The 144,179-nt window shown below is 43.7% G+C and overlaps 1 protein-coding gene and 1 long non-coding RNA gene across 2 annotated transcripts; both read left to right on the forward strand.

The window, feature by feature from the left end:
* Positions 1-3,520: 3,520 nt before the first annotated feature.
* On the forward strand, positions 3,521-72,336 carry LOC149454978 (protein kinase C beta type; the record flags this gene model as incomplete). The annotated part of the gene is made up of 7 exons (XM_089686776.1): positions 3,521-3,612; positions 7,530-7,592; positions 15,239-15,377; positions 16,699-16,779; positions 20,556-20,663; positions 36,322-36,462; positions 69,806-72,336. Coding segments are annotated over 7 exons (777 nt in total), but the record flags the coding sequence as incomplete, so codon positions are not given.
* A 15,333-nt stretch (positions 72,337-87,669) lies between these two features.
* On the forward strand, positions 87,670-94,577 carry LOC149454979 (uncharacterized). Its single transcript, XR_016314133.1, has 2 exons — positions 87,670-92,206; positions 92,313-94,577. It is a non-coding gene; the product is annotated as an uncharacterized LOC149454979 (long non-coding RNA).
* The last annotated feature ends 49,602 nt before the right edge of the window (positions 94,578-144,179 follow it).

The following is a 144,179-nucleotide window of genomic DNA, read 5'->3' on the forward strand; positions in this document are numbered from 1 at the left end:
ATTGCACAGAGCAGGTAAATATAACATGTATGTTCTTTATTTGAAAAAATGTAGCTTTACAATCATTTTACAAAAACGTTAATTCCAGAAATCTGACACACAATAAATAATGGTATTGCGGTTTATTTCCAGATGTCTGCCACAGTACAGTTGTCTATTCAGCAGTGCTTGCATTCCTTAAGTAGGGGGTGAGTCAACCACTGAAAGTAGACCAATATGCTCACACAGAGCACTGCAGGCCTCATATTTGGGATTATGCCAGAGTCATTAATTGTGGCTGGGACAGGAGCGCAGTTAAGTTGCAAAATAAAAACAAACCCTAATTTGAGATTACAACTGGCTTCAATTCGGTCAAAACACCCCTTTCATAAAAAGGTTCAAAGCTAAGTTCACCTGAGAAGTGGAGAATCTCCTTGGACAATATAGGGGAGATCAAAGATCACTGGGATGCTGCGTCCAAACCCCCCCCCCTTTTTTTTTGGGGGGGGGGGTAGAAATGAACTAGCAAGCTCACATTATTTTCTGTATCTAAAGCACATGGACAATGGGGAATTTGGATTACAATTCAGACCAGTCTGTTCTAGTGCATTTTGTCTGCACTGATTTGTACGGGGATGCATCAAAAAACGCATCTCAAAATGCTCTGGAATGCATCAAAAATGCATGTAAAGGCGCATGCAGAAATGCATTCAGAACGCATCTAGACTACGTTTCTGTCGTGTGAACCGGCTGTAAAAGAAGTCCATATGTAAATGTATAAAAAATAAACATGACATCCACCACCAACTAGGATCTGCCCCAGATCTTCCAGTGTATTTTCACTCTTCGTCACCCAATGGATTACAAACTCACCAGAAAGATGGCTACAATGAATGTATCAGCAACAACTTGATTTCTTTGAGCCGATCGCTCTCTCCTTGCTGTTCCAGCTCAGTAACCACTCACCACTTCTGTCCTTCCCTTCCCACAGGGTTATGCACTAACCATTACTGTATCAGTGAAACTCAAAGGAATGGTGAACAAGGAATGGTCATAGTGTAGTATTTATTAAAATAATCTGCACAACCCAACATTCAGCCATAAAAATGCATCCAAACAGTATGTAAAGACAGCTGGTAAACTTGCATGAAAAGTTGCTGCTCTGAGACCCGTGCAGCGGCATGACGTCAGAGCTATAGATGCAGGCAGGATCCACCCAGATGCCTAGACTGGCAGCTAGTTCAGCCTCTGTGTGCTACTGAGAGCCAAAGCCAGCCACTCCCTTCCTTTCCTCAGCCTGGCGCCCCAGTGAGCACTGGAGTGGCAGAGCAGAGAGCTGTTGACTGACACGGATATATGACACTGTGTTTGATAAATAACGCATCAATATCTGGTTGGATGGATGTAGTAGCAATTCTCAATAAATTCTCAAGGTACTCATCAGATATTTTGGTTCTAATTTTGCTTCATCCTTGAAAATAGTTGCTCATAAATATAGTTACTGCCGAAAACTGATGACATGAACAAGGCGTGATTGTGAAGAGTGGGAGATTTTTCTTTGGGAAGATAAAACTTCTAAAAATCCAGTAAAGAGACATCATTTTTCTTTGGCCGCATGTGTTCACGTAGTGTAAACACATTTTTACAAAAAAGTAGAAAACAAAAATTAACATTTGTAAGCAAGTTTACGATTTTGCCTTGGGCCGCACTCATGGGTGCGTTGGACAAGCTTGGTTTAGGGCTAAGGGCTCATGTACACTGCAGCCGATAAACTCACGTTTAGGAGCTTTTCTGCGTTTTTTTTTTTTAGCAGCCCCTGAACTCTCCCTAATGTTTCCTCTGTGTCCGTGTACACATCTTCGTTTACAGGCAGTTGAGTTTACAGTCGTTTTTTTAACGCACCAAACTTGCGTTCAGCAGTAGATTTTATCAGCGTTTCAAATGCTTGTAAACGCGTGTAAATGTGGCTAACTGCGTTTATAATCAGTTACGTTTAGAAGCGTTTAACTGTTCCATATCCAGATGCTGTCCAGAAATGTATGCAAAGCATTTTCCATGTATTCAAATGGACCCGGTACACCAGCGCAGTCAGTTCCAGGTTTTGCGTGAAGGAAAAAATGTTAGAACGTGCCGCATTATGCTCATGATGGGATACATAGTGAATACAACCAGAAAAGACATGTCATCTCAACACATACTGCTCTCTCTGCTTCTGCTCTCTCTTTCTTTCAAAATGTCTGAAATAGTTAATTTTTTACTGTTTTTCAGTGCATTTTGGGCATTTGGGAAGGTCTCCCGAGGTTATCTTTAACCATTTCCCGACCGGCCGTTGCATATAAACGGCCGGACGGTGGCACTGCAGGGTCGGGTGGCCGTTTATAAATGGCCTCCCTGCACCCTGCTTGTGCGTGCTCCCTGGGAGCGCGCAGCACCGCGATCCGGTGCCCGCTGTGTCCTCCGGACACAGTGAAACACCGATCGTCGGACGGGACCTCTGTACAAGGTCCCGATCATGTGATCACTGATTGGCCAATCAGTGATCACATGCAAAGTAGTAAGCAAGACGTCATTGTGACATCATTGCTTACTACGTGTGAAATCTGTGAATGATCACAGAGGTCACATGGTACAAGGCTATTCACAAAAGCCTTGTACCATGTGACAAGCTGTGACCAATCACAGCTCACTCAGTACTTCTCAATGAGTGCAGGAATGCACACAGAGAGAAAGAGAAATGATTGCTTTTACATCCTATATGGGTGTAAAAGCAATCAGTGTAAAAAAAAAAAATCTTCATCACCCCCCACAAGTAGTACAGTGTCACCATGGTGACACTGTACTGCTAGGGTGACAGTATGTAAAAAAAAAAATAATAATAATATAAAAAAAAATAAAAATGTAAAAAAAAAATGTTATAAACTAATTTGGATTTTTTTTTTTTTACTAAAAAGATAACGGAATAAATTTTGGCTAAGATTTATGGTGAAATATTATTTATTTGCAAAATTTTATTAAAAAAACACTTTTTTTCAAAATTTTTGGACTTTTTCATTTACATAGCAAAAAAAATACAAATCCCAGTGGTGAATAAATACCACCAAAATAAAGCTTTATCTGTCTCAAAAAAATGGTAAAAAATTCATTTGGGTACAGTGTTGCATGACCGCGCAATTGTCATTCAAAGTGTGATAGCGCTAAAAGCTGAAAATTGCCCTGGTCAGGAAGGGGGAAAAAGTATCCGGACAGGAAGTGGTTAAAAAACGCTTCTAAACATATGCAAACGCGGCTAAACAGACATTTTTTAATCTACGTTTCCCAGCAGTCAGTCTCCAATCATTCAGAAATGTTTTCCAAATGTCCCGTGTACATGAGCCCTTAGAAGCCTGCAATGAAAAAAATGTGCTAATTTATTTGTTCGTTCTTTAGCGGTTGCTAAATAAACACTGATAAATTATAGTGAGAAAAAGAAATCGTTGTACACTGCGCTTGAACTTTTACTGTTTCCCCAGCAATTAATCTGCTTTTCGCTAACTTGTTGCAGGATCGCCTATATTTTGTTATGGAGTATGTGAATGGCGGAGACCTCATGTATCAGATTCAACAAGTTGGTCGATTCAAGGAACCTCATGCAGTGTAAGTTTGACCGAGCGCTCTTCTGTAAGTTCCCGATAAATTAAGAGTCATCTGGTAATGATAAAGCACAGTGTGAGTTTCCATTGGCCGATTTGATTCATTAAAGCTCAGCGTCTGAAAATAGTCAGCTTTTCTTGTCTTTGCTGCTCAAGTCAAAGTTAAATAAAAAAATATATAGATCCCACTGGGGACATATCCGCAATTCTGAGAGAAGAAGGCAAAGTAGTCTTAATAAGGGAATAGGGAATTGAGGATAGCAAAATAATTCTTCAACTTCGAAAACGTTCATTTCTTTTAAGTTAAAAATATAAGCAGGCTTACATATCACCCAGTACAGCCACGCTTCGCCAAGACTTAATAACATTGATCAGTTTGTCTGACACATATAAAAGAGAAAACTTTGGAAAATTCTTGATCTGTAGATTTGGGTGTTGAGTATAAGTTTTCACTCTCGCCTCCAGGCTCAGATTCGGAGATCTGCAGCTTCAAAGGCATTGGTCCTGCTTCTGGCCCTTGCATCTTTTTCTGCAGTCATTGCGCATTTTATATATATATGTATATATCGGGCTGACAGAGGCCTGTGGTTAAAATCCCTGACAGCTAGGAAGATTGCAGACAAAGATGCAAGAGCTGCGTGCACTCCACAATTGGAACTTTGAAGATACAGATTGGAAGATTGTAAGCATGGAATTGAGTTTAAAGTGCGTGTATAGCCAAAACTTTTTTTGTTTTGGATAAAGTAGGGAAGGGCATGGTGTCAGTTCACTTTTTTTTTTGCTACATGTCCTATTGGGGAAATTTCCATTTACTTCCTATCCCAGGGATGCAACAGGAAATGAATCTCCGAAAATGAGGAAAACTTCCTTCTTAGACACACTCAATCTTTCTCTCACCATCTCTCCCACATTTTTATTTTTCTATTTAATTCAGGTACTTATATAGCGCCATCAATTTACGCAGCGCTTTACATATATATATTGTACATACATTGTACTGCCAGGTGGAAGTGCTAACCATTAGCATTGTTTGCCAATAACAGTTAAAAAGCTGCGGTGAGGTCTTACTACAGTCATACGCAGCTTTAAAAAACAATGTATTTATTTCAGGTACTTATACAGCGCCATCAATTTACACAGCGCATTACATATATATTGTACATTCACATCAGTCCCTAACCCTCAAGGGGCGTACAATCTAAGGTCCCTAACTCACATTCATACATACACATACTAGGGACAGTTTAGACAGGAGCCAGTTAACCTACCAGCATATCTTTGAAGTGTGGGAGGAAACCGGAGTACCTGGAGGAAACCCACGCAGGCACAGGTAGAACATGCAAACTCCAGGCAGGTGGTGCCGTGGTTGGGATTCGCACCAACAACCCGAGTACTGCCAGGCGGAAGTGCTAACCATTAAGCCACTGTGCTTCCTACATGCCGATATTTCACTTGCCACTCTACCAATGCTACCCCTGTGCTTACTGCCACTGCACTGACGCATTCCCCAGCACTTGCTGCCACTCTACCAATGCACAGGTCTGTGCTCTCCACCACTGCACTGACACATTCCCCAGCACTTGCCACTGCACTGACACATTTTCCAGCACTTGCTGCCACTGCACTGACGCATTCCCCAGCACTTGCTGCCACTGCACTGACGCATTCCCCAGCACTTGCTGCCACTGCACTGACGCATTCCCCAGCACTTGCTGCCACTGCGCTGACGCATTCCCCAGCACTTGCTGCCACTGCGCTGACGCATTCCCCAGCACTTGCTGCCACTGCGCTGACACATTCCCCAGCACTTGCTGCCACTGCACTGGCGCATTCCCCAGCACTTGCTGCCACTCTACCAATGCACAGGTCTGTGCTCTCCACCACTGCACTGACACATTCCCCAGCACTTGCTGCCACTGCACTGACTCATTCCCCAGCACTTGCTGCCACTGCACGGACGCATTCCCCAGCACTTGCGGCCACTCTACCAATGCACAGGCCTGCGCTCTCCACGACTGCAGTGACGCACCCTTCTGTATTCAGCCCCTTATACACAATATGCTAGTTATGGCACATTAGAATGTGACTTGGGACTTACACTACACACACCTCAGATCTTTCTGATGTAAACTTGGATAATGTTTTATCCTTCTGGTGTCAAAGTCTCAGCCATATTTGAATTTACTCTGGTGTAAAAAAAGAAAAAAAATCACTTCTTCATTTTCACCAGGACTTAAAGTGAATGGAAAATAAAATGTTTTAACTTGCCACTGGAACAGGGAGGGAAAGATTTCCAGTAGGGGTGCGTGCGATGACAGCTGTCTCAAAGAAGGTTTCCTCTGGATTTCTGTTGTGTCTACAGGACAGGAAGTGAAGGAAAATCTCTCCAATGGGATACAGATGGCAAGAAACTTGGCAGGGGTTTAACCATTTCCTACTCTATCCAAAAAAAAAAAAATGAAAATGTTTTACTTTAAATAGGACCTGGATTATGAAGGCTGCGTTCAAAGAATACAAAGAGAGGGCAAATTACTACTCATGATTCCTCATGATTCCTGCAGTGTATTTTTTCCCTAATTACTCATTTATCATGTTTTGTACTTGCCTTTGTGCAGAAGCAGCCTTCTTGGTTAAGGAACAGGGGTTTGCTTCCTCCTGTCAAAGCTGCTCCTCAATGACAGGTACTGCAAAGTAAAACAAAAAAAGAGAGTCTACTTTGCAAAAAGGGGTCATTTGGGGGATATCTGTACTATTCTGACATTCTTGGACCTCAAGAAATTAGATTGGCTGTCAGTACTTCAGGATTGATCAATATTCAGATCTATCCCATAGTTTGTGAACTCTATAACTTTCCTACAAACTAAATAATACATCCTAATTTGGGTTATTTTCACCAAAGACATGTAGCAGAATACATCTCGGCCTAAATTTATGAAGAACAATTATTTATTTGCAAACTTTTATAACAGAAACAAAGAAAAACATGTTTTTTTTTTTCAAAATTTTCGGTCTTTTTTTGTTAATTTAGCAAAAACTAAAAACCCCGGCAGTGATTAAATACCACCAAAAGAAATCTCTAGTTGTGTGAAGAAAATGATAAAATTTTAGTTTGGGTACAATGTTGTATGACCGCACAATTGTCATTCAAAGTTTGAGAGCGCTGAAACCTGAAAACTGGCCTGGGCAGGAAGGGGGTAAAAGTGCCCTGTATTGAAGAGGTTAAAATGAGATATATACTGACAAACAAAGAAATAAAACAAGCGTATAAGATCCTCAAAGGAACACTGAAGTGCAAAACCAGTGCCAATCACATCAAGAGAGGAGGCTCTCAAAGTCCCCTGACACGTTTCGAAGGGGGTCCCTTCTTCCTCAGAGCTCAAGGAAGAAGGGGCCCCCTTCGAAACGCGGCAACCGAACTTTGAGTATATATCTCATTTTAATAAAATCACATAAATCTCGAGAGTCTAGAAGTCAGAGGCAGAAGTGCTTTGCAGACTGCAGATATACAGCTGTGAGGCTGTAGACTCGGGCACAGCCCGAGGGCCCAGGGTCAGTAGGGGGCCCCATGAGATGCCCCTGGTACCTTTTTCATAGGCTTTTTTTGAGTTTGGGCAAGGACACAGGGGCCCCATGATCCCCTATTGCCTGGGGGCCCCATGAGTTGTCAGTCCACTCCATGGGTGCCTAGGCAAACCTGCATACCAGGAAGTACATTGCAATATTTCTGGAGGATTCACAGACAAAAGGTACAATTATCAGGTACGGTAATTCTTTCTTAATATCCCATGTAAGATATCAGATCTTCACGTTTGGAGTTCAGGCCCATTTATTTTACTTTTAGGAGTCATTTCAGCACAGCAATGTTATATACTGGTTACCAGCAAATAAAGTCCAGCCTTTTTTTTTTGTTTCTAACGCTAGATTCTATGCAGCAGAAATTGCAATTGGACTGCTCTTCCTGCACACCAAAGGCATTGTGTACCGGTACGTATGACGCAAGTTATCCCATCTGTTTTCTCTCTCTATCCCTCTTTCTATCTCCTTTTCCTCCATTAGGGTCCTTTCACACGGGCATTCCTTTTTTTTTCATCAGTTCAGTCACGTTTTTCCAAGAAAAATCAGATCAGTTCACATCCATTTTTTCATCAGTTTACATTCGTTTTTCATCCGTTTACATCCTTTACCAATGCAAAAATAGACCAGATGTCCGTTTTAGACCCGTTTTTCGTCTGTTTACAACCATTTAGATCCGTTCCTTTTTTTTTTTTTTTATGGAAGAAAAACAGGGCTTTCTTCCGTTTAAAAATAACAGATGTTAACGGATGCAGACATTAATGAATGTAAACAGATGATCATCCGTTTACATCCGCTAGTCCATAGAAATACATGGGTGTCTGTTTTTCATTTGTTTACCAATGCAAAAATGGACCCTATGTCTGTTTACATCCGTTTTTTGTCTGTTTATTCCATTCCAGGTTGGTTTGATGATTCTTTTACATCCATTTTTTATCCTTTAGGTTTTTTTTTTTTTTTTTTTGATCATTTGTTTACATCCGCTAGTTCATAGAATTACATGGGTGTCCGTTTTTCATCCGTAAACGGACAACTGAAAAACGGACATATGGAACAGCCATGTGAAAGGCCCTTAGGCTGGCCTTACATCCATCGAAAATCGACCGATTTTTCTTCCGAAAATCAGACATAAGAATAATCAGCTGATTTTCACTCTGTTAGTGGGTCAATGGCACCGGCCGATTTTCGTGGTTCCTCCCCTTTTGGGTGATTGGGCATGTTAAAAATTTGTGAAAAACAACCAATTTTCGACTCAATGATGGTCAAATTGTATGATCGTTTTTCCTAAAAGAATATGTGCATGAGCCGTGACCTGGAAGAAACAGACGTTTTGCATGTTATATGGGGTGAACTTTATGACTTGGTCGGCCGATTTTTCGAAATCAATGATGGCCATCGGATTACCGAACGAACAACGTTTCCAATTTTCGGACGAAAAATCATTGGGAATTCGAACCATGTATAGCCTACATTATTCTTTCTACCTCTGCTTTTACTTTCTTTAGTTCTTTCCTCCCTTTCTGTTTCCATATTCCTCTGAACTCTCACGCCTCTCCATTATCTTTCTCTTGCTTCCTCTCTTCACGCCGGCCGCACTGGGCCTAGATGCCGAGCGGCCACACATTTGCATTCTATTAAAAAAGGACATATGTGCTGAGAGCTCGTGCTCCCAGCACACATGTCCGGTACTCACGGAAAGGTCCCGATCTCCTCTTTCGATCGGGACTTTTCCCGATCATGTGACGGCGCATCACGACGGTCACATGACCCTTAACCCCTCCCCACCTCCCGGGACCCTTAAAGGGCCAGGAGGCGCTGGCGTGAAGGGGTTAATCTGGCCATATAGTAGATTTTCAAACGAACGTTCATACAAAAACTCTCAATACATTTAGTGCCTTGATGAACTTTGCTTGAAGGCACTTTAAAACTTTACCATTGGATTTTGGAATGAATAGACTTTCCTGAACGAAAATCCTATACACCTTTACAAATATTTGAGAAGTCCATCTTGCTCTTTCAAATTTTCTCATCACTGTGAACGACAAAGAACGTCAATTTGCCCCGACCAATAATTGGAACATTGTTAAAATGGAATATTTCTAACAAAATGTTACTAAGGCATGGACAGCTTTAGTCTCTTTCTCCACCATCTTTGTAACAACAGCATTGAAACAAATGAGGCATCAAAACATCTCTTGAACAAGATCAGAAGTATCTCGGACACTTTTTTGACACTTGTTGTGGGCAGTTCACCACACTGGCTCCATGTCTTCTTGTTCCCCATCACATGTGTTCTGTGATCATGGATTTGATAGAAGCGGCATGTAGATGTGGCAGACATCCTGGGGTGAAACGGGAGACGAGCGGGGTTTACTCCTACAAAGAGCACAGCTAAATCTCCTAATGACCTATCCTCCTAAGATATCTCATGTCCACCTGATGAAAGTCATATCCAACAGGAATGAGGGGATTTTGCAGCGTTTTCCAGCAGGCGCGTTAATGAGCACATTGGGGTCAGTGCACACAGTGTATTGATTCGATGCAATATTAGTGCTCTGAGAATACGTTGTGTGGGAGTGCGTGGGTGTGTGTCATTAGCTTTGCTTCTCTGTAAACTTGTCATTCCTGAAACCTTCCTCCTAACATTAAATGAAAGGAATCTATATGTGGCTTTCAGTTTTTATTTCATTAATCTAAGACTGCTTTATTTTGTAGATAATTTGCAGACCACATTAAACTGTTCACTTCAGCCCTGCCCCAAACGAGATTGCAGGCTAAGGCTGGCCATACACTATACAATTTTCTTCCAATTTTCTGCCTTTAGATTTACCTTCAACTATGTAGTGCAAGGGCCTGCCTAATTAGATAGAATTGAAAGTGTTGTTCAGGTTTGACCTCCTATTATATGGTTTTTGGTAAATCTAAAGCAAATTTCTGAAGAAAATTGTATAATGTATGGCCAGTCTAAGGTTGCTTACTAGAGGAAATGTAGGTAGCACAGGTGTCACTTGAAGGCTGCTAGGCAGAGGGAGCTGTATACTCCACAGGAGCCTATTGCCTAGTGAATGTCCAGATAGGACAAGTAGTCAAAGCTGTGGACCCGCTTGTCTCTTCACAAACAAGGATGCTTTTAGAGGCAGTTGCTGTCTGATGGGGCCATGCTAGTACAGGCAATACAAATGTTACTGCTTTTCTGGTCCAATTAATGTCAATCAAAGGCAAAGTTGCTACCATTCCTAGGGGTACATTTTGTGTTCGTGTTACTAAACCCAGGACCCTGCATTGACTATATCTAGTCTCCCCAGACCCTGCATTCACTATATCTGGTCTTCCCAGACCCTGCATTCACTATATCTGGTCTCCCCGGACCCTGCATTCACTATATCTGGTCTCCCCGGACCCTGCATTCACTATATCTGGTCTCCCCGGACCCTGCATTCACTATATCTGGTCTCCCCGGACCCTGCATTCACTAGATCCGGTCTCCCCGGACCCTGCATTCACTATATTTGGTCTCCCCGGACCCTGCATTCACTAGATCTGGTCTCCCCGGACCCTGCATTCACTAGATCTGGTCTCCCCGGACCCTGCATTCACTAGATCTGGTCTCCCCGGACCCTGCATTCACTAGATCTGGTCTCCCCGGACCCTGCATTCACTAGATCCGGTCTCCCCGGACCCTGCATTCACTAGATCCGGTCTCCCCGGACCCTGCATTCACTAGATCCGGTCTCCCCGGACCCTGCATTCACTAGATCCGGTCTCCCCGGACCCTGCATTCACTAGATCCGGTCTCCCCGGACCCTGCATTCACTAGATCCGGTCTCCCCGGACCCTGCATTCACTAGATCCGGTCTCCCCGGACCCTGCATTCACTAGATCCGGTCTCCCCGGACCCTGCATTCACTAGATCCGGTCTCCCCGGACCCTGCATTCACTAGATCCGGTCTCCCCGGACCCTGCATTCACTAGATCCGGTCTCCCCGGACCCTGCATTCACTATATCTGGTCTCCCACAGTACACACAACATGGAAATGCAATTAGTTTAGTAAATATAAACTGCTAAATACCTTTTCTCATCAGCAGTTAGAGCAGTCTTGTGACTTCTATCAGTGTCCAGGAAAGCACTGGTTAAAGCTTGTAGGAGGAGTTGCCTATATTCGCTAGTGTCAAACTGGTGGCCCACCCGCTGTTGTAAAACTACAAGTCCCATGAGGCATTGCAAGATTGACTGTTACAAGCATGACTCCCAAAGGCAGAGGCATGATGGGACTTGTAGTTTTTCAAAAGCTGGAGGGTCGCCAGTTTGAAACCCCTGCTATAGGAGGATGCAGAACCCCTGACCTCTGTCTGGACAGTGCTGATTTTCCCTGTGCTGCTCACATGCACTCTCCCAAGAAAAAAAAAACCTCTCTAGCAATACACACCAAACCGAGCATGTGCAGAGTGTCTCCACACGATATGTCTGATCAGGAGATAACAGGGACATTGGAAGAAGGGGACAATCAGAGAAGTCAGGATCAAACATCCTTTTTACACAATGCAGAGGATTAACCCCTTAGGTTCCACAGTGAGTATAACCAGCATGCTTTACTGCATTTTACTGTTGAGGGTTTAGTAACAATTTAAAGTTTGTAACTAAATATTTTAAAAATTAAAATAGTCTTGCTCACCTTCTTCAGCGTTAATATTTCTCATTGATGTGACCCACTATTCAGTATGCTCAAGTATGATATAATATCCAAAATCATTGGAGTCCACTTCCTGTTTGAAGGTGGCTGCACTCACCCTACATAGTCTCATGGATGTATAACATGGCCGCTTGCCTCTGCACATTCACAATGTTACATTTCGGAGCTCTACAAAACTATGACACCACAAAAGCCCTGCCTATGACTAGGTGACTTATAGCCGCAATGCAGTGTTGTATGCTGGGGCAATTTACAGTGGGTATAGAAAAGGATCCGCCCCTTTTAAAATAATCACATTTTGTTTCCTTGCAGCCTAAAATTAAAACACACAGTTTTTGCTTTATCTAGCTGTATTTACTCAGTGTAACTTGTAACATCCATGTGAGAGATATAACACCAACATGTCAGAAAAAAAAAAAAAAAATCAAAAACAGAATCACTGAGTTGGAAAGAGGATAACCCCCCCCCCTCCTAAAAATGACTTGTAAACGCAATCAGGTGTAGCTAATCACCTTCTCAATTTTCTCAATTACACGCAAAGCCATTTGACTTTCAACTGTGATCAGCTGTGGTCATTGTGATTAGCTCAGCATGAAAGGAGCTTTCCTGGAGCATTTCAGTCCCTGGCAATGCAACTGAAACAGTCAATCAACTATGGGTGGCAAGGCACTGTCAAAAGATCTCCGGGATAAAGTTGTGGACAGGCACAAGTCAGGAGATGGATACAAAAAATTGTCAAAGGTTGTATGGATGCCTAGAAGCAGAGTGAAGACTATTAATAAGAAGTGGAAGGTATTTGGTACAACACAGACCTTCAGGACATTGCTCCAAACTGGATGAAAGACCCAGGAGGAAACTGGTCAGAGAGGCTACCAAGAGGTCTACAGCTTTGACGCAGTTGCAGAAATTTTTTTGACAGAGTGGACATTGTGTGCATGTGACAACAATATCACAAATTCTCCACAAATGTGGCTTGTATGGGAGGGTTTGAAGAAAAAATCTGCTCCTCAAGAAAGGCCACATGCAGTCATGACTGGGCTTTGCCAAAACGCACCTTGAAGATTCTGAAGCCACATGGAAAAAGGTGTTGAGGCCAAATCATTGAATTTTAGCCTCATCTGACCACAATACTAAACAGTATGTGTGGAGGAAATCCAATCCAGCTTCCCATCCAAATACCACCATTCCTAAAGTAAAGCATGGAGGGGGGAATATCCTGTTATGGTGGGTTTCTCTGCAGCGGGGACTGGAGCGCTTGTCGGGATAGAAGGAAAAATGGATGGGGCAAAATACTGTCAAATTCTTGAGGAAAATCTGCTGCCTTCTGCCAGAAAGTTGTGAATGGAAAGAAGGATTTACCTTCCAACATGACAATGACCCAAAGCACACCGCAAAAATGAGCCCACAGTGGTTGAAGGAGAAAAAGGTGGATGTCCTCCATGGCCTCGTTAGAGACTTAAACCCCATTGAAAATCTGTGGAATGACTTGAAGACTGCAGTCCACATACGGTCACCATCAAATTTAATTGAACTTGAGCAGCTCTTCAAAGAAGAGCGTCAAATATTACAAAGTCTAGATGTGCAAAGGTAGTAGAGACATATCCCAAGTTTAATAAACTGACCTTTTTCTCTTCGAGCTTCTGCTGGCATCACTTAGCTGCTAGAAAAGTCCCAGGAAAAGTGCACTTGGTATCACTTTGCCTGAGACGGGAGCTGGCACTACAGAGGAAGCATCAGCTTATGCAGCTCTTTCTCCCTCTGCGGCTGCTTGCTTTCTTCGATTCCAGTGCCGGCTCCATGCACTCTGACGCTCTGGGATGGTGAGTTGGCAACCAATGATCTTTGCTTGCCGACCCACCTTTCCAGAATATGAGGTCACAGGCCACATTAGGGGGCTCTGCGGTTCACAGGTTGAGCACCCCTACTCTACTGTATACATCTAAGCAGATGTAATCTTTATATTTCACTCACATTCTGTTTTGGCAGCAAAGGCAGATCATATTCCTGGTGTCTGCAAGAGATGTAAGCAGCCAGGAGAGAGCTTAACCAGTACTCACCTTTGTTCGGCGTTACCTGTGGGGGGGATTTACCCTTTAAAGCTTAAGTTTAGATATTAAGTTTTGCTTAGTTGCATTGACCCAAATTTGACCAAGGAAAGTGTACATATCTCACACCTGAGCGACCCCTGTGGAAGCTCCAAATCACTGCAGTATTAGTGGTCCTAACCACAGAGATAGGTTCAGCCTTTTGGGCTCTTGTGCCTGGCACTGCCAAACATTTACAGAATGCTTGTATTTTTTTTTTCCAAATTGATATAAGGCATGCTCTGATTAAACAAAGCAGAGATTGTGACGCTATAATCCAGAGCTTGAAATTTCCGCTCGTCAATGGCGAGTGGAAATTATGGTGGGGGCGCGTGTGTCCCCCAGGACCGTCTTGCTGAGCAGGCTCAGAGCTCAGGCCGGATCTGTCATTGGCACTGGGAGCCGTCAGACTGCTCAAAAGCTGAGCGCAGTGAAAGCAAAGGAAGGAGTGTGTGCTGTGCTCTCTGCCTCCCCCTAGAGTGCAGTACCCGGATCTGTGAGTGAACAACAAAGTACTGCAACTTTTTATGGGGTGGGGGTATATGTGTGTTTGTGTGTATGCATGTACAATTGTACATGTGTCTGTGTGTATGTACATGTGTTTGTGTGTATGTACGTACATGTGTCTGTGTGTATTTTTCGTACATGTGTCTGTGTGTGTATGTACATGTGTCTGTGCGTGTGTATTTCTGTGTATGTACTTGTATCTGTGTATGCGTGTCTGTATGTGCCTGTGTCTGTATGTGTGTGTGTACATGTGTCTATGTGTCTCAATGCGTGTGTGTACATGTCTCTGTGTGTGTGTACATGTCTCTGTGTGTGTTTGTTGGTGGCAAGTAACTCTAAGGACTGGCTAGTAGCTCAGAACTTGAAATTTTAAGCCCTGCTATAATCCCACCTCTCGACCTTGACAAACTGGCAAAAGCCTTGTATTCATTGAAAAAAATACCAGTTGTTCTGTGAATGGCAGTGGTGGGGAGCAAGCAAACCCCTATGGTTACTATGAAGAAGGGTAGCCATTTGGCACTGGACCTGGAAGACTGCTGCTATCACTGTAGTAGGGACGACGACTACGGTGATCTGCAGCTTCCACATGGATCGTTCAGGTATGGTATATGCATTCTTACATTGGATCCAGCTTGATCAATATAACTATGCTATAAAATTCATAAAATCCTCAACATTTTTATATTTTATAAAGATGCCCAATCCAACCATTAGCTGCTGTGACAAGAATGTACTCTTTTCTTTGAGTTAATGTGTAATGTTCTGTCCATCCAGGGACTTGAAGCTGGACAATGTTATGTTGGACTCGGAGGGTCACATCAAGATTGCAGACTTTGGGATGTGTAAAGAGAACATGTGGGATGGAGTGACAACAAAGACGTTTTGTGGCACCCCAGACTATATTGCCCCAGAGGTAATGTGTGCCATATACTAACATGTGACTTCAGGTTTACCATGGCTAAGCGGCAAGGAAAATGTTTTAAAATCTGGAAACAGTTGGGCATGCCCAAAAAACATGTTTGCTAATAATTAGTTGAAAGCCTCTTTCATATGTAAATGCATTACAACCCCTTGGCATTCAGCCATTGCAGCTCCCTGGTTGCTTAGATAATACACCAGGCATAACTGAGGAGGGTAAGAGTTTGCTGGGCTGGTACAAATTGGAAAAAGCTGGTAATAGTCATAGCTGAGGCAATAAGAGGATGAGTTTTGACCATACAGGCAGTGCTATAGAAGCAAGGAGATGAAAGTGGTCACACAGCTTGGACCCTGTTGAAAATGGACTGCTATGAGAGATGAGGATTACTCTGAGCCTATGCTGCTGACAAACCATACTGCATTCTCATTACATTGGACATTTGTAAAATATCACTAAACTTTTTTGTTTTGACTGAATTTTAGCTGGCTAGTGGGTGGGAAGGTGGAAAAAAAAAGTATTTCTGGTAATAAAGGATTAACGTATGCAAAAAAATAAAATTTTTGTTCAAAATTCTCTGAAAAGGTTTTATATGGATTCTCTGCTGAGTGTGAAGCTTCAGCTGTAAACCTTAGGCCTAGAGACTCTTTGAAAGTCTATCTTGGGGTCTAGTCTTGCAGGAGAAGACCCTGCCTAGTGAAGGAGTTTGGTTATCTCAGATTACTATGCATGGCTAAAAAGAGGGAGTGCCTGGTTAGTAAGTTGATGAGGTCCACTTGTTGCAGTCCTGTAGATTTTTTTCCAGTTCCAGGAGGGAACTGTGAGCTGATTTTTTGGGTAAGGCTTGAGTATCTATCGTGATTTATGGTCAGAAGCTTTGGGTAATGACCAAATGGGCAAGATGTTAAGTGCAGGCAAAAGTTGTGAGTTTTATCCACTAAGTTGTTTGGCTTGCAATAGTCTGAGGAGAAGCATTATGGTCCAGCCACAGATACTTTGAATAGAGAAGTACCTACTGAAATAATGGTGCATGTTATAAGAATTTCTGTGGGGAAGATTTTCCAGGAGCTGTACTAGGCTATGTGAAGAGAGGATCCCATGCTAGTCCCAGAAAATGGTTATATTTCTGGACACATCTTCGAATCCTTCTCAAGTAGCTGAAATCTATTATGGCAAATGGAGGTCTAGACTCACCAGGTCAGACTGCCTCCCCCATAACCCCTACAGGACAGAGGCCTGAAAATGTTTTGGATGTTTTTAGTGTTCTTTTCAGAAGCTGACATAAATCTCTTAATCATTTTGTATTTCCTTGATCTAGATCATTGCTTACCAGCCATACGGGAAGTCTGTGGACTGGTGGGCCTTTGGCATCTTACTTTACGAAATGTTAGCTGGGCAGGTAAATATTTATTTAATTCCAACTTTTTATTTCTCTATTTTGGTTAACTTTTTACTGTTTTTGTTAAAATTGATGAAAAACTGTTAGTCTTGTTAACACCATCTAGTCATGGTGTAGTCGGAGGTTGAAACATACTATCCAAATTGGATTGATTACTGTAGGCAGCTTTGGTTTCCTCCAATTTGTATGCATCTACTTTCACTGCTGTCATCCTTGAGATTGTCAGGTCTATATAAAAAAGCCAGAGCCTTGTTTTCACTAAATACAGCTACACCTGAATACTTCTGACTGTTGTATTTTAGAGCCGACTTGGCTATTTCTTGTTGATTAACAGCTTTGCTTTTATTGAAACACTGAAAGCTTGGGGAAGCTGAGATTTGTTGTTCTCATTCAATCATACCTAGCTAAGTCATGTTGAGTAAAATCAGTGGTCCTACCTAAGAGCAGAAGTTCAAATGTATTCAGTCTAAGGGGACCATGTTGATATTTTAGGTGTAAAAAGGTCTTAGGGGTGTTCCTCCCTGTGACAGGAGTCACTTTGGGTGGGGAGGGTCTATGGAACCCAGCTCACTTTGGAGAGGTGGGGAGACCCCTGTCTCAGCTCCCCATATCCCTATTATGTGTAAGTCACCCTGTGCCTGTTAGGGGTACAGGGTGATCTGTCCTAATATTGTGTAGACATGTATAGGTGGGGCGGGGGTTGTGGATTGTTTAATGCTATGTGGTTGCATCCCATTGTTCTATTGTTTGTCAGGCTTGGGAGCAAACTATTATGGGATGTATGTGTTTATGTGTATTAGTTTAGTGGGGGATGGGGGGGTGTCTCCAGCAGCCCTGCCTCCTGATGGGACTGTCTGCTGGTGTGAAGTTTGAATGTGTCTCTTGTTACTAAATGTAGATTGCCCCGCCCTGTGTCATTATGCAGGGAGGGGGGCTATCCCTTGAGTATAAATATCTTGTATCTGTGTTGAAATAAACTAGTTTATCTTCTGGATTACTTCAAGATTGGTGTCTAGTCTTGTATGGTCGGCTGTGGTGTCTGTTGTCGGTGTTCGGACGGGGAAGCGGTAGTCTAACGGAAGTACCCAAGCGCAGTCTGGGGTCGGTTCTGTTGCACTCCCTAAAACAAACCTGCAGTAAAGGTTGCTAAATAAAAAATACAGTCCCCCCTCAAGAGGTGCTTCACCTACCTTTCAGTTATCTTCTAGAACAGTAATAGAAGTCTGAAGTTTGGGTTGGTGGCACACCATGGGTTCTTGTTATAATGAAATTGTTAGTATTCACGATGACTAAAAGTATAACATTATATATATATATATATATATATATATATATATATATATATATATAAATATAATTGTTGCTGCCTATGTAATGTCAGCATTGCCATATAGCCATGAAATTACATGATAAAACTGTATCCTGCAATATTCCAGCCAATTAAAAGAATATTTAGGGGATTCTAAATAACCTTCAGCCATGATTAAAACATCCCCTACATAATGACATCAATCAGATACATTGTTTCAGTATGCGATTAGATAGAAAGGCATTACTGCCACCACAGTATAGAAATACAATGACAGACTAATAGTCATTTGTATCCACATATAATTGGTATCCAGATGATGAATAACATCAGCAGTTAAAGCGAACTTGTACTTTTTCACTGCAAGAGAATGGGTTCCCTTAAAGCTCAGCTTTAGCCAGTAAAAAAAAAATCTTCTCTATAGCTTAAAGCAGAGCTCCACCTAAATGGGGAAGTTCCGCTTTAAGGACTGCTCCCCCACTCTCCATTAAGGATTGGCACCTTTGGGGGGCAGGGGGGGCGCGGGTACCCGAATTTGACAGGTACCCGCTCCCACTTTCATTCTGATTGCCTAGGCTGTTCACGCATGCGCAGTGGGTACCCGGCTGTGAAGCCGCAAGCTATCACAGCCGGGTGCCCACACTGAAGATGCCGGGCTCCTGGAATCCAGGACAGCCGGTGAAACGAGCTGCAGGGGGCACACCGTGGGACTGAGGAACAGGTAAGTGGCTGTTTTTTAAAAGTCAGCAGCTGCAGTTTTTGTAGCTGCTGACATTTATTTTTTGACAGGTGAGTGGAACTCCGCTTTAAGTGATAACTTTAGTGTAACCTCCCTGTAATGAGTTGTGTCCCACATTGTGCAGGCATTTGAGTCCTGTAGAAACCTTCTGTGCAGAGATGAGATGTCCAGTTGTCTTTCTGCTACTGAAGTTTTGTTGCTGAGGAAGTTAAAGTGGTTGTAAAGACTCAAGGTTGTTTTTACCTGTATGCATAAAGGTAAAAAACATTCTCTGTGAGGCAGCCCCCCTTAATACTCACCTAAGCCCCCTCTGGATTCAGCGATATGCACTGGAGTCTCGGCTATCCCGGAACTCCCTCTCCTCATTGGCTGAGACAGCAGCGGGAGCCATTGGGTCCTGCTGTTGTCAATCACAGCCAGTGAGTCAATGAGAAGAGAGAGGGAGTGGGGCCGAGTCGCAGCTTCTTGTATGAATGGAAACAGGGAGCAACGGGTGCCCCCATAGCAAGCAGCTTGCTGTGGGGGCTCCTGACAGGAGGGAGGGGCCAGGAGCACCGGTGAGGGACCCAAGAAGAGGAGGATCAGGGCTGTTCTGTGCAAACCAATTACACACACATGTTTGTTGATTCGGAAAAAAAAAAGCCTTTAGTATCACTTTAATAGCTCTGAGTCTTTTGTGAAGCTGAAGTGAACAAGTTCCCAATGGTGAACTACAGAACACCTCAACATCTTCTCCATAACAAAGGGAGATGTGATCTGTAGTCCTAACACATTTACTGATAACATTGAGATCACACTGCAGAATGCACAGGACCGCAATGAATTTCTAGTAGGATCAACAGGAAAGAACATTCCCCAAACTATTGCCACAAGGTTAGAAGAGCACAATTGTCTGATCTGCCTATGTAGATTTAACAGTACTGAAAACTAGAACGCAATAATTTCAGGTGTGTCCATAGTAGTGTACAGTATATCTCATTTTATTTATTACGGCAATTTATATAGCGCCAATATTTATGCAGCACTTTACTTATTTATTGTACATTCCCTGCCCTCAAGGATCTAAGGTCCCTAACTCACATTATTATTATTATTATACAGGAATTATATATTATTATTATTATACAGGATTTATATATTATTATTATTATACAGGATTTATGTATTATTATTATTATACAGGATTTATGTATTATTATTATTATTATTATACAGGATTTATATATTATTATTATACAGGATTTATATATTATTATTATACAGGATTTATATATTATTATTATACAGGATTTATATTATTATTATTATTATTATACAGGATTTATATAGCGCCAACAGTTTGCTCAGCGCTTTACAATATAATGGGAGACAATACAGCAACGATACAGTTCAATACAAGAGAGTTAGGAGGGCCCTGATCCTGGGAGCTTACAATCTAAGATCACACATACATATACTAGGGCCGATTTAGACAGGAGCTAGTTAACCTACCATCATGTCTTTGGAATGTGGAGGGAAACCCAGAGAACCCGGAGGAAACCCAAGCAAGCACAAGTAGGACATGCGTGGTCCATGTAGATGGTATTTAGTTGGGATTCCAACCAGAAATCCTACCTACTAAGCCACTGTGCTGTAAGTCTGCTGTCTAGTCGTCTTTTCGCAGGTTGTGTTCGGCTGTTACCCTGTGGATTGTACATCTCCTTGTAACTACACTGTTTCCTCTTACAGGCTCCTTTTGAAGGGGAGGATGAAGATGAACTATTCCAGTCCATCATGGAGCACAATGTAGCCTATCCCAAGTCTATGTCCAAGGAAGCTGTGGCTATATGCAAAGGGGTAGGGGACATATCTTCTCATATCTTCCAACATTGTAAAATTCCACATACCTCAAGTTGTCTACACATATTACAATCTGATTGTGCAATCACTGTGCAATCTCCTTTAGATTTACCAACAACTATTTAGTAAGACCATCTTTAACAATATACAGTTTCTCCATTTAGGCAGGTTTTCCTAATACATAATTGCTGGTAGAATTAAAGGAGATTGTTCAATCAAGTTGTAACATGCGTGACCAGCTTAACTGCTGTCTTGAGGTCATAAGACCACACTTATTTTTAAAGGACAATATAAATGTTTATAACCTTTCCTAGACAGTGATTTTTTTTTGTTATATTTTACTTGCATGATCTACTTTACTCTATTAAAAATAGTAGACAGGCAGGGTTTCCGTCTATTGACAGAATGTGAGGCCCTGAAGTAAGCTTTCATGTTAAACTCTTGTCATCTATCGATTAATGTTGCTCCTGGTGCATTTTCAACCAGTCTTCAGGGACCAATCTGGGATGTTACACTTGAAGACCACCCCACCCTAGCTTCCCACATTTTCTGTAGTCAGGAGCAGAGCTGCTGTTAAAAACCACGGGGCCACATACAGCCAACCTGACAGGGTCCCCTCTCCCCCCCAAAAAAAAACAGTTTACTATGCTTCAATTATGAATGAACACAGTGAGTGCTCAGTACCAATCACTCATTGTGTTAATTCAGCAAAGGAACGTCTGGAAAATGTGAGGTATTTATCTGACTCTTCCCCCACTCTCCAACCTGAAGGATCCTATTGTGTGCCTGCAGCTGCTAGTAGAAAGGAGAGGAGAGAAGCTGGCAGCGCTGTGGGGTTGGGGGCACACAGGGGGAAATGTATGGTACACAGGAAGGATGATTAGTGCAGTGGGGGCAATTAATAGAACCGATCCAGGAATTCCCTCCCCCGCCGTGTCGATCACCCTCCCTTCCCACATCTGATTCACCCAGCTGACCTGGGCAACGTACAGGAGGACTGGCGGTACCCCCTTATCTACGGCCCTGGTCAGGAGAGCCAATGCCAACCTCCTCCTAATAGACCACTTTGTATTTCAGCTTTTTGGTCTCATGCTTTTGACACAACATTAAAAAGCCTATTAAAAGCACCTGAAATTTTGGAGTTTTCTGGTTGTGACGCCATGGGTTCCCCTTATCTTCTAGTGATGGATGAGCTCTTATGAGCACCATTCCATCCAGAACTGTGAGCCCAAACTGGCATGATGACACATCCTCGGGTGCGTCCATTACCTCTTGCTGAGCTCACAGGAAGCTGGTTGGATGATACTGGGGATCATCCAGCTCCGAAGAGGAGGTAGGCATTTCCTTGAGAGCTGCTTTCATTTTTACTAGTGCTAGGTTCCTTTTTTTTTTTTTGTGTTTTTTTTTTTTTTTTTTTTTTAAATTAGGGTTGGTCTTCAAGTGTAAATAATCCATATAAAGCAGTACTGTGTGTCTTGGTACTTGCACACAATGGATGTCCAGCAATACAGTATAGAATAATATAGGGATTGCCTGAAAAAAGGATTATAGATTGGACAACATTGTAATATCAGAACAGATCCAGAGGAATACCTCCCTGCAAACTTGTTTCCACAGTCTAGTTCATTCTATGGTGTTCCTATTCTGTGCAGCACCTGGGTCCATCCCATCCCCGCAGTTGTAGGGAGGGGGAGTCAGCTTGTCTATAATTGTCTGTGTGTGTTTTTCTCGTCATTTAAATGGCGCGTGAATCCAAAGTGAAATGACAGCGATCCAAACATCTGCTCGGGATGTCCCTGTGCTTGGGCTGACGCTCCTCCACCACAGGCGGCAGAAATAAGTGAGTGGGAGACAGAGATGCCTGGCAGCCATAGGCAGAAAGCCGTTCCTGTGGTGTGGCGATTAGCTATTAGAGAAATTCAGAACTCTTCCAGCTTGAATACAGATTGCTTGCTGTGGTTTGTGTGCTTCCTACCAGAAGTGGGTTGATTATTTTTGCGCACACTATTTTATAATGCTTTGTTGCATGCTTTAGCCAACCATAGATGGATTGAATCTTGGCCGGTTTAAGAGGAGCTTCAGTCTCCCCACAAAAAATTAAGTCAGCAGTCAAAAATACTGTAGCTGCTGACTTTTGCTATAAGGACACTTATCTTTCCTCAGCACTGTCCTCGCCCGGACCAGTTTTTCACCCCAGTGCCGGCATCTTAACTAACCACTGCGCATGTGCAGCCGCACTGCACTATGTGGTCCCGTAGTCTCCTGGCACCTGTGTCGTGTCCCAATAGGGCTGCGGGGAAACAGGGCAGACTGGAGCTTCCACGCAAATGTTCAAAACCAGGTACCTGCTCCCCCCCCCCCAAAAAAAAATTTAGGTATAGAAAAGTGGGAGAGGGGGGAGCAGAAAAGCAGAACTTCCCCTTTTGGGTGAAGTTCCGCTTTCAGCAGGGACAAGCCAAGATTTGATCCATCTATGGGCAGGCTGGTTGTACTGCCCTCAGCAGTGATCATCGTGTTCTGCCAGCAGGGAAGGCTCCCCACCAGCAGAACACAATAGCACTGTGGTAGGGATTCCCCCATCAGCACTGACTGTGTTGATGGGGAAGTCGATCACTTCTATTTCCGTAGTGGAAGGAAAGAAAACTGCCTAATCTATGGGCTGCTTAAGTACTGTTTTGTAAGTACATACAGTCATCCATACTAACACACCCTCTAAGGCCAGTTTGATCATATGTGTGTTTTGCGTTGTGATTAAAAAATAGAGCAGTTGGGAAATATACAGAGATATGGGAAGTACATACACACTTTTTCATCCTGCTGTTATTGGTGACATAAGAGATACCACATAAACAAAGAGACCTCTAAGTCCTGAAAGTCTGCTTTACTCACTGTCTGCCATAGATAATTGACAACCAGTCTAGATAGCTATGTCTGTTACACCTGCAGACATTCATGGCCAATCGGTGTTAGTGGGAAAAGATTTAATGGGTTTGAACTTTGTCCGATCACTTTCTTGAGTTTTTTTCTATTTGTTTGTGTTGGAAGTGCCACCTCTCTGCTCCTTTCTCCTCACTCCATAGCAGAAACATTCATGGTCATACACAAAGCTTACAAAAAACACGTTTCTTGATGTTTTTATTGTGCCTGCATGAACAGCAATTATCCAAGGTCTATGGACAAGTGTGAAAGTAATTTTTCTAGTTGTACAGTGCAGGCTTCTTTAATCATTGCAACTGGATTATATTGGTACTACTTCCAGGTGAGTGTACACTTCCAAAACAAAGTTGCTGGGACATCCATTATATAACCCTTCTCATTCTCCATTTTTGCCAGTGTCTTTTGGTGGTAGACCTATTCTCTTTACTAAGAAAAGCTTACCTGCTACTATGGAGGTTTCTTTGGGGTGCTTAACAGGCTAATGGCCATGGTCTGCCTGGTGCAGAGCCCTGTCTCTGAAGACCCCAGCAGGGGTAAGCCCATTGTGGGGGGCAAAACCAAGATGGGGTTAATCCCCTATGTATCCTGGCTACTGGATTGTGGTGAGTACAAGGCACCTGCATTCATCCCCTTTCTGGCAGCTAGTACGAACCCGGCGCTTACTACTCTTGCACCGCCTCATTCTCAGAGGGGTGGGGGGAGGTTGCTGCAGCTGTGCACCCTTCCTCTTTGCAGATGGGACTATGGGCCACCAACATCTTCTGGATCTCTCTTGGCACACACTGCAACAGCTGTTTTCACAATACCTGGGTTACATCAACTGCTTGGAGCCAAGGTATTCCTCCTCTCTCTACTGCTACAGAAGTTCTGAATACCCCTCTGGGGACAATTGCACAAGTATGGCAAAACATGAGACCAGGGCGAAAGTGTCAGATGGATTTGCTAGCTCAGACTTGGTTTTTAGCTACATTCGGGGTGGTGGTTCATTTATTCAGGGCCCAAGTACCCTTTCTTCTCAGGGTTGCCCCCTCTCTGACTCTCAGCCTTCCTCTGGCTATTCAGCTGGCCCATCAACCACACCAGTTTCCTTTTTTCTATCGTCCAAATATTTTCTTGCCACAATGTCAGATTAAATGGGCAGGATTTCTGGCCTTATTGAAGCCATTGATAGTAGGGGTCACAGCTGTGTCCCTTTTGACCTCTGCTCCTGAACCGATCTTATATTTTGTCCTTGAGCCAGAGTGCTTGAGGAGGAAGTAACAGTTGAGGAGCATCTCTCTCTCTTTCTGAGGCATCATATCTCGATGGCACACGTGTTAGAGATTTCATACAAGCTAAAGGATACCCTTATAATGCTGTATGCTCTCGCTTAGCATTGAAACAGCCTAAGCCTACTCATCCTAAGGTATTCAACATAAGGATCCTTAAACTCCCTAAACCAGCCAACACCTTCCTAGTCCACTCGCTGGTAGAGTCTGATTTTTGTGGGAACTGGCCTCACCCAGAGAAGATTTGTACGCCACCAAAACTTTTTACCCAATGGTATCCTGTTGAAAAAAGTTTCCATTGGAAACTGGTGCATCCTGTAGTATACACTGCCTTTTTTGTCTTCACAAGATTCTAATGCTTCCACATGGAGGATAATACCATGTTCAGAGACCCAGTAGCAATGAGGGTAAGACCCTTTCTTTTCCTTGGTGGGCCCAGCCATGTAAGCAATGGTTGCATCTACCACAGTCTGCCAGACTAAATGCCTAGACTAAATGTATTGCTCAAAATCCTAGCTGCATGCTTATGGAGGTCTCCGTCAAATAGACCTTTCACCTATAGTGTTGCGCTACTGCGGGAATAGCAGGACAGATACACTTCACCAAATCTCCAAGATGAGTTTTCTCTCTGTCCACATGGGCAGGATTTTTTGGCATACATTTTGGTCAGCTGAGTTCACATACAAAAACCCCCTTCATTGTTTACCATTTGAAGGCATACACCTACTTGGCCCCTCCTTGGGAGTAAGGAGTACTCTCCTCCCCCAAAAGAAAAATGCTTTCACCTACATCAGTAGATCTACTCCTGAGGTTAGGTACAGTTCCTTTTCATCCCTCTGTCTTTTAATGCCAAATTTAAGATAGGAAGGTACTTTTAAAAGAAAACGTGGCCCTCTAAACCATCCAAGGCCTCTTCGAGATAATGGGGCGCCACCACTTTTCATGTTATTGGGATATCTGTGAGGAAATCTCAGATACTGCGGTCCATAGTATCATTATCAAGGACTACAAACTGGATTTTATCAGTCTGCCTGCTTCTCGCTTCATGCTTTCTCCTGTCTCATCATGGCAGGGCTTCCTGTCCTGTGGACGCAATGGGGTTGATTTGTATTTATCTGTGTTTTAGCCCAGCTGTAAAACGCAGATCAACAGACATCTCGAAAACAATAACTTCCAATGTGTCCTATTCACACCATAATGCTACACATGCATGTCAATGGACATCCAAAATATATGACAACGGATGTCAGCGCGTGTTAAAACGTGAATAAAATGAATGGAAATGTTCATGTATTTTCCATACATTTTAGCTCAAGTCAGTGTGTATTGGCCCTAGAACTGGAGATTGCAAAATTTGGTGCAGCTGTGTATGGTGGCCAATCAGCGTCTAACTTCAGCTTGTTCAATTAAGCTTTGGCAAAAAAAACCTGGAAGCTTCTCTGCAAAGCTGCACCAGATTTTGCACTCTCCATTATTAGTAAATCTACCCCAATGGAAACTAATGCAGGCCATAGATGGGGAGAAAAACTGCAGATTTTTCTTTTAAAAAACGAAAAATCGGTTGTTCAAGTGGCCGACGTTACCATCAATGGTAAAAAAAATCGGCCGATTTTCTACCCGTCTAGAGCCGGCAAAAAGTGTCCCTGCAGAGAGCTCTGCTATTTCTTTGACAGTTCTCTGACATTTATAGAAGTTGCAACAATGTATCTATTTGTTTCCATTTAGGATACAGATGTTTTTATTCGGAAACAAATAGATACAATGTTTCAACCGCTGTAAATGTCAAGGAACTGTCAGAGAACTGTCAGAAATAGCGGAGCTCTCTGCAGAGACACTTTTTGCTGGACTGGAATTCTTCTTATTTTCATCCTACTTCTTCATCCTCATCCTCTTCTTCTTCTTCTTCATCCTCTTCTTCTTCTTCTTCATCCTCATCTTCTTCTTCTTCCTCATCCTCTTCTTCATCCTCATCCTCTTCTTCATCCTCATCCTCTTCTTCTTCTTCATCCTCATCCTCTTCTTCATCCTCACCCTCTTCTTCTTCTTCATCCTCATCCTCTTCTTCTTCTTCTTCATCCTCATCCTCTTCTTCTTCATCCTCATCCTCTTCTTCTTCTGCATCCTCATCCTATTCTTCTTCTTCATCCTCATCCTCTTCTTCATCATCATCCTCATCCTCTTCTTCTTCATCCTCATCCTCCTCTTCTTCTTCTTCTTCTTCATCCTCATCCTCTTCTTCATCCTCATCCTCTTCTTCTTCATCATCCTCATCCTCTTCTTCTTCTTCTTCATCCTCTTCTTCTTCATCATCCTCATCCTCTTCTTCTTCTTCCTCATCCTCATCCTCTTCTTCTTCATCATCATCATCCTCATCCTCTTCTTCTTCTTCATCCTCATCCTCTTCTTCTTCTTCATCCTCTTCTTCTTCTTCATCCTCATCCTCTTCTTCTTCATCCTCTTCTTCTTCCTCTTCTTCTTCTTCATCCTCTTCTTCATCGTCTTCCTCTTCTTCTTTTTCTTCTTTTTGTCTTCCTCTTGCAGGTCACTGCTCATGCGCAGATTTAAAAAATCGGCCGATTTGCCCACTAATTGCCGCGAAAATCGGCCGATCGGCAAAATCGGCCGATTTTTTTCCAACTTTACCGAAAAAAAAAAACGGCCAAAATACCGAAAAACGGCCGACCAAATCGCCCACTAACGATCCGAAAATCGGCCGATTTTATTTTCGGCCGAAAAATCGGCCGATTTTCGACCCATCTATGGCCTGCATAAGAGTAAATTTCAGTTACACCACAGAAACCTGCTCATCGTCATAGTTCTTGTGATCTTTCAAGTCTAGCATTTGCTCATAATAATCCTGAACAATCTAAAGACTCCGTTGGTGTCACTCCTCCCAATAGGCTTCACTGGCAGATCAAGTGACCTGTGCCATGGAGCCATGGAATGGGTCAGCTGATTTGGACCAGAATACTGTAGAATTCCTTCATTCCAATAAAACAGGAGCCTTTTGTGATAAATAGAATGCAGGTCTATATTCCTATTTTCCCATTAGTGACTCCTAAAAGCTTCAGCTGAGTATAACGCTTCTGAAAGATTGCCATTTATTTAATGATAGAATTGGCAGCTTTTATATTTTTTTTTACAAAAGGACTGTACAATCTGCAGTGTTTTGCTGTTTTTTATTGTTTTTTTTTTTTTACAATTGAGCATGATAACTCCTATTGCTTTTTACTGTTTCTTCAAGTGTGAACCAATTTATATTTGAAGTTGTATGAGCGCTTCTAATAGATCCATGTATTATGTCTGTTGTGAATCATTCTTGCAGTGTATGTACAGCGTCACACCAATTTGCCCTCATTTCTCACGTTTATTTATTCCTTTCCCCCCTGGGCTGGGATTCTTAGGGGCAAACAAAACACTTTGTGCCTTGATAGTGTCCTGAAGCATTCAGAGTTGGAAATTAGCATAATGGGTGTGAAGCGCACCGCGTAAATGCTAATCTATTCCAGCAAAGCTGCATCCTCGGGCTTCACACCTCTACCAAGTGGGGTGGGTAGAGGCACACATGTTGGGCACACATGAGCTAGCACGTGCCTGCATATTACAGACACACACAGATTGATGCACAAAAAAGGGCTCCCAGCACAAGTGCTTGTGGAGGCTGATTGCAATTGATCTTCTCCGCCATCCAAACAAAGCTAATAGGAAATGGCTGGGCATTGCTGGTGAGCCATAATGTCTCCCCAGAACTCTGCTGTAAGGCACTGAGTCACATCCGTTGCGTCAGACATTCGCATCCGCGCATCGTGCTGACTGACTTGATCAAGTCAAAGCATTGCATGAATGTGGTCTGTCCTCATCTTTACTGAATAATGAACTGGTACAAGTTAAAATAAACCTTTTTAAAGTGATTCATTCTCTCTCTCTCTCTCTCTCTCTCTCTCTCTCTCTCTCTCTCTCTCTCTCTCTCTATCTCTCTCTCTATCTATCTATGTATATATATATATATATATATATATATATATATACACACCGTGCTCAGCATATTTAAGTACACCTTTTTGAAAAGTAAGATTTTAATCAATATCTCAATGAACACAAGAACAATTTCCAACATTTTGACAAAACTGAGTTTTATGCAACATTTGTTTAACTAATTACATGAACGTAAGGGTAATAATATAACTTAGATTACAAAATCTTCAGTTTTACTCAAATCAGTTGATGCAAAAGTGAATCCACCCCACAACAAAAACATCTCCATCTAGTATTTTGTATGACCTCCATGATTTGTAAGGACAGCACCAAGTCTTTTAGGTATGGCATGAACAAGTTGGCAACATACTGCAACATCAACCTTTTTCCGTTCTTCAAGAACGACCTCTTTTAGAGCCTGGATGCTGGATGGAGAGTGATGGTCAACTTGTCTCTTCAGAATTCCCCATAGGTGTTCGATTTGGTTCAGATCAGGAGACATACTTGGTCACTGAATCACTGTCACCCTGTCCTTCAGAAATGAAGCTCCCCGACAACTTCTCTTTCAATTTAGAGCAGTCCATCTGTGAATTCATGATACCATCAATGAAATGCAGCTCCCCATCACCAGCAGCACTCATGCAGCCCCTCAGAAGGACACTGCCACCACCATGTTTCACTGTAGGCACCATGCATCTTTCTTTGTACTCCTCACTTTTGCGACACCATACTGTTTTGAAGCCATCAGCTCCAAAAACATTTATCTTGGTCTCATCACTCCAGAGTACAGAGTTGCATTAGTCTTCTTTTGAAGCATAGGCCCTGGTAAATTCTTTTTTGTGCATGGGCATTACGATAGGCTTCCTTTGTGGACGACACCCATGCATGCCATTCCTCTGCAGTGTATGCCATATTGTGTCATGGGAAACATTCACCCCAGTTTGGCTTTCTATTTCTTTAGCTAACTGCAGTGAACTTGCATGGTGATTTTTCTTCAACCTTAACCGCTCCTGTCGAGGAGTTAACCTCTGTGGAAGGCCTGGATGTCTCTGTGAGATGGTTGCAGTTCCACCTTTTGCTAAATTTTTGTATCACTTTTGCTCCAGTATTCTGACTGATAAGTAAAGCTTTGCTGATCTTCTTGTAGCCTTCGCCTTGTGTAAACAAATTATTTTCTTTCTCAAGCCTTGTGACATTTCTCTTCCACATGGTGCCATTGCTGACAGCATGAAATGGGAGGGGTTTTCTTTAGGTAATGCCCTTTTAAAATCAACTGTCTGCTGGACACTACACAAACAAACATCCGATGGCCGCACATCCAGTAAAATCACCTTTTATTTCTTCTTCTAGTATATTCCACAAATATGACAGGGATGCAGGACTCCAGCTAATGCGTTTCACGCTCCACCAGCGCTTGGTCATAGCTCGAGCTGGAGTCCTGCATTCCTGTTATATTTGTGGAATATGCTATAAGAAGAAATAAAGGTGATTTTACTGGATGTGCGACCGTTGGATGTTTGTTTGTATATTGGAGTCTGCTGCGGACAGAGCCAGCACCTGGGATTTACCCCCGGTTCACATATATGCGGCCGTGCGGGCCGTGTTTTTCTCAGGCACGAGAGCCCATTCATTTGAATGGACTCCTGTGCCCAGTGACATGCAGAGAAAGAAGTCCCTGCACTACTTCTGAAAACACAGCCCGCACGGGAACCTCGGTTCCCAGTACGGTTGCGATTTCCAGTGCGGGTGGAATTAATGGCACCCGCCCGCGGGTCCGCATTCTTCTGTGCGGGTGGTGCGGCTGCACAGATTTTTGTGCTGATCCGCAGCGGCACCACCCGCACAGATGTGAATCTAGCCTCAGTGTGTGTATGGTAGGGGAAGAGGGAACCGACCTGGAGCGGTGTTTGTGGTTTATTTTTGTCTGCTGAACATCTGCTTAACGAATAAGTCTCGCCTGGAGTTGAATTCTTGTTAAGTAGAATTTTGTTCTCTAAACTTTAGCTTTGCTCCTCAGTCCTCATGCACACGGGACGTTTTTACAGGGGCTGTTTTTGGCATTTAACAGTTTATTCTACAGCCAGTAAACCCCCCAGCATGTTATCCTATGTGTCCATCCCCAGCATGTTATCCTATGTGTCCATCCCCAGCATGTTATCCTATGTGTCCATCCCCAGCATGTTATCCTATGTGTCCATCCCAAGCATGTTATCCTATGTGTCCATCCCCGGCGTGTTATCCTATGTGTCCATCCCCAGCATGTTATCCTATGTGTCCATCCCCGGCATGTTATCCTATGTGTCCATCCCCGGCATGTTATCCTATGTGTCCATCCCCAGCATGTTATCCTATGTGTCCATCCCCAGCATGTTATCCTATGTGTCCATCCCCAGCATGTTATCCTATGTGTCCATCCCAAGCATGTTATCCTATGTGTCCATCCCCGGCGTGTTATCCTATGTGTCCATCCCCAGCATGTTATCCTATGTGTCCATCCCCAGCATGTTATCCTATGTGTCCATCCCCAGCATGTTATCCTATGTGTCCATCCCCGGCATGTTATCCTACGTGTCCATCTCCAGCATGTTATCCTATGTGTCCATCCCCAGCATGTTATCATATGTGTCCATCCCCAGCATGTTATCCTTCGTGTCCATCCCCAGCATGTTATCCTATGTGTCCATCCCCAGCATGTTATCCTATGTGTCCATCCCCAGCATGTTATCCTATGTGTCCATCCCCAGCATGTTATCTTATGTGTCCATCCCCAGCATGTTATCCTATGTGTCCATCCCCGGCATGTTATCCTGTGTGTCCATCCCCGGCATGTTATCATATGTGTCCATCCCCAGCATGTTATCCTGTGTGTCCATCCCCAGCATGTTATCCTATGTGTCCATCCCCAGCATGTTCTCCTATGTGTCCATCCCCGGCATGTTATCCTACGTGTCCATCCCCAGCATGTTATCCTATGTGTCCATCCCCGGCATGTTATCCTACGTGTCCATCCCCGGCATGTTATCCTATGTGTCCATCTCCAGCATGTAATCCTATGTGTCCATCTCCAGCATGTTATCCTATGTGTCCATCCCCGGCATGTTATCCTGTGTCCATCCCCGGCATGTTATCCTATGTGTCCATCCCCGGCATGTTATCTTATGTGTCCATCCCCAGCATGTTATCCTATGTGTCCATCCCCGGCATGTTATCCTATGTGTCCATCTCCAGCATCTTATCTTATGTGTCCATCCCCAGCATGTTATCCTATGTGTCCATCCCCAGCATGTTATCCTATGTGTCCATCCCCGGCATGTTATCCTATGTGTCCATCCCCGGCATGTTATCCTATGTGTCCATCCCCGGCATGTTATCCTATGTGTCCATGCACACGTAGACTGTAATCAACGTTCTTTGGCTGGGAAGTTTTTTGGCTAGAAAAAAAACCCAGGACTAGTGGGTTTCTAGAGGAGTTTTTTAGCTGTAAAAACGCAGTGAAACGTCGCAAACCGGAGTTTTTGCACTTTTTTTGCCAAAAAAAAAAAGCCTCTAAACGCGAATGCAAAAAAGCTGAAAAACTCATTTTTAATGTGACTTTACACAGCTAATGTTACCAGCATTATCAAAACGTCCCGTGTGCATGGAGCCTAAGACTTTCAGTGGGGTGTGTTCATTTTTGCAACATGCTCTTGAATGAATTTGTTAGAAAAATTACTTTTCTGTGTGTGCAAATTAAAAAATCTTTTTTGCAATTAATGACCTGTATTTGTGGAAGGATTTTATAGTATTGTGTCCCATAGAAAATGTTGACAAATCTGTTGGGGTGGGCTCATTTATACCGAGCACTGTGATTCCCAGCCTGTTGTCACACTGAGGTGGGGGAGAGAAGAGGCATTTGCTGGAACATGATACATTTTCCACCCTAAATGCAAAAAGATGAGCTTATCCTGTAAAAGAAGAATAATATAAATACCAATAAAAGCATTACTGCAGTTACATATGCATAAAAGACACAGAAATGGCACAGGTAAGCGTGGTTTCATTCTGGGTAAGACTTGCCCTATTTTTGATGTGTATTATATATTAAAAAAAATATTACTGACTAATTCACAACAAGAGTCTTTGATTTTTATTGTAACGTGTTTATGTAAAGTCACATTACCTGTGAATTCTGCAGCTTGTTTTCCGAGTAACAGCCGCCATTTGCGCACAGCTGTGCTGCCTCCATGGACTGCAGTGACATCCACTAGCGTCTGTAGCACATCTGCTCCACTCCAGCACATCCCGGGCTCGCTTCTTTCCGTGTCACTAGCAACAGAATTGGTTGCTAAGCAGAAACATGCAGCATCTCATCTACGGTCTTATTACTCATGCAGTAAAATGTATTCTGATTACTTTAAAGACCACAAAACTGCAGAACTTGCCAATATACGTAGTGGTAACTGGGGTGCATAAATGGGAATTAGAACAGTTTTTATACCTTTTTTTTTTTTTTTGGCTGGAGTTGCACTTTAATTTGCAGTTTTTTCTTTGCCACAAGTTATCAGGTGATAGCGGAGGTGACCAGAGTATATTGGAGGGCTTCAATCTGATGACACGTCATGTGCACGTGTTTCATTAGATACAAGAAATCAGAATTCATTCATTCACTAGAATGAGAAATGTGACTAATGCTTATTTTATAAAATGAAGAGAAGCCGCGCCATCTAAGTGCAGAAATAAAAAAATGTATTTGCACAACACTGGCAACTCACAATAGTAAATAGTGATCCCTTATGATTAAGTCGATGACGAAACGCGTCAAGGGGAAGTGACGTCAACGCGCACACGGGAACCGGAAGTTGACCGGCGGCCATCTTGGGTGAGGGAAACGATCATCTGATTTCCCCTGGGCACTTCCTGGATAACAGTAAACCACTTCTGAGTACTTTTTAAGCGTTTTTATGCTGATAAAATGTGAGCATCCTAATTAAAGTTGATTTTAAGATTGATTCTGGCGGTATTATACTATTGTGTTTCCTATATATTCATATATGAAACATGCTTGATGTGGATATATGGAGTCTCAAGGCTGGTGGATCCTGATGCTAATATGAAGGCAGACTATATTGGGTAAAGATCAATAGGAGGACTGTCTCCCACCTTCTTTTTGGAAAAATATAAAAAAGCGGCTGTTTTTCTGAATATTGGTAAGGGTATGCATTCCTTACTACACTTAGAAGTGTCACAGTGCTGGTTGGAATAGAGCACTGAAGAGTGATTCACATTCACAATGGTTTTGGCTTCACAGTTTTTTTCACTTTGTTCACTTTTTCACGGATTATATGTGATTGGGTATTCACTTGAATGAAGTCACTATTATGTATTTAGCTATAAAAAAAGATAATGCACTATGTGAATATTTTTTCTTTTTGAGGTATATTATCGGAGGAATTTTTTGAACACGAGAAGAATTTGATTTAAAGATTGGACTTATAGGGTTTGGACTGCACATAGTTTTTGAGGATTTATTGGATAGCATCTTCTGTCTGTTGATTTTTGTACATCTTTTGGGGTGAAGGTGTTGATTGGTGCTGTGGGGAATTGGATTTATTCATTAAGAGAGTGGTTTTTGATTTTAACTCACAATAGTAGTCAAATGAGTGCTTGTTAGACTGGTGTGAACCGCTGATCAACTCTGATCTACTCCTACTGCAGGCAGGTCTCTAATGCACTGTCCTTGGCTATGCTAGTGGCTCCCAGTACTTTCTGGTTGGCATGGAGTGACATCAGCTCCAGGTACTACAGTGGTACGCGTGGCATACATTCAGCGCATGCATGCGCCGGACACCTGATGGAGCATGCATGCTTCGAACAAGTGCCACGCCTGCTGCTGCTGTGCCCTGAGCTGATGTCACTCCCGCTTGCCCTGTGGATCTACACCAACCAGGAAGTACTGGGAGCCACCAGCACAGCCAAGGACAGTGCATTGGAGACCTGCCTACAGCAGCGGGACCAGACCAGAGCTGCACAGTGGTTGACACCAGTTTAACAAGCACTCATTTGACTACTATTGTGGGTTGACAGTTTTGTGGAAATAAATTATTTGTTTTTATTGCTTCACTTAGATGGCGCTGCTTCTCTTCTTTTTATGGTTCACACAGAGGGGTTGAATTATTAAAGGAAAATAGACTGCACTTTGCAGTTGCTCCAGAGCTTAATACATTAACCTCTTTAGCGGTCTGATTATGTCAGTATTTCTGTGCTCAAAGCGGTACATTTTTTGGATGGAAATATGTTGTTTTTTTTATTGTAGGCCTGTCATTTTTAGGAATAACTCACTGAAATCTGTCCGAACAAGAGTCTAGTAAACATCCCGGATATCATAAAATTTGAAACACGAAATCATAAATTATAATTGAATAAATAATCATAAAAAATAATAAATTGAATTCAATAATATAATCAAACCAAACACTCTGAAATTTGAAATAGAGCGCCAAGTTCGCACATCACTGAGCAAAGTCGCAGAATCTTTTTCAGTGTCTGATGACGAATTTCCCCCACGAATCATTATCACTCAATTCTGCAAGTGGTTCTGATTTACTATCACTGTTCTCTAGCCGGTCTAAAACCGCTTTTGACCTAAAGGGACGCTTTTTGGACGCCATGGACGTTTCTCAGTTTCCAGGCAGAAAGAACAGTAAAAATGCAGGCAGGGCGCCGGACAAAGCACTCGGGACAAAATGTATGTGAACTGGTTTGATACAGTAATGGTATACTATGTGATTGTAGTGCATTGAGTGAATGTCACTTTTTAACATTTTTAAATTTCCCGACGGTTCCGTCCCCCGTACGTCCCAACATTGCAGGGAACGGAAGACGGATGCCGGCATCGGCCGGAGGACACTGCAGGGGGGACATTGCGGGAGCGCAGGACAAGGTAAGTGCAGAAGAGATCCCGGAGCAACGCTGCAGGCTATTCCCGAGTGTAGCTTGGGGTTACCGCTTGTGGTGCTGAAACTTTACCCAAAGCTACACTCGGGAATACCTCCAGGGAGGTTAACAGAAGCTCTGCTGACTTCCATCATCCAATCATGTGCAAGCAAAAGTGCTTTTTCAATTTTCCTTGCATGTGATTGGATATTCCTTACAAAGTGAATCTTTATCTCATTTACAAAGCTCTGGAGCAATTGCACTTGCAGAGTGCAAGTGCACCTTGTATGGTGCATAGTCTATTTGCCTTTAGTAAATCAACCCCAGAGTCTCTTCTAACTCTTTTTGAATCGGCTGCCACTGAGTCAGACATTGTTGGATTATCCCTTCACCACCTTTGGACTCTACAGACTTTACTTGTGTGGTTTATTTACTAGCCATCAAATAATACATCTGGTCTTTTTCCTCTTATTGCGCCAAATATCTCTCTTGTTAATGGTGATCTTATCCTTTCATTCTTGAATTGCCTGTCATAACTGAAATGAAATTCTCTTTTTTGGTAGCTTATGACAAAGCATCCTGGCAAACGCCTGGGCTGTGGACCAGAGGGGGAGCGAGATATAAAGGACCACGCATTCTTCCGATATATAGACTGGGAGAAGCTTGAGAGGAAAGAGATCCAACCGCCCTACAAGCCAAAGGCGGTAAGCTGTCCCTGCAGTACCACTCTTCTATCCTCTACAACCTTTCGCTGCCGTCTGTGCCAAACTCGCTCTGTTCTGTGTGTTTGTGTATTTGTGGACACCGTGGTTGTGGTGCGTGTTTTATGTGTCATTGCGCTCTGTGTGTGTTCACTCTTTGGCTCTGTGTGTGGCGGTGTGGTCCGTTTTGTGTATGTTTGCACACAGTATGTGTACATTGCGCATTGCATAGACTTTGTCATTAGGTTGTAACAGTCGAAGGAGACTTCTCCTTTAAATTATCCCCAATTCTGGCCAAATGTACCTTCCCAGCTGGAATAGCATTTTCTCCTTATTTAGATTTTTTTTCAGCCATAAAATTCTATAAATAAAACGTTTTTATACAACCGTGTGTATCATAATTGGACAGGCTTTTTTTAGGTGGACCTGTCACAGCAAATGTGGTACCTTTTCATTATTTATTTTTTCTTTAAAGCGAACCTCTGCGCAGATTATGCACACTAAATGTATTTATATATTCTGAACAAGCAGTGGGAGCACATTTAAAACCATTCCTCATTCACTTCTGTAGCTGTAGGCATTGTGGAGAAATGAATTTTCAGTTTTACAACAGAGGCCTGGAAATCTCAACTCCTCTCCTCTTTATTTTCAATAGAAGAGCATGGCAGCCTGACAGCACTCTAACACACACACACACAACAGGTGTTTTAAGCTGTTTAGAGAAAATAACAAATTTTAGAGCCTTTCATGTGATCTTTAAGGAGGAATTGCTTCATAGTACCATCAGCTACAGAGGTCAGTGAAGGCTTGTTTTAAAGCTTTTACAGCTTCTTTAGAATTTGTAAATATCTTAATGTTGATAGTCTGTGCACGGGTGCACTTTATTTCTTTTTCTTTTGCACCCTGATATGCTGCCTCCCACGTGCCATCCCTCCTTCCTGCCTTTACAGCTTTCTAGTTACCTGATATATGTAAAGAAACTGGGTGTATAGTAGCCTCACTTTGGTGCTGAAAAGTATCTTCTATTTTAACAGTTAGTCAGGGGTTCATGACACTAGGCTTCATTGATCAAAATCTTTGAGGGAGACATTCTCGGACAGTCACAATTCCCATAGCAGCAACCAATGAGATTTTCCCTTGTATTCATTAATGCAGGAGAACAGAAGCAAGAATTTGATTGGTCAGGACATGGGTTTTTTTTTTTTTTTTTTTAATAAATCAGAGGTTCAGGCTATGCCTAGTAAAAGCCTAACTCAAGATGCAACATTTCAGTACTTTCTTGGGAAACAGGCTCTGCCAGTGTTTTATTGACATTGCTGTTCCCATCAAGGAGATTCCCCTAATCTCTGTAATGGGGACACAGACAAAAATACATATTTAGTATAGTGATAAAGGGGGTTAGAACTTACTGCTGACCGTGCCTTCCTGACCCAGTGACAACTGTATCCCCATTGCACAGTTGTCACAGGAACAGGTAGTGAGGGAGAACTCCTCTGTGACGTAACAGGTTAAAAACAAAAATGATAGAAATTTTTAACTCCACCTCATTTTATCCAAAACTAAAAAAAAAAATAAAATAAAAACTATTTTAGAATTTAAGACATTCTGTGCATCTTTACTAGTGGAATCCCCCAATAATAATAGTACAAATGACTTTATAAATTTAAAAGAGAACTTTTGAAGGTTCCTCCCTAGACCCAGCATTCCTAGTTTGTTCTCAAACTATACTCTCATATTCTATACTGTTATTCTTATATTCTCTCATTGGCCAAATGTTACAGCAACTCATTGTTAACCACATTCTCGCATTAAAAAAAGAAACCCAAGACCATGCCTTTATTTAGCAAGGCAAAGTGGGACGAGCCATAGTGATTCATTATACATTGGGGGTTATATACTAAAACTGGAGAGTTCAAAATTTGGTGCAATTTTGCGTAGAAACCAATCAGCTCCTAGATTGTTGGGGGGTTTTATTTTGTCAAACTGAACAAGGCTACCATGCACAGCTGCACCAGTTTTAGTAAATCTACCCCATTGGCATTTTGTAGTCTCATGATGAAACTGAATTGTGGTTATGGAAGGTTATAATTATGCCCTTTAGTGGTTATAGGCTCTGCATGTGTCACTTGAAGAGACACGGTCATTTTTCCCATGCTAGGAAAGGCAACCGTGTCTATAGAAAGGTCATCTGACCCCTATACGTATATTTTATCTCTGCCTCCTTGCAGCTTCTTGCAATAAAACCATTTGTATTGGCGACCCAGGGGAGCGGTGACCGCGCTCTTCCAGTCATATGACAGTACTTGAGCATAGCAATTGGCTACTAGGTACAGTCACAAAAAAAAGTAGGTCATTTTGCCTACTCCAGAGAAGCAAAGCGTTGCGAGAGTGCAATTAAAGTAGGCGTATGGGGGTTGGAACGTTCCACTTTTTTTTGCCTTGCCCTGTCACTGTGTAGGAGTGGTAACAATGTCTCTTACCCCCGGTTCACATCTGTGCGGGTGGTGCCGCTGCAGATCCTCACGAAAATCCGTGCAGCCGCACCACCCGCACAGAAAATTGCGAGCCCGCAGGCGGATGAAATTAGTTCTAATGGCACGCCGCCCGCACTGGGAAATGCAACCGTACTGGAATCCGAGGGTCCTGAGTTCAAGAGTAGCACAGGGACTTCTTTCGCTGTGTGTCACAGGCACGGGAGTCCATTCAAATGAATGGGCTCTCGTGCCCGAGCAAAACGCGGCTTGCACGGCCACATAAGTATGAACCGAGGGTTAAGGGGTATTAAGGCTCAGCCATGAAAACCGAAGAACAGAAACCTGGAGGTGTTGCTCTTTTTTGAAGAGAACCTTATTGCAACGCAATTGGCATCCTCCGAGCACCTGTCTGATTTTCAGCATTTGAAGGTCTACGGAATGCTGACATGGAGGGTGAGGAGGAGGAGAGGTCACATGACTGCGTTCACCCCTCCCCTCAACTCCTGTTTGCCTTTCTGTGACCTATTTTAGTGTGAGCAGGAGAAGCTGAGGCATTCTGACAGTTTACAAGACAGCAGCAGTCTGAATAATTCAATCTTTGTAGTTTGCAGTTACATTTATTAAAAATGCACCATCTGTTTTGCTGCTTCTTCCTGAAAGGTATACGCTGCAGAGCGGTATGCATTTATTACATAACGCCCCAGCATACGGCTTGTGGTTTTAATCACATAAATGGCTGCGGTAAAAAAAAAAAAAAAGCAGCATCACAATTAAAATAGAAATGTGCATCTGAGGATGTGAAGCCTCGCTGTACCAGCTACATCAATTTCTGAGGGCCTAACTTATCTAAGAGTCAAACCAAAAAGTTGTCCCCATCTGCGTTCTTCAAATTGGTCTGTCCATGGTCTCTTTCCCAGTGCATTAGGAGAGGATACCTCTGATTTCGAGGTCCTACACACACCATCTTAGAAGCTTAAATTCACAAAGCTACAGCAATAAGAGCTAAAATGTTGTTCACTTGATAGAAAATATTGGTCACATGCCAAAACCACACGCTTTATGAAATTGGCTACATCAATTTCTGAGGGCCTAACTTATCTAAGAGTCGAACCAAAATGTTGTCCCCATCTGCGTTCTTCAAATTGGTCTCTCCATGGTCTCTTTCAAAGTGCATTATGGGAGAATAAGAGGATACCCCTGATTTTCTAGGTCCTACATACACCATCTTGGAAGGTGAAATTCACAAAGCTGCAGAAAATATTTACAGCAATAAGAGCTAAAATGTTATTCACCCAATAGAAAATATTGGTCACATGCCAAAACCACATGCTTTATGAAATTGGCTACATCAATTTCTGAGGGCCTAACTTATCTAAGAATCTAACCAAAAAAGTTGTCCCCATCTGCGTTCTTCAAATTGGTCTCTTCATGGTCTCTTTCCCAGTGCATTAGGAGAGGATACCTCTGATTTCGAGGTCCTACACACACCATCTTAGAAGGTTAAATTCACAAAGCTACAGCAATAAGAGCTAAAATGTTATTCACTTGATAGAAATAGTCTCTTTCCCAGTGCATTATGGGAGAACGAGAGGATACCTCTGATTTCGAGGTCCTACACACACCTTCTTAGAAGGTTAAATTCACAAAGCTACAACAAATATTTACAGCAATAAGAGCTAAAATGTTGTTCACCCAATAGAAAATATTGGTCACATGCCAAAACCACACGCTTTATGAAATTGGCTACATCAATATCTGAGGGCCTAACTTATGTATAAGAGTCTAACGAAAAAGTTGTCCCCATCTGCGTTCTTCAAATTGGTCTCTCCATGGTCTCTTTACCAGTGCATTATGGGAGAATACCTCTGATTTCAAGGTCCTACACACACCATCTTAGAAGGTTAAATTCACAAAGCTACAGCAATAAGAGCTAAAATGTTTTTCACTCGATAGAAAATTATGGTCACATGCCAGAACCACACGCTTTATGAAATTGGCTACATCAGTTTCTGAGGGCCTAACTTATCTAAGAGTCTAACCAAAAAGTTGTCCCCATCTGCGTTCTTCAAATTGGTTTCTCCTTGGTCTCTTTCCCAGTGCATTATGGGAGAATGAGAGGATACCTCTGATTTCGAGGTCCTACACACACCTTCTTAGAAGGTTAAATTCACAAAGCTGCAGCAAATATTTACAGCAATAAGAGCTAAAATGTTATTCACTCGATAGAAAATATTGGTCACATGCCAAAACCACACGCTTTATGAAATTGGCTACTTCAGTTTCTGAGGGCCTAACTATCTAAGAGTCTAACCAAAAAGTTGTCCCCATCTGCGTTCTTCAAATTGGTCTCTCCATGGTCCCAGTACATTATGGGAGAATGAGAGGATACCCCTGATTTTCGAGGTCCTACATACACCTTCTTAGAAGGTTAAATTCACAAAGTTACAGCAATAAGAGCTAAAATGTTTTTCACTCAATAGAAAATATTGGTGACATGCCAAAAAAACATGCATTGTAGCTGTATGAAATCAGCCCAATGTCGCCGCAACTTTTAGATACATTTTGGATCTTGTTGCATTGCTTTTTGATTACAAAGGTTAAGTCCTGGCTTCTGGGTCCTGTTATTCTTATAATGTCTCATTGGCCAAATGTCACAGCTGCTTTTGTTAACCGCATTCTCACATTAAAAATACATTAAAAAAAAAGACCATTCCTTTATTTAATAAGGTGGCACAGCGGGGTGAGCTATAATGATTAACTATACATTGGCATTTTATAGTCTCACAGTAAAACTGAATTGTGGTTACTGTAGGGGCAAAGCCAAGGTTCACTTTAAAGTAGAACTGTGGGCAGGCTACGAATGTTCAGAATATTTACATATACTTAACACCCAGTAAGTTTGTTAGTCCTCATTGACCATGTAGCTGCCAGCACCGTGGAATAATTCATTCTCAAAATTTTCCGTGGAAGCGTTTTCGCTTTATTTCTGCGGTGAGTTGGTAGCCTGCTAACCTTCTGATGTAGATACTAGTAGAGTGCACAAGAAGGGGGGAGAGCAAGTGCTGAAACTTGACTTGAACAACTTAACTGCTTTTATTGTGAACATTGAGGATGAATTTTCCCACAGTGCCTGCAGCTACGGACATCAGTGAAGACTTGTTTAAAGCTTATTTACTGCCTATAAAGAATATGTACATTTTTGAATGTCAATAGCTTGCCCACAGTTCTTCTTTGAGGTTTGGTCATGAATCACATACAGAGAGTACACTTAACTGCTTAGGGCGGCACTTTTTCATCCAGACTTTGCTGTAATACACTAGTCTACCCCATTCCTTTAAAATGAAATCTGACAGTCTGGGAACCCATTTTGCTCCCCTGTTTATGGAAGCCAGGAGCTTGTGGTGGACATGTTTGGAAAACTTTCTCCTCCATAACATGCTAAAAACCTGATGGATCAAATGGGGTTATTTACTAAAACTGAGGAGTGCAAAATCTGGCGCAGCTCTGAACAGAAACCGATCAGCTTCCAGGTTTTGTCAAAGCTTAATTGAAGAAGCTAAAGTTAGAAGCTGATTGGCTGCCATGCGCAGTTGCACTAGATTATGAGTGCACCAGTTTTAGTAATTTTCCCTCAAAGGGGGTTATTTACTAAATCCAGAGAATGCAAAATCTGTCGCAGCTCCGAATGGCAACCAGTCAGTTTCCAGGGTTTATTGCCAAAGCATAATTGAACAAGCTGAATTTAGAAGTTGATTGGCTACCATGCACAGCTGCACTATATTCTCAGTGCACTAGTTTTAGTAAATAATCCCCAAAGTGTTAGTTTTAAGATGTTTCTCAGAACCACTAATCTGCTTCAGACCTACCTTGTAAGTTTGAACCCCAGTGAGTGATCAGTCATAGAGAAAGGAACTTGTACAGCACAGAATACAATATCCTTTTCTCCATTATCCTGGATTTCTTTAAAGTTGCACTCTAGGAAAATCCACAGTTAAAGTACATATATTGGAGAAGGTTTACCTTTCAAAGTATTTGTACTTTTTTCTATCCATACAGCATACAGGACAACCAGACCTGGTGACCTGACGTTTCTCCATTGCAAATCTACATTAAAACCTGGTCACAATGCCCCCAGCCTGTGATTGGACAATAAAGGAGCAACAGTAGACTGTTGAGCTTGACGGCTCTTTCCTCCCAATACCTTGTCAGTATGTTTGCATGATTGGTTCCTCCTGGAACCTGATTGGTTCCTAGTGTTGCCCTTGCCTCTCCCATTTTGAGTTCTGCATTGAACTACAAGAGGCTGATCCCAAATCAAATATAGGCTTGCATTATTTATATTTAAAATGCATTTATTAATTAATAGTGAACATACCTTTAATTAGTGTGTTTTTTTAGCTGCCTAGAGTTCAGCTTTAATGAAAGCCCACATAACACGCATGCTGCTGTACAGGGACTTTTCCTAACATTCGCTGTCCAGTGGATGCACATATTGGGCGAAGAAGCCTACATCTAATGTCCTGGACATTCCCAGTGAAACAAATTATATTTGCGCGGGGCCAGTTATTGAAGAGGGTACCGCTGAGGTTTTGGAGCGTGGAAGCTTGTTTGCAGTGACGTTCCCTGTGTATTCCATACACGTGTGCGCTCACTGCAAATCTCCAGTTCCATTTAGCACCTTCTGGTCTGCGCAGAGTGTCTGCGCAGCGTGTCTGCGCAGAGTGTCTGCGCCTGTTTGCCACAGTCAACTCGCACAAAAAGAGGAGCTAGGCAGCCAAGTGCTAGTGACCCTTAAATGGGTCACTTAGTAATAGCACACAAAACCATTGCTTGAAAAGAATTCCAAGTTTGGAAAATTTCAAGTTACCCTTTATTTCCTTAATCGGTGAAAAGTAGCAGCTGCCATGCTATGCAAGCAGAACCCCCTAACTCTGCCCTTTGATTCCAAGTATAGTTCAGAAGGCAAACACCAGAGCTCTGGTATCATAGAGTTCTATTTATCCCCACTTTAGCAGAGCTTCACTATCATTGTTCACTGAAACCAACAGGCAAGCCGTCTGATGTATAGGGGACTGTTGAACGCAGGTTGGTGCAAGTAGCTGTAACAAGTACTATAGACTTTTACTACCTTGTTTTGGCAGTGCCAGTGTACTCCACAGGAGCTCTACACAAAGGTACAGTGCAGCTCTTAAGCTTTGCTTGAAGCGCATCATATGGCTAGGGGTTAAACACTCCTCCAATGCCAATGTACGCTAACCATATGGATGGCGGTTCATTACAACGCCCTTAACCATTTTTTGCACTTAGTGCTGAATCTCATTCAGGTATTCAGTAAATTTATTACATTATGTCATTTTGTAATATTTTTGCCAAAATGGCTTTCTTTGTAACATTACTTCTTTCTACAGAAATATTTGGCCTGACCCTCAGCTGAGAGTCTGTCCTCTAATGACTGTTTATAGCTTAAAGCTTGCCATATACTATAAGATCTGATTGTACCATCTTCTTCTGAGTTACCCATAATATTTAATATATAGGTAAAACTAAACATTTGGTTTTAAATCCAGAAGGCCCCTACACCACATAATTGATAGTGGATCTAAAGAAGATTGTATAGTAGGGTATAACGCATGACCGTCTGTTGCTCGGCTAGTTGCACAGTGGTCACAGCTGGAGAAGTGAGGACATTAGTTATACGCATGACAGATATAGATAAGCACTGGAGGTGGCCAGACATTGCTGGTCATATATACCCCTTTAGCATCTATCGGATATGTATGGAAGATGAGCTTCACTAGGTAGGCTCTGTGCGCTATTCCTTCTGGTGTACTGGGCTCAATACTGCAAATCATACAGGTGCCCGTGTATACAAGTACAAAAAAATGGCAACCACCCCTTCCTATAACTAGCCGTTGCAGCAAGGTGTGCACATCACAAACATTCGAATTAGCCTTGTCTAAAGGTTTACATTAAAAACAGAGGGTTTTGTGTGCACACATTTGCAAATATATGAGTAAGCTGCGGTGCCCACCTATAGCACATACAATGAAGGAAATAAGTATTTGATCCCCTGTTGATTTTGAATGTTTGCCCACTCACAAAGAAATGATCAGTCTAAAAATGGAATGGTAGGTGTACTGTAACAGATAGCAACAAAAAATTCAAAAGAAATGCATGTCTAACAAATAATGCACTGATTTGCATGTTCATGAAGGAAATAAGTATTTGAACCCTTATCATTCAGCAGGATTTCTGGCTACCAGGTGTCTTTCATACCGGTAACAAGCTGAGATTATAAGCAGCCTCTTAAAGGGAGTGCTGCTAATCTCATTTTGTTCAACACAACAAAGACTTTACTCCTGCACTAGGAAAGGACTCCGTAGACCCAATAGGAATGTTCTGGAATTTTTCTGGAATATGCACTGCTTGCTGCTATCAACAGACCAGGGTGGTCTGAATACACTGGATACAAATGGAGAAACAGAAAAAGGGCGCACCGACCTAGTGCATTATCGTTTAAAATAATTTATTAAAGAAACAAAAATAGGTATCATACTCACAATGGAACAAGATGTATGATCCAAACAACATCTGAGTCCATACTATGGAACCCTGGATGACCAACTGGCTAACGCGTTTCGAGGACACAACCTCTTCCTCAGAGCCAACAGAGTTGGCTCAGATGTTGTTTGGATCATACATCTTGTTCAGTTTGACATGCCTGTGTTTTTATGTCCATTGTGAGTATGATACCTATTTTTGTTTCTTTAATAAATGATTTTAAACGATAATGCACTAGGTCGGTGCGCCCTTTTTCTGTTTCTCCATTTTAATCTCATTTTGTTACCTGTATAAAAGGTACCTGTCCACAGGAGAAATCAATCAGATTCCAAACTCTCCACCATGGCAAAGACCAAAGAGCTGTCCAAGGATGTCAGGGACAAGATTAGACCTACTCAAGGCTGGACTGGGCTACCAAACTATTGCCAAGCAGCTTGGTGAGAAGGTGACAACAGTTGGTGCAATCATTCGCAAATGGAAGAAACACAAAACAACTCTAACAACAATTGCACCGCATCAAAGGGACGATGCACGGAGCAATGTACCGTCAAATCTTGGGTGAGACCCTTCTTCTGTCAGGCAGAGCATTGAAAATGGGTCGTGGATGGATGTTCCAGCACGACAATGACCCAAAACACACAGCCAAGGCAACAAAGGAGTGGCTCAAGAAGAAGCACATTAAGGTCCTGGAGTGGCCTAGCCAGTCTCCAGACCTTAATCCGTTTGAAAATCTGTGGAGGGAGCTGAAAGATCGAGTTGCCAACTGTCAGTCACCAAACTTTAATGACTTGGAGAAGAACTGCCAAGAGGAGTGGGCCAAAATCCCTCCTGCGATGTGTGCAAACCTGGTGGCCAACTACAGGAAACATCTGACCTCTGTGATTGCCAACAAGGGATTTGCCACCAAGTACTAAGTCATGTTTTGTGAAGTGGATCAAATACTTATTTCCCTCATGAACATGCAGATCAGTGCATCATTTGTTAGACATGCATTTCTTTAGAATTTTTTGTTGCTATTCTGTCTCTCAGTGTTACAATATACCTACCATTCAATTTTTAGACTGATCATTTCTTTGTGAGTGGGCAAACGTTCAAACTCAGCAAGGGAGCAAATACTTATTTCCTGCACTGTATAACAATGTATAGGTTAAGGGCATTTGTGCCTGGAGGGTGCCCACACCTCCTTAAAGGCACAGAGATGCACGTGACACCCAGCAAAACCACAATGGCAGCAAAGGCATCCAGTGCACGCAATTCAACCAACTGTACAAAAAAATGGCAACCACCACCAACCTAGAACTAGCCTTTGCAGCAAGGTGCCTGTGTTTACAAAGTCAGAGATATTTGCCAGTTATTTTTTTTTCCTGTAAAGGGCTGCAAATTGGTCCAACAATGTGATCTTAGACAAGCATATTGAAGGATCATGTGCTGAAAAACTGTGGCAAACAGCAGCTTTGCTAAGACTGAACTTGCATTACCAATTGAGGCATCACTGTACATATAGCCCCCACCTCATCACTGAACCTACCCAACGTTGCATCTAGGCTTGCTGCAGGTTCTGTTACTTATTGTTCTTAGTCAAGAGGGGTGGCTTTGGGTTTTGGGAGAAGGTAAGGACACGTCTTCATGGTAACTTAAATAAAGCTATCTGAGCCAAGATGATCTTGGAAGAAACAAGCCATGGTCTTTCTTCAGTGCTCTTCATGGTTTTAAAGAGCAGTCAGGGTAGCATCTAATAAGTATGTAAAATCTTTAATCTTTGAGAATTAATAAATAATCTGATGTTTTAACAGCACAGTGCAGAAGTGCTACATTTTCAGAGCCTATAACCTCTAATGATGCAAATAGCAAAAATTATCCAAAGAGTGGTTAAGTGGTACCAACAAATAGGAGGTTTTCCATAACAGAGATTAATTATATCCCCATTAAAATGGTCAACCATTATTAGTCGTGCTGAGACGAAAAAGTTATTATGACTGGTGCTTTTACAGATAATTGTTCATTTCTATGGTTCTCCATGGATGTATTTTCTTAACCACCATCAACAAGTCATGCTGATCACCCTGTTCTTCACAAGTTGAAGAGCCTCCCTCTTCTAATACTTAGAAAAAAAAATTTTATCTCTTGCCTGGGGAACCACTTTAAGAATAGTTACAGCTTTGAGAAGTCTGTGTGACTTTAGAGGATAAGTTCATCTTTTAACCAAAAATAAATTTGCAGGTAAAAAATGTGAATTTATGATTTTGGGTTGCAGGAGCCTGTACAACATTGCACCACTGATCAACAAATCGCTGGTGCCATGCAGGTCTCCTGCAGACCTGTCAGTATATCTGCTTGCCCATACTCGATGTACGGGCAAGCAGATATACTGACAGGAAGATTCAATGAGCTACCATTGCGCTACATGAGAACTACAGCCGCTAAGGCTGATGGGACTTGTGGTTCATTCATTCACAAAACACTGTGAATGAATGACGCGGCCATGTGGGTGGAGCCCCGCACAGCCGCTCTGTTTTTAAAAAGTGACAGTACGGGGAACCTCTCCCTGTACTTCTGTCACAGGGAGTGGGGGGGGGGGGGGGGCAGCAACTGCAGCATTGGGAACATGTTACATATTTCCTCCTCAAAATGGGTGGAACACGTAACATGTTCACAAAGGTGAATTTATCCTTTAACAGAGATAATTTACAGGGATTTCCAAATGCTTTAAGACACTTGGAGAAACCATGTAACCCAAAACCAATAATTCAATGACAAGTTTAAAAGCCCCCTCATTTTTCTGTATCCTAGTGTGAGCGACAACATCTCCCTGTTTCAGTTATAGGGCTTACCCAAATTGGGGCACCTTTTTGAGTTCAACAAGGGTGTCGCACTCTTGCTACTCAATTTTCCAGGCTATAAAATAGAAGCATAAGGAATCATGACAAATATTGTCATTCCCTTAGTTGGGGATTGGAAATCTCATCACCAAAGTCAATTGATTAAAAAAAAAAAACATTTAGTGAAATCTGAAATGTTAGATTTTGGTAGACCTGCCCATTGTATAAATGGTGGGCATCAAAAGAAAAGTGTATTCTTATGGCGGAAGCTATATCTCAGCCAAGGAAGATCCAAGTCCTCCAACAGCTGTGGATTTGGTCAGAAGCCAACAGAAGGAGCCTTCACAAAAAGCAGTTTTCCATTTTCTTGATGCAAGGAGAAAAGTCTGTTTTAAGAAAGTGGTTTGTGATTGAATTATATCTTCTGTAATCAATTGAACCAAACCAAGTACATTCAAACAGCAGCAAATCGTTAGGATTGTGTCCATCATGGGGATCCATTTTTCTTGAGGAATACTCATACTCTGTTCACTTGGTCAGCCCATCAGCCTGTCTTCATTGCTTTTGTCACAGAAAAGTTTAAAGAAACATCATTAAAATTGAGTGCCAAAAAAAAAGTCAACGTTTCACTTATCAACCAATCAGGTTTTAGTTGACAGTTTCATGTCAGAAACATTTTAGTGACAGCTAGGGTCTAATTAGTTGTGGTCAAAAATTACACTTTTTGTTTATCTAGAGAGTACCTTTGTGTATCTTACCATTTAAGATGTTCCCTAGCTAACCATCTGGGTAGATAAGCTATTTTATTTCAGGTATAAATCAAAATCTGCCATTTGCACCATTTTTTGGCAGTTTTGGGGCCCTAAAATTTGAAGTTTTTAACTTCCTGTGACAGTCTACCCCTGAATCACACCATGTCACCACACGTCCTTTCTTAATTCCCACGTCTTTTATGTTGTCTCCATGTTCTGTTCATGTCCACGCTGCTTTCAATGTAAGGGAGTCTGAATGGCTTCAGATTTGAAGGTCATCATTTGAACAAAAAAATTATAGGAGCACATTCATTACAATGCTTTTGATATTGTACTTAATTTATGTGCATTTTTGCCATGCATTATTTGCCCTGTTCTAGTAGGCTTTTTGTTTTTAGGTATTATCAGGACAGAGTTCAAAGTCCAAATGCTTTAGAGCTTTTGGACTTGAATAGCAGGTTGCGTTTTTACGTCGTTTGCTTGCTCTTAGGTTTTTCTGCCTGCACTACTATCTCTAAAGTCAAACTTTTTTTTAAGTTTTGGAAAGATTTAGGAGGGATGAGAATCTCGATCTGTATTCCTGCTTCATTCTTTCTAATTGTTATAATAATGATTGACATCAGGACTGAAAATGATAGCAAATCCAAAATTTCAAGTTGTCACCGTTACAGGAACATCTTCCAATATGGAGACGTGTTCCGGTGATGACTGTGTAAGAGGGAATATTTCTAAGTTTCAAGATATTACCTCTCACTTCTGTTGTGTCTACAGGATAGGAAGTGCAGGGAATCTCCCCAAAGAGACAGATGGGGGGAAAATTCCTCAAACGGGTTATACCACCTTGTACCCTATCCAAAATTAGAGGAAAATGTTTTGCCTTTAATTCTACTTTAAGCTTCAGCTTCCATTAAAACAAAACTTTTTTAGCCATTAAATCTGGATACATGTACAAGTGGTGTTTAAACCCTAGTGATTAAAAAATAGAAGCATGCACATTTGCGCTGTAACTGAAATCTGTCACTAAACACATTTTTCACATACACTATATTGCCAAATGTATTGGGCCAGCCCTCCAAATCATGTGATTCAGATGTTCCAGTCACCTCCATGGCCACAGATGTATAAAATCAAGCCCCTAGGCATGCAGACTGCTTCTACAACATTTGTGAAAGAATGGGCCGCTCTCAGGAGCTCAGTGAATTCAAGCGTGGTCCCGTGATAGGTTGCCACCTGTGCAATAAGTCCATCGGTGACTGGGTCAGTGTATGCTGAAGTGCACAGAAGTCGCCAACTGTCTGCAGAGTCAGTAGCTAAAGACCTCCAAACTTTGTGTTGCCTTCAGATTATCACAACAACAGTACGTAGAGAGTTTCATAGAATGGGTTTCCATGACCGAGCAGCTGCATCCAAGCCTTACATCACCAAGTGCAGTGCAAAGCGTTGGATGCAGTGGTGTAAAGCACATCACCACTGGACTCTAGAGTAACGAATCATGCTTCTCTGTCTGGCAATCCGATGGACGTGTCTGGGTTTGGTGGTTGTCAGGAGAACGGTACTTGCCTGACTGCACTGTGCCAAGTGTAAAGTTTGGTGGAGGGGGGATTATGATGTGGGGTTGTTTTTCAGGGGTTGGGCTTGGCCCCTTAGTTCCAGTGAAGAGAACTCTTAAGGTGTCAGCATACCAAGACATTTTGCACAATTTCATGCTCCCAAATTTGTGGGAACAGTTTGGGGATGGCCCCTTCCTGTTCCAACATGACTGTGCACCAGTGCACAAAGCAAGGTCCATAAAGACATGGGTGAGCAGTTTGGGGTGGAGGAACTTGACTGGCCTGCACAGAGTCCTGACTTCAACCCAATAGAACACCTTTGGGATGAATTAGGAGACTGCAAGCCAGGCCTTCTTGTCCGACATCAGTGCCTGACCTCACAAATGTGCTTCTAGAACAGCAATCGGCAAAATCCGGCCCGCGGAGCTAGGCTCCCGCTAGGCTCCTCTCAGAGTCCGCCCTGAAGACAGGTGTAGCATGAAAATCTGTCTCCTATGAGGATCTGTCCCCCTCGACGTATCTGCGCATGTGCCGGAGATCGCCGATCGGCTGCTAATGCCTGAAACTGGCACATGCGCAGATACGTCGAGGGGGACAGATCCTCATAGGAGACAGATTTTCATGCTACACCAGAACGGCGCGGGAACACGGCGAGAGGGACGCGCGGAGCAAAGGTAAGTGAATTGACACAGGGGGGACTTGGGGACTTAATATGGGGGATGAATTACTATATGGGGGATGAATTACTATATGGGGGATGAATTACTATAGGGGGGATGAATTACTATGGGGGATGAATTACTATGGGGGATGAATTACTATGGGGGATTAATTACTATGGGGGATGAATTACTATGGGGGATGAATTACTATATGGGGGATGAATTACTATATGGGGGATGAATTACTATATGGGGGATGAATTACTATATGGGGGATGAATTACTATATGGGGGGATGAATTACTATGGGGGATGAATTACTATATGGGGGAATGAATTACTATGGGGGATGAATTACTATATGGGGGATGAATTACTATGGGGGATTAATTACTATGGGGGAATATTACTATACTTACTATGGATGACACATACACATCATTCATCTACTCTTGGTCCGGCCCCCGGGTCCAATATATGAACCCATTGCGGCCCTCAAGTCAAAAAGTTTGCCCACCCCTGTTCTAGAAGAATGGTCAAATCTTCCCATAGACACCCTCCTAAACCTTGTAGACAGCCTTCTCAGAAGAGTTGAAGCTGTTATAGCTGCAAAGGGTGAGCCAACTCAATATTGAACCCTACGGACCAAGACTGGGATGCCATTAAAGTTTGTGTGTGTGTAAAGGCAGGAGTCCCAATACTTTTGGCAATATAGGGTATGTTCAATGCACATGTATGCATTATATTAGAGCTGCCATAGCAATGGACCAAAATTATTTTGGGCTTTCATTCCTCACAACAGAAGTTGATTGATTATCCTGGGTCACACAACTGGGTTTCCTTTTATACTCTTTTATTGAGCACCCTAGATAAAACATTTCAAACAAAGCATGAAGAAAAAATATTTTTTTTGGTCTGTGTCCAAATAATGAACTGCCCCAGGCAGCAACCCTTGCAATGGGTCGTGCACTGGAGAGTGAATGTTGCCTCCTAATTGGTTATGGGGCAGCAATGACTGTTGGAGTTTCTTTTTCCAGGTGCTCTTATATGTTGTATGAGGTTTTACCTAGAATATCCATTTAATTTGTACTCAATTGGATACAGTAGACCCTTCCATTACCTAATGGTAAGTGAATCTAAAGTAGACTGGGCAATCCAAGCGTAACCTGACTTTCCAAGCTAAAGGTGTAAGGAGTCTCAAATCAGTCGTTGCTTTGATTGAAAGAGAATGTTCTAACCCATTTCTCATCTGAAGCCATTAAAAATATCTCTCCGCACTCTCTCTATCAAGTACCTCTCCTTCCTTCAGACTTCCTTTCTTCCACAATTTTGTTTTTATTTTTTTATGATTATTATTTTTTTTTCCCATGGTTTATTTTTCTCCTTCCCCCCTTCCCCTCCTTCCATAGTGCGGCCGAAATGCTGAGAACTTCGACCGGTTTTTCACCCGCCATCCACCAGTGCTAACGCCACCTGACCAGGAGGTCATCAGGAACCTCGACCAATCAGAATTTGAAGGATTTTCCTTCATTAATGTTGAGTTTGAGCAACTGGAGATGAAAGACTGATGAAAATGACTCCCTGTGTTTCCCGGGTACCCACAGCTCTCGGCTGTCCCACTGTAATCTTCCCTAGGGTGGCCTGGCCACACTGCTCACCCCACCAACCCTTTTACTTTGCGTTATTATAGCAGCCATCTTGCTGAGTACTGTATGTCTGATCCTGCGTGTGTGACTAGGCCTCGCTGTGTACAGAAGGCCTGTTGTCTGTGTCTTGTTATTTGTCAGTAAGCCAAAAGACAGAGGCCTCCATGGTGGAGTCTTTGAAGGTACAGCTTTTCTTGTTACCCTTAGCAACTTAGCACATTAGTCTAATTCATTCTCCCATGCTGCAATAGAAACATATAAGGGTATCCAGAAAAGTTTTTCCTTCACGCACATTTCATCTTGAGGCCTAAAACGTGCGTTAATCTCTTGGATGCATTGACTAAGTTGAACATGAAGACTTGTGGCTAACGATGTAAGCCGAATTCCCCTGGCACAAGAGGACTGTGAATTTTTTTGGACAAGAAAGTTACCTACTATTTGTTTATCAATGTTGTAGCATTTGTTTTCTTGTCAAGTCCAAACGATACCAACAAATATGGGTTTTACTCCTAATCTGAAACTTGTGATTTTATTGAACATTCCTAGAAAGTGAACATAATAGCAGATATGACTTTGCGGTCATTATTGAATAGACCTGTGCCCTAAGCATTTCATTGCTGGTGGGCTTAAAAAGTACCTGTGACCAAGATATAGGCACTCAAATACATATACTGCATATTCATACGTTTTAATGAAGCCCTCATTGACCTCTGTAGCTGCAGGCAATGTGGTTCAATACATTCTCAAAGTTCACAGCAGAATTTCTACAGTTATTTAAAGAGGAGCTCCAGTCATTTTTTTGAAAATTAAGTCAGCAGCTACAAAAATTGTAGCTGCTGACTTTTAATATACAGACATTCACCTGTCCCAGGATCCAGCGCTGTGCTCACCCGAGCCGGTTTTTCCATTGGTCTTATTCCCCCGGTCACATCAAAGTCGATTTTGAAATCGTGTGATTTACAGTGAAGTCTCGTGATTTGAAAATCGGGTGACCTGCCGATTTCATTGCGATTTGAAAGACATCTGACACAGATGTCTATGCAAATCAGAACAAAAGTAGTACATGTACTACTTTAGAAATTGGTGCAGCTCTGACCAAGTCGTAACCGCACCGATATGACCGCTCTAGTTGCGGGCAATAGGGTGCGACTTGGCATACGATTTTCAAGTCGTCTGTCATGCAAATTGCATGCCAAGTCGCACCGATGTGACCGGAGGCTTAGCCCCCGAAGCTGGCAACTTAAGTGTGGGCACCTGGCTGTGAAGGCTTGTTGCACATTGTGAATGGTCCCGCAGTCTTCTGGGACCTGTGACACATCTCAGAAGACTGCTGGGTTGGAAAGAGATGGTGAACTTCCGCTTGGAACGCCTAGATACCTGCCCCCCATGTGAAAGAGGAGCAGGGAGGAGGCTTTAAAGTGGAACTATACCTTTCGGGTGAAGTTCCACTTTAAGTAGTTCTGTCCCTCCCACCCCAGCAGTAACTCAGCAGCCTTCTTATCTTAACACAGGGAAAGTTCTCTAGGGTAGGGGGTACAGGGTGAGCTAAGCTACTGAGTTACTACTGCAAGGGGGAGCAGAAGCAGCTGAGCTGCAGAGTCATTTAAGGGGGGGGTGGGGGAGAGTAGGGTAGCTGAACTACCCGGAGAAGGCCTGGAGGACTTCAGTGCTTCTGTTGTAAACTTTGGTGGTGATTCACTCCACAGTACTTGTACTTACAGACGTTAGTGAGGGCTTATGTAAAGCACATTTACTGGCTTATATGGCTTTAATGCTGATCTACTTTGGCTTTAGTATGGGAAGATTCACTAAATCTGAAGATTGCAAAATCTGGTGCAGCTCTGCATTTTAACCGGTCCGCTTCCAGGTTTTATTTCCAAAGCTTAACCGAACAAGCTGAAGTTGGAAGCTGATTGGCTCCCATGCACAGCTGTACAAGATTCTGAGTGCTCCAGTTTGAGGAAATCTCCATAGTCATTCAGATCAAATACACATAAGAGGAGAGCAACATTGACAGCCTTTATTTTACTCTCAGGAATGGTGCCCTTCAAGATGTAGCTCTATTCAAGGGGTCTGATCTCCCCCATCACATAGGGGTCCTGTGAAACTTGTGTATTTGGCCAAGCTACTTATGTCACCAGCCTATAAGATCTTCATGAGGAGGTGACGGGCACAGAAGTACTGTATCTTGTGTCCTCTAGTGGATTCGCCATAGCAATAAATGGACTGGTGAGAACAGTAGCTCGTCTAATAAAACCAAGCTTGGCTTGTGAAGGGGGGACATCAGACAGTAGTGGAAATGTAGCTGGCCGCTGAACCCTTGCTGTTTTACGAAGACTACACTAAGTGCTGTTAGCATCTTCATGGGGGTTACATTGCAATGTTAACACTCAAAAAAAACTTAAAGGCTTTCATACAAATTGTTCCACATTCCTGTGGTCATCAAACATTTGAATGTGAAAATGTTTAATTCAGTTTACTAAGTGTTGGGCAGATCTGATCCAAGAACAAAAAAATCCAGTGGGGTGGATTTACTAAAGGCAAATAGACTGTATATTTTTCAAGTGCAGGTGCATGTATTTTCCTTAGTTATGCAGGCCATACATGGTTCGAATTTCAAACGATTTTTCATCCGAAAATCGAAATGTTGTTCGTTCTGTAATCCGATGGTGCCACCGATGATTTCGAAAATCGATCGTTTTTCACTAATTTTCCAGCATGCCCGATAAACGAAATGGGGAGGAACCATGAAAATCAGCCCACTAACCGAGCGAAAATCGGCCGATTATTTTTAGGTCCGATTTTCGTACGAAAATCGTTTGGAATTTGAACCATGCATGGCCTGCTTAAATGTAGAGCTTCACTTGGTAAAGGATATCCAATCGGGTGTAAGAAAAAGAAAAAACAGCATTTTTCTTGCACATGATGGGATGATGGAAATCAGCAGAGCTTTACTACATTTACTAAGATGAGTGCAATTGCACTTGCAAAGTGCACAGTCTATTTGCCTTTAGTAAATCAACACCATTTCTTTACACTCTGAGCTGTGTGGTCTATCTGCATGATTCAGCATAGAGAAGATAAGCACAGAAACATAGTTTATAAGGGTGCTAGTCACCAATTTGCATATTTGCAGTTGTTCTGTCTCTTTTCAATTCTGTTGGATCATTTTCAAAGCATAACCCTCCATTTTTTGCCCAGTGTCTCTGTGTATTAGAGGAATGGAATTTCCCAGGTTGCACTGCTCTATTCCTGTCCAGTGTAAGCCACAGCTGTGTTTAATCCCATCGGACTGCCAATTCCCTTCTGATATCAAAAGCTTTTTATTTATTTTTTTTTTGTTTGCTATATGGTTTCTCTGAGTTGCCCAGCTCTTCACGTTCATATTTCCAAAGGGGCCAAAACATATCGATGTCAGAAAATCCAGCAGATGTTTGTGTGTGCTAGACCCCCATCATCATCCTCATCGTCATTTCTGCATGAGTGAAGGAGATAATGCACTAGCACAGCGAGTGCCCCAGGCTCCGCTACAAATTGGCCATTCCGCATGCAGCCTTAGCCAAGCATTAACTCATTACCCTCTTCACATCCTGGCTTTAGAACAGAGGGGAGCCCTCGCTTCTCTGGAAGCTGCTTTGCTGTGCCTTTCACATGGACAGGGAGACACCTGATTGATGTAGGAAAGCCTGTTTTTACTGGGAAGTACCCTTTATATCCGCTTATTCAGCAGAGTAAAGGACAAACACTCATGTAAACCAGTCATCAATCATTTGTTAAAGTAGATCTGTACCCAATCACTAACATTTCCCATAACCTATGTGAATGTGGAGATTTGAGATTATATTAACTAGTGATCCTATAATAAAGTTTCCTCTTCTGGCATTTCCTGTTATGGGGAGAAAAAAGTCTCCCAATTTTGCCCCTGCGTTGTCACCCTGTCTGATGCACCATTGGTGGAGAATTAAAGTGGCCATGCAGTAAAGTATCGCAGGAAAATAGTGGTCATCGTGATTGAGCTTTTCTGTGCCTTTCACATGGACAGGAAGACACCTGATTGGTGTAGGAAAGCCTGTTTTTACTGGGGAGTACCCTTTATATCCGCTTATTCAGCAGAGTAAAGGGTAAACACTCATGTAGACCAATCAATCATTCCTTTAAAGTAGATCTATACCCAATCACTAACATTTCCCATAACCTATGTGAATGTGGAGATTTGAGATTATATTAACTAGTGATCCTGCAAGAAAGTTTCCTGTTCTGGCACTTCCTGTTATGGGGAGAAAAAAAGTCTCCCAATTTTGCCCCTGCGTTGTCACCCTGTCTGATGCACCATTGGTGGAGAATTAAAGTGGCCATGCAGTAAAGTATCGCAGGAAAATAGTGGTCATCGTGATTGAAATAAAAAGAATAGTTGAATACATCTATAAATAAAAATACATTTATTGAATATAGCTACTTAAAGTGGTTATATTCACTTACATATACCCGCTGAAGTTACTAGCTTCAGGTGATCCACAGAGATGAAACACATCCTCCTTACATACGTTGTACCTGTTTATCTGCAGTAGTCTCTTGTCTACAGCTGTCTAAAACACTTAGCTCAAAGGCTACTGCTCATCTCTTGGATGCAGAGGGCAGGGATTTGACATCACACTGCACAACATGGGAAGGAAGCTAAGTATAATCTGGGACCTGAGTGGAGGGAAAGGACCCCCCCCCCCCATACAGTCTCCTAGAGAAACATGCACAGCTGAGACTGTGAATTGCCTTCTGTGTGATGGAGGAGACGGGGCCACTTCCTGAGGTTCTTTGATGTCGGAATAACCTGAGAGAGAAGATAGAAACCACACTCTGGATTGAGGTAAATACACACTATAGAAGGGCATGCTCTGTTTTCATTTCAGAGGTTTACAATCACTTTTAAAGGATAAGTTTACCTTTTGTAACATGTTACATATTACACCTATATTCAGGGTGTAACATGTTACAATTGTACCAGTCCCCGATCTTCCCATTGTGACAAATAGTGGGGAATCTTCTACACCCCACTCGCTGTCACAATTTAGAAAAAAAAAAAGTTGCCATGAGGAGCTCCACCTGCCCAGCCATATCATCCATTCACAGTGTTCTGTGAATGGGAAGACTACAAGTTTCATCAGCCTTTGTGGCTGTCGTCTTGTAGATCCCGATGACCTACCAGGGCAGTGTTGAGCGCTGTGGTAGTTCGATTCTTCCTGTAAATGTAAAATTACCTGCGCATACGAGGTACAGACAGATTATACTGACAGTCTGCAGGAGACCTGCATGGCACCAACGACCTGCAGTTTGCTGGTGAAATGCTTTCCAGGCTCCTAAAACAAAAATTGTAAATGCACATTTACCTGCAAAAAATGTGCATTTATTATTTTTTTGTTAAAAGGTGAACTTCTACTTTAAAACACACATTGCTTTTGTTACCGTTCGGGAACTGGTCCAGAGGAAATGAGTGCATGTAGACAGGAGGTGGGTGAAAAAAAGCTTCACTGAGATAGGTAACAAAAAAAAACCCAGTATTTTATTTTCAAAAAGGTAATCATTTGGTACACAGTACCTTAACGAGCATATTGTAATTCAGTTTATATTGATTTTAATTCTAAATCTAAGAAAAAGACAATGACAAAACTTACACTGTGGGAAAGAGCTCCTGATAACAGCTAAATGTGTCCTTTACACATGAACAGAATATGTAATATTGCAAAAGTGGAAAAATAGTAGGGAGCATGTGCTTTTTTGCTCTAAAAAACAAAAACAAACTACTGCTTCCAAGTGCCTGTGACCTAAAACCTAAGCATCAGATCAAACAATCTCTGGCAACATGGTGCTTTGTGGTTGTTTAACAACATTAGGAACCACATAAAGTCAGTTGCTTTTAATTGGGGTTAACTTATTTGGTAGACTTTTCTTGTCTTTATCTGGCCCTTGGGGCACTATTCCTCCCATTGATACCAACAAGGAGGCACCATTCCTTCCACTGATATCAACAATGGGGCAATTTTCTTTCCACTGACGCAAAGGATGGAACACTATTCCTCCCCCTGACACAAATGATGGGACACTATTTATCCCACTGACACCAGCAATGGGGCATAATTCCTCCCACTGACTTGTAAATAAATAGGCTGTATCCCTCCAATTAAAGGAGAAGTACAGCCAAAGTTATTTTGGCTGTACTTCTCCTGTGGATCACAGAAGTGTAGTTCGTTCTGCACTCCTGTGACCCATGTTCAGCTGTCAGTGGGCTGAAGCCTGCTGTCGGCTGACATCACTTAACCAGTCCAGGCTGGGGAAAGATCCAGACTTTAAAGTCGGGATCCACCCCAGAGTCTGGAGAGGGACCTGGCTCAGTCTCTCAGCAAGCCACTGAGCCTGAGTCAGCCGCTTCCACCTCCTCTACAGCCAGGAGGTAGAGAAGAGAGCAATGACTGACAGTCACCGCTCTCTGCTCAGTCTGAAAACTCAGCATTCAGTGATAATGTGATCGCTGAGTTCTCACCCTTACAACCGTCAGGGGACAGATGCAGTATCGGACTGATGCTGCATCCACCTAGGTAACTATGATCCTATAATTAAACAAATTCCCATACTTCTCTTTTTAATACCAATGATGGGGCACTATTCCTCCCACTAATATAAATGATGGGGCACTATTCCTGCCACTGATACCAATGATGGGGCACTATTCCTCCCACTAATAATGGGGCACTATTCCTCCCACTAATACCAATGATGGGGCACTATTCCTGCCACTGGCACCAATGATGGGGCACTATTCCTCCCACTGACACCAATGATGGGGCACTATTCCACTGACACTGATGATGGGGCACTATTCCTCTTACTAATACCGATGATGGGGCACTATTCCTCCCACTGATACTAATGATGGGGCACTATTCTTCCCACTGACACCAATGATGGGGCACTATTCCTCCCACTGACACCAATGATGGGGCACTATTCCTCCCACTGATACCAATGATGGGGCACTATTCCTCCCACTGATACCGATGATGGGGCACTATTCCTCCCACTGACACCGATGATGGGGCACTATTCCTCCCACTGACACCGATGATGGGGCACTATTCCTCCCACTGACACCGATGATGGGGCACTATTCCTCCCACTGATACCAATGATGGGGCACTATTCCACTAATACCAATGATGGGGCACTATTCCTCCCACTGATACTAATGATAGGGCACTATTCCTCCCACTGATACCAATGATGGGGCACTATTCCTCCCACTGATACCAATGATGGGGCACTATTCCTCCCACTGATACCAATGATGGGGCACTATTCCTCCCACTGATACCAATGATGGGGCACTATTCCTCCCACTGATACCGATGATGGGGCACTATTCCTCCCACTGACACCGATGATGGGGCACTATTCCTCCCATTGACACCAATGATGGGGCACTATTCCACTGACACTGATGATGGGGCACTATTCCTCTTACTAATACCGATGATGGGGCACTATTTCTCCCACTGATACCAATGATGGGGCACTATTCCTCCCACTGATACCAATGATGGGGCACTATTCCTCCCACTGATACCAATGATGGGGCACTATTCCTCCCACTGATACCAATGATGGGGCACTATTCCTCCCACTGATACCGATGATGGGGCACTATTCCTCCCACTGACACCGATGATGGGGCACTATTCCTCCCACTGATACCAATGATGGGGCACTATTCCACTAATACCAATGATGGGGCACTATTCCTCCCACTGATACCAATGATAGGGCACTATTCCTCCCACTGATACCAATGATGGGGCACTATTCCTCCCACTGATACCAATGACGGGGCACTATTCCTCCCACTAATGCCAATGACGGGGCACTATTCCTCCCACTAATACCAATGATGGGGCACTATTCCTCCCACTGATACCAATGATGGGGCACTATTCCTCCCACTGATACCAATGATGGGGCACTATTCCTCCCACTGATACCAATGATGGGGCACTATTCCTCCCACTAATACCAACGATGGGGCACTATTACTCACTATTTCTACTCCCACTGGCTACACTTGCCCCCAATAAGTTTGAAAGACAGTCAACCGTACCTTTATCCATAATGTTTGGGGTCCCTTTTATTAAAGGTGAAGTATATCTTTGCAAACATGGTCAGCATGCATCTGCCCCCCCAGGGGATCTTCTCCCCATCAGCATCTGTCAGATTTAAGTTGGCGTGGCGGTGCATGACTCCGCTCACACAGACGCACCATTCATTCACAAGAAGCTATAAGCGTTATCTAGAGCGTTGCACTTGTGATCCACTGATCACGTTTGCAAAGCTTTCCAGGCTGCTATGTAAAACAAATAAATTATAAATACACGATTTTTCATTAATATGGATGCATTTATTATTTTGTTTGCAAAGGGTGGACTTTTAACACACTTATAAGATTTACACAAATATGTTCAATCAAGTCCACTGTTTCCCTGTTGAACTCAATAAACCAGTCTGAAAATATAATTAAATTTAAAATGTACAGGGGTTGGACAAAAATATGGAAACACTACATGATTTGTAGGTGTTTAACTGATGACAAGTTTTGCTAAAGTGATGCAACATGCTTTTGCTTCCGCTGTGTGATGAGACACCTAACAGTTGGAAAGCCTCTCTTTCGTCATTCACTGTGTTTGCTGTTAGTAATAGTCATGTCAGAGGTTACTGAGCTTCGAAGAGGATTAAATTGTTTGTGCCCGCTTAGCTGGTGCCTCTGTGACTGACGTGTCGTGGGGTACAGTATCAAAGGTTATGACGGTGTCCACAAAAACTGTGCAAAGGGAACTCCATAAGCAAAACATTCACGGGCGAGCTGAAATGCCAAACCATTAGTGACCAATATTAATGCTCGGAAGAGGAGACACTGGTGCAACACTCATAAATCGTGGATTATTGATCAATGGAAGACTGGTGGTTGGGAACAGTGTGAACCTCGATTCATTGGACCATATTACAGACGACCAGGGCTGTCCTGTGCCAATGGTAAAGCATGGTGGATGCGCATTCATGATTTGGGCAGCCATATCTTGGTATTCTGCAGGCTCCATCATCACCTTGAAAGGTCGCTGCCAGCGACTATGTACAAATTTTGGCCGACCATGTGAACCCCATGCTGCAGACATCCCAAAGGCAGCACCATTTACCAAGACGATAATGCTCAGATTCACACAATCGGTGTTGTGAAATCATGGTTCACGAGCATGCAGATGACCACAATATCAATATATCAATATCTCAATATCAAGAGCCACTATGCTCAATTTTGGAGAACAAGGTTCGGGCTCATTTTCCGCCTTCGACGTCTCTACAAGCGCTGAAACAGGTTTTGCATGAAGAGTGGTATCAGATTCCATTATCCACCGTCCAAGACTTGTCAATTCACAGGATAATTCAGGCCGTCTTGGATACCAAAGGCTCTCCAACACCATATTAGGTAACAATTTTGTTCTTTTACCTGGTGTTTCCATCATTTTGTCCAACCCCTGTAGTTTTTATGTTTAGTGGCCCTTCACTAGGTCTAAGACATTCGTGGATTGGGATGTACTACACAGTGCACATCTCGATTACCCTTTACAATTCTCTGCTCGATAAGCCAGTGTGATTGTAGGTCTTGACAGGTATTTCCCATGCAATACAGGCTTGCCTACAAAACCTAATAAGTATATAACTCTTCCAAAGAGACAGAGGCAGGAAAATACTCCCATTGCATCCTCAGCAGCAGGGTCTGCCTGAACAAGGACATAAAGAGGCCGCTTAGAATTTCAGCAAGCACCTCTTTATGTCATTGGAATGACAGGTGTCACAACTGGTCCAGAAGATGAGTGGTGATCTGTGGTGACATACTTCACAGGACCGGATTTTTCTTACAAAAGCCTAAAACTGCCAGTATGGGTACAACATTTACAGAAATACCTACTTAACGCAGACCTTTCCTTCCTGGATATTGGGGAAAATGTTACATGATTACATTTTATGTCCAGGCAAACAAAAATATGCAATCATGCACAATTGTCTCTTTAAAAACACTTCAATTCAGAAAAATACCTGTTGATTATGTTACAAAATTATTGAGCCCCTAATGTCCTGTTATGAGCAGGCAGGGATCCTTCTTTTGCACTGAAATCCCAATTGGTGTCATCAGCCCTTTCTGGGTTCTCCCCTGATAGTCTACAGAACATGTACTGGGCAGGGCTGACAACACTGTTTGCGCTTTTAGTGGAACAGGTGCTGTGTTATCAGCCCAAACAGGAAATTAAGAACGTGCCATGTTTTTAAAGAGACAAAACCATGGGAAAATGCGCATGTATTGCAGGGATGTTCTTTATAGATTTTGCCCAGACATACTTGTAAAGTCTCCAGAGCCTGTGTACAGTGCAGCGGAATGATATGTAGATGATGACTCTGCTTCCCAAAGCTGAGCACCTCCCTGCTCTCCCCCACCTCCCCAATGTATTTATTGGTCTAAAAGCATGATATGTAGGCCCAGTAACCAAAAGTCAGGCATGAGAAGGGGTGCGGAAGTCCACCTTCGACTTCAGGAAGTAAAGAGTCCCCCTAATTTTAGGTCTGTTGGGCATTCAACAAGGTCTTCACCGGTGCATGTAGACTGATTGGGTTTTGGCCATTCTGGTAACATTCCTTGTTAAAAACCTAGAAGTATACGTCAGATAAGCTTCATGGATATCAAACCAGTGGATGCCAAAAAATAAAATCAGAAACTGGAAAGATCGAGCGATTTGTGTAATAACAGCAATACAAAGGCTTGTACAAATTCATCGTTTAAAATGAAACTTTGGCTTTGTTAAAGCGTTTTCATACAGCATAGAAAGGTACAACAGAAAAATGTTTTACTATAAATAAATTACCTTTCCATTTCATCGGACAGCCACATCCAAGGTTTTCTGTACCCGACTTAAAATTAAATTGTTGCTTCTTTACACTGTAGCCCCAATATACTGTTTACTATTAACATTTTTAAGAATCCTTATCCCCCTGCTCTTGTAACTGGCTGCATTCCTCTTTCTATCTATAGAGCTTGAAGTCAAATTATATGCAGGCTGTTTTATGAAGTATGGCAGGGGTGTCCAAACTATGGCCCTCCAGCTGTTTAAGTACTACAAGTCCCATCATGCCTCTGCCTCTGGGTGTCTTGCCTTTGGATGTCAGTCTTGCAAGGCCTCATGGGACTTGCAGTTCCTCAACACCTGGAGGGCCATAGTTTGGACACCCCTGACGTATGGCATCCCCAACATGCCTTTACATGTAAATCTGTGAGTTCTAAATTTTGGTGCAGCAGTAGTATATAATAAATCTCTAACTACCTATTGCAACAATTTTTGGTATGCTGAGATCATTTGTCAGAAGTGATTCATGCAGATAGCAGAGGAACAAAGCAGCACACAGAAATGACACTTAGTGCTCTTAACTGAGATGAGTACACACTATAGAGGGATATGCTTTGTTCATATTTCATGTCTGAGGTTTACAACCCATTTACACAAGCAGTTGTGAGTAATGGGGGTGTGCAATTTACTTCGGAGGATGTATTTGTTTTTTCCAAAGGTACACCGGTCTTTAAAAAAAAATAAAAATTTCTATTTTCATAGAGGAAGCAAAAAACCTCTACACCCATTGCTGATTGAGGAGTGTTCTGATGGAAGTTCTTGTTTTTTCCAGCCACTCCAAGACCACCAATGTTCAGAACTGTTCAGCTCCGATCTACTAAAACTCATTTCCATTTAGTGGGATTCAAATACCTGCTTGAACCATGCAGTTTTAGGTTGCAAGCCAGAGGTTATGAAGGTGGGTTACTAGTACCTTGGAGCCGAGCTGATTAGTGGCTTTACCCAGGGCCAGCCAAGGGCAAGTCTTGAGGTGTTTTCAATCTATGACCGTGAATATTTAATTTGCATTGACAAAATATTTCCAGCCATGTGGAAGGAAGCGAGTGATGCCAACATTGGTAGTCTAACATTTTTTTCACATCCCCCAAAAATCTGCAGTCATCACAGGAAAAAAAAAAAACGATCTCTTCAGTGTTTGTTCCTTTTACTTATTTTTGGTAAGATTTTCTGTTAAAAAATCATTTTTAGTCAATTGTGTTATCAGATGTGGAAATGTAATGTGCCAATTTAACGTCCATTTCATTAAAATTGAGTAGCTGGCGAGAACCCAAATCTTGTTTCAGTGGACCAACATTGAGCAATTCTATCTCGCCAAGTTGCTAACAGGGAAAAAATTATTTCACATAACGAATGGGGCCATTTTGTATTGAAACTGAAGCCTTTTGTATTGTCACAATGATGTCCCTGATCTTTCATAGATTAATAGACTGTATGGATTAAACACCAAATGCTTTCTGGACTTGTGGATTAAAAACAGGAGCCAGACTCTGCAAAGTGGTCAATTAAAAGAAAAAGATGAAAAAGGCATATAAAGCCAGTATTATCATACGTTGTGTATTCATTAACTAATATATGAATATATTAAATAACTGAAATGTTTTTACTAAACTGAGGTTGTCTACACATGTTGTCTTTCAATGCATTTGCAGCAAATTACCTAATCGGGAGGGAGAAATTTCACCAGGCACAGCATGGCCTATGATGGCCATACATATCAGTCTGATCATTTAGTGGAGTGATTGAGCCAATATTTTAATAAAAGCTGGCAATCAAATTTTCTAGGTCTACGAAGTAAAAAAAAATAATTGGTGGTGTATGGAACAACTAAATTGTTCCGAAATGATAACTTTAGGTTTGGTTTTTGTTTACATGTTCCGATAAACGTTTCACGTGGAAAGTGTCCAGATTGCTGCAGGTGAATAAACCCTTTGGGTTGCATCAAAGTATCATTTCACACATCTGGTCGATTATAACAATTGTATTAATACACAAAGTATATACATTCATGGCCAAAAATATTGGCACCCCTGCGTTTCTGTCAGATATTGCACCACTTTGCCCAGAGAACTGTTGCAATTACAAATGTTTAGGCATTCTCATGTTTGTCTTTTGTTTGTATTGGAACGACACATAAAAGTGGAGAAACAAAATGTCAAATCTGACACATTTCATGCAAAACCCCAAAAATGGAGTGGACAAAATTTTTGGCACCCTCAATTTAATATTTGATAGCACATCCCTTGGAAAAAAATAACTAGTCAATTTTTTCCTGCAGTCATCAGTGAGTTTCTTCCATCTCTCTACTGGAATTTTGGACTACTCTTCTTTTGCCAACTGTCCCAGGTCTCTCAGATTCGAAGGGTTTCTTTTCCCAACTGCTGTTTTGAGATCTCTCCACAGGGTGCTCTATGGGATTGAGATCTGGACCCATTGCTGGCCAGTTCAGTACTCTCCAGCGCTTTGTCTGAAACCATTTCTGGGTGCTTTTTGACGTGTGCTTTGGGTCATTGTCCTGCTGTAAGACCCATGACCTCTGACAGAGACCCAACTTTCTGACACTGGGCTCTACATTGCACCACAGAATTTTTTGGTAGTCTTCAGATTTCATAATGCTATGGACACGGTCAAGACATCCAGTGCTTGAAGCAGCATAACAACCCCAAAACATCAGTGACCCTCCCACCATGTGTGACTGTATTCTTTTCTTTAAAGGCCTCATTGCTATTTCTGAAAACAGTACAGTGATGGGCTTTACCAAAAAGCTGTAATTGTGTTTCATCTGTCCACAGCACATTCTCCCAAAAGGATTTTGGCTTCCTCCAGGTACATTTTGGCACACTTCAATCTAGCTTTTTTATGTTTCTGTGTCAGCAGTGGAGTCCTCCTGGGTTTCCTACCATAGCATCCCTTTTCATTCAGATGGCTACGTATAGTGTGAGCTGACACAATTGTACCCTGTACCTGAAAGTCAGCTTGAATTTGTCTGGAAGTTGGTTCTTTATCCACCATTCGAACAATCCTTCGTTGCAATCTTTGATCAATTTCTTCCATTCGTGCATGTCCAGGGAGATTAGCTACAATGCCATGGGCTGTAAATTTATTGACAATGTTGCACACAGTGGACATAGGAACATTAAGATCTGTCAATTGATACAGGTGAGTTTAATTACAAATTACAGGAGCATCACAAACTTGGAATGCAAATATTTCTTACAATTTCGAGAAGGTGCCAATAATTTTGGCCAGTCCATTTTTGGGGTTTCAGATGAAATGTCAGATTTGACTTTTTATTATTTCTCCACTTTTTTGTGTCTTACCAATACAAACAAAAGAAATAAACATGCGAATGCATAAACATTTGTAATTGCAACATTTTTGTGGGTGAAGTGGTGCATTATCTGACAGAAATGCAGCGGTGCCAATATTTTTGGCCATGACTGTATGTTCAGCATACCAACTTGTACAAATGCAGTATGCATTTGTGGGTTTGTACTGTGGCATCATAAAAGATGTTACTGAAGTGTGCATGACCTATTGGGCTTTGTTGAAGTATATCTAAAGCCAAAACGTATTCTTTGTAATTTTGGATAGAGTGTGGAAAAGTTAGAGAGGCTGACAGGCCTTCATTGCTGCCTGGAAGGCTCACCATTGTGTCCTGGTGGCTATTGTCACTGAGATGGAAAGTATTGGAAATTCCAAATTTGCACTGCTGTTAATGGAAGAGAAGAGAGGACAAGTCTTCAAGCGAGGACATCAGTTTGGTGACAAGAATGGGTTTCTCCTCACTTTGGAGTGATTTCCTCTCACTTCCTGTTGTCTGTGGGACAGGATGTGAAGCTAAATCTCCACAAAACCTAGTAGCCTACCTACTAACTATTTCAGCACTAGCTTTAGATACATGTTAAAAGTGAAAAGTAACTCAATGGGCCAACTCCATCCAAACACCATCTCCATCTTGTAGCTCTCAGAGACCACATATAGTAGGTGCATGTTCCCTTCTCATCCTCCCTTCCATAAGGCCCTTACCATTACGGACTGGTCTGTGGCACGAATCAAATTTTATTCAACATTATTTACACCTAACAATTTATGAGTGTTTACAAAATTTAGAGAAATAGATTTTTCTTGTTTTTTAGGTTGGATTTCAGTTTTTTTTTTATTTGATCGGATTTGTAAATGCTTCATTATTTTCCTCATAAATACCAGACTCATGTTTCTGTTGGGGCCTGTAATAAGGGGTTAATAATGAGCAGAGCCATCTTTGAAGCGAACGCTCGTCTTAACCCGGAGGGCACGGCTAGAGGAGTGCCCCGCTCTGCAAAACTTGCATCCCTATTTAGTGGAAGAGACTACCAGGGCCTACATTCGTATAGCGTGCTCTGTGTAGCATGGTAGAACGGTTGCTATGGTAACTGTCAGAACATGTGAGCTTTGGGCATCTTGGGGAGAGATGGGTGAAGATCTGCTTCTGCTGCAAGGAATTAACCCTTGTGCTGGTGGAGGCTATAGATTACAGGGTGGGAATATCCTTCCATTCTTCAAAGCAGGAGCCTTGCTTGCAATGCAATTTACACAAGTCTTGAAAAGCTTATGGGCGAGGGCCAAGAAAAATAGAGGTTTAAATGCCAATCGATCTGTAAAATGTTCTTGCACTTTACTGCATTCTTCACATAATTATCATTCTTAGCACTATGTTTGTATCACTCTAAAGAACTTGCAATTCTGTGAACCTTGAGCTGCTACTATTTGGGTATTGATATCACTATAAAGAGATTCAGCTTGACTGTGCTAGAACTTGCATGTGTCCACCTAAGACTGCTCAGATCCCAAACACAAGTGGACTGACCATTTAAAAAAATGTTTAGGAAACAAGACAACTGAATGTACTTTTGTCTAGTTTTATGCAATGTCTCACACATGCTTTTAGGGAAGGCCGCAGCCTCTTGTTATATGATTTTCTGCTGCGAACTTTGCCTAAGGGACCTGCAATAGACAGAGGTGAAACCCTGAAGATTCACATGACTGAGCTTTGTGCTGTTCACATTGCGCCAGATTTCCAGCAGCTTTAGGGCTTGGTAATAGGCAAATGTAGTGTGCTTTTAGATGTGTTTGGTTCTTTAGGTGATCTCTTTTGCTTTCTTTTTGACTTGAACACAGGCCTTTATTACGGGGACTAAGTCCGCACATATTTGCTTCCTTGCCAACCCTAACATCTTAGCCTTAGCTCCTTCCAGTCTTGTTTGGCCAACTGGAAATTATGCAACTCTTCCACATGCTCACATGACTTTATTCGTTCTGGAATCAATGGTGGAATTGACATCGGTACTTCTAAAGAAGATTGCGAAAAAGAAAGGTAAGTTTGCTTTTATTGCAGAAAAGACATAGCCTGGCTCTTCTGCAATAAAACAAATTTACCTGCTTGTTCAGTTTTAGTTTATCGGGTGTACCTAAAGGAAAAAGAGAAGTGTTATGGCCTCTCTATGCCTCCCAAGACATAACTTTTATTTTGACTGGAGTGAGCAATCGAGTTTTTTGTTTTGGAAATTTAGAATCTACAGCAAGTGACACTATATCAAGCTCTTGGTTTTACGTTAAATAACTATTCTACACATATTTACGGCAAGACTACCTACGAGCTGTGTGTGTGTGTGTGTTGTGGATAGTGTGGAAGAAGACGTAAGATGGCACCCGGTGTAAATGTATTCTATTGCTTTCATCATCTTCATAACATTAAAAAAAAAAAAATTGTCCGTCTAGAAGAGCCACAACAAAGTTGCAATAAACAAGCCTTTATTGCAAAATGGCAGCATCTCGCCATCCCATCCATCTCCCTCCTCTCGTGCTGTCCCCCCCTGATAACAGAGCGTTTGTTCGCTTCTCCCATTCTGCAGAAGGACAAGAGAGACACGTCTAACTTTGACAAGGAGTTCACCCGGCAGCCCGTGGAGCTCACCCCCACGGACAAACTCTTTATCATGAACCTGGATCAGAATGAGTTCGTTGGATTCTCATACACAAACCCGGAGTTTGTTATCAATGTGTAGAACACAACGGAGGAAACCCACACTTATGCGAAGCCTTCAAACGTAATCTGGTGGGTAGGGACTCCCCTGGAGAGCCAGCCCAGAACTGCTGGCATTTTGGTACCTGGTACTTAGGCAGCTGAAGAACTAAAGTGTGCCTATTTCCAGTGCATCGAGGAAGCAGCCAATTTCTGACCAGTGGTTGACCAGTCAATTCAAATGCATTGGGTTAAGATGCAACCAAGACCACTTTTTAGGTACTGTTCTTTGGGAGGGAGAAATCTGTGTCCATAAATCCCTCACTAATTGGCTATTAAGATAGTAACAAACAACTAACCAGTTGGCAAATGGTTGCTGGTCACATGGTTGCCTGCTTACCGGAAAAGTGATTTTGGCTAACTCTATACCCAATCTGCTCAGTTAACTAGAAGCCAGTGCGCTACCATATAGATTACATCACTAGCTCCTAGTGAACTTTTATTATCTCTCAAAATGGCTGCTTCCACATTGCACCTGAATAATTTTTGATGCAAATAAGACAGGCTTGGCCTAATACTATGCCTAAAAATCTACAACGGACCCCTACCTTAAAAGACATAACTTGCTGTTCTTGGAGATCTCTTGGCTGCTGCACAATTGATATCTGGACATTCAGCTACAGTGATGCTTACACATCACCACTGTATGTGAATGGTCAATCTGTAATATCAGATGTCAACATCAGATGGCACTGCAGGGAAAACAATTGCAGTTGGAAGTTCTGGTCTTGTTAAAACTTGGAAGGGGTGGAACACTTTATGGTGACAAAGTGGAGGATTCCTAATCCAAATTGGGAATCCCCCTTAAGTGAGCTGAATCTGATGGGCTCCTTAATTCAGGACCACCCCAGTTCACCAATTCATAAATATATATATATATGTGTGTGTATGTATGCATACATGTACATATACAAATACATCTATTTTACAGATATATTTTATTTTAATGCGGAATGAAAAGATTGTGCTATTATGTTATACCGTATTGTTTTTGCTTCAATGCATATTTTCTCAGTCCTAGGCCTAACTAGCAGGTTAGGGGGTGACGCCATTGCAATAATGTTTATAAATTAAAAAAATTAATTATATATATATATATATACACACGGTATATAGTTTTACCTTGATATTTGTTTAAATTAAAGCTGAATTTCAGGCAAATGTGAAAAAACCCAATTTTAACCAGTAATATATTTAATAAAATCTCATTAAATGTCTGTTTAAATACAATTCGTAAGTATAAGTATCCATGTTGGTTTACTGGTTACCACATACTGAAAGGGAGGAGCAGCCTTGTAAACCAGTCAGGCTGTAATTCATTGCAGAGTGCTGTCAGTCCAACTGGAGAAGCTTGCTGGCAGGAGGAGGGAGCAATGAGATGACATCATTACCATCCTACTGCTTTTTCATTGGGGACCGTTCTGCTTAAATGCAATAGGTCAAAGTAAGATCAGTCGCCAAACTCGCTTTGCTGTTTGGTAGGGTTGCCTAGATTACAAGCCTAGCTCAAAAGAATTAAAAATACTTAGGTAAGCCGGTGTACATATAGTATATATATTTTAGCAATGTATTTAGCGGTTTGCCTGATGTGCAGCTTTAATTTACAGATCTTAAGACCTTTAACGGGTGAGTTTGGGATAATGATAGAAAATCTTTATTAAGAAAAAGAGTGATGAGCACTGCACAGTAGCCATTATCAACCTCTTAGCAGTCATCTTTTATTGTTTTGACTCCCGACCTGATGAAAGATTCATTCTGATTGCTAGGGGGTCACAGCAATATCCTAGTTGTCATTGTTATTTGCCCTCCCATAGTTGGATACCTTGGGGGGGTGACATTTCAATACAGTAAGGGCTGCTTGCATGGTTCTATATATTTTATGTAGCTTGTCTTTTCTATATGTGGTGTTTTGTCCATGTTTGTCCATTTTATTAAAAATTATGCAATACTGTTCCTATTCAAGTAGCGCAAAATAATCCGTTCACTGTAAAAAGAAAAAAAAAATGATGAAAAATGATTTATGTTTTTAAACCTGAACACGGCACTTGTGCCTTGACTTGTGTTCAGGTACCTTGTGGACATAACTTATACATGCCAAGGTTGGTAGGAGCCAATGTGTATCACGTTTTGTCTTACAAGGTCAACAGATTCTCAAATGACATTACAGATGTGCTTCATGGTGACCCGTCACTTCACAAGGCTGGCTATGTGTGAATTGATAGGTCATGTTCTCCTGCATATTTCCTCTGTTCACATTATATCTGATCCCTCTGCAAACTATACCGAGAGTGAAAATAACACCCCCCAATTCCTGTCCACCCTAACCCTTATAATAAATCATGTTTAAAAAGTCTTGTATTACCTTTTGCTCCAAGAAACTTTTTCGTGCTCCATTAATGGCAAGTTATATGACCATATGCCTAGGTATGTGGTCAGGTAACCTCATGTAAGAAGAGGAAAAAGGTTCAAGCAGAACAATGGATTGGACAACTTTGAATGAATGTCAGTTCTCAAGCCCCTTCTGCCTGGATCACATAACCTAAGTGTTAGAGCTCATGCACACAGTCGTAGTGAAAAATCTTATATTTATGTAATAATGCTGAACCTGCCACTGCTGGCAGAAAAATCCAGCTTAAAAGAAAAAAAACACACGCATATAATGACATGTAAAGTACTTGGGTTTTGGCTCATAAATGTGTACACAGTGTTAGAATTCTTTTCTTTTTTTTTTTCCAACACCTAAAATGGATTTCTACACTTACATGCATAAAGACTTAAAGAAAAATTCCAGTTGTTACATAGTTACACTGGTCCAGTTTGGACCAATGTAACTGTACTGGATATACTGGATACCAGTGGAAGAACAGGGAAGGCAAACTGGTGGCCCTTCAGCTGTTGCAAAACTTCAAGTCCCATCATGCCTCTGCCTTTGGGAGTCATGCTGTCAATCTTGCAATGCCTCATGGGACTTGTAGTTTGGCAACAGTTGGAAGGCCACCAGTTTGACACCCGTGCTGTAGAATCTAGAATTCACTGTAGTACACGACGCTTCTCCAGTGATCTCTGCTAGCAGTATCTACTACAAAGATTTCTAGAGCAGGGGTCTCCAAACTGTGGCCCTTTGCTTGCCTTTATCTGGCGCTTAGGGTACTGTTCCACCAACTGACACCAATGATGGAGTGCCATTCCCCCTACTGACACCATCAATAGGGGACTATTCCTTTGGGGCACTGATGCCGGGGCATTTTCTACTTCCACTGGCCAGAGTCCTGCTCTTCTAAAGTCTGAAGGACCGTAAATTGTCCCTTTGAAAGGTTTGGAGAGCCCTGTTCTCGAGGGATCCCACAGGTATGGTATATGTTACTACATCGATCCAAGCTGGACCAATGTAACCATGTAAAAGAAATCCATACCTGGAATTTTTCTTTAAACTATTTGTTTTTTTTTTTATTTTTGTTTTGTTTTTTACATCATTGAGTGTTGCTTTATATGTGCATGGACACATTGGATATAAAAGAGCTGTGTTCAGGTCCTTTTTTTTTCTATGCCAACTTTTGGCAGCAGGAAGTGCTTATATGCATGTACTACTCTTAAATTATGAGAAAATATCTCAAATGTGGGATTTAGGCGTTTTTTATGGAGATATATATGTTGTTCTATGTTGCAGAGCTAAATGTGCATAGATACATTGCCTATAATAGAACTGCATTCAGATCCTTTTAAAAAAAAAATGCCATGCTGATTTGAAAGTGTCGTTTTTCGCACCCATGTACATGAACCTTTGAGATTTGGTCAGGGTGGGTAGAATGGTTTGATGATGTTTATTCAGTATTGATCTGCCTTAAACAAAAGCTTCAGTGAACAAGCAAAAATGGTAAGTAAATTAAACTTCCGTTTTCCTTGGATTTGAGTTGTACTCAATCCACAATGCACCTGAGGGAGACTGAAGCTTCTTTAAATTCTCTGATTTTGTGTTGTGCAACCTCCCTCTCATTATTACTACAAGTACCTATATAGCACCATCAATTTATGCAGCGCTTTACATATATATTCTACATTCACATCAGTCCCTAACCCTCAAGGGGTGTACAATCTAAGGTCTCTAACTTACATTCATACATACACATACTAGGGACAATTTAGACAGGATCGAATTAACCTACCAGCATGTCTTTGGAGTGTGGGAGGAAACTCACGCAGGCACAGGGAGAACATGCAAACTCCAGGCAGGTGGTGCTGTGGTTGGGATTCGAACCAACAACCCTTGTGCTGCCAGGTGGAAGCACTAACCCTTCAGCTGCTCTCCAATGTGTGGAAAAGTCTGCTGTGCTCCTAGAGAATTGTCTAGGCTAGAACCATTAAACACACTGGCAATTTGTTTTTAGAAGATAAGGTTTACAGCCAATCATAGGGCTCCAACATGGCGGGCATGAGGTTGCTTAAGAATTCAGATGCATATAAGATGACTGGAAAGGTGTTCGCAGAAGTCTGCTTCAAGTCCAGATTTCTACAGTTAGGAGAAATGAAAATGGGAACAAAAGTGAACTTCTTGTCCACAGTGACCAATCTTCTTCCTTGTTTCGTTTGCCTAGAACATGAAAGGTGACACCTGACTGGTCACTGTTGGTGTATTACAATTTATTTCTGTTCTCCAATTTTTTTTTTATAAATGACTTTTATGGGAGAACCATAAACTGCAAGAAAAACTGTCAATTATAATTCTTTTAAAAGAGAAATTCAGAAATTATTTTAAAAAAACGTACATACATTACTCACCTAGGTGCATGCAGCATTGATCTGATGCTGCATATGTCCCCCGTCACCTCTAAGACCAAGATCTGAGCAGTCAAAGACCACTGATTGCTCAGTTCTCGGTCTTCAGTGAGACTGCCAGTCACCAGCTCTCTGCTCTGCCCCTTCAGTGCTCACCGGAGCACTGGGCTGTGGAGGGGGCAGGAGCGACTGGCTCTGTTTCCCAGTAGCCTCCTGAGAGGCTGAGCCAGCTGCTGGTCAGGCATTTGGGTGGATTCCGACATTAAAGTCAGGATCTCTTCAGAGCCTGGACTGGCTCAGTGACCTCAGCCGACATCGGGCTTCAACCCAACTGAATCTGGGTCACAGGAGTGCAGAGCTAAGTACACTTCTGTGACCCAGAGGAGAAGTAGGGCCAAAAAATACTTTGGTCCTACTTCTCCTTTTAAATAATGCTGAAAATGAATAAAATTGCTATAATATGATATAACATGATATAGTAATGTTCACATGCCAATGGTAAAAGAGCAGACGTGAATTTCCATTGACAGGTCCACATTAGTGCAGATGCAGTAAAGTATAGTAATGCTACGGTGAATAATTTAAAGCTTTTACATTATGTGTTCACAACTGTCGGCAGTCGTACCGAAGGCACTATCTAGGCATCTCCATCCATTTCCACCGAGCCTTTTTGTTTCTAGTTAAGCGCCAAGGTCAAATGCTGGGCCGGTGTATTTTTCATCTTGGGTTTTCTTGCATTGTATGACAGATTTCACATTTTTAGAACATTCATCTGATTGTTCTAGATGATAGGAAGCTTTCTAGACAGTTATAGCTGGGCTATTGAGAAAATGCAGGTAAACATGGAGCTTTTGAGGAAAGTGCCAGCACTAAAATAGCCGGTCATTATCGCTGAGTGTCAGACCCAGGAATGAGCGGTTTTATGTCAAAGAAGAGTAAAGGAGCAAGCCATTCATAGCACTGAAGATCAGAAATAGCCATATTGCTGCCAAAGTATATGGCTGCACACAAACATCGGGATTTGTAGACTTCATTCCAGTGGACAGCTGACCAAGAGTGGACCAGATGGAACCACCACCAATGCAAATGTTACACATAGTCCTACTTAAGAAAGCCATACACGTATAGATTTCTCCATCTACACTAAGTGGACAAATTTCCCACAGTATCTATTGTATTCTGATAGCTGCCATTTCTTGATTGTATGAGGGAGCTGTTTGGCTGCCCATTTTCCACCTTGTTTCTTTGACTTTTCACACGAAGGATGTTGGGCAGAAGGGCATTTGGTCTCCCCGGACTCTGCGTTCACTATATCTGGTCTCCCCGGACCCTGCGTTCACTATATCTGGTCTCCCCGGACCCTGCGTTCACTATATCTGGTCTCCCAGGACCCTGCATTCACTATATCTGGTCTCCCCGGACCCTGCATTCACTATATCTGGTCTCCCAGGACCCTGCATTCACTATATCTGGTCTCCCCGGACCCTGCATTCACTATATCTGGTCTCCCCGGACCCTGCATTCACTATATCTGGTCTCCCAGGACCCTGCATTTACTATATCCGCTCTCCCCGGACCCTGCATTCACTATATCAGGTCTCCCCGGACCCTGCATTCACTATATTTGGTCTCCCTGCATTCACTATATCCGGTCTCCCCGGACCCTGCATTCACTATATCCGGTCTCCCCGGACCCTGCATTCAGTATATCCGGTCTCCCCGGACCCTGCATTCAGTATATCTGGTCTCCCCGGACCCTGCATTCACTATATCTGGTCTCCCCGAACCCTGCATTCACTATATCTGGTCTCCCCGGACCCTGCGTTCACTATATCTGGTCTCCCCGGACCCTGCGTTCACTATATCTGGTCTCCCAGGACCCTGCATTCACTATATCTGGTCTCCCCGGACCCTGCATTCACTATATCTGGTCTCCCCGGACCCTGCATTCACTATATCTGGTCTCCCAGGACCCTGCATTTACTATATCCGCTCTCCCCGGACCCTGCATTCACTATATCAGGTCTCCCCGGACCCTGCATTCACTATATTTGGTCTCCCTGCATTCACTATATCCGGTCTCCCCGGACCCTGCATTCACTATATCCGGTCTCCCCGGACCCTGCATTCACTATATCTGGTCTCCCCGGACCCTGCATTCACTATATCTGGTCTCCCAGGACCCTGCATTTACTGTATCCGCTCTCCCCGGACCCTGCATTCACTATATCAGGTCTCCCCGGACCCTGCATTCACTATATTTGGTCTCCCTGCATTCACTATATCCGGTCTCCCCGGACCCTGCATTCACTATATCCGGTCTCCCCGGACCCTGCATTCAGTATATCTGGTCTCCCCGGACCCTGCATTCACTATATCTGGTCTCCCCGGACCCTGCATTCACTATATCTGGTCTCCCTGAACCCTGCATGCACCATATCTGGTCTCCCTGGACCCTGCATTCACTATATCTGGTCTCCCACAGTACAAACAACATGGAAATGCAATTATTTTTGTAATTATAAACTCCTAAATACATTTTCTCATCAGCAGTTAGAGCAGTCTTGTAACTTCTATCAGTGTCCGACTGAGCACTGGTTAATCTTGTAAGAGTAGTTTTCATTCTCCTCTGACTGTCCTAAGAGGTTGCATGACCCCTGACCCTTTGTCTGGACAGTTCTGATTTGCCCCATGCTGATCACATGCACCCATCAAAAAAAATCAAAAAAACTTTCTTGCAATACACACCAAACAGCATGTGCAGAACTGCCACTGCTGCTCTAACTATGGCAGATGGATTGGGCAAGCAAAAGAAGGGGAGGATCAGAGAAGGCAGGATCAAACAGCCTTTTTACACAATGCAGAGGATAAACCCCTTATGGCTTTACTGCATATACAGACTGATTTTACTCACTGACTTGCAGTTTACTAACTGCTGATGACATGCTTAGTTTACTGTGTATTGCTAGAGTGTGTTTTTTTTTTTTTCTTGGGCGAGTGCATGTGCTCAGCACAGGACCAAACAGCGCTGTCCAGACAAGAGGGACAGGGGAACGAAAACCCCTCCTACAAGCTGTAACCAGTGCTCTGCTGGACACTGATAGAAGTCACAAGACTGCTATATACAGGCTGGGGGGAAGACAAGAGACTCGGTTTTGGAGAGGTTCGGTTTGGGGAAGTGGAGCGACATCCAGTCTGATGTGTCGCTCGGTGGGTGTGTGGTTCGGGCAGAGACTGAGGGGGTGAGGTGGGGGGTTGAGAGGGATTGGGCTCCGTTTCCGCCACCCCCCTCTGCCAATCCCTCCACTGGCTTCCGATTGCGCAACGGATCAAATTCAAAATCCTAACACTGACATACAAAGCTGTCCACCATACTGCCCCGAACTACATCACTGACCTAATATCCAAGTACCACCCAACACGCACACTCCGCTCCTCACAAGACCTCCTTCTCTCTAGTTCCCTGGTCTCCTCCTCCCATGCCCGCCACCAGGACTTCTCCAGGGTGTCACCCATCCTCTGGAACTCCCTGCCCCAACCCATCAGATTATCACCTACTCTCCTCTCCTTTAGGCGCACCCTGAAAACCCATCTCTTCAGGGAAGCCTACCCCACCCCCTGCTAACTTGCCGACCTCCTCCACTCTTCCTACCACTCCATCCCCCACACCCATCTCCTCCTGTACCACCATCCCCTCCCTCCTAGATTGTAAGCTCCAAAGAGCAGGGCCCTCATTCCCCTCATGTTTTGCATTGTATTGGTATTGTTCTGTCACATGTTCTGTCCCCCTTTGTAATGTACAGCGCTGAGCGAACTATTGGCGCTTTATAAATACTGTATAATAATAATAATACTGCTGGTGAGAAAAGGTATTTAGCAGTTTATATTTACTAAAATAATGTCCATGTAGTGTGTACTGTAGGAGACCAGATATAGTGAATGATCTAAAACCGTGCCCTGCCTCCCAGCACCCGAAATCCCTTAAAGGGCCAGAAGACGTTAAACCCAACACGCCAAAAGACTTTCAGTAGTCACAGGTGGCTTCCAAGACACCAGCGAGGACCTTTATAATTCTACGTCCTGGTTGATCTTCCTATCACTTGCACAGAATGTGATATTGATCGCTCCTGTTTAGGCCAGGGTCGGTGCTTTTGGTTTGAACGAAACTTGTATACTTTGAGCTCCGCTGAGGAGGCCGCAATGTTCCAGGGTAATACATTCTCCCTACTGTTGGAGATCAAAGTTAATTTGTTAATCACTGCCTAATTAGAGAAATCCCAAACCAATCTTCTATCAGCAACCCTCAAGGTCTTTAGTCAAAGTCTGTCCTTGTGGATTAACCCGTGTAGAAACAAGATAAACTCTACTGATGTCAGAACTGCAAAAAATGCAAAAATGATTAAAGTGAACCTGTGGTGCTAAAGCGGTAACAAACTGTAGCCATTTCTAGGAGGATGCATAGATTACCCAGCAATTCCAATTTTTTGGAAGTAGGTAATCACTTGGGTAGCCGAGTTGACCCCCAAAGAATGGTAATTCTTTGGAGCCCTGGTAATAACCCCCCCCCCCCCTACACCTTTTTTTCATACAGACTAATGCTGTGTCATATCTTAGTGAAGGTTATTGCTATTTGTTATAGATTAACAGGGCATGCCATAGTTTCCAGTGAATGTAGGAATATTCAAGAGTGTGCGCCCGCTTGGTTGAGGCTTGTGTGGTATCCTGCTACATGGTGGTAGAAAGGTTCCATGTGTTCCCTTTAAAAAGTAGCTTTACACCTCATTCTCACTTGTACAATTTATCATGTGACTTTTGGACATCAAAGTTGCTTGACAAGTCGTACCCTGTGTTTTCTAATGATAACCATTCATATACAGTGTGTGCGACCTAAAGTTGCAGAAACTTCATAGTAGTTCATGCACTACTTTGGTCCGGCTGTCATGCAATTTGAGGGCCATGGACTTCAAGTTAACCCTCAAAAGTTGTATGAAAGTCATACCTGAATGTTTTACAGGCAACAGTGGGTCCAACTTTTGGAGATGGAGAACAAGTCACATCCAAGTCGCACCCATCCATTTGTTAGTCACATATGCAAAGTCCATCTATATCTGCTAGTCCATCTAACACTATGCTCTCCAGACAATGCTGCTGTCCAAGGGACTCTCTATAGCTCCCCCATAGGTAAGGGAGCCACCCTAAGGCAGGAAGTGTTACTGACTGGATCATAAGTTTAAAATAAAGGGGAAAAAAAAACGAAAATTGGAAAACTAATGCATCTACCCCATCTAAGGGTTGGTAAAGTGCAATATATAGTTTGTTCTTGGGTTTAGAAATGCTTTACTCCTTTCTGGCTTGCTCCTGGACCTCTCCATTTCAAAGGTTCAATTGGGATATCAATTTATTTCTGCTTGTTGCCTAGTTTTAAAACATTAAACTAGAAATTCCTGGAGATTTCTCTTTGCCCTGCTTGTGTCAGATACATGAATCCTCTGTTTTAGGAAACCGGCATAATGGTGTTCTTAGTCTGCGACTGACACACTTTGCATTGGCAATTGTGATAGCCAAGTCTAGCACAAGGATATACCATGAATAGTTTACCATGTATATGTTCATTACCCTAAAGCAGTGTTTCTCAACTCCAGTCCTCATGGACCCCCCAACAGGTCATGTTTTCAGAATTTCCCTCAGATGAAACAGCTGTGGTAATTACTAAAGCAGTGAAACTGATCAAATCACCTGTGCAAAATAATGGAAAACCTGAAAACATGACCTGTTGGGGGTCCATGAGGAGTGGAGTTGAGAAACACTGCCCTACAGCATTATGATTTAGAGGGCATCAGGGCCTCCCCTACAGCATTATGATTTAGAGGGCATCAGGGACTCCCCTGCAGCATTATGATTCAGAGTGCATCAGGGACTCCCCTGCAGCATAATGATTTAGAGGGCATCAGGGACTCCCCTGCAGCATTATGATTTAGAGGGCATCAGGGATTCCCCTGCAGCATTATGATTCAGAGTGCATCAGGGACTCCCCTGCAGCATAATGATTTAGAGGGCATCAGGGACTCCCCTACAGCATTATTATTTAGAGGGCATCAGGGACTCCCCTGCAGCATTATGATTCAGAGTGCATCAGGGACTCCCCTGCAGCATTATGATTCAGAGTGCATCAGGGACTCCTCGGCAGCATTATGATTCAGAGTGCATCAGGGACTCCCCTACAGCATTATGATTCAGAGGGCATCAGGGACTCCTCGGCAGCATTATGATTCAGAGGGCATCAGGGACTTCCTGAATTATCTGGGCGTATAGAAAGATCATAGGAAATGCAGATGTGTGTGTGTTTTATATATATATATATATATATATATATATATATATATATATACTGAACCATTGACCGCTCCTGTCAGCACTCATATTGTCCATTTTCAGCAGTCCGAGTGGAAGCTGGTGTTTGTGATATCTCTAGAAACTGGAATCTGAGATAAAGTTTGGAGAATTCTATGTATAACAGTAGGAGAGGAGTTAAACCAAGCTGGGATTTCACTTTATAAGTCCTCAGTGGAGCAATAAAGCAATATTTTCTGGCGGCTCATTTCATAAAAGAAGAATCTCTTTCCTTTGCTAACCTCACCACCCGCTGTTTTACAGAGAAGCTTTTTTTAAGTTATTCATTTAGAGATATGTTGCAAGTGTAATGGACACCTAGGGGAACTAGATTCTTGGAACACGGATATTGGAGACCCTATAGGGGTGCTTTATATGTCATGTGCTTTTAATGCTTTGCTCTTCTGGTAGTATTACACAGTCTGGCATTAATGATGCGTATTACTTTGTACAGTGCTATTAATTATGCAAGTTACAATGTCAGCCCAACTCCGTCTACCTCCTGGACATTTCCCATTATTTTACAGGGCTTTAAGTGATTCTTGCAGAGCTAAGCCAAGCCAAGTCCCACCTCCCAATGTAGCCTTGAAAAGTTTTAGGAAGTCAGAGCCGGCAAACTTCAGTCTTGGAGTGCACATGGGAATATTATCTGCTTGGTAGCCTTAGACTGAAGCCTGTCTTCAGTCTCCAACTCAACCTCCATCCCTCCTCACCGCTACACAGCACTTTTTTTATGTACAGCATTTAGTCCTGCCCCATCCACGTCACTTACCTAGGTGAACAACGTGCACTGCACCTCCTGGGATATGCTTGTCACACATCCCAGGAGGCATAGTCTTCTATTCAAAAAGGATGAGGGGAGGCGGGCCTAGCAGCACATCATCAGTAGGTCCACCAGCTGAGCCCTGAAAAGCTGGCAGCCTCCAAATCATGGTGACTGACAACAAAATTGACAGATGCCACTCAAGGCTCCACCAGGTTCTCTTGCCTGACAAACCACTAGGAGTGCCGACAAGGACAAATCTATTAAACCATCCAGTAGTGAAAGGAAGTCCTAAAAGTCGCACATCACAGCAAAACCATGTGAGGAGGTGTATGACAGCCTTGGCCTGGGCTCCAAAAAGGCCATGTCCTCCAATGCATTTCATTCTGCTCCCCAGATTAATCGTGAGGAGCAAGGTCCCCATGATGAAGCTCCTGGGGCAGAGTGAAACACATCGGGGAAAGGCGTAGCCTGCTTGGAGCCAAGGCTGAAGCTGTCATACACCTCACAGGGTTTTGCTGTGATGTGCAACTTTTAGGACTTCCTTTCTCTACTAGCCCTCCCAATCATGTCACAAAAAAACATGGCGGAGAGGGGCCCAATCAGTGGCAGAAGAGAAGAGGATTCTATAGGACAACACTGAATCTGCTGGGTGGGCGAGTATCTGAACTTTGCAAAACTCCCAACCCATTAAGTAGGGGTTTAAAAAATTGGGGTGGAGGGTAGAGATCTGTTTTAACTTCTTGCCGACCGCGCATAGCCGAATGACGGCTTCACCGCGGCCGGCCAGTTCTGAGTGGACGTCATATGATGTCCTCTCAGAACGCGCTCTCCTGCGCGCCCCAGGGGGCGCGCACCCGGCGATCTCCGTGATCGCTGTGTCCTACGGACACAGCTGATCACGTGATGTGGTGAAAGGCCGATCCCACCGGCCTTTTACCACGTGATCAGCGGTGTCCAATGACACGCTGATCACAGGGAAATGCAAGTGCCGGTTCTCGGCTGCACTTTCCTCACGCTGTCAGATCGTGAGGAAAGTACTGCCGAGAACCGGCAGTTGTCAGAGCGGGGATCGGCACCGATCATCAGGGCACTGATGATCAGTGCCCTGATGATCGGTACCCAGCAGTGACACCCGCAAGTTCCGCCCAGCAGTGCGCCCACTAGCCCCGCCCACCCGTTCCCAGCAGTGCCCCCACCTGTGCCCAGCAGTGCACCCACCTGTGCCACTCTGCAGTGCCACCTACCTGTGCCCAGCAGTGCCACCCACCTGTGCCCACCCACCAGCGCTGCCCACCAGTGCCACCCACCAGTGCAGCCCAGCAGTGCTGCCAGTCAGTGCCACCAGTCAGTGCCCAGGGGTTGTGCCAGTCAGTGCCGTCTATCAGTACCCATCATCAGTGTCACCTATCCGTGACCCCTAATTAGTGCTGTCTATCAGTGCCGCCTATCCGTGCCACCTCATTAGTGCTGCCTATCAGTGCCGCCTATCAGTGCCGCCTCATCAACGCAAATCAGTGAAGGAGAAAAAATACCTGTTTGAAAAATTTTATAAAAGAAACAAATAAACTTTTTTTTTTTTTCAAATTTTTTGCACTTTTTTTAATTTATAGCGCAAAAAGTAAAGCGCCCAGTGGCGATTAAATACCACCAAAAGAAAGCTCTATTTGTGAGAAAAAAATGATCAAAATTTCATGTGGGTACAATGTTGCATGACCGCGCAATTGTCAATCAAAGTGCGGCAGCGCTGAAAGCTGAAAATTGGCCTGGTAAGGAAGGGGGTATAAGTGCCTGGTAGGCAAGTGGTTAAGGGTCTTTTACATCCAAAACTGATATGCTGTGCATTTTTTCTGCCAAATTGAATCATTTGCAGGTTTCTTGCTCATCTTGGAGGCAATATGGCAAGATCTCTCCACCAGATTTCCTGGTTCTGCCCAGTTTCCAAACAAATAATAGTGCCATGCCTTTCTGGTAGGTTCAAGAAGAGATAAATCAATCCTCAGAACCTGTGAAAGGATACCCAGACACACTGCCACGGGGAAAGCTTGTTCTTCCATGGCTCTGAAAGATATGAGGCTAGGCCATGTTCAAACCCACATTGTCCACCCAAGAACAAAAGTATCTTGTTTGAATGGAGTTAGTTTAAATCTCTCAATGATTGATTGCTAATTCATTTGAAACACACTGTGGTCTGTTTATGAAGGATTGCAGACAATGCAGCTGAATGGTAAAATAGTTGTTGGATAGTTGATGAAAATGGACAGGGGTTAATACCTGGAAGCGGCTGGGCTGAAGATATCAGCAGGTGGTGTGAAGCTCCGGGAGGTCATGACGCTGAACTGAATGACTCACTGAACTGAGATTTAAAGTATAGTTCTGTGTTTAGTGGCACTTTTTATAGTTTTTTTTGGCCACTATAACTATTATCATGGAAAACAATATTCTCCATCAAAATCTTTATAGGAACCACCGCTTCTGGAAGTGTCGATCTCCTGGTCCCTCACTCAATGCCCCCCCCACCAACACCAATATCACTTCACTACATGATAGAGGTATATGTTGCTTTAATTACCCCCCCTAGTTGCTTTAACGTGCCTCCTCTTCAGAAGCATATATTTTCCCTTTGCTTCTCGCTTCTCATGCTGAGAGAGGAAGTTGGTAGCATCACTTCCCATACCCACTATATCTATTGGCTCCAAGTGGCTGAATGGAGCGGTTGGGGAATAAGGGAAAGGTAATTATGAGTTGCCAGGGTGGGGGAAAGTTAAAGCTGAAGTGCAAAATAGTTCATTTAAATCAGGGCTTGATAAATTTGCTTTGAATCCTGGCTACTCCAGCTAAAAATGTTAGGCGCCAGTTTTTTAATACAGCTGCATGTCAGAAATACAGCTATGTGGGCAAGCCAGGATGACACATGGAAAGTGTAAGTTCACCTTTACAGAAAATCTGTAAGGTGACTTTACACAGGACCCCATCCCCAGTCCTGCTGTTCCGGTGTCCCGCGATCCCCTGCTGTCAGGCCGCTTCATTGGTCCAGGAATTTGAATTCTCATCGGCTTTCTTTCCTCTCCTCTTCTCCCAGATTTGACAGGACAGGCTAGACGGATTCTGATTGGTCAACACCGTCCATGTGACAGTGCACACCAATTAGAATGCCTCTTTTTAATACGCTGAGAGGTACTGATAGGAGATTAAGCCACTGGAAATTCTAATCCTTGGATCAGTGAAGCGTCGTCCCAGTCCCTGACAGTGGATGGCTGACAAAAGCCCAGGCAGCAGGATGCAATTTCTAGTCACCATGGAGACCAGGCACCTGGGATTTGTTGAACCCTGATTTAAATATATTCTTCCATAGCTACAAAGTGTAAAAAAAATCCACTTTGTGCGCCAAATGATTTTGCAAACCCAATTATTAGCTTGAAAATTTAGCAGTGACATCACTGTGCGGTACATAACTTGAACAAAGTCATGGGAGGGATCCAGCAGGCTCCACCCACTACAGGCTGCCTGCAGAAAACTACAGGAGGGGGCGGAGACAAGACCAGTCACCCTGCACAAGGAGAGAGAGCAGAGCCGAGGGAGGGGCCCAACATGCTCCGCCCACTACAGGCTGCCTGCAGAAAACTACAGGAGGGGGCGGAGACAAGACCAGTCACCCTGCACAAGGAGAGAGAGCCAGAGCCGAGGGAGGGACCCAGCATGCTCCACCCACTACAGGCTGCCTGCAGAAAACTACAAGAGGGGCGGGGACAAGACCAGTCACCCTGCACAAGGAGAGAGAGCCAGAGCTGAGGGAGGGGCCCAGCATGCTCCACCCACTACAGGCTGCCTGCAGAAAACTACAGGAGGGGCGGAGACAAGACCAGTCACCCTGCACAAGCAGAGAGAGCCGAGGGAGGGGCCTAGCATGCTCCACCCACTACAGGCTGCCTACAGAAAACTACAGGAGGGGCAGAGACAAGACCAGTCACTGCACAAGGAGAGAGAGCAATAGTGACTGGTCTTTATTGCAGGAATGTGAATTGTCACACTGGATGACTGCACAGATCTGGAAGAAATACACAAATATTCAAGTAAGAATACAGATTCATCTTGTTTGAACGACCTTGTAGCATCTGTTAATGACAAAGTATGATAAATCCATCAGGAAGATGAAACGCCATTATTTGCCCTAGTCAAGCCTATAGCAAGGAACGGGTGGGGAAAACTAATGGCAAAATAAATTGTACTGAGCACCATTTGATGAATATAGATATTAAAATGAATATATTTTATACTGTATATAAGTGATCGTGCCCCCCCCCCCCCTCTGCACTCTGTGGCTCCATTCACTAGCTCCTACACCCCTACTGTGCCCTGTACAGGGTGACAGATGGAACCACAGTGCCGTGGGTGACGGAACCAGTAAGTAATACCCCTTTTCTTTACAGGCCGAGTGTTCTTATCAAAAAATAGAGAAATCACGTCATGGATTGCCAAGAAGCAAACTCTAAGGACCAGTGGTGGGTGCTGCAAGGCATTCTGGGTCTTGCAGTTCCTCCAAGGTTGCAGTGCTATCCCAGCCTGCCCCACAGTTACAAATAAAAGAGCATGAAACCACATCCAGTCTTATGTAACCCATTGTGCAGCTTATATCCAGATTCCTAATGTAAGCGTCTACAAAAAAAAAAAAAATTCTCTCATTTTCCCCTTAAACACATTATCTGCTCTGATAAGCTTGAATTGCACCAGCCTCTTAGGAGAGGCGAATGCTACTGTCCCACATTTCCGAATAATGTCTCCATTCCTCCTCCGAGTCAGCCAACACTCATTAGCGCAAGGAGAGTTTAATGTAAAGACTTCCCGGGCAGCAGCTGGAATGAATCTATTAATTTATGGGCCGCAATATTCCCTAATAAGCTGTCATAGGATGAGGAAAGCATCAATAGGCGATTGCAGTGACGACTGTGTACAATGTGCTATCGGGGTTTATTAAAGGGTGGTAATGTAACGTGTTCCATATCCTTCGCTTTGTCAGAAGATACAAAGTAAATGAAGTCCTGGAATAGACTACATAAGTCGCAAACCGTGAAGTCGCCAGAAAAGGCTTTATCTAATTAACGGCCAAGCGCTGCCTGAACGCAGAGGAGCCGGCCATATTGGACAGCCAGCCAAAGGCTTATTCAGTAACACACAAAAAAAAATCATATGCAAAGTCCAGAGCGACCAATTAGTATTAAAGAGCTGCGCAAACTGTCAGCGCTATATAAATCCTGTATAATAATAATAATTTGCTATTGATCTAACAAGGCGATTTCTGATTGGCTGCAGCAGGTTACCACAGATAATAAAAAATAGCAAAAAAGTCACGCAAAAAGTGAAAAATAAAAGTGTGCTGCTGGCAAAACAATGTTTTTACAGATAAACATATATAGATTGCTGCGCTAAACCATCGTTGATTACAAATGAATACATAAGTAAAGAAAAAAGTGTAAAAAAAAAACAAAAAAAAATCAACATATGATCTCAAATCAAGTCCAAATACAGGCGTACCTCGGTTTATAAATTTAATATGTTCTGCGGGGCTTTTCATATTGCGAAAAATTCGTAAACCGAAACGCGGTTTCTCATAGGAATGCATTGAAAACCAATCCGTTCCGGTGGTCAGAAAAAAGTAAAAAAAAGTATTTTATCTGTTCAAAACTCTTTATAAAGTGCACTTTAAAGGCATAAATACTGTACAGGGACATGATTAAAAAAAAGTTGTAAATGCATTGAAAACCAATTAATCCGTTCTGGAGGTTAGAAAAAAGTAAAAGAAAAAGTCTTATCTGTTCCAAACTCTTTATAATGTGTACTTTAAAGGCATAAATAGTGTACAGGGACATGATTAAAAATGAATTTGTTACTGCATTGAAAACAAATGAATCCATTCCGGAGGTCAGAAAAAGTAAAAAAAAAAAGTCTTTTATCTGTTCAAAACTCTTTATAAAGTGCACTTTAAAGACATAAATACTGTACAGGGACATGATTAAAAATTAATGCGTAAATGCATTGAAAACAAATTAATCTGTTCCGGAGGTCATAAAAAAGTGAAAAAAAAGTCTTTTATCTGCTCAAAACTCTTTATAAAGTGCACTTTAAAGGCATAAATACTGTACAGGGATATGCCCAAAAAAAATGTAAATGCATTGAAAACCAATTAATCCGTTCTGGAGGTTAGAAAAAAGTAAAAAAAAAGTCTTATCTGTTCCAAACTTTTTAATGTGTACTTTAAAGGCATAAATACTGTACAGGGACATGATTAAAAATGAATTTGTTACTGCATTGAAAACAAATGAATCCGTTCCGGAGGTCAAAAAAAAAGTTAAAAAAAAAGTATTTTATCTGTTCAAAACTCTTTATAAAGTGCACTTTAAAGGCATAAATACTGTACAGGGACATGATTAAAAATTAATTCGTAAAAGCACTGAAAACAAATTAATCCGTTCCAGAGGTTAGAAAAAAGTAGAAAAAAAGTCTTATCTGTTCAAAACTCTTCATAAAGGCATAGTACTGTACAGGGACATGATTAAAAAACAATTTGTAAATGCAATGAAAACCAATTAATCTGTTCGTATTGCGAAAACAATTCGTAAACAGAGCCATTATTTTCGATGGATTTCATTCATAAACCAAAAATTACATTAACTGAGGTACGCCTGTAGAGAAAAGTGGAAAAAAGTCCCAATATTCTGATAATGTGTCATCAAACACCACGTGTCTTCAAGTAAAACAAATGCACCACCACCTGCATATGAGGATTTGTTTTTTCTTTGTACTACGCTGTACTGGCCAACATGTAACCTTTGTTCTCAATTCTACGCCTTATATATATTCACTGTATTTGGCTTTGTATTATCGACTATGTTATGCTACTTCTCCATTTTCAATAAAAGCTTTATGGAAAGCAAATGCACCACCACCACCAAGTATTGGTAGGACTCTTACCGGAACATATGGACCAGAAAGCTAATAAGAGTCATAAACGCATGAATGTAATGGCCTGGAGATGTATATCCACCAAAACTCTCAAACAGAGGAAAGATGCTGGACAACCAATATCAATGGAAAGGATCCCTTCAGGCTATCCCTTTCCTCTATGTCTCCGGAGCTTGTAATCAATCAGTCCATAAAGGAAGAAACAGGAGAGTAAACATCGCATAAAACCATATGGACAATTTTATTAAAAGTATTACATTCCGCTCACATTTGGGTAGACAAATGAGCGCTGTGTGCAAATATAATATGGCATGCCCCAGACGACGTCATTTGTGACGAAACGCGTCGGGTGGAGTCTGTTCCTGACGTCATTACGCTGTTTTTGCTTACCAGGAAGTTGGATTGGTTTCTGGCACCAGAGGTCTTATATTCGGACTTTTTTTTCCACTTTTCTCTATTTGGACTTGATTTGGGATTATATGTTGATTTTTTTTACACTTTTTTTCTTTACTTATGCACTCATTTGTAATCAATGATGGTTTAGCGCGGCAATCTATTTATGTTTAGGTTACTACAGATGATGCTTTTTGTACAGCTTTAGTTACATTGGAACCCCAGCCAAAAAAAAATTTTTCTAACACACAGAAGGGTTTGGTTCATCCGTCAGGTTTTTATTGGAGAGATTTGACTTCCTGGCCAGGGAGAGTGGTCACTGGGGCAGGAAGTGAAGAGAAATCTCTCCAAAGATAACACAGACTGCCTAAAAAGAGTTTTTCTTTAGTGGAGAGGTGAAAGGTTAGAACCTCTGTTGGATTCTTAATGCTGCCTGTATCCCCAATGGGGAGAAAATAAATATTAGACTGGAGTTCCCAATTATTACATCTGACCATTGAGGTGTGGATCCTCTAGCACAGCCTTTCTCAACTAGAGGTTGTTAGGGCTCCCTTGAATCAGGGGCATATTTACTGTAAGGCAAACATTTGCATTTTTGGGACAGACGCTGGTTGTCCTGTGCCAGTTCCTGTGTGGTGATGTCACGCTGGTGACTGGAAGCAGATGGCGCTGTGTATGAGAAGGCTCTGAGGGGCACCGAGGCTGGGCGGCAGGTGCGGGGAGATGGGGGAGCGGCCATGAGACTACTTCAGGAAGGGAGCCGACAGGTTTTTGGTGTTGCCTAGGGCACCACAAAACCTAAATCCTGCTCTTTCAGTGCTGCTTCCCTGAACCTTTGGTCTTCATAGCTAACCGTGTAGCCTCCAGACAGTGTGTTAGAAAGGAGAGGAGAGGAGAGTAGAGGAGTGCCTTGTCATCCTAGGCTATGGGGCTATGTGTTTCTATTGATGTCACAGTGTAGAGAGACACAACTCTAGTCCATGCATGCAAGGCTGGCTCCAGAGGATGATGCAAGAGAAAGGAGCCACCCTGCAGCAGGAAACCTGGGGCAGTAGTCAGAGCATTGGCCTAAACTGAAACTTTGAAAAATGAAAAGATAAAGAAATCTGCATGCTCAGTAAGTGAGTAGAGGATCCGTCCAACTTTCGTAACGTCACATGTACCCATATTCCAGGTGTAACATGTTACGCACCCCCTGATGCCTGCTTTGACAGCTAGCAGGTGTGGGGGGTGGAGTCTTACTTCAAAGCAGTGGTAATCCCAAAAACAAACGTTTATTAAATTGTAGCTTAAAAATTCTTAGATGTGATGGCTGTATTCATTTTCTTTTCTTTTTTTAAGGCTTTCTTTCACTTAATTTCATCTGATGATCTAGCCTGTAAGTTTGTATTTTTTCAACAGAACAAGTTGTCCTGCAAATGTAGCAGTAGAGTGTTAAGACAAGCCATTTACCACGGACAGGAGTGCTTACAGTGATCAGTTTGTATTCATGTTCTCCCAAAAGGAAAAGAAAAAGCTGCTGTAGCTGCTTGTGAGCTGGAGTTTGGCTTCAATATGTTACTGTATCTAAATCTGCTAGTACATCTAACACTCTCACCCCCCCAGACTGACAATGCTGCTGTCCAAAGATGTCCCTTGTGCTCCTTCATTTAAAGTGGGGGTGATCTAATACAGGAGGTGCGTTACTGGCCGGATCACCAGGTGACACCAGAGGGGAAAAAAAAAGAAAACGAGTGCAGCCACCCCATCTAAGGATTGGTAAGCTGCAATATATTACATTTGTGGGTTTGATATCACTTTAAGATCTGGGTTTACATTCCAGAACATGGAACTCATGTTTGCCTAACAGGGTTCAACAAAGCTGTCTGAAACTTGCAGAAAGTAAGTCACAGAAAACTCTCTGAATATCCTCTTGCCACCCATACAACAGCGGAAAAGAGGGTGGGCTCTAAGGGCCACACACCGCACATACACGCCCATGGGGGGCTGAGGTTTCTGAGAGCACGCTCCCTTCCCAATCCCAGCACAGTGAACAGATGTCAGAGACCGCTATCGGTCTCCAGTAATGATCGGAAACTTCATACGACCGGCTCTCGATCATGTGACTACCAGTCATAGTGGCCCCATGTTTAGACAGCCCCTCCCACCCCCCAGCATCATAGGTCAATTAAGGGGATGCCAGGGCTGGGTAGGAAGAGGTAAAGCTTGACAGTTCAAAACTCAGCCAATCCAATCCTTTCCTGGGTTGCACGGCTTTCTTGACTTTTTACGTCTTCTCATCCATGGCGTAGCTTCACCCATCTCTCCTCCTTGGAAGCGTTCATCTACACAGACTGCAATAGGTTACAGAATGCTAACAACTATCAGGGGAAATCCAGATTCCTGACTCTCCGGACGTTTGGTGCTTCAGTCTTCTAATGTATGGGCAGCACAGTGGCTGAATGGTTAGCACTTCTGCCTGTCAGTACGCAGGTCGTTGGTTCGTATCCCAACCACGGCACCACCTGCCTGGAGTTTGCATGTTCTCCCTGTGCCTGCGTGGGTTTCCTCCAGGTTACTCCGGTTTCCTCCCACACTCCAAAGACATGCTGGTAGGTTAATTGGCTCCTGTCTAAATCAGCCCTAGTATATGTATGTATGAATGTGAGTTAGGGACCTTAGATTGTACGCCCCTTGAGGGTTAGGGACTGATGTGAATGTACAATATATATGTAAAGTGCTGTGTAAATTGATGGCGCTATATAAGTACCTGAAATAAATAAATAATAATAATCTTCCCTAGTCTTGTCAGGTTTGGTGGGTTATTTGTGGCTGATCTTCTGTCATTGGTCTGATTCCATGGAGCCAGTAAGCTGCATCTACTAATGGAAGAAAGTTGTGGGATTTCAGCACCATGGAGAGCTCCTTATGTACGAGACGCATTCAAGTCAAACCGGGAGTTTTAAGTTGATTGTCCTCTATTTATCCTCTGACACCACTAGGGAAATGTCCTCTATTTATCCTCTTGACACCATTGGGGAAATGTCCTCTATTTATCCCGTGACACCATTGGGGAGAGGTCCTCTATTTATCCCGTGACACCATTGGGGAGAGGTCCTCTATTTATCCTCTGACACCATTGGGGAAATGTCCTCTATTTAACCTCTGACACCATTGGGGAAATGTCTTCTATTTTTCCTCTGACACCATTGGGGAAATGTCCTCTATTTATCCTGTGACACCATTGGGGAGAGGTCCTCTATTTATCCTCTGACACCATTGGGGAAATGTCCTCTATTTTTCCCGTGACACCATTGGGGAAATGTCCTCTATTTATCCTCTGACACCATTGGGGAAATGTCCTCTATTTTTCCCGTGACACCATTGGGGAAATGTCCTCTATTTATCCTCTGACATCATTGGGGAAATGTCCTCTATTTATCCTCTGACACCATTGGGGAAATGTCCTCTATTTATCCTCTGACACCATTGGGGAAATGTCCTCTATTTATCCTCTGACACCATTGGGGAGATGTCCTCTATTTATCCTCTGACACCATTGGGGAGATGTCCTCTATTTATCCTCTGACACCATTGGGGAGATGTCCTCTATTTATCCTCTGACACCATTGGGGAGATGTCCTCTATTTATCCTCTGACACCATTGGGGAGATGTCCTCTATTTATCCTCTGACACCATTGGGGAGATGTCCTCTATTTATCCCGTGACACCATTGGGGAGATGTCCTCTATTTATCCCGTGACACCATTGGGGAGAGGTCCTCTATTTATCCCGTGACACCATTGGGGAGAGGTCCTCTATTTATCCCGTGACACCATTGGGGAGAGGTCCTCTATTTATCCTCTGACACCATTGGGGAAATGTCCTCTATTTAACCTCTGACACCATTGGGGAAATGTCCTCTATTTTTCCCGTGACACCATTGGGGAAATGTCCTCTATTTATCCCGTGACACCATTGGGGAAATGTCCTCTATTTATCCCGTGACACCATTGGGGAAAGGTCCTCTATTTTTCCCGTGACACCATTGGGGAAAAATCCTCTCTTTATCCTCTGACACCATTCGGGAAATGTCCTCTATTTATCCTGTGACACCAGGATAGGAAGTGAGAAACAGATCTCCACAATGGGGACATAGCAAAAAAAAGAGGTTCTAACCCTTCCCTGCTCTATACAAACAAAAAACAATATAAAGACAAACTGTAAAATGAAGACCAAAAAACTGCAAAGTTGTTGGAGATTAACAATGAACAATTTCTCTGCGACATTCATTGATACTGAATTTTAAAATATTGTGCCAAATTCCCGTTGTTTTGGAATGCTAGTCATGAGCAGCCAGCAGTATTTAAGCAATATCATAGCAATGTCATTTTATTGATTTACAAGATTTTTTTTTGTAAGAATAGTGAACTTTACTCATTTAAACACGATCACCATATGACTTGCCTGCAGCTTCACCTTCATGTATGACGTGGGGTACCGACCAGGGGCGTACTGACCATTTGGAAACTCGGGCACTGCCCGAGGGCCCGGGGTCAGTAGGGGGCCCCATGAGATGCCCCTGGTACCTTTTTCATAGGCTTTTTTGAGTTTGGGCAAGAACACAGGGGCCCCATGATCCCCTATTGCCCGGGGGGGCCCATGAGTTGTCAGTCCGCCCCTGGTACCAACCCAAATTTTTAGATATATTAGCACCCTATGACCATCGTTCGATCCATGTGTTGTGTTTTGTGGCATGGGGGGGTTCCTGTGATCGGAATGGGGATCCCTTCATTAGGTAAGAGATTAATATGAAGGATTCTGATCTCCTCCCGGCTAGGTTGGAATTCTCACACAATGTATTTGAAAGCCATCAGAAATGTACATGAAGGAAGTGTGGGATTCTGAGAGTTCCACATGGGTGGGCGTCAAGGGTCGGCTTGCACCAGTTTCCAGATAAATATTAGATATTTCAGCATCTGGGTTGTAACAAAATGAATGGAATGGTGAATGATGTAACAGCAGCAGAAGATTAGAGCCTAGCAGGTCATGAATTGAAAGAGCCTGGCTTAGGATCCAGCAGCAGACAAGGGATGTGTCATGATTGATTGTCGTTAGAAAATGCTCATCTTCAGGGTCTGTCCATGTTCTTCCTACACGTTCTGTGTTCTAGAAACAAATGTCTGGACTTAGAGCTTTAATTCTGTGGCCTTCCATGTATGCAGATGGCAGATTCCGCCATTGTCTTCCATTGTCAGCTGACCTATTTATTCCCTGGCCTCCTGTACTAGTTCTGGAAACTGCATGTACGATATTATCAATAAAAGATGAACTTTTAAAGGATTCTAGGTGTGGTCATTGTGTCATTGAATAAACTCATGAACTCTAAAAAAAATCTGCTTGGGTTTTTCATTGTATGCATCTTAATGTGAGCCTGTGACCCTGCTATGGACATTCAAGTATTTACATATTGTTAATAAGCAATAAATAAACCTTGAAGAAATCCCTCACTGACCTCTGCAATTCCAGGCACTGTGGAGCAATTCATATTCAAAGTTCACAGCAGAAACAACCTCCCAGCAGTTATTCAGTATTTCTACTCCCTCGTCCCAGCAGTGATTAAGCAAATCAGCTCACTCTACTCTCACCAGTGACCAGGCAGCTCTGACCCTCCTCCTAACTGTGCTGCTCCCCCCTCACAAGTGACTCAGCAGCTCTTCTCCCCCTCCCAACAGTGACTCAGCAGCTCAGCTCACCCTTCCACTAGTGACTCAGCAGCTCTGCTCTCCCCACCCAACCGTGCTGCTCCATTGCCCACCAGTGATTCAGCAGTGCTACTCCCCCATCCCACCAGTGACTCAGTAGTGCTACTCCCCCATCCCACCAGTGACTCTGCAGTGCTACTCCCCCATCCCACTAGTGAATCAGCAGTGCTACTCCCCCATCCCACCAGTGACTAAGTAGTGCTACTCCCCCATCCCACCAGTGACTCAGCAGTGCTACTCCCCCATCCCACCAGTGAATCAGTAGTGCTACTCCCCCATCCCACTAGTGAATCAGCAGTGCTACTCCCCCATCCCACCAGTGATTCAGCAGTGCTACTCCCCCATCCCACCAGTGATTCAGCAGTGCTACTCCCCCATCCCACTAGTGAATCAGCAGTGCTACTCCCCCATCCCACCAGTGAATCAGCAGTGCTACTCCCCCATCCCACCAGTGAATCAGCAGTGCTACTCCCCCATCCCACCACTGACTCAGCAGTGCTACTCCCCCATCCCACCAGTGACTCAGCAGTGCTACTCCCCCATCCCACCAGTGACTCAGCAGTGCTACTCCCCCATCCCACCAGTGACTCAGCATTGCTACTCCCCCATCCCACCAGTGACTCAGCAGTGCTACTCCCCCATCCCACCAGTGACTCAGCAGTGCTACTCCCCCATCCCACCAGTGAATCAGTAGTGCTACTCCACCATCCTGCCAGTGATTAAGCAGCTCTGCTCCCCCTTCCAGCAGTGACTCAGCAGCTCAGCTCAACCTGCTCCCACCAGTGACCCCCCCCCCAGCTGTACTGCCCCCCACCCTTGGCTCAGCAGTGCTACTCCCATAAGTGACTCCGCAGCCTGGCTCACCCAGCAGCTCATTTCCTGCTTGTTAAGAATAAACAGATCTGCAAATGCCCCCAACCTGGACACAGCGTCAATTTCAGGCTGCATTCACACTTGAGCTTGAATCTCGAAAAACGCTCGAACTTAAAAAATCAGTTCCTGACCTCCTGAACAGGCACCATAGAGAACAATTGATTTTTTCCGTTTGAGCATTTTTCGAGCTTCATGCTACATATCACTCAAGTGTGAATGTGGTCCACAGGTAGGACAGCGCTGCTTGGTGGGGGTCACCCGGCTGTCATTTTTCTCAGCTTTTTTGGGTGAAAAATAACGTACAGTGTTTTATTCACCAATCACAACACTTTCCCAAGTCACCTATTCCTTCCTAAATTAAAATATAAACCAACATACAGGGGTGGATTTACTAAAGCCAAATAGACTGTGCACTGTGTGTGTAGGTGCATTCATTTCCCCCAGAGCTTAGTAAATGCAGTAAAGCTCTGCTGATTTCCATCATCCAAGTGTGAAAGCAAAAATGCTGGTGGGGGGGTTTATTATTATTTTCTTTGCACCTGATTGGGCTTTCTTTACAAAGTGAAGCTCTATCACATTACATTTACTAAGGAAAATGAGTGCAACGGCTCTTGCAAAATGCACAGACTATTTGCCTTTATTAAATCAACCCCACGGTGCCTATATGTGTTATATTTTATTAGGTGAAATGTATGAATTGTGATGAAACTCTCAGGATTGGGTAATGGCTGTATTGTCTTTATAGTCAGCTTAAAGCTGAATGCCAGGTATTGCATAGGTAGAATGGTTAGGGTTGTCACCTCATCCCTTTAAATCCAAACATATATTAATTACACGGGTTCTGAGGCTAATTTACTGCAGATAAGGTATCAAGTGAGTTTAATTATCATCTTAACTGCTTTCCTGCCGCCCTATAGAAAAAATACTGCTACAGGGCGGCAGGACTGTGCAAGATCACGTATATATACAGTTGCAAGAAAAAGTATGTGAACCCCTTGGGATTACGTGGAGTTTTGCATGAACTGGGCATAAAATGTGCTCTGAACGTCATCTAAGTCACAACAATAGAAGAACACAGTCTGCTGAACATAATACTACACAAACATTAGATGTTGCCATGGTTTAATTGCACATAACATGTAAACATTCACAGTGCAGGGAGGAAAAAGTATGTGAGGCCCTAGCTTAATGACTTCTCCCAGAGCTAATTGGAGCCAGGAGTGAGCCAACCTTGACTCCAATCAGTGTGATGATATTGGATGTGTTGCTGACAGCTGTGCTGCCCTTAAAAAACACACACCTGTTTTGGGTTTACTGGTTTCAAGAAGCACTGTCTGATGTGAACCATGCCTCGCAGAAAAGAGCTCTCAGAAGACCTACGATCAAGAATTGTTGACTTGCATGAAGCTGGAAAGGGTTACAAAAGTATCTCCAAAAGCCTTGATGTTCATGTGTCCACGGTAAGACAGACTGTCTACAAATGGAGAAAGTTTAGCACTGTCGCTACTCTCCCTAGGCGTGGTCGTCCTGTAAAAATGACTGCAAGAGCACAGCGCAGAATGCTGTGTGAGGTAAAGGAGAATCCCAGAGTGTCAGCTAAAGACCTACAGAAATCTCTGGCACATGCTAACATTTTTGTTGACACATCTACAATAAGGTAAACATTAAACAAGAATGGAGTACATGGGAGGACACCATGGAGGAAGCCATTGCTGTCCAAAAAGAATATTGCAGCACGTTTGAAGTTTGCAAAAGAGCACCTGGATGTTCCACAGCACTACTGGCAAAATATACTGCGGACAGATGAAACCAAGATTGAGTTGTTTGGGAAGAACACACAACACTATGTGTGGAGAAAAAAGGCACAGCACACCAACATCAAAACCTCATCCCCACTGTAAAACATGGCGGAGGGAGCATCATGGTTTGGGGCTGCTTTGCTGCCTCATGGCCTGGACGGATTGTTGTCATTGATGGGAAAATGAATTCCAGAGTTTATCAAGACATTTTGCAGGAAAACGTACGACCATCTGTCTGCCAACTGAAGCTCCGCAGAGGATGGGTGATGCAACAGGACAATGACCCAAAGCATACAAGTAATTCAACAAAACAATGGCTGCAACAGCACAGAATACGCCTTCTGGAGTGGCCCAGTCAGAGTCCTGACAACCCGATTGAAATGCTGTGGCATGACCTTAAGAGAGAGATTCACACCAGACATCCCAAGAATATTGCTACACTGAAACAGTTTTGTGAAGAGGAGTGGTCCAAAATGACTCCAGATCGTTGTGCAGGTCTGATCTGCAACTACAGGAAATGTTTGGTTGAGGTTATTGCTGCCAAAGGAGGGTCAACCAGTTATTAAGTCCAAAGGTTCACATACTTTTTCCTCCCTGCACTGTGAATGTTTACATGTTATGTGCAATTACACCATGGCAACATCTAATGTTTGTGTAGCATTATGTTCAGCAGACTGTGTTCTTCTATTGTTGTGACTTAGATGACGTTCAGAGCACATTTTATGCCCAATTCATGCAAAACTCCACGTAATCCCAAGGGGTTCACATACTTTTTCTTGCAACTGTACACGATTTTGCATTTCCCAGTGGGGGGGGGGGGCGTGCGCGATAAAATACTACCAAAAGAAAGCTCTATTTGTGGAAAAAAGGACATAAATTCCATTTGGGTGCAGTGTTGCATGACCGCGCAATTGTCAGTTAAAGTAACACAGTGCCGTATCGCACAAAATGGCCTGGTCAGGAAAGGGGGTAAATCCTCAGGAGGGCAAGTGGTTAATCAGCCACAGAACCTGTGTAATTTATATGTGTTCAGTTTTAAAGGGATTAGGTGGCAACTCTAAGAATGGTCCAGCTTGGACCAAAGTAAGTATGGTATTCTACACCCTGTGGAGGCAGAGAATCACTATAACCTGCTGCATAATGAACACAGGGTGCCAGGGGCGGACTGACAACTCATGGGGCAATAGGGAATCATGGGGCCCCTGTGTCCTCACCCACACCCAAAAAAGCCTATGAAAAAGCCAATGAAAGGTACCAGGGGCATCTCATGGGGCCCCCTTCTGACCCCGGGCCCTCGGGCCGTGCCTGAGTGCTCGAACGGTCAGTCCGCAACTGCAGGGTGCACTCACTCTGCAGGCACTATTAACAGAACACCTTGAATTTTGCTAGGTGAATGGGAGGTTGAGGTGCTCCCCCTTATCTATTCAGAGAACACTTTGCATGCATTGTGCAAAATTTAAGGCATTCTGTGAATGGCACCTGTGCCGAGCATTCACCTGTGTTCACTATGCAGAAAGGCAACCACTTGGCACAGGACAGGACTACTACAGTAACTATTCCCTTCCACAATGATCCCACTAGCATTGTATAAACATACAGAGCTCCACATAATTGAGTACACCCCTTTTGAAAAGTAAGATTTTAATCAATATCTCAATGAACACAAGAACAATTTCCAAAATTTTGAGAAAACTGAGTTTTATGGAACATTTGTTCAGCTCGTTACATGAAAGTAAGGTTAATAATTTAACTTAAATGACAAAATCTTCCCTTTTACTCTAATTACGTGATGCAAAAATGAATCCACCCCACAACAAAACCTACTCGGTCTAGTATTTTGTATGACCTCCATGATTTGTAAGGACAGCACCAAGTCTTCTAGGCATGGAATGAACAAGCTGGCGACATATTTCAACTTCCATCTTTTTCCATTCTTGATGCTCAACTTGTCTCTTCAGAATTCCCCATAGGTGTTCTATTGGGTTCAGATAAAGAGACATACTTGGCCACTGAATCACTTTCACCCTGTTCTTCTTGGTCTCATCACTCCAGAGTACACAGCCCCAGTAGTCTTCTTTTTCAACATGGGCCCTGGCAAATTCTAGGCAGGCTTTTTTGTGCATGGGCTTTAGGAGAGGCTTCCTTTGTGGATGTCACCCATGCATGCCATTTCTCTGCAGTGTACGTCCTATTGTGTCACGGGAAACAATGACCCCAGTTTGGCTTTCTACTTCTTTAGCTACCTGCAGTGAGCATGCATGGCGATTTTCTTCAACCCTTCTCATCAGAAGACGATCCTGTCCAGGGGTTAATCTCCAAGGAACGGCCTGGACGTCTCTGTGAGAGAGTTGCAGTTAAATCTTTGCTCAATTTTTGTATCACTTTTGCTCCAGTATTCTGACTGATAAGTAAAGCTTTGCTGATCTTGTAGCCTTCACCTTTTTTCTGTAATGAAATGATTTTCTTTCTCAGGCCTTGTGACATTTCTCTTCCATGTGGTGCCATTGCTGACAGCATGAAATAGGAGGGGTTTTCTTTGTTAAGTAACATCCTTTTATAATCAACTGTCTGCTGGACACCCATTTAATAGATAATTAGACTCCCCTGGAGTGGAATTCTTGATAATTAGGATTTTGTTGTCTAAAATTTAGCTTTGTTCCGAAGACTTTCATTGGGGTGTGTTCATTTTTGCAACATGGTTTTGAATTAATCTGTTAGGAAAAATACTTTTTGTGCGTGCAAATTAACAAATCTTGTTTGAATCAATGCCCGGCATTTCTGGGAATATTTTGTAGTAGAGTGTCATAAAAAAAAACGTTGATTCGGAAAGGAAAGGAAAGGTTTTCTGACAAATCTATTGGGGTGTACTCATTTATGCTGAGCACTGTACTTACATTGATCCAAGTTGAACCAATGCAACTATGCAATAAAATCTGTACCTGGAGTTCAGATTTAACAATTTTCAAAGAGTAAATATACAATATATATATTGAATGTAAATATATTTTTAACTCCTCTTATTACAGTTATTTAATACCAGTAAATCAAGCAAGTTTGAACATTGAACCTTTCGCATTTTTCTTGCTCCTGGCATGCAGAATTTGAGCTTCATATAGAGTGCAGAGTGCAGGAGTGTGCTACACATAGAGTGCAGAGTTCAGGAGTGTGCTACGTATAAAGTGCAGAGTTCAGGAGTGTGCTACGTATAAAGTGCAGAGTTCAGGAGTGTGCTACGTATAAAGTGCAGAGTTCAGGAGTGTGCTACGTATAAAGTGCAGAGTTCAGGAGTGTGCTACACATAGAGTGCAGAGTTCAGGAGTGTGCTACGTATAAAGTGCAGAGTTCAGGTGTGCGCTACACATAGAGTGCAGAGTTCAGGAGTGTGCTACGTACAATGTGCAGAGTTCAGGAGTGTGCTACGTACAATGTGCAGAGTTCAGGTGTGTGCTACATATAGAGTGCAAAGTTCAGGAGTGCACTATGTACAGAGTGCAGAGTTTAGGAGTGCACTACACATAGAGTGCAGAGTTCAGGAGTGTGCTACGTATAAAGTGCAGAGTTCAGGTGTGCGCTACATATAGAGTGCAAAGTTCAGGAGTGCACTATGTACAGAGTGCAGAGTTCAGGAGTGTGCTACATACAGAGTGCAAAGTTCAGAAGTGAGTTACATGCAGAGTGCAGGGTTTTGAGGTGTGCTATTCACAGAGTGCAGGGTTTAGCTCTCTTTCATAGACTGTCTATATCTCACTTCCACTCCTCCTCCTCAGCTCTGACCTCTGCACCACTCTCCCCCATCCCCCATCTCTGCACACATCTCTCTCTACAGCCCTCATCTCTCCCCCCACCCCCAAAAGCTTCCTCACATGTCACCTACCTAGCCCAGCTCTAGTACCTCCCGCAAGTGTAGGCAGCTCCGGTTCTCTCTCAATTGCAGGGAGATCATTGGTCGGTATCAGTCCCCACCATGTCCAGCAGTGAGTGTCCTCCCGAGAGAGCCGCACGAGAGGAAAGCTGTCCTTATAAAAACAGAAGGCTTCTTTAGCAGAGCAGAGGGCAAGAGCTGGAGGTGGTGGAACGGAATTCCATCACGTTCCTGCTGAAAAAACACCTTGCTATGAGGTCCACATGAAATGGCCTGGAGGGCTGGATTCGGTCCACAGGCCTTGTGTTTCACACATGTGCCTTAGGGGATTCCATACTCCTGAATTTCTATTAAGTTCTGCTTATAAATCTACCGCAGTCACACCAAATATTATGTTACCATTTGAGTACACCCCTTTGAAACAATATTAAGAGCTTTGACCTGAAAATGTAATTAGTGTTAAGACCTGAATATAACATACAAGAAGTGGGGTTTATCAGCAATTTTTCGGGGTGTCCAAGAACAATGATGGTTCCAGAGACAAATGTCTGAAGTGTAGGTAAGCTCATGAAATATGGGGCAACCTTGGGACTTATAAACTGTATAACTTCAATGAACAAGAAAGGTACATTTTCTGACCTCTTCTAAAAATGCTAATTACTGGGTTTTCCTACTGATTTAAGGGATTAGGCACTTCAATGGCCCACTTAGATCTATACCTGTACATAGGGGGTGTGTTGTTTTTGTAGCAGGTGCCTTGTCATACATCAGTATGCATTTCTTTTGCGCTTTAGCATGCACTTTGTTGCAGGTTAATGTGCGTTTTCAATGAATGTTTGAATTTAGACTTTGGAATGGATCAAGGCTGTTATCAAAGGCTTCTTAAAGCCCAGCTCCTAGAAACTATCAATTCCCTTGCCCCACTGCAAGGGTTAACTGCTCATTAAGCTCTACAGAGCAAAAAAGGAGATTTACATACCCAATCCTCCGAGCTGCTAGAATGGTCCACCCAATGCCTTCTCCCCCTTGCTCCAAGCAGTCTAAGGTCCTGATGTAATCAAGACTGATGCAGAGTTCATAGCCTTGCATTGGACATGAGGATGTGAAGGGACAGCTGGAGCATGAGGGAGCTGTGTCTGCCAGGGGAACAGAGGATCGGGTAAGGTCTCACGCACACAAATGTATTGAAAACATGCTCCAAATATGCCACCAGAAGTCGGTAGAAAAAATGCCTCTAATGCGCCCAGCCCAGCCGAGCCCAGGTATGAGGAGTTCATCCTTATCACATAAAGGTAAGATTATTGTGTATGTTTTGGCTGTCAACACAATGAACACCTAGAAGACTCCAGATAATGAAGTTGGCCTCTGATGGCTTTGACATTTTCAGCAATAGGCAACAATTACTAAATCCAGTTAGAGAAAAGAAATTTCCAGCACTGGACAATGTTACTCAACTCACATTATCAGCTGCAGGTAAAGGTTACCTAAAGCCCAATTAAACCTTCAATTTAAAGCTGAACTCCAAGATAAGGAAATATCATTTATGTAGCTCTACCCCCATAGGAGCCTCTAGTAATCTTGGGTCCTCTGCACTTTCTAGCCCTAGGCAAGGCCTCACCTTCACTGACACCACCAGAATACCTTGTCTGAGAGCTCCCAGCAGATGTAGAAACATTGTACGCATTGCCATTCCAAAAAGATAAGCAGACTGTATTGGCAGATTAAAGTCACAAATGAAAAAGAGCATTTTGGTACATAAACATCATAAACAACATTTGAAGCATAAACAATAGCCCTCTGCATGAGCTGTTACGCAGTAAGGGACCATATAGGATTATGGAAAGATATAGCAGACTAAGTCACTTGAGGGCTCTCAAACAAAGGGGCTAGGCTTAGGCCTTAAAATTGTGCTCAGTAACGGCAACCCAGTTCTGTTATCAGGGGTAAAATGACTCGGACAAGTCATTATGGTGAACTTCTGCTGGCTATGTTGGGGCCCTTTTTATTTGTTGACACGCAGAATAATTAAGATGGCTAAGCAGGTGGCATTCAATAGCAGTGTTGTGTAAGCATGGGCTTAGTAAAGGTGTAGACTCCTTGAGGCAGCAATTCAGAAAGTTCAGTCAGCTCAAAGGGCAGTTGGGGGTATATGGATATGAGGTACTAAGCAATAGGCAGCAGATGAAAGGCAGAGCAAAGCCAGCGTTCTGGAGTATTTATGGCCTTATGCTTTAGAATGGACTTGGATGGGCACTTCTCAGTGGTGGATTCACCATTCAGTAGGATAGGTCTCTTGAGGCAAAGGGTCAATGGGAAGAATGACTTTTTAACAAGACTGAAGTGCTCTAAGTTAGAAATCCTGATTCTGGGTCAGTGACTCAATATACTGAAGCAGTGTCACAGCCAGCCAACTAGCATTTTCTAATGGGGTCAGCAATGGCAATCTTCATGTTTCCCTTGTGACAGGTTTTCTTTAGCCACCCAGGGAAAAGCAGGAAGATCATATAATAGGCGCCCTCCATAACTGCACATACCTTTCCTTCAATCCACGACCAGTGATTAGTGATGGGCTTGATGTTCATGTTGAACGTAAGTTTGACTCGAGCATCAGCCATTCATGTGTTCGCCAAACACGCGAATGGTAAGCCCCACAATGCCCTGCGCTCTCACAGTGCATTGTGATTGGTCAAAGCAATGTACCTGACCAAAGGTCAGATGCCGTGCTTTGGCCAATCACAGCACAATTCAGTGGTGCTAGTGGTGACTTCACTGCTAGCTCCACCCAGTTGTTTACAGCTGGGAAATGTCAGATTGGGGCGAGTGATCGGCGGGTGCAGACAGGTCAGCGGGCATCGGGGTTTTTTTATTTTGGTGAGTCAGCGCAATCGTGACAACACTGGATGCCATGATTGATGATGGATTACAATGATGGAACCATTATTTGGCTTTTTTTTAACGGACTTGTCTAAAACTGTTTTGTTTTTTGTTCAATAAAGGAATTTTTCAAAAGTTTGGCGTCTTTATTTTTTAACCCTTTAGTGAATGGGTAGGGCACAAGTACCCCTTACTCATTCCCAAGGGGGGGGGGGTAGAATCAGGGTGCCCCTTATTTAAAGGGGTACCCTAATGTTAATGAGCTCCACTGCCCGCAGACCCCCACAACCACTGGGCCAGGGTTGTGGGGGAAGAAGCCCTTGTCCTCATCAGCATGGGGACACTGTCCCCATGCTTAGGGTACAAGGCCTGGTAATCCACAAGGGGGAGGGTGCTTATTCACCCTCCTCCCTTTCCTGCCCTGCCAGGCCTTGGATCATGTGTCTGGTAGGAATTTAGGGGGGACCCCATGTTTTTTTCCATTTTTGGGGGGAAGGGTTCCCCTTAAAATCCTACCAGGCAGGGCTTTTAGGGTTAACCCCACACACATATTTAATTTTTTTCCTGTGGGGTCCCTCCTTATTTTCCTACCAGACCTGAAGGGTCTGGTAGGGATTGTGGGGGGACCCCACGCTGTTTTATTTTTTTTTTTAATAAAAATATCATTAAAAAAAAATAAAAATGTCGGTCCTGCTGCAGCAGGTTCTCTACATTGTACAGATGTGCAACTTTGCAGGTAGTTTAAGGCCCCCCCCCCCCCCCAGGCATGATATTGAAAGGATTTTCTTTTTTTTTTCTTACTTTACGCAATAAAAAATGGCTGCCCCTTTAAAAAAAATAGTACTTTTTGAAATGTATTTTTTCCCTGATGCCTCAGGGCAATACCCGAGTCCCCATACCCCTTTTATGGTCAGTAACTTGCATATAAGCCTTCAAAATGGGCACTTTTGAATTCACAAGTTCAAGTTCCACAGACTTGTATTGTTTGAAGTTTGCGGTGGAACATTCATTAGGTTTGAATGTTTGACCAAGAACCGAACACGGGGGTGTTCAGCCCATCACTACCAGTGATTTGGCCACCAGACGAGAAAAGAAAAGCCTGTGACTTCCAAGTACTGGCAGCATGTGACTTTTCCTCCTACGTAATAGCATTGACGCTGTGTGGTGATTGGCCCCAGTGCTGTCACATGGGGGTGGAGAGTCTTCAACTCAGTGTAAGCTTTACATCACAAATTTGCATTTACTGAGAAAAATAATAAGCATTCTGTTAATGGTGCCCATGCTGAGCAAGCAACCCCCTGTGGTAACTATGCAGCAGAGAAAGACATTCACCTTCAGAGCCGGGAACGAGAGTTGGGCTTTGTATACACAGTCAGGCAGCCCACAGCCTCTCACGGATCCCACCTGGTCCCCATGCCACGTGTTTCCCTTCTTCCATCCCTTCTTCCGGGGGGGCAGCGCTGCCCCCCCTGAAAAATCCTGCCTTAGGCAAATGCCTTGTTTGCCTCACGGTGAATGCACCCCTGACCCCTGACATATTTCACCCTGCCCCCAAGACTTATTCATAGAGGTCATGTCAGGGGGCGTGGCCTAGGAGGAGCCAAAGCTGCGGCCATTTCTTACTTTTGTTGGATATTGAGCTGTTGGTATGTGGCGTCTTCACACTACATATAAATACTGTACTTACATTGGTCCAAGCTAGACCAATGTCTTTATGCATTAAAAATCCATACCTGAAGGTAAACGTTAAGGCTAGGTTCACATTTCCGCGCTCCTGCGGGCCGCGTTCTGCGTGGACACGAGAGCCCGTTCATTTGAATGGACTCCCGTACTCCGGGACACTCAGAGAAGAAGTCTCTGCACTTCTTTGGAAAACGCAGCCCGCACAGGAACCTCAGTTCTCAGTACGGTTGCGATTTCCAGTGTGGGTGGCGTGCCATTAGAAGTAATGGCACCTGCCCGCGGGTCCGCATTCCTCTCTGCGAGTGGTACGGTTGCACGGATTTTTGTTCGGATCTGCTGTGGAACCAACTACACAGATGTGAACCAGGGGTAAAGGAACCTGTTGCTTTGCTCAGCATGGGTGCAGCACAGGTACACTTTAAGGCTCGGTTTGTGAGTAGAAGGTCAAGACTGGTTTACTTTAAAGCTCCAGGCAGATATATAAGACACAGATCAAGCACTTCTGTAGTCAATAATACATCAATCAGTGTATTTTGTATAATGCAAGAAGTGTAATGAATTAGGCTTGATAGTAGCCTTTCGCAAGTGACAGAGCATAAAGAGTCAATCAGTCCACGCTGACAGGAGGAGAAAGCAGAGTGACAGAGAAAAGATCTCATCACTGTGCCGCTTCTGTTTCACTGTGTCAAGTTGGGGACGGGTCCAGTGGCGTGTTTAGGTTTTGTGCTGGCCTAGGCAACACAAAAATTGGCGCCCCCTGCAGAGAGAGCCTGATGTTGACCAACAACACCCATGCCTCCCACTTGAGAGAACCTTCCACTACCACTGCCCCCCATACACCAGCCACCATCTCCCATGGCGAGAGAGAGAAAGACACTCACCTTCACAGCTCCGGACATCCCCAGGAACGAGAGTCGGGCTGTGCATACACTGTCATGAAACCCTCAGCCTCTCTCAAAATCCACCAGGTCCCCATGCCGTGCGTGTCCCTTCTCCCGTCCCTTCTTCTGAGGGGCAGTGCTGCCCCCCCTGAGTCAGGCTCTGCATACACAGTCAGGCAGCCCACAGCCTCTCGCGGATCCCACCTGGTCCCCATTCTGCGTGTCTCCCTTCTTCTGAGGAGCAGTGCTGCCCCCCCCGAGTCAGGCTCTGCATACACAGTCAGGCAGCCCACACTCTCTCGCGGATCCCACCTGGTCCCCATTCCGCGTGTGTCCCTTCTTCCGGGGGGCAGTGCTGCCCCCCCCGAGTTAGGCTCTGCATACACAGACAGCCCACAGCCTCTCGCGGATCCCACCTGGTCCCCATTCCGCGTGTGTCCCTTCTTCTGAGGAGCAGTGCTGCCCCCCCCCCCGAGTCAGGCTCTGCATACACAGTCAGACAGCCCACACCCTCTTGCGGATCCCACCTGGTCAATATTCCGCGTGTGTCCCTTCTTCCGGGGGGGAGTGCTGCCCCCTTTAAAAAAATGCCGCCCTAGGCAAATGCCTTGTTTGCCTCGTGGAAAATACACCCCTGGGCGGGTCTATGACAGCCTTGTGGCTGTCATGTGGATTGAATGGTGCTGGCCACCAGACTGAGGACATCTAGTGGTGGAAAGGAAGTATTGCAGGGGACAGTTTCTGAATGAAGATGAGCAGCAGAAGTTACATTTTACTTCATCATTTGACGGGCTATTCATTCACTTGACTCGAGTTCTGTTTTAAGACCCAGTTACAGAAAGCCTTCCCTGTCTATTAGCGTATGGTCATTGCTCCGGGTCATACTTGGTGTACTCACGAAGTGCTAACGTAAGCGTACTGTAATGACATGTCTGTAAGCAACTACAAATCATTACTGAGTCCTGGCCTTTTTTTTTTTTTTACGAACATCTACATAGACATCTGCTGACCCTGTATAGCCCCACAACCGCCATATAAGACCCTCATTGCTTTGCCTGGAATATCTCCAGCTAAGAAACACCTTTTCATAAAAATGGAATTAATTCCATGGGGGGGATGGGCGGTGATGCCGTCATACGGAAACAATGCTTTCAAGTATTCCGCTGAAAGACAGAACTGGTTTATCGGAATCTGCCATAGCGAAACACGGCTGTCAGCTCGTCAGATTATCAAAGCGGATGTGTAGACGGAACGCTCATTAGAGATAGCGAGCCGCGGCCTTACTCCCCCTTCCGCCACTGACCTTCAGCCGGATTCCCCCTCCAGGCCATCTCATAGATGTTTCATCCGCACAACCATGTTATTCCACTCATTATTCTTTATTTAACTCCCCCCCCCCCATTCAATGGGCTGGCTTGGAATCAATTAAAAGGTGGCATGAGAAGCCTTTGTACTTATTAGCTGGACCTGGGCGCATTGCTTAGTGCGCTTGCTGATCGCGTGTAATCGTGACGAACGTCTGCGACGGGGGAGTGGAGGAGGCCATAAAATGTCAAGGTATTAAAAGATTCCTCTTGCTTCAAAATCTGCCCGAGATTTGCCATGAAGGCGGTGAATGCCAAATGACAGCAGGCTGCGCCGTCCTCAGGCAGTCCCAAGTGAAAAGGAGAATTTACAAAAAAAAATACCGCTTTGAATGGAGCATGAAATAGTCTGATTCAGGCATAAACCATCTTTGGGTGAATTGTGGCACTACACACTCCAGCACTGCCTTTAATTAAAGTCTTACTGAACCCCGGACCCTGAATTCACTATATCCACTCTTGCCAGACCCTGCATTCACTATATCTGGTCTCCCCGGACCCTGAATTCACTATATCCGCTCTCCCCAGACCCTGCATTCACTATATCTGGTCTCCCGGTACCCTGCATTCACTATACCCGGTCTCCCGGGACCCTGCATTCACTATATCTGGTCTCCCGGGACCCTGCATTCACTATATCTGGTCTCCCAGGACCCTGCATTCACTATATCTGGTCTCCCCGGACCCTGCATTCTATCTGGTCTCCCCAGACCCTGCATGCTATCTGGTTTCCCCGGACCCTGCATTCTATCTGGTCTCCCCAGACCCTGCATCCTATCTGATCTCCCCAGACCCTGCATTCGCTATATCTGGTCTCCCTGGACCCTGAATTCACTATATCCGCTCTCCCCAGACCCTGCATTCACTATATCCGCTCTCCCCAGACCCTGCATTCACTATATCTGGTCTCCCAGGACCCTGCATTCACTATATCTGGTCTCCCCGGACCCTGCATTCACTATATCTGATCTCCCCAGACCCTGTATTCACTATATCTGGTCTCCCCGAACCCCGGATTCACTATTTTCGGTCTCCCCAGACCCTGCATTCACTATATCTAGTCTCCCCAGAAACTGCATTCACTATATTCGGTCTCCCCGGACCCTGCATTCACTATATCTAGTCTCCCCGGACCCTGCATTCACTATATCCAGTCTCCCTGGACCCTGCATTCACTATATCTGGTCTCCCGGACCCTGCATTCACTATATCTGGTCTCCCCGGACCCTGCATTCACTATATCTGGTCTCCCTGGACCCTGCATTCACTATATCTGGTCTCTCCAGACCCTGAATTCACTATATCTGGTCTCCCTGGACCCTGCATTCACTATATCTAGTCTCCCACAGTACACAGAACATGGAAATGCAATTATTTTAGTAAATATAAACTGCTAAATACCTTTTCTCATCAGCAGTATATAGCAGTCTTGTGACTTCTTTAAGTGTCCAGCAGAGCACTGGTTAAAGCTTGTAGGAGGAGTTTTCTTTCTGTTCTACGAGGATGCAGAACGCCTGACCTGTGTCTGGACAGTGCTGATTAGCCCTGCTGATCACATGCACTCTCCCAAGAAAAAAAAACCTCTGGCAATACACACCAAACTGCACATGTGCAGAGTGTCTCCACACGCTATGTCTTATCAGGAGACAAGAGGGGGGCACTGGAAGAAGGGGAGGATCACAGAAGACAGGATCAAACAGCATTTTTACACAATGCAGTGGATTAACCCCTTAGGTTCCACAGTGAGTATTACAAGCATGCTTAACTGCATATACAGACTGATTGTACTGTTGTGGGTTTAGTAACACTTTACGTTCAGTTGCAAAAGGACCCATACTGATTCTGCAGTTTTCTGGGTAAGGCTTCGAGCAACTTAAATTGCACTTCCCTTGCAAAACGCAAAAAAAAGTGGGTAAAGGTTATCAAATATACACCAATCAGCGGCAACATTATGACCACTGGCAGGTAAAGTGAACAACGTTGCTTATCTCATTGCAATGGCCCCTGAAAGTGAGTGGGATATATGAGGCAGCAAGTGAACATGTTGTCCCTGAAGTTGATGTGTTGAGAACAAAAAAAGTGGGCAAGTATAAGTTTCAAGCAACGTTGACAAGGGCCAAATTGTAATGGCTAGGCAACTGGGTCAGAGCATCTTCAAAACTGCAGCTCTTGTGGGATGTTCCTGGTCTGCAGTGGTCAGGACCTACCAAAAGTGGTCCTAGGAAGAAAAACTGATGAACCAGCAACGTGGTCATGGGTGGCCAAGGCTCACTGATGCACATCTGGTCTGTGTAGTCCAGTGTTTCTCAACTCCAGTCCTCATGGCCCCCCAACAGGTCATGTTTTCAGGATTTCCCTCAGATGAAACAGCTGTGGTAATTACTAAGGCAGTGAAACTGATCAAATCACCTGTGCAAAATAATGGAAATCCTGAAAACATGACCTGTTGGGGGTCCAGGAGGACTGGAATTGAGAAACGCTGGTGTAGTCCGATCCCATAGAAGAACTACTGTAGCTCAGATTGCTGAAAAAGTTATTGCTGGTTCTGATGGAAAGATGTCAGAACACACAGTGCATCGCAGTTAATTGTGTATGGGGCTGCATAGCTGAAGACCAGTCAGGTTCCCCATAACCTGTGTCCACAACCATTAGCCCCTACAATGGGCATGTGAGCATCAGAACTGGACCAGAGAACAATGGAGGAAGGTGGCCTGGTATGATGAATTCAAGAATGATTTCAGAAACACAATAACAAGTCGGAGGTGTTGACTTGGCCTCTAAATTCTCCAGATCTCAATCCAATCGAGCAACTGTGGGATGTGCTGGAAAAACTAGTTCAATCCATGGAGACAACCATCCACTTCGCAACTTACAGGACTTAAAAGATTAGCCAGTCAGTTTAGAAAAGCCACAATGTGCATGTACCCTAAAAATAACCTGCCTGGGGGATACCCTGAACTTGGCTGTGAAGTGGCATATCTGTGCAATGTAAACACCATACTACGGCAAAACTGACATTTACAAAAAAAAAATACAATTTGGAGGTAGTATAAATGAACGATTTCAGGTACCTGAATGAGCCATCCATTGAGCCCACACTATTTGAAATGCATCAAGGCAGCCCCTATAGTCATACATATATTTCTTATTGTTAAAGGGGGCTTCAGATTCTGATAAGCCCCCCACCTGCAGTCCCTCACAACCACTGGGCCAGGGTTGTGGGGAAGATGCCCTTGTCCTTGGCATGGTACGGCTTAGGAGGGGGATGCATGTTGCCCCCCTTCCCTTACTGGCTTACCAAGCTGCATGCTCCAGTAAGGGTCTGGTATAGATTTTTGGGAGGGACCCAGGGTTTTGTTTTCTTTTTTTTTGTGGGGTTCTCCCTTAAAATTCATATCAGACCCAAAAAAGTCTGATATGGATTTTGGGAGGATCCATTTATTTATTTAATTGTTTTTGTGTTGGATCCCCCTTGACATCCATAGCAGACCCTCATCAAGAATGATGATCTAGTATGTAGTTTTAGGGATAGTCCCAGGCCATATTTTCTTTTTATGTTGGGGTCACCTATTAACATCTATACTGTTTGTTTACAAACAAAAGTAAAACATGCAAATGTAATTTACTGGTAATTTAATACACTTTGTATTTATAGACCTGTCCCTCCAAGAGGCCAGACTCTTCTTGCGTCTCATGTTTATACTGTATCAATGTAACTGAAATTTCTACATTTTTGGGTCGCCTACATTGCCACCCAATAACAAAGATATTGTATTATGGCACTGCCATTATGTTTCTTTGTAGGAAGCTTACTTTCCTATAGAGAAGGAGCAGCACAGTGGCTTAGTGACTAGCCCTTGTACCTTGCAGCACTGGGGCCCCCAGTTTGAATCCTGGTCAGGACCCTTTGGCTTGAAACCAGCTTTAACTCAATCAGCTCTTTTGAACAAGTACAAAGAAATGGGCAACACTGAGGACCATAGACACAAGGGTTGGCCAAGGAAGCGTAATGCAGCAGATAAAAGACACATCATGTTTACCTTCCCTTTAGATATCCAGCAGTGCCATCAGCACAGAACTGGTGGAAACCAGTAGAACCCAGGTACACCCATCTACTGTCCAGAGAAGCCTGACCAGAAGTGGCCTTCATGGAAGAATTGTAGACAAAAAGCCAAACGTCCTATGTGGAAACAATGCTAACTGATTCAACTATGTACAAAAGCATAGGAACTGCGGTGCAGAAAAATGACAGCAGGGGCTTTGAACCAATGAGTCAAAATTTTAAATATTTGTCTGTAGCAGAAGGCAGATTGTTTGTGAAGGGCTTGAGAGTGGTACAATAATGAGTGTCTGCAAGCAACAGTGAAGAATGGTGGAGGTTCCTTGCAAATTTGGGGCTACATTTCTGCAAATGGAGTTGGATATTTGGTCAAGATCAATGGTGTCCTCGATGTTGAGAAATACAGGCAGATACTTATCCATCATGCCGTACCATCAGGGAGGTGTGTGATTGGCCCCAAATGTATTCTTCAGCAGAACAACCACCCCAAACGTACAACCAATGTCATTAAGAACTATCTTCGGTGTAAAGAAGAGCAAGGAGTCCTGGAAGTGATGGTTTGGACCCAACAGAGCCCTGATCATGGAGTCTGTCTGGTATTACAGGAAGAGATGGTAGGATCTGAGGCAGTCTACATCCACAGAAGATCTGTGGTTAGTTCTTCAAGATGATTGGAACAACCTACCTGCCGAGTTCCTTCAAAAACTGCACACAAGTGTACCTAGAAGAACTGATCCTGTTTTGAAGACAAAGGGTGGGCACACCAAACATTTATTTGATTCAGATTTTTCTTCTGTTCATTTACTTTCCATTTTGTTAAATTATAAAAAAATCTTTCTGATAGCATTCTTAATTTACAGCATGTATATGTATATATATATATATATATATATATATATATATATAGTGTTTGAGTACACTTGAATAAGCCATTGCATTTCCATGTATTGCTTCTGAAAGTGTTAACGTATTTTGGGTGAGCCTAAGCGACTTAGACGGACGTCTCTCCTCAGCTTCTCCAAGCTACGACGAGATGGAATTTGCTTTACAATTTCAGTCAATTAAGTCTGCCGTGGTGTCACTCATATTTGTGACAGCTCTGTTTACATAAATCTGAAAATTCTAGAAAAAAAACCCACAAATCTGCATCATTCTTAATTGTGATGCGGCCCGGTTTGAGCAGCAGGGATATTCACACTCACTGGTCTGCCCGGGAATTGGGAATAGAAATAAGCAATTGGCCAAGGTAGAATCAGGAATCAGATAAGTCTTTGGGGTTGAATTTCAGATGTGGATGGACAAGACAGCAGTAGGGCCACAATTAGCTCAGGGGACACTTTATTAGATGTAATTGATTGTAAATACAAATATCAAACAGTGAATCATGTGGATGAAATTCACTATATAAAACATGCAGACATAATTGTGTATTTGAGCTGTTCATCCAAATATTGAAATGGGGATGGAGGGTGGTGGCACTAGGATCCCTGACACCTTTGTCCTCCTACAAGGAAGTCTCCTACAGAGCCTGGAGTTTACTATGAGTGCTGCAAAATCAAGAAGCACCCAGTGAGTGGCAGATATGAGAGGAAATGATGTTGTTAATGAGAGAGGTCAAAGAGAATGGACAGGTTTGTTCAGATTTACAGGGAGAAGTCAGCTATCCAACCACCTGTTGTTTTACCCCCCAGAGCAGTGATGATCAACTTTCTAGATATAGGGGGCTTCAACTGTGGTCCCCAACATCCCGAAGGAGCCTCACGTAATATTCAGTATATGAAGTGTTATGTTAGATTGTCAGAGACTGCTGGAGATATACAAATTGAATCAACATTAATAAAATACCAGGTGGTCATCTTAAGATTCCATAATCATTTTTTGCTGGTGACAACACGACAACAGGAAGCTAAAATGTAGCCAACACATTTCGGGGGCCAACAATCCCCTTTTTCAGGGTTATGTCAGGGAAAGAGCATTGGTAGTCACTATGAATGGATGCTGAAGATCTTCATGCAGCTGTCCCTGGAAGACACTGGATACCTTTTATTTTCTGATTGTCATATTGTCATCAACAATAAACGATTACAGACTCTTAAGCAACTATCTTGTGCTCTTTTATGTCAATTTTACTTAATTTTCTCAATTTGGGATGCCATTTCCCCTTAGAGAGACTCCTCATTTATAGGGAGAGCTGCCACTGCTAAGTTGTCAAGCCCAAGCAATACCCCGTGATCCAAGTTCAGTGCCTCGCATCCACTTGTTTTTGAGTTTACACTAGTGGAAATGGTCAAAGACTGGTCACACGCTACTGGAGATAGTCAGACACTGGTCACATACTGCTGGAGATAGAGACTAGTCACATACTGCTGGAGAAGGTCAGAGACTGATCACATTGCTGGAGATAGTCAGAGACTGGTCACATACTGCTGGAGATAGTCGGACACTGGTCACATACTGCTGGAAATAGAGACTGGTCACATACTGCTGGAGAAGGTCAGAGACTGATCACATTGCTGCAGAAGGTAAAAGACTGGTCACATATTGCTGGAGATAGTCAGAGACTGGTCACACACTGCTAAAGATGGTCAGAGACTGGTCACACATTGCTGGGGATGGTCAGAAACTGGTCACACACAACTGGAGATGCTCAGAGACAAGTGATACACTGCTGAAGATGGTCAGAGACTGGTCACATACTGCCAGAGATGGTCAGAGACTAATGATACACTGCTGGAGATGGTCCAAGACTGGTCACATACTGCTGGAGATGGTCAGAGACAAGTAATACACTGCTGGAGATGGTCAAAGATTAGTGATACACTGCTGGAGATGGGCAGAGACTGGTCACACACTGCTGGAGATAGCTAGAGACTGTTCACATACTGCTGAAGATAGTCAGACTCTGGTCACACACTGCTGGGGATGGTAAGAAACTGATCACACACTGCTATAGATGATCAGAGACTGGTCATGGACTGCTGGAGAAGGTCAGAGACTAGTCACATACTGCTGGAAATGGTCAGAGACTGGTCACACACTGTTGGATGGTCAGAGACTAGTGATACACTGCTGGAGATGGAGAGAGACTGGCCACCAGGGGCGGACTGACCATTTGGAAACTCGGGCACTGCCGAGGGCCCAGGGTCAGTAGGGGGCCCCATGAGATGCCCCTGGTACCTTTTTCATAGGCTTTTTTGAGTTTGGGCAAGGACACAGGGGCCCCATGATCCCCATTGCCCCATGAGTTGTCAGTCCGCCCCTGATGGCCACACACTGCTGGAAATAGTCAGAGACTGGTCACATACTGCTGGAGAAGGTCAGAAACTGGTGACATACTGCTAGAGATAGTCAGACACTGCAAGAGATGGTCAGAGACTAATGATACACTGTTGGAGATGCTCAGAGACTGGTCACACACTGTTGGAGATGCTCAGAGTCTGGTCATGCACTGCTGGATATGGTCAGAGCCTGTTGACATGCTACAGCTGCAGTTGATGGCTGGGGATATGCTGCGGCAGAATGTTGGTGATATTTAACATGAAACTACTAGAGATAACTGACATTAAAACATCTAAAAATCAATGCTTTCACTACTGGCCACTGGGCCCCAAGGGACGCACAGTTAGTACCAATGGGTCGCATGCAGCCATTGGGCAACAAGTTGTATTGTAGGGTTCCAGAGGAAGAAAGTGAATGGGATGTGGAAGCATGACTGCTAAGGGCAGGAAGAAACCATTTAATTGGTTCACCTTAAGCCAACGATCCACGGAAAACAATCTACCTACCAAAACACATCCCAGGTTGGGATAGGTTGCCGTTGCAAAGAATCTGCGACGTCCTGCATATCAGTGTCTCCGACCACTAAACATTTCCCTCAATGCATCACATTTAGAAGATGCAATTAACATAATTAGTAATAATTTACTTCTGTTTTTATTATTCCAGATCATTACATCCAATGCAGATTCCTTCTGATATCCCTTTAATTAACTTTCCCTCTCACCAGAGACACCCTTATCTGTCTCTTACCAGCGAATCTCTCGCACAGCCCTCAGCCCAATGGGGGAAATGTATCACCAATTCATTCCCATTTTGCACAGTACATTAATTTTAGTCTTCTGAAAATTAGGTGTGTTATCTTCATATACCTTGAAGCGTTTCTCTCTCCTTGAAATAGCAATCATAATTTGGCGGGGAGTGTAGAATTAATATCAACTTGCGTTGCTTGTCTACCTATTTCTAGCCATGCAGAATTAATGGCAAACTCCACACTGATGGAAAAGGAAAACTATAATTTTGAGAAACATTTTTTCAGATATTTAATATATGTGGATTGGAAATATTAAAAGCCCAACTGAACTTGCTGTTTAGATTAGCTAAACACATTCCAGGGGTATCAGCATAAAAGGTGTGCATGAGCTTCTAGTTTATATACAGTGTAAGAAAGGACCACCCGTGGAGTCCGGCATATGGAATGGCCTTAGTCGCCGCTCCGGCCGTGCCCACTGACACGTTTCGTCCTGCCCTCCAGGGGCTTGATGAAGCCCCCATTGGGCGGGGCAAAACATGTCAGAGGGAATGCCCGGAGCGGCGGCTGAGGCCATTTCATATACCGGACTCCACGGGTGGTCCTTTCTTACACTGTATGTGTGCTACTGGAATTATTTGCGGGTCACCGCTCCCCCTTCTGATGCCAGTGTGGTGATTCCTTTCTGTTTTCCAGCTTGGAGCAGTGCCAGCATGACTCATACTAGGTTGTTATAGTGGAGCTCCACCCAAAAGGGGAAGTTCAGCTTTAAGGACTAAAAAGTGTGAAAAAACCTCCTGCGCTCCTAACTAAGTCCCTACAGATTACTAAAGGAGGTACACAGGGGCGGACTGACAACTCATGGGGCCCCGGGCAATAGGGGATCATGGGGCCCCTGTGTCCTTGCTCAAACTCAAAAAAGCCTATGAAAAAGGTACCAGGGACATTTCATGGGGCCCCCTACTGACCCCGGGCCCTCGGGCAGTGCCCGAGTTTCCAAATGGTCAGTCCGCCCCTGGAGGTACAGCTGCCAACATCCAATCATATACCAAATGATAAGCGTGAAAAACCAACAAAATTGATGTGGCGCTAATTCCATATGAACCCAAAAACTTAAAAGAAAATAAAAAATTATTATTAATATTAACAAATATAAAGTGACAATGGTATATACTAGAGATGAGCGAAGTATTCAAAAATTCGATTCGGCTGATTCGGCGAATTCGAGGAATAAATTCGATTCGAGGCGAATATATTCGCTGCGAAATTAACTTATAAAAAGGGTGTTTCTAGGCTTCAGAGAGCCTTTATATTAGTGCAGAACACTGTACCTTTAATTTAAATGCCCTTGGAGTCTGCCGGGGAAGAGAAATAATACTGTCAGTCAGTATGACATGCAGATGAGTGCCATCGATCTTAGAATCACCGCACACTTCACTCATTTGGGCAGTCACGGGGCCAAAACCAGAGTGTGGAGCCACAGTGTGGCGGTGGAGGCAGCAGCAATGGGAGGCCATACAGCACCCTATGACAAAATGGAACCCACCAGCAGTGTGAGGAGACCTGAAAGTGGCACATGGCAGAGTGTGGCGATGGAGACAGCAGCAATGGGAGGCCGTACAGGGACCCATGAGACACTCTGGACCTGGCAGCAGCATGAGGAGGCGGTACAGGGGCCCATGACAGATTACGGGCCTGGCAGCAGCATGAGGAGTCGGTACGGGGGCCCATGGCAGATTACGGGCCTGGCAGCAGCAATGGGAGGCCCGTAATCTGCCAGCACCCTATGACAAAATGGAACCCACCAGCAGTGTGAGGAGACCTGAAAGTGGCACATGGCAGAGTGTGGCGATGGAGACAGCAGCAATGGGAGGCCGTACAGGGACCCATGAGAGACTCTGGACCTGGCAGCAGCATGAGGAGGCGGTACGGGGGCCAATGGCAGATTACGGGCCTGGCAGCAGCAATGGGAGGCCCGTAATCTGCCAGCACCCTATGACAAAATGGAACCCACCAGCAGTGTGAGGAGACCTGAAAGTGGCACATGGCAGAGTGTGGTGATGGAGACAGCAGCAATGGGAGGCCGTACAGGGACCCATGAGACACTCTGGACCTGGCAGCAGCATGAGGAGGCGGTACGGGGGCCCATGGCAGATTACGGGCCTGGCAGCAGCAATGGGAGGCCCGTAATCTGCCAGCACCCTATGACAAAATGGAACCCACCAGCAGTGTGAGGAGACCTGAAAGTGGCACATGGCAGAGTGTGGCGATGGAGACAGCAGCAATGGGAGGCCGTACAGGGACCCATGACACACTCTGGACCTGGCAGCAGCAAGAGGAGGCGGTACAGGGGCCCATGGCAGAGTGGCGAAGCGTAAGCAGCTTAAATTGAAGGCCATACAGAGGCCTATGTTAAAAATAATAACATGTTTGGGGCATGATTCATGGCGGATTTAGTCAGTTGTGTCAGGAACTGGTGGTTTGAAATCCAGACTAATCCACGCCTGATTCATTTTCACAAACGTGAGTCTCTCCACACTTTGGGTGGACAGTCGTGTCCTCCGCGGAGTTACAATACCTCCTGCCGCACTAAACACGCGCTCCGATGCCACGCTACTGGCCGGGCATGACAGCCTTTCAAGGGCAAATTCAGCTAGTTGGGGCCAAAGGTCAAGTTTCGTTGCCCAGTAGTCAAGGGGATTGTCTACCTCGGTTGGCAGGGTGCTGTCCAAGTAGGCCCAAGCCTGTTGTTTGAGGTCCTGCTCCAGGTCCACCTGATGCTGCTGCTGCGGCTGGTTAGTAGTTTCCTCACTGCGCTGGTGAAGAAAGGTACTCATCATCGACTGCAGACTGAGGCAGCCGCTGCTGGTGGAGCTGCCACTGCTCCTACCACCCCACCCCTCCCCTGCTGCCATGGCAGCGGAACGCGAGCGCACAGGGCCCACAGTGTCTGAGGATGGACGTTGGCGCAGAAAGGCAGAGACCAACTGACTACATAGGTGGTTTTTATAGTACGTTATTTTGGCCTCCCTCTCAGCAGGTGTGAAAAAGGCCACCATTTTTGAATGGTAGCGAGGGTCCAACAAGGTGGACAGCCAAAAGTCATCCCTCTGTCTGATGGTTATTATTCGGCTGTCGCTACGCAAGCAACCGAGCATGCTATGGGCCATTTGTGCCAAGGAATGCGAGGGACTCCCTGCCTCCATCTCCACAGCATACTGCCACGGTGCGTCTGGGTCCTCTGTCTCCTCCTCCTCTACCAGATGCTCCTGCTCCTCCACTCCTGTCCGCTGAGTGGAAAAACCACCCATTTCACTCAATAAATCCTGAGCACCAATGTCCTCCTCTACCTCCTCCTCTTCTTCCTGTCCTGCCCCCATAGGGGTCATGTGGCGTTGAGATCTGTGCGCCACGTCTACCGCACCCTGACCAGCCATTGTTAACAGCATTTGTTCCAGGACGTGCAACAGAGGAATGACGTCGTTCATCCCATAGTCCTGCCGACTCACGAATAGCGTGGCCTCCTCAAAGGGCCTGAGCAAGCGGCAGGTGTCACGCATGAGCTGCCAATGGCTGACATCTAAGTTACACAGGGGAGTACCTTTATCCGCTTGTAACATCAGGAAATCGGTGATGGCCTTTCGCTGTTCGTAAAGGCGGTCTAACATATGTAGGGTTGAATTCCACCTTGTTGCAACGTCACAGCATGAGGAGTCGGTACGGGGGCCCATGGCAGATTACGGGCCTGGCAGCAGCAATGGGAGGCCCGTAATCTGCCAGCACCCTATGACAAAATGGAACCCACCAGCAGTGTGAGGAGACCTGAAAGTGGCACATGGCAGAGTGTGGCGATGGAGACAGCAGCAATGGGAGGCCGTACAGGGACCCATGACACACTCTGGACCTGGCAGCAGCATGAGGAGGCGGTACAGGGGCCCATGACAGATTACGGGCCTGGCAGCAGCATGAGGAGTCGGTACGGGGGCCCATGGCAGATTACGGGCCTGGCAGCAGCAATGGGAGGCCCATAATCTGCCAGCACCCTATGACAAAATGGAACCCACCAGCAGTGTGAGGAGACCTGAAAGTGGCACATGGCAGAGTGTGGCGATGGAGACAGCAGCAATGGGAGGCCGTACAGGGACCCATGACAGATTACGGGCCTGGCAGCAGCATGAGGAGGCGGTACAGGGGCCCATGGCAGATTACGGGCCTGGCAGCAGCAATGGGAGGCCCGTAATCTGCCAGCACCCTATGACAAAATGGAACCCACCAGCAGTGTGAGGAGACCTGAAAGTGGCACATGGCAGAGAGTGGCGATGGAGACAGCAGCAATGGGAGGCCGTACAGGGACCCATGACAGATTACGGGCCTGGCAGCAGCATGAGGAGGCGGTACAGGGGCCCATGACAGATTACGGGCCTGGCAGCAGCAATGGGAGGCCCGTAATCTGCCAGCACCCTGTGACAAAATGGAACCCACCAGCAGTGTGAGGAGACCTGAAAGTGGCACATGGCAGAGTGTGGCGATGGAGACAGCAGAAATGGGAGGCCGTACAGGGACCCATGACAGATTACGGGCCTGGCAGCAGCATGAGGAGGCGGTACAGGGGCCCATGACAGATTACGGGCCTGGCAGCAGCAATGGGAGGCCCATAATCTGCCAGCACCCTATGACAAAATGGAACCCACCAGCAGTGTGAGGAGACCTGAAAGTGGCACATGGCAGAGTGTGGCGATGGAGACAGCAGCAATGGGAGGCCGTACAGGGACCCATGACAGATTACGGGCCTGGCAGCAGCATGAGGAGGCGGTACAGGGGCCCATGGCAGATTACGGGCCTGGCAGCAGCAATGGGAGGCCCGTAATCTGCCAGCACCCTATGACAAAATGGAACCCACCAGCAGTGTGAGGAGACCTGAAAGTGGCACATGGCAGAGTGTGGCGATGGAGACATGGGCCCCCTGGCCACGCTTGACTTTCTGGCCACATAGTCGACATACGGCTACGTTTACTTCCTCGGGCGGCTTGACGAAAAATTGCCACACCGCCGAGTAGGAAACTTTGCCCCCGCTACTCCTCACTGGCTGACTGCTACTTCCTCCGTGCACACCGGCACCACTACTGGCCGTGGTGGTAGGCTGCAGTGGAGCTGGTGCTCTACTCCGTGGCCGTTTGCCTCCACTGACACTGCTGCGACCCTGCTGCCTCCTGGGCAACCCACCGACTGTTTTGCTCGCTGCCAAGCTGGCACCCTCTTCTCCTGATGATGCGGAAGCAATAGCCTGATGACGACGAGGCTGCCAAGTGCGATCAGCCTCATCATCATCAATTAGGGTCTCCGCCTCACTACTAGCCCCCTCGGCTGCGTGTGGGTCAGGAGACAGACCTGTCTCTAGACCGGCTACCGAGCCACTCTCCTCGCCAGTACTTCTTCGCCTGGCTGCTGAAGAGGCGGATGTCTCCCCCCGTTCCTGACCGCTCTCTGTTAGCTCTTCCTCACTGTACAGTGGGGCTGAGCCCACAGCATGCGATACTTCACTTGGTGAGGGAACACCAAAGGACAGGGGCAGGTAGAGGACACGTGATTTCAGTGGGCTTGCTCCCGGGCCATGCCAACTAACGGTTGTGTCTGACGTACCCACCGACCGTTGGCTGTAGGTGTCAGAGGTGACCTGGGAAGAGGAAGACGACCGAGCCAACCAATCGATGACGGCAGGGTTGTCGGTGGAGACACGACCGCTGGATGACACCGGGAGCACTGGCCTCTGGCTGCGACTAGTGCTGCCTCGACCCCTTCCTCTGCTGCCACGTCTGCTCGCTCCTTAAACATTGCCTCCTCTGCCACTCCTCTGCGTGTTGTCTGACATACTCTTTAATTCAACGATTCTGTGTCCCTGAGTAACGATTCTGTGTCCCTGAGTAACAGTTCTGTGTCCCTGAGTAACAATTCTGTGTCCCTGAGTAACAGTTCTGTGTCCCTGAGTAACAATTCTGTGTCCCTGAGTAACAATTCTGTGTCCCTGAGTAACAATTCTGTGTCCCTCAGTAACAATTCTGTGTCCCTCAGTAACAATTCTGTGTCTGTCCCTGAGTAACAATTCTGTGTCCCTCAGTAACAATTCTGTGTCCCTCAGTAACAATTATGTGTCTGTCCCTGAGTAACAATTCTGTGTCCCTGAGTAACAGTTCTGTGTCCCTGAGTAACAATTCTGTGTCCCTGAGTAACAGTTCTGTGTCCCTGAGTAACAATTCTGTGTCCCTGAGTAACAATTCTGTGTCCCTCAGTAACAATTCTGTGTCCCTCAGTAACAATTCTGTGTCCCTCAGTAACAATTCTGTGTCTGTCCCTGAGTAACAATTCTGTGTCCCTCAGTAACAATTCTGTGTCCCTCAGTAACAATTCTGTGTCTGTCCCTGAGTAACAATTCTGTGTCCCTGAGTAACAGTTCTGTGTCCCTGAGTAACAGTTCTGTGTCCCTGAGTAACAATTCTGTGTCCCTGAGTAACAGTTCTGTGTCCCTGAGTAACAATTCTGTGTCCCTGAGTAACAATTCTGTGTCCCTCAGTAACAATTCTGTGTCCCTCAGTAACAATTCTGTGTCCCTCAGTTACAATTCTGTGTCTGTCCCTGAGTAACAATTCTGTGTCCCTCAGTAACAATTCTGTGTCCCTCAGTAACAATTGTGTCCCTCAGTAACAATTATGTGTCTGTCCCTGAGTAACAATTCTGTGTCCCTGAGTAACAGTTCTGTGTCCCTGAGTAACAATTCTGTGTCCCTGAGTAACAGTTCTGTGTCCCTGAGTAACAATTCTGTGTCCCTGAGTAACAATTCTGTGTCCCTGAGTAACAATTCTGTGTCCCTCAGTAACAATTCTGTGTCTGTCCATGAGTAACAATTCTGTGTCCCTCAATAACAATTCTGTGTCCCTCAGTAACAATTCTGTGTCCCTCAGTAAAAATTCTGTGTCTGTCCCTGAGTAACAATTCTGTGTCCCTGAGTAACAGTTCTGTGTCCCTGAGTAACAATTCTGTGTCCCTGAATAACAGTTCTGTGTCCCTGAATAACAATTCTGTGTCCCTGAGTAACAATTCTGTGTCCCTCAGTAACAATTCTGTGTCCCTTAGTAACAATTCTGTGTCTGTCCCTGAGTAACAATTCTGTGTCCCTCAGTAACAATTCTGTGCCCCTCAGTAACAATTCTGTGTCCCTCAGTAACAATTCTGTGTCTGTCCCTGAGTAACAATTCTGTGTCCCTGAGTAACAGTTCTGTGTCCCTGAGTAACAATTCTGTGTCCCTGAGTAACAATTCTGTGTCCCTCAGTAACAATTCTGTGTCCCTCAGTAACAATTCTGTGTCCCTCAGTAACAATTCTGTGTCTGTCCCTGAGTAACAATTCTGTGTCCCTCAGTAACAATTCTGTCTCCCTCAGTAACAATTCTGTGTCTGTCCCTGAGTAACAATTCTGTGTCCCTGAGTAACAGTTCTGTGTCCCTGAGTAACAATTCTGTGTCCCTGAGTAACAATTCTGTGTCCCTGAGTAACAATTCTGTGTCCCTCAGTAACAATTCTGTGTCCCTGAGTAACAATTCTGTGTCCCTGAGTAACAATTCTGTGTCCCTCAGTAACAATTCTGTTTCCCTCAGTAACAATTCTGTGTCTGTCCCTGAGTAACAATTCTGTGTCCCTCAGTAACAATTCTGTGTCCCTCAGTAACAATTCTGTGTCCCTCAGTAACAATTCTGTGTCTGTCCCTGAGTAACAATTCTGTGTCCCTGAGTAACAGTTCTGTGTCCCTGAGTAACAATTCTGTGTCCCTGAGTAACAGTTCTGTGTCCCTGAGTAACAATTCTGTGTCCCTGAGTAACAATTCTGTGTCCCTCAGTAAAAATTCTGTGTCCCTCAGTAACAATTCTGTGTCCCTCAGTAACAATTCTGTGTCTGTCCCTGAGTAACAATTCTGTGTCCCTCAGTAACAATTCTGTGTCCCTCAGTAACAATTCTGTGTCCCTCAGTAACAATTCTGTGTCTGTCCCTGAGTAACAATTCTGTGTCCCTGAGTAACAGTTCTGTGTCCCTGAGTAACAATTCTGTGTCCCTGAGTAACAGTTCTGTGTCCCTGAGTAACAATTCTGTGTCCCTGAGTAACAATTCTGTGTCCCTCAGTAACAATTCTGTGTCCCTCAGTAACAATTCTGTGTCCCTCAGTAACAATTCTGTGTCTGTCCCTGAGTAACAATTCTGTGTCCCTCAGTAACAATTCTGTGTCCCTCAGTAACAATTCTGTGTCTGTCCCTGAGTATCAATTCTGTGTCCCTGAGTAACAGTTCTGTGTCCCTGAGTAACAATTCTGTGTCCCTGAGTAACAATTCTGTGTCCCTGAGTAACAATTCTGTGTCTGTCCCTGAGTATCAATTCTGTGTCCCTGAGTAACAGTTCTGTGACCCTGAGTAACAATTCTGTGTCCCTGAGTAACAATTCTGTGTCCCTCAGTAACAATTCTGTGTCCCTCAGTAACAATTCTGTGTCCCTCAGTAACAATTCTGTGTCTGTCCCTGAGTAACAATTCTGTGTCCCTGAGTAACAGTTCTGTGTCCCTGAGTAACAATTCTGTGTCCCTGAGTAACAATTCTGTGTCCCTCAGTAACAATTCTGTGTCCCTGAGTAACAATTCTGTGTCCCTGAGTAACAATTCTGTGTCCCTCAGTAACAATTCTGTGTCCCTCAGTAACAATTCTGTTTCCCTCAGTAACAATTCTGTGTCTGTCCCTGAGTAACAATTCTGTGTCCCTCAGTAACAATTCTGTGTCCCTCAGTAACAATTCTGTGTCCCTCAGTAACAATTCTGTGTCTGTCCCTGAGTAACAATTCTGTGTCCCTGAGTAACAGTTCTGTGTCCCTGAGTAACAATTCTGTGTCCCTGAGTAACAGTTCTGTGTCCCTGAGTAACAATTCTGTGTCCCTGAGTAACAATTCTGTGTCCCTCAGTAACAATTCTGTGTCCCTCAGTAACAATTCTGTGTCCCTCAGTAACAATTCTGTGTCTGTCCCCGAGTAACATTTCTGTGTCCCTCAGTAACAATTCTGTGTCCCTCAGTAACAATTCTGTGTCTGTCCCTGAGTATCAATTCTGTGTCCCTGAGTAACAGTTCTGTGTCCCTGAGTAACAATTCTTTGTCTCTGAGTAACAGTTCTGTGTCCCTGAGTAACAATTCTGTGTCCCTCAGTAACAATTCTGTGTCCCTCAGTAACAATTCTGTGTCCCTCAGTAACAATTTTGTGTCCCTGAGTAACAGTTCTGTGTCCCTGAGTAACAATTCTGTGTCCCTGAGTAACAATTCTGTGTCCCTGAGTAACAATTCTGTGTCTGTCCCTGAGTATCAATTCTGTGTCCCTGAGTAACAGTTCTGTGTCCCTGAGTAACAATTCTGTGTCCCTGAGTAACAATTCTGTGTCCCTCAGTAACAATTCTGTGTCCCTCAGTAACAATTCTGTGTCCCTCAGTAACAATTCTGTGTCTGTCCCTGAGTAACAATTCTGTGTCCCTGAGTAACAGTTCTGTGTCCCTGAGTAACAATTCTGTGTCCCTGAGTAACAATTCTGTGTCCCTGAGTAACAATTCTGTGTCCCTCAGTAACAATTCTGTGTCCCTGAGTAACAATTCTGTGTCCCTGAGTAACAATTCTGTGTCCCTCAGTAACAATTCTGTGTCCCTCAGTAACAATTCTGTTTCCCTCAGTAACAATTCTGTGTCTGTCCCTGAGTAACAATTCTGTGTCCCTCAGTAACAATTCTGTGTCCCTCAGTAACAATTCTGTGTCCCTCAGTAACAATTCTGTGTCTGTCCCTCAGTAACAATTCTGTGTCCCTGAGTAACAGTTCTGTGTCCCTGAGTAACAATTCTGTGTCCCTGAGTAACAGTTCTGTGTCCCTGAGTAACAATTCTGTGTCCCTGAGTAACAATTCTGTGTCCCTCAGTAACAATTCTGTGTCCCTCAGTAACAATTCTGTGTCTGTCCCTGAGTAACATTTCTGTGTCCCTCAGTAACAATTCTGTGTCCCTCAGTAACAATTCTGTGTCTGTCCCTGAGTATCAATTCTGTGTCCCTGAGTAACAGTTCTGTGTCCCTGAGTAACAATTCTTTGTCTCTGAGTAACAGTTCTGTGTCCCTGAGTAACAATTCTGTGTCCCTCAGTAACAATTCTGTGTCCCTCAGTAACAATTCTGTGTCCCTCAGTAACAATTTTGTGTCCCTGAGTAACAGTTCTGTGTCCCTGAGTAACAATTCTGTGTCTGTCCCTGAGTAACAATTCTGTGTCCCTGAGTAACAGTTCTGTGTCCCTGAGTAACAATTCTGTGTCCCTGAGTAACAATTCTGTGTCCCTAAGTAACGATTCTGTGGCCCTAAAGTCTCTTTGGCCCTAACTCTGTCCCTAATACAGAGAGGTCTGTCTCTCTTGAATGACCGGAGGCTAATGGAGAATTCTAAGATGGCCGCAATTTATAGCTCGACCATTACACAGTGCTGGCTGGCTGGCTGCTGATTGACTAATGCGATCACATGTCATGAATGAATGCATTATGGGTCAGCGCGCCTTGTCTGCGCGCCTTCCCAGAGATCCCAGCTCCGTCGCCACACATTTCGCCGCCATTTTTGGAAAATTTCGATTCGCGCATCCGAAGTCTGCTAATTTTCGGATTCGGATCCCAATATTCGAAACAAAATTCCCAATATTATTTCCCAATATTCGAAACAAATTCCACTTCGCCATGTTCGATTCGCTCATCTCTAGTATATACCAAAGTAAAGTGAATTACATCAACATATGCAAAAAATAAATAAAAAGGACTAATATATCATAAATAAATCAATATGCAAATTAATAATAAATGCACACAGAACATATCCGTGATAATGCAAACAGGTGTCTATAACACTCATACAATACTAGTGCAACAAAGTGCCAAAAATAAGTCCAAATTGGGACTAATAACAATAGTGCCCAGAATGATCCTAAAAATGGATCTGATAGTGATACAAGGACAGAAACACTGAACAAAAAACACAAAGTCCAAAATGGGACTAAACACAGAGGTGCTCCAACCCCTCCAACAGTGCTCTAGGCACAAATCCCAAAGAACATACAAACAGCAACCACTGTGTCACTATAATGAACACAGTGCATCCAACAGTGCATGTATGATAAAGTGAATAAATGTGTTCAAATATATAAACGCATAACCAGGGGCGGATTGACAACTCATGGGGCCCCTGGGCAATAGGGGATCATGGGGCCCCTGTGTCCTTGCCCAAACTCAAAAAAGCCTATGTAAAAGGTACCAGGGGCATCTCATGGGGCCCCCTACTGACCCCAGGCCCTCGGGCAGTGCCCGAGTTTCCAAACGGTCAGTCCACCCCTGCGCATAACATAAATACAAATAGAAACACAGATACGTCCCTTGAGGTGTATACACCTAAATATATCAAACAATGCGCTCCTTGGGAGGCGATCGCCTAAGTGTTCTCCCTCCCCGTAGTCTTTTGGGACACATGACAGGTCCCAGAAGACAACAGTCCATTCATGAAGCGCAGAGCTACTCACGCATGCGCAGTGGATACCCGGCTGTGAAGCCGCAAGCTGTTACAGCCGGGTGCCCACACTGAAGATGCCGGCCTCCTGGAATCCAGGACGGCCGGTGAAACGGGCTGCGGGGGACACACCACGGGACCGAGGGACAGGTAAGTGGCTGTTTTTTAAAAGTCAGCAGCTACAGTTTTTGTAGCTGCTGACTTTTATATTTTGATAGGTTGAGTGGAACTCCACTTTAACCACTTCAATACCTGGCACTTTCACCCCCTTCCTGCCCAGGCCAATTTTCAGCTTTCAGCGCTGTCGCACTTTGAATGACAATTGCACGGTCATGCAACACTGCACCCATCTGACATTTTTATAATTGTTTCCACACAAATAGAGCTTTCTTTTGGTGGTATTTAATCACCACTGAGTTTTGGATTTTTTCCTAAACAAAAAAACAAAAAACACCTTAAACTTTTGAAAAACAAACGCACTTTTTTTCGTTTCTGTTATACAATTTTGCAAATAAGCAACATTTCTTCATAAATTTAGGTCAAAATGTATTCTGCTACATTTCTTTGGTGAAAATTATAATAACAATTGAATTTGTATTTTATTTTCAAATGTTTCTATTATTTTTTTTTTTATAAAATGTTTTCCTTTTTTTTACTATTTTATTTTTCAGCACACTGTGACCAAAGCAATACAATTTTACCATAGTAACATTGAGCTACTCTGGGCAAGTGATCAGGTTTTTTTTTTAACACATTATGATTGCTAATACCGATGTATTTCATTGATATTTGCAAACATTGTTACTGAATAAAACAGATTCATTCAGTCTTTTGTTGTGATTAGCTGTGATTGGGCAAAGCTGATCACATAATACAGATGGGCTGTGATTGGCCCTGTCTGTATCATGTGACTGCCTCGACCAGTCACAGCTAACAACATAATTGTATACAATTGATGGCATGACAGGAAGCCATCCATTGTATACAATTGACATGTGATCCAGTAGTGATATGTCATCAGCTGTCTCCTGCGGGCCCCGGGGCCGCGTGAGAAACTCGTTTTGACAGGATGTCATATGACACCCAGTCCCAATGGCTAGTGTCCCGCCCAGTCGTCAATCTGCTATAGGCCAGGCCGGAAAGGGGTTAAGCTTGTAGTTTCTTTTCTTTATAAAGCAGCCACAGTTTGAGTAGAAAAGCCTGTCCCCTGCCAGCTTCTTGCAGAGAATGATCATACTCTTAGTGGTGAAGCAGTTGTCCCTCTGCAGAGATCCAATCAGAATGTTTGGTATACTCCCTGGATCCTGGCTTCCACCTGGAGGGGGTCTACTGTAACATTACTGACCACCTATTATACTGCCACTTATTGGAGACTTGACAGATGCGCTCATATACTCATTTTCCATGTGAGTGCAATATTTAGGATTCCATGGATGAACTTGGGTTCAATCCGAATCCATGCCTGGCTGAATCCAGAAAGAAGCCATCAGTACCAGCCCAAGCAATTGCAACCAGCAAGTTGCCCACTCTACAGCTGCACATAAACAAAAAAGGCCAGGATGCTCATACCATCATTGACCTAAAAGCCTCATGGCTCCATTAGGTCAATAACATTGACCTAATAATAATAATTAGGTCAATAACATTGACCTAAAATTGTCAGTGCATTAGGTCAATAACATTGACCTAATGCACTGACAATTTTCTTCTGAATTTAGACTGAAGCCAAGCTCATTCTTAATCATAATTTTCTACTCTACCCAAAACTAGAACAGTGCTAAAAGATGGAGTAATGACTGAAATACAAACCCCCATCCACCATGTTAACCCATAGCAAGCCAATGAGGCATTTTATATTTTCACAACACAACCCGTTGCTACATTGACTGACAATTAAAGTGATAAGCAGAAAATACCTCAAATGGCCAATGGGATATTATAATCCTCTTTAATCATGGGAAAGCTAAAGCTGAGTTTTGAAGATTGCTTATATATTTTATTAATCAAATATTTAGTTTAACTATAGATGAGCTTGGGTTTAATCCAAATCCATGTTGGTCTAAACCCAGAAGGAAGCGGCCAGCTCCATCAGATGGGGTCAGAGCACTCCTTGCCCCACAATTGATGGGGCCAATATGGCCATATTAGATCAATACCATTGACTGAATGTGCTGGCAACTTCCTTCTGGTTTCGGACTGAACCAAAGCTTATCCCTGGCCATAACCATTCCCTACTCTACCCAAAACTAGAATAGCACTAAAAAAGGGACTAATGACTGAAACCCACATCCCTATCTTTTGTGTCAGCCCATAGCAAACGTATTGCATCATTTTTTATTTTCTCAACACAACCCTTTGCTACATTGACTGACAATTAAAGGGATAAGTACAAAATACCTCAAATGGCCAATGGGATATTATAATCCTCTTTAATCATGGGAAAGCTAAAGTTGAGATTCGATGATTGCTAATATGTTTTATTATAAATTTTTAGGATAACTAGGGATGAACTTGGGTTTGATCCAAGTCCATGTTGGTCTAAACCCAGAAGGAAGCAGTCAGTACCAGTTCCATCAGATGGGGTCAGAGCATTCCTTGCCCCACAATTGATGGGGCCAATATGGCCATATTAGGTCGATACCATTGACTGAATGTGCTGACAACTTCCTTCTGGTTTCGAACTGAACCCAAGCTTATCCCTGGCTATAACCATTCCCTACTCTACCCAAAACTAGAATAGCACTAAAAGAGGGACTAATGACTGAAACCCACATCCCTATCTATCGTGTCAGCCCATAGCAAACGTATTCCATAATTTTTTATTTTCTCAACACAACCCTTTGCTACATTGACTGACAAATAAAGTGATAAGTACAAAATACCTCAAATGGCCAATGGGATATTATAATCCTCTTTAATCATGGGAAAGCTAAAGTTGAGATTCGATAATTGCTAATATGTTTTATTAATCAATATTTAGGATAACTATGGATGAACTTGGGTTTGATCCAAGTCCATGTTGGTCTAAACCCAGAAGGAAGCAGTCAGTACCAGTTCCATCAGATGGGGTCAGAGCATTCCTTGCCCCAGAATTGACGGGGCCAATATGGCCATATTAGGTCAATACCATTGACTGAATTTGCTGGCAACTTCCTTCTGGTTTCGGACTGAACCAAAGCTTATCCCTGGCCATAACCATTCAATACTCTACCCAAAACTAGAATAGCACTAAAAGAGGGACTAATGACTGAAACCCACATCCCTATCTATGTCAGCCCATAGCAAACTTATTGCATTATTTTTTATTTTCTCAACACAACCCTTTACAACATTGATTGACAATTTAAAATGGCAAGCACACAAGGCATTAAATGCCCATGGGATATTATAATCTCCTTTAATCATGGGAAAGCTGAAGTTGAGTTACGATAATTGCTTATATGTTTTATTAATCAAATATTTAGGTTAGAAGAAGCCACTTCTAAACTTGGTAGATGTCAGTCTTAGTGCCTGAGGCTGGGTATGGGAAAGGGGGGGGGGGTGGATGGAGAGAGTGAATGATGGGGAGGGGTGGAGGAGGAAAGCAAAGAGCAGAGCAATGTGATGAGGAGATGAAGAGATAGGAGAGGGCTGGGGTGGTGAGGATTTAATGTATATAGATGAAAGCAGTTTGTCTGTTGGGTGACAGATAGGAAAGAAGAGATGGAATGGAATGGAAAGAAGGCAGTTCATTCTTGCTCTCAGGTTATAGCTATGAGTCTCAGGAGCCCCACAGGCAAAATGTGAGACACACGTGGCTTCATTATTAATAGAGAGAAAATCTGGATGGACAACAGATAATAGTACCTAGCTGCTAACTTTGGCCTGGAAACCTTACAAACCATATGATATGCTAATCATACCTGGTATGCTAAAATCAGTCCACAACATCTGTAACATTGAAGCCCAACTCAGGGCAATGTACAAATGATCCTTTACAGTGAGGCTGTGTGACGGGGAAACCCAAAACTCATGGGTTTCAGTAACATTTTGACTGCTGAAGCCAGATTGAAAAGTAGATGTTTATTATACAAGCATGTAGCTAGAACTACAGTGAAGGAAATAAGTATTTGATCTCCTGCTGATTTTGAATGTTTGCCCACTCACAAAGAAATGATCAGTCTAAAAATCGAATGTTCGGTGTACTGTAATACTGAGAGACAGAATAGCAACAAAAAATGCAAAAGAAATGCATGTCTAACAAATGATGCACTGATTTGCATGTTCATGAGGGAAATAAGTATTTGATCCCCTATCATACAGCAGGATTTCCGGGTGGCATAGTGGCTTAGTGGTTAGCACGTCTGCCTTGCAGTAAATGGGGCATAGGTTCAATTCCTGACCATGGTGCCTCCTGCATGGAGTTTGCATGTTCTCCCTGTGCTTGCGTGGGTTTCCTCTGGGTGCTCTGGTTTCCTTCCACACTCCAAAGACATGCTGGTAGGTTAATTGGATCCTGTCTAATATGGCCCTAATATGTGTATGTATGAATGTGAGTTAGGGATCTTAGATTGTACACCCCTTGAGGGTTAGGGACTGATGTGAATGTACAATATATATAGCTGTGTAAATTGACAGTGCTATATAAGTACCTGAAATAAATTAATACATTTCTGGCTACCAGGTGTCTTTCATACAGGTAGCAAGCTGAGATTAGAAGCATTCTCTTAAAGGGAGTGCTGCTAATCTCATTTTGTTACCTGTATAAAAGACACTTGTCTACAGGAGCAATCAAACAATCAGCTTCCAAACTCTCCACCATGGCAAAGACCAAAGAGCTGTCCAAGGATGTCAGGGACAAGATTGTAGACCTACACAAGGCTGGACTGGGCTACCAAACTATCAAATACTTATTTCCTTCACTGTACATACAGGGAGAGCAAAACAATACATGGTGTGGATTCAAAGTAATACTCTAAACTGCCTTGGAAAGCTAATACAATTTATATGTTCTAAGATGGGTGGGAACCTCGCTATCTGACTACTTTGAAGTTACATTCTGGTTTCTGGTGGAGTTTGTTGAAATGTAAATGGACATTCACACAAGCTTGTTACTTCCCATTGCTTCTTTAGATAGCAATCTTTCCAGCTGGAGGTGTAAATAGCATTCTAGCACAAGAAATACAGCTGTTACACAATAAGACTTCTAATAACAAAATATACATTCAATATATATCCACTTAATCAAAACTAAATGTTTGATATATAAAATGTCTGTTCTATTCTCCCTCACACTGTGCTTGCTGAATTGCAAGTAAATTGCTCATTTAGGTGCAGGAGGCATGGAAAAGAAGATTGTCTTACTTGCTAGACTAGTCCTCACAACGTCTTCTCCCCAAACTCCAACAGATCTAAGGTCCTGATATCATTAAGACCAGTGCAGAATCCAAAGCCCTGCAATGGACATGATGATTCCAAAGGACAGTCCACCACTGGAGCATACGGGGGCACCATGCTGGGGTAATGCAGGGAGGATCAGGTAAGTAAAATTGCTTCTCCTCTTACCTTGAGAAGGTAACCACTCAATGTGGGCCTACTACCACTGCAAGGGACATTATTTGCATTTTCCAGAGTTGGGCTTTAAAAGTTTGCATGGATAAATTTCTGACTTGGCACAATATAGAGCAAGTGAATAATTCCAAAGCCTTCACCTTTTATCAAAGAAGGAATCCTGGAACTCTATTCAGGTGATTTTGCCTTGGCAGAGATGATGTCAGTCTGCTGTATGCAGTAGGAAGGATTTTCTTAGTCTCCTTTCCCCAATTAATGCAATGTAACAAGGTGAGAGGCGGCAGAAAGAGTCAACATTTGTCAACACATCCTAAAACAGCACAGGCACCAGGAATTACATGGTTGTGTCATCTTTGAACTGGCATCTCAGTTCCAGGAAGTAGAGATCCTGGATGATGGCTGAACAAAGATAGCACCATCCATGAGTGAAAAGGTTTTGCCAGGGGGAGCACTATGATCTCTGTGAGAGGTAATAAACACCCGGACGTGTTACATGATTGATTCACTGTATACAGGTGCTGGTCTTTTCATCATAATTACCATCTGTTTGCAGCAAATGTTCCATCTATCAGAAGTACGGGATTACCCAGTACAGTTTTGAAGTCTATTCTCTAATCAGAATCCTCTCTCCTTTTGTTTCTTTATATTTTCTCCCAACTGGCATCATGGCATGGTGTTTGGTGCGGTTCGATTTCAGAATTCATTTATTTTGCAACTTCTATCTGTTAAATCAAAGCCTCCCCTTCTATCTCTCCACCGCTTCAGGTCGCAAGACATTAGATTACAGATAGCACAATAAATAAAGTTTACTGGTACATGTAGCACATTGATCCATCAACAGGGATGGTTAGCCGGTTCAGCATGGACATCCATCTGGACAACATTCAATCCATCTATGGGCAGGCTGATTGTACCCAAGTTGATCGATCGACTTGGGTACAACCAACATGTTGTATTTTTAGCATGCAATTATTACCTGCGTCTATAGCCGTTAACAATATTCTTTGTGTTCTCCAGGCAGGGACGGATCCCCACCGGGAGAGCATAATAGTCCCGCTGGAGGGATTCCCCATCAACAAACACTGTGTTGATGGGGAATCAAGTAATTTTCTTTCCTGCAATCCGTGGTTGCAGGAATGAAAATCGCATCATCTATGGCCTGTCTTTGCAATTGAATACTAATTAGAGTGTCACAGACTTGGGGCTGCAGGAGAACCATTGCCCAGGGAACTCTGTATTTTATTGTGTTTTCAAATTATCCAGAAGGAGCTGGTCACTAGTTGACTTTTATGTCCACTGGGACTTCCATCTAGCCTGGGCATTCCATTAGTGCTTTGCTGGGTCCTAGCCACATTCGCATGGAACTGTATAACGCAAGGGTGTCAAACTTTATTTCATCCTGGGCCGTATCAGCATTATGGTTGCCCTCAAAGGGCCGGTTGTATCTGTAAGACTGGATGTCCAGAGGACCCCACCCCCCATTACATCAGATGTCAAGAATTCTGCACCCTCCCTACTATCACTGTATTGGGGCAGAACTTCAGGGTCTGGACGAGGACCAGAGGAGTAGTGGAGTCAGCTACCGGAGTCAGCTGACTGCTGAGAGCAGGGGAGGCAGAGATGAGGGGGTGCTGCAGTTGCACTGGGAGGTGCAGGATTTGGCAGAGGAGTTCTATTCTCTCTGCTGCCGACTGCTGAGACAAGGTGGGGGCGGAGACAAGGTGGTACCTGCAGGAGAGGTGCAAGGGCCACATGAAATGGCCTGGGAGCCTTGTGTTTGACACCTGTGGTATAACGTCTAAGGCCAGTAGGAATACCCACTAACTTTACTAGGAATCGCTTCGAAGGCCCATGGTCCTGGAAAGGTGCTCTTTTAGGATCATGTTCTCCCTTTGTTGGGACATTGGCCTGGGTAGGTATTGAGAGGGAGCTTGCTTGGGAACCTGAGAATTTCAACATTACATCTCACCAGGGTTTTGGAAATCATGGCTATTGAACTGTAGCCCAGCTATTCTACGAGTGGCACCCGGGTACCTTTAACCATCTGTCACTCCGGCCCCGTCATATCATCTGGGGGTCTGGGGCTATCAAATAATACTGTTCAAGATTCCCAAAACCCAACAGAAAGTTTCAAGCAGTAGCAGAAAAAAAAGTGGATTCTCAACTCTGGGTGATCCCTACCTTCTTAAGGGTTGACCTTGTTCTGTAGAAAGCTCCCGAACTGGAGGTATTGTGCCCAGTTAATTTGCCTACAGAGAACTTTTATCCACATTTTCCACTTTTTCTGGGTATAAGAGGGGTAACCCTGGAAGAGGAGCATGGTACTGGGCACCAAAGACTGTGTACCTACAGGCATCAATGATGGAGATTTAGCCATGACTGTGTTGCTCAGTGTTGCCATCCATAAGTGTGTCAGATGTGCTGAAGATGAGGAGGTGACACAGAAAGCCTGCCCTCGTGTTACCCTGTGGCCAACGTGTGACAATTTAATTCCCGGAATGCCTGCAGCATATCATTATGGTGATGAGTTACACAGCCATTTGCAGTAGAGCGTGTTCTAGCTTGCACTCACCTGGGTCGCAGACCTGTTGACTCAGTCTTTGCAGAGTAGTAGGAGAAACAACATAGGTGCATGTTGTGCTGTTGGTGGAAAATGAGTGATAGAAATCTGGAGCACCAAATTAACATTCAATTTTGCATGGAAATTGGCAAAAGAGCGAGTGAATCTTTAGCTCTGTTACAACGGGCTTATGGTGAACATTCCATGAAGAAATAAGTGTTTTTGAAAGGCATAGGTGGTTTAACCAGTTGGCGACCATCCTATAGCAACTTTACTGCTACAGGGCGGCAGCTGCATGCAGAATCATGTATATAAATGCAATTCTGCACTTCCTGGTTGAGCACATGTGATTTGTCATAGCAAAAGCTGATCAGTAGTTGCCTGCCAATGGATGACCACCGGCACCTGCTGATTGGTGAGGAGAGAGACAGAACACAGCTCTGATTATGTAAACAAGGCAGACCTGTTTATTGTCAGCATTTCGTTTCCCTGCAAAGCAGGGAATAAATTCCAGCACATCCATTAGTAAAAACACAATATAGTACGCATATAAATGCTGTCTAGGCACACAGTTACCCTTTGATTGCCCTAGATGTTTAACCCCTTCCCAGCCAGTGTCTTTAGTACAGTGACAGTGTATGTTTTTAGCACTGATCACTGTATTCCCACAAAGTGTCAGTTAGGGCTCGTTCACAATTGACTGTTTTACCAACTCTTGCCAAACGCCCCTATAGCGTTTGGCAAGCGTTGGTCCGGCGTTTGCCGAGCGTTTCTAACGCTTCACAAACACCGCATGCACGGTTCAGCAGCAGGATATCGTATGTACTCTCCAGCGCCTCAGGATATGCACAGCCAAAAGAGAAGCCAAGGGTACCAGGACAGCGACAACCAAAGGAAATGCTTCAGGGGTGCAGCCCTCCTCAGACGGGGAAATCAGCCACTGGATAGAGAGAAAACAGATGGCGCACACACCTAGTGCATTATCCAAGGTTTATTGTAGGAGTGAAATAATAAAAACATACTCACAGACGAAGCATGTATCTAAAAAGCATAGAAAAATGACAATGGCCACAACGGCAGGCAAGGTGTTCTCACTGTCAGTGCGGTCAAATGGCTGACGCATTTCGGGGACAAATCCCTTTCCTCAGAGCTGATGACCAGCCTCTGATGCAGATGTGTGATGAATGGAAAGTAGTTGCTGTTGATGCCTTGGTATTTATTCACCACTGGGATTTTTATTTTTTTGCTATATAAATGAAAAATTAAAAAAATTTTGAAAAAAAAGTGTTTCTTGCAAATAAATAATCTTTCTTGGCCAAAATGTATTCGTCTATCTTTTTACTATATATAAAAAAAAACAATATAGTTTATAACAAAAATGATAATTTTAAAATATATTTTTTTTAATTTTTATTTATTTTTTTATATTATTATTTACTGTATGTTTTTTTTAAACATACTGTCACCCTAGCAGTACAGTGTCCCCATAGTGACACTGTACTACTTGTGGGGGGTGATAAAGATTTTTTTCTTTTTTTACACTGGCTGATTTTATACCCATAAAGGCTGTTAAAGCAATAATTTCTCCTTTTCTCTGGCTGCATTCCTGCAGCCATTGAGAAATACTTTGAGAGCTGTGATTGGTCACGGCTTGTCACATAGTACAAGGCTGTTGTGAATAGCCTTGTACCATGTGATCTCTGTGATCATTCACAGATTTCACAAGTAGTAAGCAATGATGTCAGAAGGGACATCTTGCTTACTACTATTCATGTGATTGCGGTGCCGCAAGCTCCCAGGGAGTGCGCACAGGCAATGGATGTGGGGGGGATGTTTAGAAACGTCCACCCGCATCTGCAGCACTCCCGTATGGCCGTTTATCTACATGGGCAGGACGGGAAGTGGTTAAAGTAACGCAGTGCCATATAGCAAAAAATGGCCTGGTCATGAAGAGCGGTAAATCTTCCGGAGGTCAAGTGGTTAGGGAGGGTTAAAAAGATGTCTACATTGATGCAACAGTCAATCAACATTGTTACTTGTAAATTTTGAAAAGGACATGGGAATCTGTTTATAGAAAAAGACTGTAACTCTGGCCTGACAAGTAGATTCTCCAAGTGGATTCTCCACCACGACAACGCTCCTGCACGTGATGCGTTAAGTGTTCACGTGTTCCTGGCCCAGAAATCCATTCCAAAACTTTCCCAACCACCTTATTCCCCTGACTTTGCGACTTTTGGCTGTTTCCAGAATTAAAAAAAAACTTAAAAGGGCACAGATTTGACGGCATTCCGGACATCCAGTACTCCACGACAAAGATACTGCACTGGAAAACAAATTTCAGGGATGTTTCTGGCCGTGCCATCTATAAAAGTGCGTCACATCACAAGGGGACTACGTTGAAGATGACAGCTGCTAGTGTATTGGTAAGCAAAAGTTTTTTTGTTTTTGTTTTTACAGTCCATTCTGGGAATTAAGTGGTCACTGATCGTATACTGTGGCCAGAGGCGTATTTAGGTTTTGTGCTGCCCTAGAAAACATAAAATTGCCCCCCTCCCCCAGAGAGAGCCTGACATTGACCAACAACACCCCTGCCCCCTCCCTACCTGAGAGGGCCTTCCATTACCATCGCCTCCATACACTGGCCACTCCCCTTCCAGCAAGAGAGAGGGAAAGACATTCACCGTCACAGCTCTGGACATCCCCGGGACCAAGTGTCAAGCAGCCCGCAGCCTCTCTAAGATCCCACCTGGTCCCCAAGCCGCAGGTGTCCCCTTTTCCGTCCCTTCTCTCATGGGGTCGGTGTTGCCCCCCTGAAAAATGCCGCCTTAGGCAAGTGTCTTGTTTGCCTTGTGGTAAATACGCCCCTGACTGTGGCAGGTATGTAAAAATGACACAAGTGGCCGCAGAGACAAATATTTAAGGTACAGCCAACAAACATGCATGTCAGATGTGTATTTTGACATTTGGCTGGAGTTCTGCTTTCGTATCCAGCAACACTGCAGAAGAGAATTAGAAAGACAAGAGAATAATAGAATTCATTTGCATCACCTGCGCCTGATGTGTTATGTTCCTGACAGTCAGTTGTGACAAGACGCACAGAGATTCTGCAAGCGCCTTGATAAGATGATCGCACCGCTGCAAGGAGGAAGTGGAGCATCACAAAACAACTAATGCAGCCAGTTCTGCTCAGCAGGAAACGTTTCCCCGAAGAGAAGAATCTGTTTACCTGGAAGTGTCAAGACACGTCGTCGCTTTTCTCTTCCAAAGGTTAAAGGGAGCCCAGCAGACGTTTCCTTGACAGAGTCCCTGTTCCCTGGCCTTGTTCCGATCTCTCTGCCACTTGTTTGGACTGAAGGAAAGTACATTCATGAATATGTAAAGTGGAACGGCGCTCGCCATTGTTTGCTTTGTGCTTTTAGGTTCCCTTTATAAAAGGATGACCAAGGTCCATTAACCTTTAAGTCCTATGGAAATGAAGCTTGTGTGGCACAGGGAGCTGCTTCCAAATATAATGATATGAATGTGAATATGAGGCGGGGAGGATTGGGCTGGGAAGTGGGGGGGGTTTGACATTTGCCTTCTAGACCAGTACAGGTAGGATTTTTGTGGTTTGGTGGCCCAGAGTGAAGATATTCCCTCATCCAGAACTCAGTAAGAGAGGAAACTGCAATCAATTACAAATTATACACTTTAATGTCATGGTATGTTATTTAGAATTCTATTTTTTCCAGTCCATGTCATTTTCAAGGAGCAGCATTCATCTTCTTCAGTTCATAAAGTAGTTCATTCTTTAAATACGTACAGTATGTCCAGAGAGGTGGGCCACTATAAACCATGAGTACACTATCCACTTTTCAACAAGCCCACCAACCACAGCAGCAGTGCATCATACTTGGTGTGGTTCACTTTCTTTAGCTCACAAGAATTACCCCTATCATGAAAAACCCAATGCTTACCACCCAGGCCAAAAGTTCACAGTCCTCCCGAGATACAAAGGAAGGATTACGGTAGTCTTGGACAGACTTTTCCACAGGACCTACCATGAAACACCCAATGTTTAACACCCAGGCCAAAATTTCACAGTCCACCGTAGATACGAAGGGAAGAATTGGTCTTGGACAGACATTTCCTAAGGACCTACCATGAAACACTCAATGTTTACCACCCAGGCCAAAAGTTCACAGTCCACCGTAGATACGAAGGGAAGAATTGGTCTTGGACAGACATTTCCTAAGGACCTACCATGAAGCACTCAATGTTTACCACCCAGGCCAAAAGTTCACAGTTCTTCTTAGATACGAAGGGAAGAATTGGTCTTGGACAGACATTTTCTAAGGACCTACCATGAAACACCCAATGTGTACCACCCAGGACAAAAGTTCACAGTCCTCTTTAGATAAAAAGGAAGAATTGGTCTTGGACAGACATTTCCACAGGACCTACCATGAAACACCCAATGTTTACAACCTAGGCCAAAAGTTCACAGTCCTCCGTACATATGAAGAAAGAATGGGTCTTGACAGATACTTCCACAGGACCTACCATGAAACACCCAATGTCTGCCACCCAGGCCTTAAGTTCACAGTCCTCCCTAGATACGAAGGAAAAATTCGCCTTGGACAGATACTTACACAGGACTTACCATGAAACACCTAATGTTTAACACCCTGGCCAAAAGTTCACCAGGGAAGGAGCCAGCCCAGCGTAAGGCCTGAGTGAGTAACCTCACAACCCTTGGGCCGGATAAGAGGGCATTCGGGTAGGAAACCTGACTATCTGGAACTGCTTTCATCTATAGTGGCAGCTTCTGGGACCTCTTGGCCAGGGATTCCCTTAGACAGCTGGGTGAAGAGAAGTGCTCTCCAAGAAGATAAGAGAAAATCCCTTCTGACTACTTGTACATAGTTCCAGGAAGTTATCCTCAGTTTTACAGTTCCTTGGGCATCCCATGTTTTCCTCACCCCCATTCAAGTTATCATCCCCTAATAAAAAGAAAAAAGCAAGTTCAAGGACTGTTTACTGTCTCTCGAGGTCAAGTCTTGAAGGAAATATGTGTTGCCTTTCTGTGCAAGACTATAGGGGGACCCAAATCTCTAGCGACTCTTAAAGGGGTAGTGCTACACTACAGTGTAGGACAGCTGCAAGGTTTCTCCACCAGTGCTAGACTTTAAGAATAACCTCTGTACAGGAGCTATAGCAGGTCAGACTAGTTATACACATTGTAGGTTATGGGAGTCTTCTCATGCTCAACCCATTCAAGAGGCAAAACACCCAACTCATCCCTTGTTTTACTGGTCAGATACAATGGCAAAACTAGAAGACACTTATCTCAATAGGGCTCTTCTAACCTTTTTTTGTGTAAAAAAGAATATTTATTCTACAGATGGTTCCTTATTTGCATTATCTTGGGTGCTACATCCTGTCTGAACTTAACCAGACACTGACAACTCTCCCACATGCAGCCAACTTTTACAATGCTGAATCCCTATGACTACGAGCCATAGCTCGAAACGCGTTAGGGTATAGCTACAGCTGATTGACGCTACACCGCCGGCACCACGAGGAGTCCCGGCGGCCATCCTGATTTGGTCAGTATTACTCTTTTATACCCATCTGCCTGAACTTTGGAATAAATATCCTTGACATACTACACTATTGGCTTCCTCTGTTTTTTGAGCCCCTGTGGGAGCTCATCATGATTGCAGAGCGTATGCTATTGGAGTATGGATTATGAAGCAGTGGAGGCTACATGACCAGATCTGACCAGACCTATGTGAGGGCGTCTGATGCATTTTTTATGATATACAAATGCGCATAAAGATTGCGTATCTGGTGAGTGCGCAGTCTTTACCTTATTTTCTCATCTTTTTCACGTTTCCGGTTATTGGACGCCTGAAGATCATCAGCGATCTTGTTCACATTTTTTGGACTCATTTAGATTGGTTATAGATCTTTCACTATATTAGCCACATAATATAGTGGCATATATGCTTGCACAATGTCACCTTACTTACCTATTATATACAAGGCTCATTAATTTGTGGACATCTATACGTCCGTCTGTGATTTCAACCACACCGTCACCTTTTGGTATGCTCAAAATTTTATTTATTTATTTTTTTTGTTTTGCAATATTAGTCACAGATTCTAGTTGCATAGGAATTTGCACAATGTCACCTTATTGATGATTAATTATCTATATATGAATTTAGCATATATACATTATATTTGTGATTTTTACCAGCGCTGCACCCTTTTAGTATATAACTTTTACAATGCATAAGAGGTCAAACCACACACAACCCATCTCTTTGTATCCGGTACAAGCCAGGCTCTGTCTCAAGATCCTCCAACACCAATTGTTGCTCAGGCTGGATTCCTGTACGCCAGGAAAGCAGCACCAAACATCCACTAATCACGTAGCCCTATAGATTGGGCATGTCATCCCTCTACAATCCCATCTAGCATTGCAGAACATGGTTTAATTTACAAATGAAGCCATCCTCCCATACATCAAATGACAGATATCATTAATAAGAAAAAAAAACACTCTGCCGCATAAAGCCGGCTAATCTACTGCTGCGGCTTGCAGTTTTGAGAATGACACAAATATTAATTTTCGCAAAGTCTGCTGCTTCAGTGTTTTTAGATCTTTTTGTCAGATGTTACTATGATATACTGAAGTATAATTACAAGCATTTCATAAGTGTCAAAGGATTTTATTGATAATTACATTTAGTTTATGCAGAGTCAATATTTGCAGCATTGACCCTTCTTTTTCAAGACCTCTGCAATTCGCCCTGGCATGCTGTCAATCAACTTCTGGGCCACACCCTGACTGATGGCAGCCCGTTCTTGCATAATCAATGCTTAGAGTTTGTCAGAATTTGTGGGGTTTTTTTGTTCACCCGCCTCTTGAGGATTGACCACAAGTTCTCAATGGGAATAAGGTCTGGGGAGTTTCCTGGCCATGGACCCAACATTTTGATGTTTTATTCTCCAAGCCACTTAGTTATCACTTTTACCTTATGGCAAGGTGCTCCATCATGCTGGAAAAGGCATTGTTCCTCACCAAACTGTTCTTGGATGGTTGGGAGAAGTTGCTCTCGGAGGATGTTATTGTACCATTCTTTATTCATGGCTGTGTTCTTAGGCAAAATTGTGAGTGAGCCCACTCCCTTGGCTGAGAAGCAATCCCACACATGAATGGTCTCAGGATGCTTTACTGTTGGCATGACACAGAACCGATGGTAGCGCTCACCTTTCTCCTCCAGTCAAGGTTTTTTCTGGATATCCCGAACAATCAGAAACGGGAGTCATCAGAGAAAATGACTTTACCCCAATCCTCAGCAGTTCAATCCCTGTACCTTTTACAGAATATCAGTCTGTCCCTGATGTTTTTCCTGGAGAGAAGTGGCTTCATTGCTGCCCTTCTTGACACCAGGCCATCCTCCAAAAGTCTTTGCTTCACTGTGCCTGTAGATGCACTCACACCTGCCTACTGCCATTTCTGAGCAAGCTCTGCACTGGTGGTGCCCCGATCCTGCAGCTGAATCAACTTTAGGAGACAGTCCTTGCACTTGCTGCACTTTTATGGGCGCCCTGAAGCCTTCTTCACAATTAAATCTCTCTCCTTGAAGTTCCTGATGATCCGATAAATGGTTGATTTAGGTGCAATCTTAGTAGCAGCAATATCCTTGACTGTGAATCCCTTTTTGTGCAAAGCAATGATGATTGCACATGTTTCCTTGCAGGTAAATTAATATTTGTGTCATGCTCAAAACTTTTGGCTAGAGCTGTAGTTCTCAATGAACTGTGAGGGCACTGGTGAGAGCTCTTGTAGTCCATTGATTCTTCCTGCCTGCCCTTACAAGGTATGGGCACACACTGTACTGAGAGTCTGCAGGATCCAGGCATTGCACCCACAATCTGCTAATTGTGGGTCAAATGCCTTACAGGCTGCAGTGTAAAAAATAATAAATGCACATTTTTTTTACCTGCACAAAAAACTTTTTTTTTGCAAAAGGTGAACTATCCTTTATTTGGCCAACGAG

The sequence above is a fragment of the Staurois parvus genome, unplaced genomic scaffold (assembly GCF_062004578.1).
Source record: "Staurois parvus isolate SC_StPar_1 unplaced genomic scaffold, SC_StPar_1.0 ptg000412l, whole genome shotgun sequence".
In the NCBI taxonomy this organism is placed as follows: domain Eukaryota; kingdom Metazoa; phylum Chordata; class Amphibia; order Anura; family Ranidae; genus Staurois; species Staurois parvus.